The sequence below is a fragment of the Magnolia sinica genome, chromosome 13, assembly GCF_029962835.1.
Source record: "Magnolia sinica isolate HGM2019 chromosome 13, MsV1, whole genome shotgun sequence".
NCBI classification, from domain to species: Eukaryota; Viridiplantae; Streptophyta; class Magnoliopsida; order Magnoliales; family Magnoliaceae; genus Magnolia; species Magnolia sinica.
In genome coordinates, this window is record NC_080585.1 from 65,178,247 (window position 1) to 65,322,425 (window position 144,179).

Consider the following 144,179-nt stretch of genomic DNA (forward strand, 5'->3'; position numbering starts at 1 on the left):
GATCTTTGAAGTTCATGCAGCTTGAGATCTCAACACATGATGAAGCTTGTACTTGAGATCTTTTTGAAGCTTGAATTTGTAGTACATGAGTTGTACTTCACCTTGAGTCTTGAGTATGAACAGTTGACTTGACTTTCAATGTATTGACCTTTGAAGCTTAAAGTAGTGAACAATGTACTTGATCTTGCATTTCTTGAAGTAGATCTTTGTTCTTGACTTAAAGCATTGTCCTTGTACATGTGATGCATTATCTTTAACATATATATCAATGTGCTACACAAGACAAATTGAGGTTTTGGCACTACAAAATTTGACAATCAAAGGAGCAAGAAACCATAGCACTAACAATCTCCCCCTTTGTCAAATTTGTAATAAAACTCACTCTATTAAAAATAAGAGAAACATTACATGCTCAATAAAGAATCATACACCATATATACACAAGAAAGTATAATGCACCAGTTACAATAGCCAAAACGCACTATCATGAAACACCTTTTTACTTACTCCCCCTGAGTAGCACACACAAGAAAAAATGCTACTACCCACAATCCATATCCATATCTAGCAATCATAACAAAATATTCTCCCCCTTTTTGTCATAAAAGGAAGCAAGTAAGATATGGAAGAGGAATAAGGGAGCACACTAAGCAAGATATGAAAGATATAAGCAACTAAAGTTCATATATCATTAACCAGCATAAACCAAATTCAATCAAAGTCAGTCTCACAAACTGAAAGAAAGCAAAGTATCAAAAAAGTTATTACAGACCATAAGTAAAAAATAAAAATAAATTAATCAGATCCAGGAAAGGGAGCTGGAATAGATGGATCAATTTGGTGTAAACCCTTGTTAAGGCACCTCATATATTTGCACATATAAGCAAATTGAGAATCTTGGGTTACACAAATCTGAACCACCTATTCCTTAAGAGAATGTAACCTCTCATCAAAACCAGAAGGCTGATAGTCAGGATCAGCCTCAAAATCTGATTCAATCTCATTAAAGATATCGTCCATGTTTATATCATCTGAAGGTAAATCGCAACCTTCTTCTTCATTCACTGCTTCAGCTCCACCACCACCCACATCGACTTGACCTAGAGCCAACCTCAATTTCATTTTGTTTATATTTGAGTTGTTGAAAATAAGGTGATGAATAAGAGCCTCTCCAATAGGCATAGCTACTAACATATGAGTAGCCAACACAGTCATAAGATATGCAAACGGAATATCGATGTGACCAAGATGGAGATGGAATTGAATGATGGAATGACAGATTAAAGAAGGAAGACAAACATTTATACTAGAGATGATATAATGTAAAATCTGAACTATAAAAGAAGTTAGTTCGATTTTGTTACAAGAACGCGGATACAAATTTGAAATAAATATTTGATGCAAAATCCCGTATCTGGGTAACAAGTACTTTAAAGCAAGCGCATTCCCATTTTGACTCCATTGCGCATCCATATTGCATAATGCTCTAGTAAGCATGCATTTTTCTGATTCAGATGGTTTCTCAACTAGAGTGTCAATAGGAATACCTTCATCATTAACAGGTATGTCTATTAGCCCAAAAATTAGATGACGGTCAACTTGAAATGGGCCTTCTCTAGTTGCAATTGAAAAAGTTAAATTCTCAGTTGAAAACTTAAAAATGCAAGTAAACATAGCCTGCGCAATAGACCGGTATGTCGGCCCACCCCAATGTAGAATGTTAGCAAATCTTACAGCTTGGAAAAGAGGAAGGAGACCAAAGGGAGCAATGTGTTCAAGATCAATAGGTCGTTCAACAATAACATTGCACAATCACAAATCCCGCACATAGGAGGGATCATCTTCGGGTGACCGAAGGTGGCGCCTTGTTATATTTGAAGAAAGAGATGAGGAAGGACCACGATTGTTTTTCTTTTTGCCTCTAACATCCATTTGCAACTTGGAATAAGAGATTGCAAAAGATGAAGAATGGGTTTTCTCAAAATCAGATTTTGGAGAAGAAAACCCCAAAAACTTCAAGAAAACTTGAAATAAATCACTCGAAGTACGAAATGAAGTGATTAGAGTTTGAATCTACAAGAAAAACTGAAATAATACACTAACCTTGAGGAATCAAAAAGTTGGGTATGATTGGTCGAGCTACGGCCCATTAGAGAAGAAAGAGCAAATGAGGAAGAAATGGTTTTTCTCTAAATTAAAAGAACCAGCGCGCCGGTCGTGGGACGTCCTCGACCGGTCATGCTACGACTAGTCGAGTACGTCCTCGACTGGTCGTGCACAGCTAAAAACATGCAATTTTCATATAATTTTGAAATTTGAAATTATAATATAACAAATATATAAACTATAATACAGAAATGCATAAATAATCAATTTAAATTGCACGTACCAAGATCAAATTTCAATTTATTAAACCTACTTTTGTCAAGTGATTTAGTGAAAATATTAGTAAGTTGAGTCTCGGTCGGAATGTATTCCAATGAAATTGTCTTTTCTTCCATTAATTCATGAATGTAGTGATATTTAATGTCAATGTGCTTAGTTCGTTAATGCTGGATTGAGTTTTTAGATATATTTATTGCACTAGAATTATCACAATATAAAACCATTGAATCCTGTGCAATTCCGTAATCGCTTAACATTCTATTCATCCATACAAGCTAAGTACATGCATTTCCAGCTGCGATGTATTCAGCCTCAACAGTTGAAAGCAATATGGAATTTTATTTCTTACTCTGCCAAGAAACTAAACAGTTCCCAACATAGAAACAACCACCACTGGTTGATTTTCTATCATCAATGTTACTAACCCAATCAGCATCAATGAAACTAGCTAATTGAACATTAGTATCATGTGGATACCAAAGACCCAGATTAGCAGAACTTGCGACATACCACATAATATGCTTAACAACAGTTAAATGTGACTCTTTAGGGTCAAATTGATATTTAGTGCAAATCCCTATGCTAAATGCAATATCAGGTCTACCTGCAGTTAAATAAAGTAAACTGTTAATCATACTACGATATAGTTTAAGATCCACACTCTTACCTGTAGAGTCCTTTGAGAGTCTTAATGTTGTACTCATAGGAGTATCAAAGTTTTTCCCATTCTCAAATCCGAACTTTTTAACTAAGTTCAGAGCATATTTGGTTTGAGAAATAAAGATACCATCAGGTTGTTGTTTAACTTGCCTAAGAAATAATTCAATTCCCCAACCATGCTCATTTTGAATTTAGATTTCATAAGATCTGTAAACTCAACAGTCATGTTAGTACAGGTAGATCCATAAATAATATTATCAACATAGATTTGCACTAATAAGATATGATCGTTATGTTTCTTAACAAACAGAGTCTTATTAACACTTACTATTAGAAAATTATGACTTAGTAGAAATTTAGTCAATTTTTCGTACAATGCCCTATGAGCTTGTTTCAAACCGTAGAGAGCCTTTTTTAAGTGATAGACATGATTAGCATTCTTAGGGTCTTCAAAACCCATTGGTTGTTCAACATATACTTCTTCATGTAAATCGCCATTCAAGAAGGCACTCTTTACATCCATTTGATAAATTTTGAACTTTCTAAAACAAGCAATGATATAAACAGTCTGATTGATTCAAGACGAGCTATTGGGGCAAAGGTTTCATCATAATCAGTGCCCAATTTGAGTGTACCCTTGTACAACTAGTCTATCCTTGTTTTGAATTATATTACCAAGCTCATCAGACTTATTTTTTAAAATCCACTTAGTTCCAATAATATGTTTATCTTTAAGTCTAGGAACTAGGTACCATACATTATTTTTAACAAATTAATAAAGCTCTTCTTACATCGCAACAATCTAGTTTTCGTCAGTAAGAGCTTCTTTTACGTTAGCTGGTTCTATCTGAGATGTAAAGCACACGTAATTACATATATCTTCTAGTTGTCTACAAGTGCGCACACCAGTGAGAGGGTTTCCAAGAATCTGAGTGGTTGGATGATCTTTAACAATCCTCGGTTTAGGGTTATTTTGACTTGATGAAGTTTCTGGTTTGTAAATTAGAAGAACTTCATCGTTATCTAAACTTGAAGTAGGTGTATTGAAGTGATCGTCAATGACCACATTAATAGACTCTTGAATCACACCGGTCCTCTTATTCAGTATTCAATACGCTCGACTGTTCAAAGCATATCCTAAAAAGATCCCTTCATCACTTTTGGTGTCAAACTTACCCAGATTTTCACAGTCATGTAAAATATAGCACTTGCTGCCAAAAACTTGAAAGTATTTAACAGTAGGCTTCTTATCAAACCATACTTCATAAGCAGTTTTATTATTTAACTTACTTGTATAAACCTGGTTGATTATATAATAGGCAGTATTTACAGCTTCGGCCCAAAGATTTTTAGGAAGCTTCATACTATTTAACATTACATTTGCCATTTCTTGAAGCACTCTATTTTTTCTTTCAACAATTTCATTTTGTTGTGGTGTTTTGGGTGCAGAGAATTCATGTGATATTCCTTGATCACTACAGAATTTCTCAAAACTGCTATTCTCAAATTCTGATCCATGATCACTACGGATCTTACAGACTTGAGAACCTTTTTCTTTTTGGATCCATTTGAGAACTCTTTTTACTTCATCAAGGGTTTCTGATTTATCCCTTAAGAAGGCTACCCAAGTGAATCTGGTAAAATCATCCACGATTACCAGTATGTATTTTTTGCCACCTCGACTCTCCATCCTGGTTGGTCCTATAAGATCCATGTGGAGAAGTTCGAGTAGTGTGGATGTGGCATTGGAGTCCACTTTTTTGTGAGAGCTCCTAGTTTGACTACTAATCTGACATTCACCACATATTTTGTCTACTTTCTGTAATTCAGGTAGACCTCTTATCAGTTCTCTTTTGCTCAATTTATACAAATTGCGGTAGTGTACATGTCCAAGGTGTTTATGTCATAACTTTGACTCATCGGTATGGACCATGTAACATGATAGATTAGACGAGCTTGACTCACTTATAATATAGCAGTTTTGAGAAGTTGTACGACCAGTTAATATGACTGAACCATCTTTATTTTAAAATTTCACACCCTAGGTTAGAAAATTTTATGCTATGATTTTTATCGCATATTTGAGAAATGCTTAACAAGTTGTGTTTTAACCCTTCAACGTATAAAACATTCTTAAATAAAGGGAGGTTAGAAAGTTGAACCCTACCTTGGCCAATAATCCTGCAGTTGCTATCATCACCAAATGTGACTGATCCATCAATCATGTCTTTAAGAGTGGTGAACAGGCCTTTGTCACCAGTCATGTGTCTGGAGCATCCACTGTTTAGGTACCACTTTGAATGGCTTGAAGCTTTGAAAGCCGTGTGAGCAACCAAACAAGTAACTTTAATAGCCTATTTCATAACTATTTTGGGTTTAAGAATATAGTTGGTCTTCTTATGATTGTAGTTGTTATAAGAATGACCTACTGAGTTAGTTTTTAAGAGCTCCTTAAGTAAATCAACAATTTTCTCAGCTAACGGATTTCAGTTCTGATTTTTATAGTTGATATGGTTGCTTTTAGGTTTTGAGAATTGAAAATTTTTAGCATTTTTAGAATAATTTTGATTTGTACTTTTCCCTTTTGAGTTTGAAGACTCTCCTTTCACAAACTTAAGAGGAGTATTCTTATGTTTAGGAGGAGTACTTTTGTTGTAGCCCAAACCAGATCGGTCGCCACATTTTCTTGATCCAAACAAAAGCTTTTCTAACTTAGGATCACCTCGGGCATACCTCCAAGTGTCTTTTAAAATCAAAAGTGAAGAGACTTTAAGTTTTAGTTTTCCATTTTCAGATTTAAGATTTTCAATAAGGGAGGTTTTGAAATCTAAATCGCATTTACTCTTTTCAAAACAATTTAAAATGTGGGATTTTTCTAAAACAAGAGTATCAAAATGTTCTTTAAGTTTTGAAAACTTTTCTTTCTGAAGCTTTAGTTTCACCGCAATCTTACAACTTTCCTTGTATAAGGCATTGTAAGCATCTTGAAGATCTTCTTCATTTTCATGATCACTATTCAGATTTTCTTCACTAGTTGAATCATCATGATTTGAAAAAGTGAACTTGGCTAGAGTCATAAGGGCTTTGACATCATTGCCCGACTCGGTTTCAGAATCTTCTGATTCATAAGAGGCTTCAGAGTCAGAGGATTCATCCCAAGTAGCCAACATACCCTTCTTTTTAGGTTTATCCTTTCTAGAACACTTGTTTGTTAAATGCCCATATTCTTGGCAGTTGTAACATTGGCTATCTTTTAATGATTTCAAAGTTTTAGATTTAGATCTTTTCTTATCATTAGATTTTTGAAAATCAACCCTCTTTTTACTTTTGAAAATTTTGTAAAACTTTTTAACTAAAAGGGTCATATCATCTTCAAAATTTTCTAAATTAAAATTTTCTTGAGAAATACATTTAGAAGATTTAAGGGTAATAGATTTACCTTTAGGAGCTTTAAAAGTTAACTTATAGGTTTGTAAAGACCCAACCAATTCTTCTACCCTCATATTGTCCGTATCACGAAGTTCCTGGATCGCAGTTACCTTATAATTGAACCGTTCAGGAAGTGAGCGTAGTATCTTTGCACAGACTTTACTTTCTAAGATTTTATCACCAAGACCCCACATAGAGTTCACAATGTCATTTAATCTCATATAGAAGTCCATGAACATTTCATTTTCTTCCATATGTATTTCCTCAAATTTGGTTGTGAGGATTTGAACTTTAGATTTCTTGATAATTGTTGTTCCCTCGTGTCATTTCTAAAATATCCTAAGCTTTCTTTACAGTATCACAAGATATAATTCTTTTGAATTCATCCGGTGATAGTGCGCAAGTGATTACATTTAGTGCTTTTGTATTGGCACTACTCTCACCTTTCTAAAGTGTGGTCTAAGTAAAATAAGGGGTGACTTTCATTGATTTGGAACCATCGATACCCGTTACTTCAGTGGTAGGAGGGGTCCATTCATTCACTGTAGCTTGCCACACGCTCTCATCCATGGATTTTAAGAAAATCCTTATTCTGGCTTTCCAATAGGCATAATTGGTGCCATCAAATGGTGGAAGCCTAGTGATTGAAAGGCTATCAAAATTTGACATCTTATAAATAGCTCAGAACGATTAGCTCAAGAAATAAATCCAAATAGAATAATTAAAAAAACGAGCTATTAGGATCTGATACCATTTGAAAAGGCCGAACTATATGTCCTGAAGGGGGGGTCAATAGGACTATGCCAAATTAAAATGATAACAGCGGAATTTAAAAAATTAAAGCAAAGATAACACTATAAACAATCCACAATACGGAAATGAAAAGCAACCTCAAAATTCTAGTATTGAGAGGTTGATACAAATGTTGTTCTAAGGACAACCTTACACCATAAAAATCAAGGGTTTATGGCAAGACAACCTTACAAGAACGATTTGTGTATCAAAAACTCAAACTAAAGAAGAATAAAAAGGAACTAGCAAGAAAGGAAATTTAAGCTATTACAACATTCCCCACAATGCTAAAATATAAAGATTACAACATCCATATCCATAAATACATCCCACAATCTTGAATGATAAAAGATATAAAAAATAAATCACACATTCACAAAATACAAAGAATTATAGTGGTTTACCTGTGTGTACACCAACTGCTAAACAACAGCCACACAACTACTCCACTCCTAATATCCTCACACAATGGATATCAATGTTCACTATGAAAATAGGTTTTTCTAGGTTCACCTAAAACCCTCACAATTATGTCTTTTAAGTGGGCTTATACAATTCAAAAACCCCACACTCTGAGTTTTCTGGCTCTCCTCAGATAATCAAAAGAATGAGATTTTTCTAGCTCAATCTCAAAAGAAACTAAAAACAGAAGATTTACACAAATGTAAAATACCTAGATTTCTCCTTTTGTTGCAGCCCGGAAGAACCAAATCGGAGTAGAAGTTCGAATATAGAAGTTCAATGTCCACACTCACTTTGAAATGGTTCTAAGTTCTAATTGATTTTAAATTAAATCAAGTTGGGCTAGCTCTTATTTAATTTTGATTCCAAGAAGTGGGAATTCTTCAATCCCTCTTTCAAATCAGATTTGGAATGCAAAATACAAAATCAAATATAAAAAGCTAATAAAAGAGAATATTAAATATGCACAAAATAGCTTTAAAAGATTACAAACTTATCTCTCAGAGTGATGTCTTGATTATACTTGAATTGTATATCAAACTCTAAAATTCGTCATCTATTTATAAGCGCAGAAGGCACACCTTCGACTTGTCCTGTAGACACTACGACTGGTCATAGGACCAACGAATTTTTGAAATTTTGAGCGCGATCGGATAAAACTGTTCCACGACTGGTCATAGGCACTTCACGAGCGGTCGGGAGGCCTCCATCACGGGTCATGACCGGCCCACAACTGGTCGTGAGAAGCCAAGAATAGTTACTGGAGTTTGAGTCGTAGCTGCAGGAGTGGTCGTGAACGAGTCGAGCACTGTTCACACGACCGGTCGAGCAGTCTCCAATACTGGTCGTGGCTTAACCAAAAAATTCTAAAATTTTCAACAACTTATGACTGGTCGTGGAATTTCTTAGACTAGTCGAGCCAGTGCTAGGACTATTCGAACAAAGTCCAGAACTAATTATATAACAAATCAAACACTTATAAATGATTCAATTTGAATTATGTGTTTAAAATGACCTACCCTAAGGTCAATCTAAGGTCTTTCATACCTTAACCATGACATATGAACATTGAACCTTCTTTTCTTCAGATAATAGATGATCTTTGAAGTTTATATAGCTTGAGATCTCGACACATGATGAAGCTTGTACTTGAGATCTTTTTTAAGCTTGAATTTGTAGTACATGAGTTGTACTTCACCTTGAGTCTTAAGTATGAACAGTTTACATGACTTTCAATGTATTGACCTTTGAAGCTTAAAGTAGTGAATAATGTACTTAATCTTGCATTTCTTGAAGTAGATCTTTGTTCTTGACTTAAAGCATTGTCCTTGTACGTGTGATGCATTGTCTTAAACATATATATCAATGTGTTGTACAAGAAACAGAATGAGGTTTTGGCACTATAAAATTTGACAATCAAAGGAGCAAGAAACCATAGCACTAACAGTTGAGGAGTCTATAGCTGTCAGTATCGACCAGTTGCCGGTCGTCTTTGATTTCCCCGACATGTTCTAGGAGATTCCGGGGTTGTCGTCGGGCCGGCATGTGGAGTTTCAGATTAATCTTTTGCCCGGTACCACGCCTATCTTGAAGGCCCCATATCATATGGCACCAATGGAGTTACGGAAGCTTCATCAGCAGTTTGACGAGTTGGGGGAGTTAGGCTTTATTTGTCTTAGTAATTCAGAGTGGGGAGCCCCAGTATTATTTGTGAAGAAAAAGGATGGCTTATTAAGGCTCTACGTGGATTACCGCGAGCTCAACTGGGTCACGATTAAGAACAAATACCTACTCCCAAGGATCAATAATTTATTTGACCAACTGAAGGGTGCACAGTTCTTTTCACAGATTGACCCGCAGTCTGGCTATCATCAGATTCGGGTCCGAGAGGAGGACATTCTGAAGACAGCCTTCTGGACACGCTATGATCATTTTGAGTTTTAGGGCATGTCCTTCGGACTAACCAATGCGCCTGTCATCTTTATGCAGTTGATGAACGAGGTCTTCCGTCCTTACCTCGATTAGTTTGTTGTAGTCTTCATCGACGACATTCTGATCTATTCGAGGACCCGTGAGGACCACAAGCAGCATTTGCAGATTATGTTGGAGACCCTCCGTCCCCACCAGCTCTATATGAAGCTGGAGAAGTGCAAGTTCTGGTAGGAGGAGATGAAGTTCCTTGATCACGTGGTGACGAGGGAGGGTGTTGTTGTGGATCCCTCGAAAATTGGTGCAGTACGTCAGTGGGGCAAGCCCACGAACGCGTTCGAGATCCATATTTTCTTGCTCTGGCAGGATATTATCGGCAATTCATCGAGGGATTCTCCAGCATTGCAGTACTGTTAACCAAGTTGACTCGGAAGGGCATCAAGTTTGTGTGGAGTGACGCTTGTGAGCAGGCATTTATGGAGCTGAAGGACTGCCTCACGTCCACTCCTGTCCTCACTCTTCCCTCTGGGAGTGATAGATTTATTGTTTTTACCGATGCCTCTAGAGTTAACTTGGGTGTTGTCCTGATGTGGCATGGGAAACAAGTAGCTTATGCGTCTCGCTAGCTCCAGGTTCATGATCTGAACTACCCCACGTATGATCTGAAGTTGGCAGCAGTTGTCTTCACACTGAAGGTGTAGAGGCATTATCTTTATAGGGTGAGGTTTGACCTTTTTCTGACCACAAGAGCTTGAAATATCTATTCTCGCAGTCGAAGTTGAATATGAGACAGAGGCACTAGATGGAGCTCATGAAGGACTATGATTTTGATCTTCTATTTCACCTGAGTAAGCTAAATGTGGTGGCAGATGCACTCAGCCGTCAGCCACGGATTTTTATGGCAAGATGATAGTCCAAGGGTAGAAGATGCTCGATGATGTTGCAGAGTGCGACTTTGAGTTTGGTCTACATTCTTCTATTGTTCAGCTATCAAGCTTGTCGATTCAACCCTCTCTTATCGCAAGGGTGATCGAGGTTCAGTAGACAGATGAGTCGTTACAGGGTTACCAAGCAAAGGCTGCATCCGTGGAGTAGTCCAATTGGAAGATTGGTTCTGATGGTGGACTTCGTTTCAGAGGTTGATTGTGTATTCTGGACGTGCAAGAGTTGCGTAGAGATCTGATGACCGAGGCACACCGACCATGACTTATTATCCACCCGGGCTCCACGAAGATGTAACGCGACATGAGGAGGCAGTATTTTTAGTCGAGGATGAAGCACCAGATTGCTGGCTTTGTGCCCGAGTGTGACATGTGCCAGCATGTCAAGTCCGATCACAAGAGAACCCCTAGTCCCTTGCAGCTATTGAGCTTTCCGTTGTGGAAGTAGGAGTACGTGTCGACTGATTTCATCATGGGCTTGCCGAGGACTCAGCGCGGTCATGACGACATTTGGGTTGTCGTCAATCGTCTGAAGAAGTCGACGCATTTCATTCTTATTCGTGCATCTTGACCTTTGGATCGGCTTGCGAGGATATTCATTGAGAAGATAGTAAGACTGCACAGCGTTCCGGTTTCGATCATTTCAAACCGAGACCTTAGGTTTATGTCTCAGTTTTGGAGGAGCTTTCAGCAGGCAATGGGGTCTATTTTGCAGCTCGGTACCGCATATCATCCACAGACCGATGGGCAGACCGAGAGGGTCAACCAGATTCTTGAGGATATGCTCAGAGCTTGTGTGATCGACTTCGCGGGTAGCTAGGATGAGCATTTGCGCCTAGCCGAGTTCGCATACAATAATAGTTATCAGGCGACCATTGGCATGACTCCTTTTAAGGCACTATATGGCAAACCGTGTAAATCTCCTAGTTGTTAGACTGAGGTTGAAGGGTGGTGTCTCTAGGTCACGAGCTTATGCAGCATATGTCGAATGTCATCGACATTATCAGGCAGCAGATGCACACAGCTCAGAGCCAGCAGAAGAGTTTTACAAACTGTCGAAGTCGTCCCTTGGAGTTTGTAGTTAGGGACAGGGTATATCTCAAGGTCTCGCCCATAAAGGACGTGGTTCGATTTGGAGCAAAGGGCAAGCTTGCCCCGAGATTCATTAGACCTTTCGAGATCACCGAACACGTAGGCGCCGTAACCTATAGGCTTTCCGTGGCTTTTGAGTTGTCTAGTATCTACAATATTTTTCACGTCTCAATGTTACGAAAGTGTGGATCAGACATCATTCCTGTTATTAACTGGCAGCCTCTTGAGGTCCGCAAGGATGCTTTTTATATTGAGCAGCCGATTCCATCCTTGATCGGAAGGAGCAGGTCCTCCGGACCAAGGTCATTCCTTTGGTGAAGGTTCAGTAGGGTCACCATTCTGAGGTAGAGGCATCTTGAGAGCACGAGGCTGAGATTTAGGAGCGTTATCCCCATCTGTTTATTGAGTGATTGTTTGTATTGATTGATTGTATATCATGTATTGCCTTGTCATGTATTGATTGATATATATTTGTCTTCCTTCCCTTGTTTTATCCTGGTTATGGTAAATTTCGAGGATAAAATTTTTTGTTATGAGGGGAGAGCTGTGAGGCTTGCATCTAGTATCCATTCTATTCTGATAGGTCCCGCGGTCCTCCTGGTCGAATTCCAGTGACCTGCGACCTGTAGATTGTATTTGCGATTATCCCTGAGTTCCGTCCTGCAAACCCGATCTAATTTAACCTGAAACTTACGCCATTACAATCGCATCGTCGCCACGGTTCCAACGTCGCGTCTCGTGCGGCAATTCGATGGGTAGATCAAAAGATGTACCCGTTATATTATTTGAGCCCTTGATTTGATGTGGGACCCACTTTAGGGAATGTGCACATTTCCCTAGGTAGCAAGGCCCACCCTAGGAGTCATCATTTCCTAAGTGCCTAACCTAACCTATTACCTAGCTTATACCTTCACCCTACATTGCTAGCTATTATGAGTTTTCTCTAACCTAGGCAATCATGAGCCTCATTCTCTAGAAAACCATCATGCCTTACTCTAACCAAGGCCTCCTTTCTCTAGAAAATTCAGCTTTTCATGCTACATCTCCCCATTCCCTAGTAAATCTCATCATTCCTCCCTTACATCTCTCTTTCCCTCCTCTTTCTCCCTCATTTTCTCCATCTTCTCTCCCTTGGAAGAGACCCAACGTCTAACCTTTCTCCTCCATTTCTAGCTACATTTCATCCTAATCTCTCATCATCTAGCCCTTGGAACATCATCTCACCTATACATCTTCATCCCTTGGTACCTAAGGAGCTTGGTGTTGAAGTTTGGTGGAGATCCATTAGGTGGGTGAGCATCTAGGATAGGTTTCATTGTTTTTCCTTTATAAATCTTTCTTTTGCTTCATGTGGAGAGTGTAGGACCCATCAATCAATGGTGGAGGTCCTACATAACTCCTTGGGTGTGGCCATTGGCCCACCATTTGCATGCACGATGTCTTGATGGGGCCATCCTCCATGGACCCCATCTTGATGATTCTTCTCTTTGATCTATAGTCTTTAGGTCATCTAGACCCTAGATCCTTGGTGGGGATGGCATCTCCACCTTAGATGTTGATTTGTAGGGCCCATGCATGCATGGGACCCTTGTTCATCTTGCATGTACATGTTGATTCCTTGATTATGGAGGGCTCATAGTGGCGGAGCCCTCCCTATGGCCGGATTGTGTCCTTTCTCTGTCTTTTCTTCCCTTTCTCTGATGTGGATCTGATGTATGTGTGGCCCACCTGATGTGCCATGTTACCAGACCTCCAAGTTGTTGGGACATTCAGGCCCAAGTTGCTGGACGTCCAGGCCCAACCTTGTTGCCCTATTTTGTTGGCATGATTTGGACGGCCTTTGGGCCTAATTTTATGGCTTATCTTGGAAGGGGCTTGGGTTTGAGAGTTGTGTGACCCATCTAGGTGGACCCTACCTTAAGGAATTTGTGATTTATTCCCCTATTATTCATCTCTTGGGCTGGTCTGGACATCAACATGTTGCTGTCTAAATTGCTGGAATTTTTATGTTGCTGAAATGTTTGCAATGCAAGCCCTGTTTATGGATCTTTTCTCCCTGATTTCTTGGACATTTCTTTGAGGTGTGGACCCCACCTTGATGTATGTTAAATCCCACCTCATCTGGCCCTTGATTGGAGTCCATGGGATAGGCCCAAGAGGGCTGGATGGTCGAAGTTTCTGGATTGTCCAGCAGGCCCATATATTATGGAAATCATAAATTTCTACAGGTACCTTGGGGATGATGGGCCACTTTTGTGGACCCCATTTGATGTTCCTTTATAAAATCATGTATTCCACCCTTTTTCCCCTTGATTAGAAGGCCTGGGCCCACCCCATTGGGTGTCCAAGTTAGGGACAGCCATAGTTTCTGCAGCAGAATTTTTAATTCAACCTTGCTATCCATTTTTGTTAACTGATAAAACATGTATTAATGGATCCCTAACTTACCCTTCTTGTGGCCCACCTTGCTGGGACCCACTTCATGTGCATATGGGCCATCCAGACCACCCCATTTGGGGGTTATCATTGCTGGGCTAGCAGCCCTGCTGGACATTCCAGCTGGGTTGACATCCAGCAGGGGCTGGGCGTCCCCAGCTTTTAGGCCCACCATGATGATGTGCTTCATCCTGCAGTCCTTCCATCTCAGTGTGGCCCACTTAGACATGGCCCACCCCTAGTGGGACGTCCCTAGTGGGGCCCACCTTGAGCACTCTTTAGAGGCCAGCCGTCTAGGCTCATGGGACAGCCCTAGTGATTTTGGGTGTTGCTGGACTTTTGTCCAGTAGCAGGCCCACCTTGTATTTTCTATGGTATCTACACATTCCATCTGGTGGGACCCACTTTCACATGTATGGGCCACCTTGAGAATTCTATTTTACTTAGATTTATAATTTACTAGACTCCAGCAGGCCCAAGAAGCTGGGTGGGCTAAATGTCCAGTAATGCCTTAGAAAATTCTACTTGTAATTGGGTATTTTGAAGTTAGGTGGCCCATCAGATGGAAGGTGCTTTTCATGCCCACCTTGTTCATGATTTCCTCATATTATTAGAATCCTTGTATGCCTTGTAAGGCCCACCTTTGGTTGATTATTGAGGACCAAATAGTTCAGATTTTTGGGATGTCCAAATAGGCCTAGATGGGCTAGATGCCCAACCTTGAGCCTAGATTGATGTATGGGCTGCCCACTTTGTATAATGGACCCTATGGGCTGGCTGTAAGCCTGATTTGAAGTGTAAGAATGGATCTTTGTTGCCCATATATATATTATCCAGTTTTTGGGCTAATTTGTAAGGCCATGTTGATGAATATTGGATTGACCATTGGCTATGTACTTTGGGCATATGGGCTGCCCATTAGGCCCATCATAATGCATGGATTCAGTGGCCATTGAGACTTGGGCCATGGTTGCCCCATTAGCCTATGTTGATGTATGCCTTGGGCCATGGTTGCCCCATTGGCCTATATGGATGTATGTAGGCTTTGGGCCATTCCTTGAGGCCCATCATGAGATATATAATGACATGTATTGCTGCCCATTTAGTTTTCATAGTTGTATCCGGGCCTTAAGCCTTGTTTTCTAGTTTCTTTATTGGGCCGCCTTATAGGGGACAATGGTGGTTAAATGTCCACATTGCGTACCCATATAGGCCCCTTTGTTAGGCTCATTCTCATCTATTACACCCCATTGTGTTGTTTACCTAGTCCTAGTGGGCTAACCCAAATAGTTGGGCCCCTACTAGTGGTTGTGCATTTACCTTGACTTGTAGAATAGTCTAAGTACCTAGACCCAACCTTACTTAGAGGAGAGCACATCATCACCGCATGTCATTCGTGGTTCATCTTCATGATTCATTCCCATGTGCATCATATGTATGCTTGGATTGAGGAGTGATTGATCATGATATATGCCATTGGGCAGACTGTTTTATGCCATTGGGCGGACTGTTTTATGGGACTCCTAGAGTGGTGGAGTTTCCACACATGAGTGCTGGATGCATAGGACTGATGCATGGTTGATTGGTATGATTCATGCATCTAATATTTGCATGGCACAGATATTATACGCCCTAGCGACATCAGGGTCGTAGCCTCCATAGTCACATCGTGGGTGGCCAAATTTGGACACCGCAAATGTTGGTTCTAACACCATGGGCACGTAGGATGTCCTTGGGTGAAAATTTCAGAACCTTTTTGGTACCAGAAAATGCTTCAATGTCTAGACCGAGTGGAAATATGAGTGCCAGTGTCAATACCATGAGGCCGTGTCTCCCACTATGTTGTGGTCAGTTGGAAGGGGGTGTGGCCTTACCCGCCTGAGTGAGGGTGCTGTAAGCTAGGCTGAGTTTAACCAGCTCACAAATAGGTCCGCTATCGATGTGTCGGGTAGATTGGCTGACTACTGGACAGGCGAGTAGTGAGGTCTCTTATACTCGCTGGGCTGCGTGACTAGGGAGAGCGGCAGTTTGTGTGGAGTGTATTTGACCCTGATGATTTTCTAGAGAAGAACTGTATTGATATGTGGATTGGATATGAGCACTAGCATGAATGCATTGCACCTTGCATATGGCATTTAGCTATGTAGGCCTGTCATCGCATTGCCTTGGCATGGTGGTTAGTACTCATGGGTTGTATTGCATAGCCTTGTGTTGGCTGATGGCATTTCATGCCCTATATTGTATAGCCTTGGTATGGCCGATGGTTTTCATGGTCTTGCCAGCATATTCTGCATACTCTGATATTGCATACTTGGCACATATCCTGCATACACTTACACCACCCTCTAAGCTTTTTATAAGCTTATGTACGATTGATATATGCAGGTGACGCTAAGCTGTAGCAGTGCAGGAGCAGGAGCGTGCAGTAGAGGGTTCTTTTAGAGTTCTGATTATTAGCCATTGTTTCTTTCTTATACGCATTATATTGTAAAAGTTTTTATTTTTTAGTGAATTTTGTAATGATGTTCCTGTGATTATTATTGGTGGGTTATGATCTTGGGTATACTGATTATAAAGCAGACTTATGCATAGAAATCCTCCTTGTAGGATCCAAAGATCGAAACCTGGTATATGGGTGTCAGGAGCCGAGAATGGGGCACCACGGAGGCTGTCGGTGTCGGATTCGGCGATCGAAAATTTTGTGAGTCCGGTTTCCGAATTTGGGGCGTGACACCTTAGCTCCGACAAGCTTCCACATGTAATCGTGATATCCCATTCTACACAATTTCAAGGTGTATATTTTATCAAGCCCATTCATCATCATCATCATCATTATATATATATATATATATATATATATATAGCCTGATGATACAAAACTTGAGCCGTCCACATATCATGAACTAGAAGGTTCTAGGAGTGCATTGTTGCCGTTTGTGTGGCTCATATGACTTCCATTAACAGGCTGATCTTTTGGCAAACGTGAGATGATTCTCACCTGATGAACGTAGCGGATGTTAGTCAATTAAAATTTAAGAAACTCAAAACTCAACTGAGATGGATCGTCCTCCATTTTCGATTCTCTTCCTCTGGTGGCGGGTAGTGGCCCCCTTGCTCGATGACTCTCAACCTTTACTTCTGATATATGGTGGAGAGAATTTACTTTATTGCCTTTAGCACTTGATTGGCAGTCTTAACTGAGAGCGAGATCTCGGATTTTCCTTCACCGTTTTTAGGGTTGGCCATATTGTCTTTCCCCAAAATGCACACACTCTGTTTGGGGTTGGAGATATCCTACACGCCTTCCGGCCATGGAGGCCTATTATTAGTAAGGTTGCTAGTCAGGCTCTTGTGTGCCAGCTCAATTGGAGGATGTTGGCTCAGATAGTGATGACTTGAGCGCTTCTTCAACTGCCTCCATAGAGTCTAAGGCGATTCCCGAAACGAGCCTGTATATTTATCTTGACCTTCTGGTATCAACGTATGGTCATCTACTATCTGAGGTGTCACACTTGACTTTACTTTGCAAGAGTTAACTAAGACCAGATAGGCATCTTTTAGGAGCAGCTTTCAAGAGGTGGGCCTGGCATGGCCAAACTCCCATAACTGCGGGAGGAGAGGGAGCGCCTTAGTAAGAAGGTAGATGAGCAAGAGTGGAGGAAAGTTAGAGGACCTAACATGCATGAAGGTTTTATTATTTTGTTATATTTAAACCATCTACCTATTTCCCAAGGTTTTATATTTTTAACATTCTATTTCTAAAATTTATGGCTTTTATGAAGTGAAAGAAATTTTGTGTAAATTATGGATTGCTTCTCAGGGCATGTTTGTTTGCATGTGGATTTTGGACTTCTAATGCCTATAAGTGCCGGAATTAGAGACTTGACTCAGCCATTTTCAATTCTTGGTTTTCGAGTCCATCACTGGGGCTTCAATCCCTACGAGTGGTACATATTGGAAATCTGCCCTTACGCTTAGTAGAGTTTAAAAGAGACCCTGAATGTGGTAGCCGCCTTTGTGCATTGCTGGTATTATTCGCCTGGATTTATGTTTCATGGCTTTTTAATCTCTCTCTCTCTCTCTCTCTCTCTCTCTCTCTCTCTCTCTCTCATCTTTGACCATTTCTATCCTAAATGCCCTTTAAAATTTTCGCTATGTCCAGTTTGCTCGTCATTTTTTCTCATGGCATTCTTTCGAGTTTTCATTGTATTCTAAGTACTTGATCTTGTTTGGCCCTAGCAGCTATGTCTTTTTACCCTAAATTCCTTTCGAATTTTCATTAGGCCGATGCATATACTAGTTGTTTTTACTTGAAATACCCCTTCGGATTTGCACTTTACCCACTCTACTTATGCATACTTTTGTTTTTCTTTGATTTTTACGTAAAGAGACGATGGGAGATGAGGTTCCTTCATTTCCTAGCCGAAAAGGTGGCAACTTTTCCACCTCTGTCCCAGTCATGACCACAAAACATCTTAAGCAGGAACTCAGGCATCTTGAGGAAGGAGTTGGTGTTTTTTAAAATTATTGGAAATGTGCTTCTAGGTTTGATTGTTTAGATTTTTCACGCCCTTTTCCTTCACATGAGCTATTTTTCTTCTTCTTCTTCTTTTTTACCTCCTTTTTCTCTACTAGTCATGGCTTCATGGTCATACCCACTGACGTTGCCAAGTTGGCCTATCTATGATAGACTTTCTTATGATTGACGTTGATGGGTTCATTTGATTGACATTGATGGGCTTTTCGCCCCTCATATTGGTGAGACAGATGGCGCCTCTTGGAAGCACTTCTTGGACAACAGGTGGGCTATCCCATTTGAGTGAATTGCCATTAAGAACCAGCAAGTGCATTGGTAAAATGTGTCTCTTGCCATGAAGCCCCTTCTCCAGACCCAGCCCAATCAATTCTTTTCTAATAACATTGTGACTCAATGTCTGCATGTGTTTCTCATCTACCAGATGCAACTAATTGTATCAAGCTTTGCTATCACTTGCCTTCTTCAACTTCACTCTCCATCAATATTCACAATGATGGAATTTCAACTTTGACCAGTAGGACCACTTCCATTCAGTATGTTAACTAAAAAAGTGTGACATCATTCGTGGCCCGTACGGCTGTCTGTCCGACAGGCATAAAGGACATGAAAACATTTTTTACTAGTCACAGCAAGTCTTTACCATCTTCTCGTGTATGCAGATGAGCATCTTCTTTGCAGCCTCAATTCCACCATTTATTTGTGGGTGGTAGGGGCTGGACTTGTGCCTGTGGATCGTGAACTACTCGAGGAAATCATTTACCTTCTGATTTACAAAGGGAGTCATGCTGTCTATGATAATGGTGATAATGGCATGTAGAACTCTGTAACGATTGATGATGTTGTTCTTTATTAAATTCACCACAAAAAATGCTATAATGGTAGTGTAAGACAATAACTCCAACCACTTCGTGAGTAGTTGACTACCACAAATATTTATTCATGATCATTGGATGCCTTTTGATTTACTTTCTCAGTGATGTCGATAACCTACATAGAGAAAGGTTAAGGCATTGTTAGGTTGTAGAGTTCAAAAGCAAGTGCATATGTTCGCTTTGCAAGCTTCTGATATTTAAAGCACTTCCTAATATGCTAGTGTTTGATACAAAATGTATATTTAAAGCACTTCCTAATATGCTAGTGTTTGATACAAAATGTATTGAAATCACTGGAGGTTAGAGAGAATATTTTGATGTTTTCATTAGCCGTTAGACATCTCGATTGGCATCATAGGTTTAACCATGCGGTGGCAACAGGTAGCCGATTAGCCAGCCCGGAATTTATTGTCCTCTGATTACCGCAAAAAATCACTGCATCCATTGGAGAGCTTTGGACTATTTATGGACTTCTGTGAATGCCTACATACCGTGCACCCAGAGAAAGTCATGCGAGTGATTGTCTTTAATGTTTGGGAGCAGTGACATTCTGGTTGTGGTCTGGCATAGCCCCCTCGTTTAGTTTTCTACCAGTCTAAAGTGCGACCTATGACACGGACAGTTTAATTCAAGCTAAATGTAAAGCATATCTACAACTTGCCAGGCGCATGCCAATGATCTGATGATCTGATGTCCAAAATAGTTATAAATTCAATACACAGTCCTAGCACTCTGTACATGTGGTACAAACATACGAGATCCAAACTGTTCCTTTTAAGGCCGTGCCATTGCCGTGGATGGCGCATAACCCAATACTCATGACGGCATGGTAGGTAACTGAGTGGATGACTTTTGAGAGACTCCAATCAGGAAGTAAAATCCAACCAACAGTCAGCAACTAACATGCAAAAGAATCTTGAACAGTCGGTGGCTAGGATCATCTTAATATAGCATGATTTCTGGTGTGTGGCCCATGACCGAAAAGAAGAACATTCCAGATCTCATACCTGTGTGCCGGTTTTACCAATACTGCTTGATAACCAGCTTTAGATACTCTTGAGCATCGCTTCCTTCCACAGAAAAGGGCAAATGTCCCTACTAGAATTACTCAAAACCCATTATTCATATACCCTTTTAACAGATACAAAACCATATCTTCAATGGTTTCCCAACAACAAAGGAATTAATCTTATATCAAGAATGAATTAAAGAAGCCTAACAAACCATCCTTTTCTTTCTTTCGGCCTAATAAGAACAGCACGGATTTAAATTGCTTGAAGCAAAACTGCCAATGAAAACAAATGCATTTCTTTCAACTCACAGAATTCTAGCTTTATAAAGTCACTCAGATCCTGAGGAATCAGACCGCAAACATTTGTAGACACGGCCCATCTGCGCGTTTTACTTTTGAACGATTCGGGATGGTTCTATCTGCCGATTTTCTTTGGTACCTGTGATTTGATAAGAGTTGAGTAGGTTTCATGCATGAAGATCTTTGTCTGCAGCCCAACCTGGGGCTTTCGGGACAATTACTCCATCAGCAACAACAGCGGCTCCATTTTCAACCATCAGTAGAGGATCGGCTTCAGCTTCCTTTCAAGTTTAAAAAATTAAAAAACAGACTCAGCATAGATGAGTGCAGCATGAAATGTTTTTTTTTTTCCTTTTGAAAGGCAACTAGATGTTACTAAAGAAAAGGGGCTAAAAGGTTCAACGACAGCCAAAAAAGGATGATGAGAAATCATCCAACAAAAAGGGCAGCACCAGGCCCCCAGGATGAGGCCAAAGAAACCCTATTACAATTGTGAAAAACTTTAAAAATCAGAATGCAAGCAATAACCCAATTTCAGGCTCTATTGAAGACCTCCTGCCAAGATCCGGAAAAATTGTGGGGAATAGTACTGTTCTGCACTTTCAAATTTGCCCAGCAGACAAACCCTTCAGAGAATTCTCCTTTTATCTTGTGCAGCAGGAAATTTTGTCATGAATGAAAGGAAATTAAAGTATGATGGTGTACATGCAAGACACCAGGTTTTAATTATTGGTATTGTGAGGCATATAGGCTGGGCCCAAAAACGATATGACACGAGGCATATCAAACACAACCACTATTTTTTTTTTCGCCAAAATTTCAAAAAATTATCGAAAAAATAGGAAAAAAAAAAAGGTAAAACACCATAATCTATCCTTCTTCTTTTTTTTTTTTTTTCCCTATCTATTCATACATGTATTTAATCAGGTATCGGACTATCCTTTGATAATAATGTTGTCCATCAGCATGACCTACTAAAAGTCAACCAATTAGGCCTTAATCAAACACAAATCAAGCATGATTTGGTGGACTATGTGATGCGAACACCAGGCCATTCAAAGTATATCAACGCAAGAGGCGTGTGTTACCTGTATCAATGTGGTTAGATGACGGGCACAGGTCGGGTCTCTAGAGGTTGAAGACCTTACACATGTGTTCGTGACATATGTAAGTTGCTTGAAAGAGACATTTGGACCGTTGGATCGCGAGGATGGTGTGATCGGACCGTTAGATCTCTAGTAAGGGTATTTTAGTCATTTCATGTGATTACGAATTTATAAGGGTGTTTTACCTTTAAACCTAAAACATGCTATGTTATGTTTATGAAAAGGAAAAAAAAAAAGTTTTTACTTATAACGATTTCGTCTTCAACTTCCAATAATTGGAAGAGGGCGTGAAGCCTAGGGAAGTGATTTCCTATCCTCTACTTCTGTCTCCTTTATTTTCTCAAGGTACTGCTTTCTTTAAACCTATTTTCTTCCTTTTCTCCTAAAATCTTTAGATCTAGAGGCCGATCTTGTTTCTTTTTTATTTAAATCATTAGATCTTGGAAGGTTTTCATTCACACATTTATATATTTTGAACTTCTTCAAATCCCATTACCCAAAGCCTTTAGATTCGAAGAACCGTCAATTTTTTCTGAATTTTCCAGATTTCCCAATCCAAAAAATTCCTATTTTCTGGATTAAAAAATCCACTCGGATCATTAGACGGACCTATTGCAAGACGAAAGTCCTATCTTTCACTGGATCCGACTAAATTCAGATTTTAAAGTTCAATACTACGTGTTTGTGATGGATGGCCATAATCATTATTGCATTCACCTTATTTCCTTCTTGTGTTTATGATGTATAAGGTTGATTTTTTTAATTTATTGTTAAAGATTGCATAAATCAGCCCCTTTCAAATACCACATTCATTTAAGGTTGGATTATGCCGTCCTACATCAATTTTTGGTATCAGAGACTAGGATCTTGCGTTGGGTCGTCTTAAGTAGAGTTATCAAGAGTCTAGATTTTTATTTTTATTTTTCTAGGATTTCATGCATAGCATACGGAGTCTAGATCTAAAAATTTCAGATTTGCATCATACTAAAAGTCTAGATCTGAAAATTTCCACATTTGCATCATTCTAAAGGTTAAGATCGTCAGTGTCCATAGTCTTGTGTCAAAACAATCTCCTAGAGTCGTGTTTTAGGAAACCTACGTTGAGTCTTATTGTGTATGCCCACTCGGACTGGTAGAGGGTTTGGTCTACACCTTATTTTAAACATAGAACAGTTGACTGAGATGATGAACACGATCAACTAACGTTTGGCCGTCATTGAGGCATAATCTAGGAACACGAATACTCATATGGATCAGAGAAAAGCATCCCTAAGAGAAATCTCCAACATTGAAGGGGATGAACAGTCTCAAGTAGGGGGAGTAGTTGAGGAACAGATAGGAAATTGTGGTACAGTCGTGGAGCAAGTGGTCGAGGGGTAGGCCGTGGAATGGCGTGAAATCCGCAACCCGCAGTCAAATATCAAGACCGTTATGATGTCGATGAGAGGATCTTAAGGAGCGTTAAAGTAGATGCTCCCAGTTTCGATGGGCGACTTGACCCAAAAGCATTCCTTGATTGGTTAGCGGACATGGACCATTATTTTGAATGGTATGAGATGTCTGAGAACCGACAAGTGTGGTTTGCAAAGATGATACTTGTGGGTCAAGCTAAATTGTTTTGGACAAATACGGAGTGTAGGATCGAGAGATCAGGAGGTGTCCCGGTCGCGCATTGGGTAGAGATAGAGTTATTAAAGGAAAAATATCTCCCTCTCTCTTACCGTCAAAAGCTCTTAAATCAATGGCAAGCATTACGCCAAGGATTTATGTCGGTTGCAAATTACATTGCAAAATTTGAGGAGTACATAATGTGGTGTGATATTCAGGAGGATCCCTTAGTGACGTTGGCGCGTTTCAAGTTGGGTCTTCGCATGGATCTGCAGTGTGAGCTTATGACCCATGTAATGGGTGACTTGGATCAAGCTTACCAAGTTGTACAGGAGTTAAGAGAATTACCTAAAGTCTCTTGTCACAAGACGCTTTGAGTCCCGAGACTCTAATGTTAGATCTGGTTTTCAAGCAACCAAACCTAACGTTGAAAGTCAGCCTAGGGCGCAGGCTAGTGCACCGCTTAAGCCTAAGGATGATAAGGGCAAAGGCGTTCTTGGTGCCAATCCTGGTAGTGGTAGTCACTTGAGATGCTATGAGTGCGGAGGTACAGGTCATTTTGCATACCAGTGCACGGCAAAGACTCGCAGAAAAGCCTTAGTCATAGACAAGTCAAATTAAAATGCGGATGATGTGGGTGATTATGAAGTTGAGGAATATCACCTAGAGATAGGTGCCAGTGATTATGAAGAAGTACCAGCGGTTGCACCACTAGCCGTAGTTAGATGTGCTTTAATGCAGGTCAAGGAGAGTGATGATTGGCGTAGAAGCACAATTTTCTACACGTTTATCAAGAGCGGTGACAAAAATCGCAAAGTCATCGTACATAGTGACAGTTGCACCAACGTGGTCTCAGCTAGCACAGTCACTCGTTTGGGTTTGAAGCCCATCCCACACCCTCAACCCTAGAAGGTTTCTTGAGTTGACACGTTTTCTATGCCTATGTCCCAACAGTGCTTAGTCCCCATCCAAATCGGTTCATATAAAGACATGTTGTGGTGTGATGTTTTACCTATGGATGTAGGTCACATCATTCTAGGGAGGCCGTGGTTATACGATAAAGATGTCACGATTTTTGGTCACTTGAATGTGTGTACATTCACGCATGAGGGCAAGAAAATTAAGATTAATCTGTTGCCACCCAAGAGCTACACGGACAAGGCTAGGGATGTGAAAACAAGTGAGTTAAGGAAGAGAGGAAATCTATTCCGAAGTCTCTACATATCATAAATGCAAAAGAGTTTGAGAAAGAGACTGAGGATGATACGACGGTGCACGCCCTAATGGCTAGGGAAGTTACACCCAGGGTTCATGTAGAGTTACCCCCTAAGGTGACTCCAGTTCTAGAGGAGTACAATGATGTATTCCCTAAGGATTTACAGGATGAGCTTCCACCTATACAGGACATCCAACATGCCATTGATCTCATCCCGGGGTCTAGTTTACCCAACCTTCCTCATTACAGGATGAACCTTGCAGGACATGCAGAGTTGCATAGACAGGTAAATAAGCTCTTGCAAAAGGGTTTCATCCATGAGAGCATGAGTCCGTGTACCGTATCAACGCTATTAACGCCTAAGAAAGATGGTACGTGGCGGATGTGTGTGGACGGTAGGGTCATTAATAAGATCACGATCAAGTATCAGTTTCCGATACCGAGGCTTGATTATATGTTAGACATGATGGCCATGTCCACCATTTTTTTCCAAGATAGACCTCAAGAGCGGGTATCACCAGATATGCATACGCTCAAGAGATGAGTGGCAGGCCTTCAAGACGAAGGATGGATTGTACGAGTGGTTGGTCATGCCCTTTGGCTTGACTAATACACTCAAGTACTTTTATGCGTGTGATGACCCAGGTTTTGAGACCCTTCATGGGGAAGTTCTTAGTGGTTTATTTTGATGACATACTCATATATAGTACCACTAAAGAGTTACATCTCGACCACTTGAGGCAGGTCTGTAGTGTCCTTAAGGCGAAGAGGTTATGTGCGAACCTTAAGAAATGTTTGTTTTTGTCTGATAGGGTTGTTTTCTAAGGGTTCATAATGTCGTCTATAGGGATGCGAACAGATCCAGAAAAAGTCAAGGCCATAGTTGACTAACCTGAACCGTGGAACATACATGATGTGAGAAACCTTGATGGCTTAGCCACATTTTATCGTCAGTTCATTTGAAGATTTATCACTATTATGGCTCCCATTACTAATTGCATTAAAAATGGGGAGTTCATATGGTCTAAGGTCGCAACTAAGGCATACAAAGATATTAAGGGAAAGATGATAGAGGCTCCCATCATGCGTCTTCTAGATTTTTCTCAAGTCTTTGAAGTAGCGTGTGATGCTTCAGGTGTAGGTATAGGAGGAGTATTAAGACAAGAGGGTCATCCAGTTGCCTATTTCAGTGAGAAACTGAATGAGGCAAAACAAAAGTATTCCACCTATGACATAATTTTATGTGGTAGTGCAGTCACTACGTCATTGGCGTCATTATCTTTTACCGTAAGAATTTGTCTTGTTTTCTAATCACGAAGCTTTGAAGTATTTGAATTCCCAAAAGAAGCTTAACCTAAGGCATCCCAAGTGGGTAGCATTTCTTCAGGCAAATCATTTATCCTGAAACATAAAGCCGGGATCGAGAACAAACCAACCAATGCCCTTAGGAGGAGAGTGACATTGCTCAACTCCTTGAGTGTAGAAGTTGTCGGGTTTGAGCAATTGAAAGATGAGTATCCCATATGTCTAGATTTTGGGAGAACATATGTATCACTCTTAAGTGACCAGCATAGTTCGGGTGAGTTCATGCTCAAAGATTGTTCCTTTTCAAAGGAGACTGACTTTGTATTCCCTGCACTTCCCTCCAGGATTTCCTTGTTTAGGAGCTTCATGCTAGAGGTATAACTGGCCATTTTGGTCTAGATAAGACTATCGCCCTAGTGGAGGATTGATTTTATTGGCCAAGTCTCAAGCGAGACGTAGCCAAAATTTTAGGGCAATGTTAAACATGTCAACTGGCAAAACAAAAGAGGCAGAACACTGGATTGTATATACCATTGCCAATGCCACATGCACCGTAGCAAGACATCAGTATGGATTTCGTGCTTGGGCTTCCCAAGACAATTAAAAGCACGATTTCATTTTTGTGATCGTGGACCGTTTTCCAAAAATGGCCCACTTTCTCCCTTGTTCAAAAACCTCAAATGCGTCCAACATAGCCAAGATTTTCTTTAATGGGGTGGTTCGATTACATGGTTTACCTAAGACCATAGTGTCTGACAGGGATGTCCAGTTTACTAGCAATTTTTGGAAGACATTATGGAACATAATGGGTACGAGACTCCAGTTCTCGTCTGCCTACCATCCTCAAACTGATGGCCAAATTGAGGTCGTGAATCAAAGTCTCGAAAATCTACTACGATGTTTGGTGGGTGAACACATAAAAAACTTGGGACTTAGTCCTGTCAGTCACCGAGTTTGCATATAACGGTTCAGTTAATAGGTCTACAGGTATGAGTCTATTCAAGATTGTTAGTAGTTACAAACCTAGACTACCCATAGATTTGTTACCTATGTCAATCACCTGGAGGCCCTCAGAGTCAACCGATGCATTCTCCCATCACATTTATGAGTTGCATGCAGAGATTAGGAGGCAGATAAATGCTAATAATGAACAATACAAAATTTCAGCCGACTTACATCGTAGAATTCAAGAATTTAATGATGGTGATTATGTAATGGTTAGGATAAGGCCATAACGGTTCCCACAAGGTACCGTTAAGGAGTTACAAGCATGCAGTGCTGGACCATGTAAGATTCTGAAAAAGATTGGGTCCAATGCGTATGTGATAGTTCTTCCACCTCGCATGGCGATTAGTTCAACATTTAAGGTGGAGGATCTAATGCCTTGTTTAAGCCATCCCATAGACCCTAACTTTATTCCAAACCATTGGCCAATTTCTGATTTTTCTTCCCAACCTATGCCTACTATACCTGAGAAAAGAGAAGAAATTAAAGGAATTGTGGATGAGCAAATTGTTTCCACCTAAGACGATGGATTTCAGAGGTACTTGGTGAAGTGGAAGAACAAACCATCATCCGACTGTACATGGTTGACGGAAGTGGAGTTGCAGAGGCTAGATCCAGATTTGTTAGAAACGCAAAAGAGTTTTATCTCGCCGGAGTCGAGCTCTTTTTAGCCGAGGGGAGTTGATGCGGACGACAGGCTATTCAAAGTATATCAACGCAGGAGGCGTGCGTTACCCTTGTCAATGTAGTTAGATGACGGGTACGAGTCGGGTCTCTAAATGCTGAAGACCTTACACATGTGTTCGTGATATGTATAAATTACTTGAAGGAGACATTTGGACCATTGGATCACGAGGATGGTGTGATCGGACCGTGCCTACCTTCATTGCGGCACCTTCACGGCGTTACCATCGAGGCCCATCGGCATCTTGGATTTGAATTTAGTTTATGAACATTTGATTTATTCGAGTTTTGAGATAGTGTGTACACAATTTTTGTGTGAATTTCTTTTTTTTAAAAAAAAAAAAAAATTTTAAAAAACTTTTTTTTAGTAAAGGTATTTTGATCATTTCATGTAATTATGAATTTATAAGGGTGTTTTACCCTAAACCTAAAGCATGCTATGTTATATTTATGAAAAGAAATAGAACTTTTGCTTCTAACGATTTCGTCTTCAACTTCCAGCGGTTGGAAGAGGGCGTCAGGCCCAGGGAAGTGATTTCTCATCATCTACTTCTCTCTCCTTCTTTCTTTTCTGAAGGTACTATTTTCTTTAAACCTATTTTCTTCCTTTTCTCCTAAAATCTTTAGATCTAGAAGCCAATCCTGTTTCTTTTTTTATTTAAATCAATAGATCTTGAAAGATTTCCATCCCCACATTTACATGTTTTGACCTTCTTCGAATCTCATACCCAAAGCCTTAGATTTGAAGAATCGTCAATTTTTTCCGAATTTTCCAGATTTCCCCATCCAAAAAATTCTTATTTTTTGGATTAGAAAATCCACTTGGATCGTTAGACGGACCTATTGCAAGACGAAAGTCCTATCTTTCGCCGGATCTAACTAAATTCAGATTTTAAAGTTCAATACTACGTGTTTGTGATGGATGGACATGATCATTGCTACATTCACCTTATTTCCTTCTTGAGTGTATGATGTATAAGGTTAATTGTATATATATTTGTTATTAAAGATTGCATAAATCTACCTTTTCAAATACCACATTTATTTAAGGATGGATTAGGCCGTCCTACATCACTATGCCCCATTTCATTGAAATACAACAAAAAAGATGATGAGAACATAAGAAAAGTGATGGTTTAACCATTTTCCCCGATTTTCCCAAAGTGGTCCCTTCTGCTTTGGTTCTTTGAATCCACTCAAATCATGTGCTTTTAATTCTCAAAATTGACCTTTGATCTATGCTAAAATAAATTTCTAAGCCTCCCCTAGGATTAAAATGAGAAAGGTGAAAACAATAAGAGGAAAAAAAAAAAATGAAACAGAAAAAGAAAAGAGGGCCTTTATTATTGTATCAGCCCATGTCAGACCGTATCAGTCAATATGGCGCCCTCTTTTCCAATCAGCTGATTCACCATGTAACAGTGAGGACAGAAGGTCAATACAGCCGTATCGTAACCATTTTCTAAAACGCTGTTTACAAACTGAAAATATTAGTGCATTATGAAATGGGGAATAGGATCTGCCCACAACATACCAGTTTCATCATCTGGTGCAATTTACTGAAATTGGACGCCACATTTTAACGCTCTCTTGTCAATGTTTCTTTCGACTTCACACTTAAGGGACTGTTTCGAAACAAGAAGAGTGGGACTAGAACAAACTTTTTCCAATTTAAGAACTTAATAACCCTTTTTGAAGACTTAATTGGAAGCAGAAAAGTTCTTCACCTACGTAATTAGGTCCTGAAAAGGCACTATTCCGGTCAAAATTATACCAAAAACAATTAAGAGTTTCCCAGGTAATAATACCAAAAGCAGAACAGTTCTTCACCGCCATCCATCAACCACTCCACCCAACATTGTGGGTCATCAACTCATTGGCGATCATGATCATCGATGACAACGATGGTGGCAACAATGATGTAATGATAAGGACAATGGAAATGATGATGAAGACAATGACAATGATGATAGCGACCATGGAGATGACAGTGCAGGACTAGGATGATGAAAATGATGGAAGTGACGACGGCAGCAATAATTTTGACAATGACAATGATGACAAACGTGCGGATTTCCCAGGTAATAAATCAGGTCATTGTCTTTTGGCAAGACCCCTACAAGACACGAAAGAAGAAAAGATACATTACATGAGGAAAAAGGGAAAAACCCTTTCAGGCCAAACAAAGGAACAAATATGAAAAAAGCAGCACAAAAAGGAAAAAGGAAAAAACCAAGAGCTACAAACACCTCCCCAAAGCCGAAGGAAACCCCAGACAGATTAGCACCAGTGTTCGAAATATCGGTATCGCACTATGTATTGCACCATTGGGATACAGATACGTATCGGTTATCGCACGGGATATATCGTTTGTATCACGTAATTTATCGCACTTTTTGAGAAACATGGGGAAACATTGGGAAAATGGTTGAATTTTTCAAGGAAACTTCATGGATTGTTAAAAAGGACCTTAATGCATTCAACCATTTAAACATCACTGTCTACCCAGGGAGGTTTTAACTGTAGGAATTTCCCTACCCACCTTTTCCTTTAGTGTGGCCCACTCAAGTCTTGGAACCTGCTCACTTTTGGTCCCCAGTACTAAAATGAGCTCACAAAACGGATGGACGGGATAGATTTCTAACAAACATTATGGTGGCCCCACCTAGGTTTCCAGCACAGGAACTTCCTGCCAAAGGCTTTCGCAGGAAATCCACAGGCCTTTAGCAGGAAATCCGCAAAAGTGGATTGGCTGGTGTACCACACACCCTAGTGTGTTGACGTTAACAAGTTTTGTGGGTCCCTCATGAGGTATGTTTTATATCCAAACCACCCATCAATTTTGTGAGCTAGTCTTAATGCTTGAGACAAAAAAATAAGGCAGATCCAATTATCAACTGGACCACACTGCAAAACGTAGTGGAGGATTGAACGTCTACCATTGAAACCATTTTGGAGTCACAAAATTTTTGGATCAATATGATATTTGTTTTCTCCCTTCATCCAAGTATGTGTGACCATATGAACAGATTGGATGGAAAATAAATGTTATGGTGGGCCCTACAAACATTTTAATGGTGAGAATCATTATCCCTACGGCTATTTGTGGTGTGGTCCACTTGAGCTTTTGATATGACTTTTTTTTGGGTTAATGATCTAAAATGATCTCGCCAAATAGATGAACGGGGTGGATATAATAAATACATCATTGTGCGGCCCGTGTGACTTTGATCTCCTTTCAACCATTCGTACAACTAGGAGAGTTAGCGCTCGTCTTTGCACCACACAACCTATGTGGTACAACAGCCAATCCTGTGACAGGATATGTGGGGTCCACCTTGCCGTATATATTTTATCCAGATCGTCCATTTATTTTTTCATATAATTTAAGAATATTATTCCAAAAATTAAGCAGATCCAAATCTTGGGTGGACCGCACCAGAAAAACTAAGCAGATCCATGTCATTTAATGGTAAGTGTTCATTAATCACTGTTTAATGTGGTGTGGTCAACCTGATATTTGAATGTGTTTGATTTTTGTGATAACATCATAAAATGGGCTATAAAAACGAATGGATGGATTGGATCTAGAACATATCATCAACGTGGCCCCTACAATAAGCGTAACACCCACTAAGTTGTTACTCACGTAGCACCAATCCACGAGAGTTAGGGGTGGATTTAACAGTGCATTTTATTTTGTGTACTTAGTAAACACCGTGGGGTCCACCGTGATTTATATATTTTATCCACTCCTTCCGTCCATTTTAAAAGATAATTTTAGGGCTTGAACCCAAAATTGAAGCGTATCTAAAGCTTAAATGGACCGCACCACTGGCAACAATCTGAATTGAACATATACCATTGAACCTGAGGGCCACGGAAGTTTTGGATCAAGCTTATATTTATGTTTTCCCTTCATCCTTGTTTTCTGTGATCTTATGAACAGGTTGGATGACAGATAAACATCACTGTAGGGCCTGACAAGGTTTCAACGGTTGAAATCATTATTCCCACTGTTTCATATGGTATGGTCCACTTGAGCTTTGGATATGCTTCAATCTTGGGATCAACCCCTTAAATGAGCTGTAAAAATAGTTGGACGGCATGGATAAACCACATACATTCACGGTGGGCCCACAGAGTTTTATCGGTACGATAAAGCGTACAAGTAATTCAGTACGCAATCGGATTTCTAAAGGATTCCAAGCTGCATTTCGAAAGAGGGAAGAGGGTTCCGGAGCTTCTGGAACCCTAAAAATCTCAAATCTTCCCGATCTCTAGCAGAAATCTCGGTTGGAGGAATCCCTTCGCCGAAATCTCCGTTGCAATGCATCTCCATTGGATCCAAAGAAAAAAGAAAGAGGGAAATCGAAACCCACCAAATTCGACCTCCAATCACGGCACATCCAGTTTTTCCTCCCTTTATTTCTTTAAATTCTTTTTATTTTTTATTTTTTGGTAATTACAATATCAATGATATTCACGATATCGATGATAATGGGGGCGATTTCCTACGATATATCGCGAGATGCAATCATTTTTTTTTTACTTTTTCTTGAACTTCTGAGTGGTTTTGTGCGGGTTTCGTGTCGCTGGGCAGCGATAACGATAATATCAGCTGATATATCGGCCGATAGTATCGATATTGCGAACACTAATTAGCACCTAGGGTAGCACCAGTCTGGGTAGCAAGCAATAAAGTGAACTTCTACCACCACAAAACACCAATAACTACTAACACCTCCCCAAGGCCACGTGAAACACCAGACAGATTAACACCTAAGGGAGCACAAAACTGCCTAGCATGCGATAGAGGGAACTTCTACCACCACGAGACACCAAGAGCTACCAACACCTCCTTAAGGCCGAGAGAACCAACCGACATATTAACACCTAGGGGAGCACCAAACTGAGTAGCAAGATATCAAGCGAACTTCTACTGCCACAAAACACCAAGAGCAACCAGCACCTCCCCAAGGCCGAGTGAAACACTAGAAAGCTTAACACACAGGGGAGCACCAACTCTGTAACGAGCAATAAAGCAAACTTCTACCAACACAAGACACCAAGAGAAACCATACGCCTCCCCAAGGCCGAGTGAAACAACAGACGGATTAACACCCAAGGGGAGCACACAACTGGGTAGCAAGCAATAGAGCGAACTTCTACCATCACAAGACACCCTACCAACACCTCCCCAAAGCCAAGTGAAACACCAGACAGATAAGTGCCTAGGGAAGCAACAAACTGAGTAGAAAGCAAAAGAGCGAACTTGTACCACCACAAGCCACCCTACACCTGGCTGAAGAAAAGTAACAAGGCCCACTCAAGGGCTATCATTTATCTGAATATTCCCGTTTCTGAGAGCCAATCATTGATTTTCACCTGTAATTTGTGGCAAGCTTTATTTATTTATTTATTTTATTTGTGGCAAGATTATTTCACTTGAATGTCATGCAAAATATCTCTTAAGATGACCTGCTTACAAGTTTCTTTTTCTATTAAAAATTCGACTATTCCTCTCCCTCCAGGGATGACAACCAAGGGCAGAAATAGCAAGCTTGAAACCTTTTATTGTATTGGCCCTCATGTTTCAAATTATAAAAATGCAACTCATGACCTCAGCCTATCTTGCTAGCTTATCTCATGTTTATACTTTCTAGATATAAAACTAACAGGAAAACACCCATCACAAGAACTGTTAAATAAGTGCCATATTTGAGACAAAAACGGGAGCAGGTTGTACCTGGGACAATGGCACAGATGCTTCACTAGCCTTTTGCTGGTTCTCAAGAGAGCAGATGTATGAATAAAGGATCATTCCAACTAAGGCAACAAGGATGCCGAAAATGTTTCGCCAGCTAAATGGATCGTGAAGTAAAACATATCCAAAAGCCAAAACCAGGCATGTTTTCAGATGCCCCAGGACTTGATAGGTGACAGGTGATGTCTTTCCAATTACAAGAAATGTACTGAAGTTGACAGAAACAGAGATCAAGCAAGAGAGCACAATGAAAACCTGCAATAAAAATAATATGGCTATGAGAAATTTCAAACAAAGAACTTGAGGGAAGATAAATAACAATAGAACATTCTTTCAATACTTACCAGCACTAGAGGTGTATATTTGAAAGCAAAAACATTTTGATTTGTCAAAAGCCCATCAAGAAAAGGACCGGTGATGAACAGGGTTAATGCTTGATAGGGGCAGGATTGATACAAGAGTTGGGTTGAAGAGACCTTAAACCTTTTCTGGATAGTGTTCGTCATCTGAAAGCTGATTAAGGTCTTAACAAGGCAAATATTAGAATCTCAAAGCCTTTCAAATGCTACATAAAAGTTCGAAAATGATGTTCATACCTGAATTTGCATCCAGCATAATCTAGCTGCATATATATCTGTATGTGCATACATACATACATGTATATACATGCGTATGTAAACAAACACACACACACACACACACACACACACACACACACACACACACACACACACACACACACGTGTATCTGTTTCATGCACACCTCAACATATATGCCTGTCTGTGTGTGTGTCTGCTTCATGCTCACCTCAACATATATGCCTGGCTATGTGTGTGTCTGTTTCATGCGCACCTCAACATATATGTCTGTGTGCATGTGCAGGTGTGTGTGTCCATACATATATATGTACATTGAAAGATACATACACACATATATATAGGGGTGCACTTACATGGCATTGGTACCTAGGGTTGTCAATGGGCCAGGCCTGGTGTAGGTCTTGGCCCGCATTTTGAACTGTTTCAAAATTCTGATTTTCATGGGGGGCTCTTACCTTGCCCATAGAATGCTAACCACTTAAAGATCTACTACTCCTGAGGACTCAAGAAGTCCTCTGACCAGGAGCGCGTCGACTGACCGACCTACTCGACAAGGGTGACCTCCCTTTCTAAAAGGGAAAAAGGTACTCGCAATTCCACCACCGTGCTTTCTACTGTTCGACAATTTTTACAATAAAAGAACTTTCCCAGGCCAGGGGAAGAGAACTTCTTTCAAAATTTTGACTATACGAGCTGGAAAATTGACTACGAGGACTTCCCTTAGTATAAGGGAAAAAAATCCTCTATCATGAATTCTACTATGGAAGAGCTTCCCTATATCGGGAAGAAAATCTCTTTTTACAATTCGAGTTACACGAACTACTGAGGACTTCCCTTAATGCAAGGGAAAAACAGTCCTCACCAATCATCCAACCCTTAAAGAAGAGGTCGGACCACTAATTGGTAACGCCACTCGGATCACATGAACTACAATGAGGATCTCTTAGTGCAAGGGAAAATAATCCTCCTAAGTAAACTGCTCGGCCGCTCATGAATGGGTCATTGCAACCAGTGTTCGAATTATCTCCGATATTATCGAAATATCTCTGATATTATCTTTATCTCCAGCTCAGCGATACTGATAACACTAGTAGTATTAGAAATTTCAGGTATTAGCAATGTATCGCTAAGTATCACCAAAGTATCAATATCACTAATATAATCACCAATATTTTCAACTATGCAAATTCCAGGTGTCGCTTGTATTGCAAATGCATTAATATTGCTAATGTATCGCCAATATTTGCGACTATTTAAATTCTAGGTAATGCTTGTATCATAAGTGTATCGACGATATTTCAATAATATCGCCAACGTATTGATATCATCGAAATTTTATTTATTAGAAAAAAATTATTTTAATTTTTTATTTCATGGGCACATGGTTGTATGTAGTATTCAATTTGTTATTGATAATATCTCAATATTATCGATATCGCAATATGCGCGATATTGAGACCACAATCTTTCGTTTTCTTTTCAATTGTTGATGATTACTTGGTGAAATATCATGTGTCGTTGATATTTTGCAATATCGATGGATGTTTGGATGGAAGGTTAGATGGTTAAATAGGCCGAATGGGATGGTTGGACTGATTTCTTACACCAACACATACCTTTAAGGCCCCATTAAATGGAAACTTGTTATGTATGCATTCTTTTTGCATTTTTTTTTTTCTAAATATACAAATATGTACATTTTAACATCTCTTGAAGTTTCGCTGAAAATTTCACCGTTTTTCTCGTGTTTTCCCGCATTTCCGGTTATCAGCGATATTATCGGCGATATCGATATTGTTTTTGTATCCCTGGCCAGCAAAACTTGTATCGATACCGATACTTTGAACACTGATTGCACCTAACCCATCTGTTCGACGAAAGTAGAATTCCGCTAATAAAAGGAAGAGCTCAAGAGCTCACCCTAACGCTCCTACTCGGCTAAAATGTCTGACCTCACCAAAACCAACTTACTTCCTAAGCCCGCTGCGCGAGCTCGAAAGTAGGGGGGCTTACTGTCATGGGTAAAAATGGACTGTCTAAAGAGAAGAGGTCAGCTCAGACATCTCTGCGGGATACGAGGTCGGCCAGTGCCGGTCATGACCAATAAACTCCTCAATGGCCAAGGAAGAGAGGTCGATCACCTACTACATATGAAGGCAAATCGGTAAGTCGGCCATCTACCCAATGATAAGGAGAGGCTCGAAGCTCATCCAAGTATCCAGGTTGGCTAAGACTACCTCGGACTCTTGAGGCAAGTTGGCAGGTCAGTCAAGACTACCTCGGACTCTTGAGGAAGGTCGGCAGGTCGGCCATCTACTGACCTGCCATCTACCCAACGATAAGGGGAGGCTCGAAACTCATCCGAGTATCCAGGTCGGCCAAGACCACCTCAGACTCTTGGGGCAGATTGGCAGGTCAGCCATCTACCCAACGATAAGGGGAGGCTCGAAGCTCATCAGAGTATACAGGTTGGCCAAGACCACATCGGACTCTTGAGCTCGACCCCCCACAACATATGTCATCTGAATTCTACAAAGAAAAGGAGCTCGACCTCACCGCCTAAACACGAAGTATAAAGGCAGGTTGGCAGGTCGGCAATCTACACGACACTGAGAGAAGGGTTAGGGCTCGCCAGAGAATCCAGGTCAGGTCGGTAGACTACCCCCAGGTCAGGTCGGCATACTACCCCCAGGTCAAGTTGGCATACTACCCCGATGTTAGGTCGGCCAAGACCACCTTAGCCTCCTACTGCACATCTCTGCTGATTCCAAATAATCAGATCTTATCTAAGAAAGATCCACCCGAGATCTTCTCCAAAGATCTCGAAAGATATCCACAATATGCTCGTGATCCCGAGATCTTCGCCAAAGATCTCAAGAGATTCCCCCACATGTTCGGGATCCGAATCCCTCTATAGTACGTCCCTACTAAATAGAGAGATCTCCTCTACTCCACCTCTCCTCAACTATAAATAGGAGCATCTCTAATAGTAAAAGGTACGCAGAATCTCTCACCCAAAATCCCTTGATACTCCTAGACCTAGATTCATAGCCTGACTTTGTCTTCTTCCTGTGCAGGTTCTCGAAGGTCTAAAAAGGGCGGACCAGAGTTTTGCATCAACAATGTGGATTTGACACACACATTAGATGGGCCCGCGATAGCCTGGCACCATGTGACCATTTTCCCACACGCGCAAGGGTATAAACATGGACAAAAACATATATGCATGTGCGTACACAAACATATATGCATGTGTGTGAGAAAAACATTCACATGGTATCGGTTTCACTATAACTTGTAGTGGTATGGGCAATTGTGGGGCCTAAGTTACATGTGCATTAGAGTCATCCCATCCATTGCGGTTGCCCTTTGATATTAGGCCATAGGGCCAAAAGTTAGCTCGATTGGAAACTTAGTCTGTACCATAGGGGATAGCTAGGAGGGGATGCCCAAACAATAAAACCTTCCAAACTACTTGTGTGCCCACTAAGGCTGCAAATTGAGTTTGGATCCTTAGCTTGACTGACCTCGGGGTTGTCAAGGTCCTCAAGTTGGGTTAGGGTTGAAACATGCCAACCCAATTTGAATTCAGGCTGTGCTTGAGTTGAACAAATTTGAGTTGTTAGGTTGGGTTGGGAATAATCACATGTATTTGGGTTGGGTTGGGTCAAGTATAGAGTACACGGGTTGGGCTTGGTTTACCCTCGACCTAACCTAATCTGCCAGATTTGCACCCCTAGGGCCAACCTTATTGTGTATATGCAATCCAATGCATTCATCAACACGACCAGGATGGAGGGACGCACCAAGCATAAAACCATTTCAAACATAGTTGGGCCACACCATGTGAATTTAGAGGTTTTAGATATGATATTACATTGTTCACTACAGTGCCACCCATATATGGGAAATGTCTATAATTGATTGTGTGTGGGCAGCACCGTGAAGCATGTGAGCCATCCAAACTGTCCATTAGAGGCCCCCATACAAAATGGGGTGCCCCAATAGTTTGCCAAATTCAAGACTAGGTGGATCACCCCCCCTGGATTTTTTTAAAAAACCTCCTGTGGTCGCCCACCGAAGTCTTGAATCCAACTGTTTTTGGGGGTATCCCATTTTCCAGGGGTTTACCTCTGATGGATGGTTTGGATGGCTAATACACTTCACGGTGGGGCCCACACACAGCTGATTGCGTGTGAACATTTTCCTAGGTGCATACATACACATGTACCCAAGGTGTTCCGTAACGGTAACGGTGGCCATAACGGCCACCACTGTTACCTTTACAATATAGGGCATAACGGCTATTACGGCCGTTATGATCTCTCTTTTTTATTTTTTTTCCATTTATTTAAAAAACCCACGAAAAACCTGTATCTGCCCCGTAATGTTGATTAAAAAGTATGAAAAACCTATATATGTCCCGTAATAGACCATTACGAGGCTATTATGGCTTTTATAGGGGATGTAATGTGCCGTTAACAGCAATTACGGGTCATTTTTTTTCCATAACAGCTGTTACGGCCCTTACAACCCCGAAACGGATAACGGTTGCCACCGTTACCTTTACGTAACGGCCTTTACGACACACCATGCATGTACCTATATACATGTGTGCGTATGTACCCCCCCCCCCCCCTATATAGTGTAATGAGTCCCACTTACCATTTGTAACGGTGGTTGCATGACCCTTCTTTGAATACTATGCCTACGACTCATCGTATTTTTGGATCACAGCACCTGCATGGTGGGGCCCACCAGATAAAAGATAGGATCTTGCACATACTGCCAGATTAGAACGTGTGGAGGGTAGGAATTAACATCCTACCATTGCAAGTGGTATTCACATCTCACATGTGAAAATTCAACCTTAGTCCAAGCAAATCCAACCTAACAAGTGGAATACAAGAATCCTAACAAAATTCATATCACTAAAAGAGGATACAATCTGAGCAATACAAGTGGTAACAACTGCCAGCAGAGATAAAACAGAACCCAGGACATTGAGCTGCAGATCTGTCACTGTTGCAATGCCAACGCCTAGAAGAAGGATGGTAAGTGACAACTGGATATTCCTACTGCAAATAGGAAATGCAAACTATCAGCCCAACATCATCACAACCAAAAAAAAAAAATCCCAGAATATCATATAAATTATTAGTCAAGAATTAAAGATTTACAAAGTTCAAGGGTAGAAATATCAAACCAAAAGATGAACACAGATTGTAAAGATTTACGTTGTTGAAGGATTGGAATGGGCATGCATGATACAAGATTACTATTATAGCCAAAAATGTGGCTGTTTTCAATTCAAATTCAACAATAGCAGTTCAAAGATGCATCAGAAGCACATTAAGAAAACAGGATGCGGTGGAAATCATGCCAAAGGTGAAAGTAATAAAATTCTGATTGTACATACAAGATTTATCAATCCAAAATTATTCCAGAACTCCAAAATAATTTGCAGAAATAATTGATTATATAAGGACTTAAACAGTTGTAGGGTGTCAAACCACTAAAGAAGAATAGAACTAAGGCATCATATCACTAGCTTCAAAAGCATCGCACCCACTAAAGAGTTTTCAATGATCAAATAGCCATGTCTCAAACGTGGGTATGTCCTTGTGTATATGGGCTTTGCACACACCACTTATCTATCTTAAACACCAATTGTTGCTTGCTAAGCAAATTTAATGAAAAAAAAAAAAACCAAGTACTTGTAGAAATGGAAAATTGTGCTCCACCCTTGCATATGTATGGATAAAAACAGTGCACATTTGAACAGTGTATGCATGAACAACGCACACATGTAAACAGTACATGTGTGGCCAATGCTCGCATGGGGTCCACAATCTGACAAGACCACCTGTGAGGCGACTGGTCTAATCAGCAAACCATTTGTAGGGCTCAACAGTCTGATCAGACCTTGAATCAAACCCATCAAATAGATTTTGGGGCCTAATACTTGATGCAAGCCACGGTCCACTTGATGCAGGACAATTAACCACTTGCTCTAAAAGCTCGAACTGTTAGAGTATGGCGAATTAATCCCTTTATCTCATAGCTCAGGCCCCACATCTCATGGGTTAAGACCTCGGCCGAACCCCCCTCGTGGGCCCCAAATCACATGGGCCGCCCAATCCGAGTGTGTCCCCGCATCCCACAGGCTACCCCACTCGAGCCCGGTATGAAATGCACATTAATCACCCCCGGTGAGGAGTCTCGAACATGAGACCTCCCCCGTGGGCTCCAAATCACATGGGTCACCCACCCCGAGTGTGTTCCCGCATCCCACGAGCTACCCCACTCGAGCCCGATGTGAAAATGCCCCTGCATTACCACCTAGGCTCACGACCCACCGCATGGCCCAACATGTGCTGATTTTGGACTTTATTTATAGATTTGGGGCCTAAATATCAAGATTTGCAATTTACTATTTGTGGAAAATATGGAGACTGATTTAAAGATGTGATTGAAGATACGGGGAGATAAAATTGAAGATATAAGGACTAATTTGAAGATTTAAAAGATTATTTCCTAAATTTTCTTTTACTATTATTAGGCTTTCACCATTTTAGGTGGATTAGATTGATTTGAAATCAATCTCTTAATTAGGGAGATTCTCATTGAAGATTCATTTAGGGTCTATAAAGGGCAGGTAGGGCCCACCAATCTGATCAATGCACCATTTTTGGGCCCCACCAGTCTGATAAGACCTTGAATCAAACCTATCAAATTGATTTTGGTGCTTGATTATATTGAAAGCCCACAACCCACCTAGGCTCACGATCCACTGCAGCGCCAAACATGTGCTGATCTTAAACTATTTATTTATATTTTTTGGCTTAAATATCAAAACTTGCAATTTACTGATTGTGGAAAATGTAGGGGTCAATAGTTCAAAAAAGAAAAAAGAAAGAAAGAAAATATGGGGGCTAATTTAAAGATGTGATTGAAAATATAGGGACTAATTTGAAGATTGGGAGGATTATTTCCTATATTTGCTTTTACTATTATTAGGCATTAACCATCTTAGGTAGATCACATTGATTTAAATCAATCTCTTAGTTGGGGAGATTCTCATTGAAGATTCATTTAGGGCGTATAAGGAGGGAGGGTAGGCATTCCATATTTCTAAATGTGAGTTTTCTCGAGTATTGTAAGAAGTTTGATATCGATAAAGTTATTTCTCCCACTCCTCAAATATTCTTGTGAGTGTACTCATGTCCATTTCTCTGCAATTCAAGTGTTAAGATCTCATTGATTTGATAATCAGGTTGCACCATTTTGATATCAGAGCAAGTAATCGTTGGGAAATTGCGGACTCTACATCATCTCCTAATAGCTTAGAAGGGAGTGACATAAGAAGAGTTTGTGCAATTAATCAAATTGATCCACACACTCACGGAGTGGGTTGATCATCTCATGCATGCGGTGGGCAATCTCACTAATCAAGTGGGGGAGCTTCAGCGTGGAGGGAATTCAAAGAATGAAGTTAGAGCACGTGGACACGTCGGGGAGATTCCCACCAAGGTCCTAACCAACAGTGGGCAGCCCCTGCTTATGAAGACACCAATGATTGAATCATTCAATTGTAGAAACGTGATAAAGAACTCGGAATTAATGTAGAAATTCCATAAACGAAAAAGAGATCCACTAAATCCAAGGAAAAGTTGTTGTCTGAAGTGAATGATACAATGTTGGACCTACACTCGAATTCACCAATAGATCAATTAATGGATCAACTGATAATGGCAGTCACATTAATAGACATGCATATAGGTCGCAACACTCAAACTGAAGCACCTTTGTAAAAATGGTTGTAGTACAAAAAATGGGACATGTTTCAGGATTCACAAAAAACTTTAAAGTTACAACAAACAAGTTGGCGCCCACAAAGTGCAAGCGAAAGAGACATCATCTACAGTGGACTCCAACAAAGTTTATGGCAAGCCAACGCTTGGGGTTGCACCATGAGCTTCCACCAAAGAAGAGGATTCGTCGTAGAGGTAGTACAAGTCCAAAGGTTAAAACCGGTATCCAACTCGATGATGGGTTCTTTCAAAGCTAGGGAGAATTGATGTAGGCCCATGAACTACCGTAGGGCCCAACATGTGATTTTGGACTATTTATTTATAGATTTGGAACCTAAATATTAAGATTTGCAATTTACTATTTGTGAAAATATGGGGGTTGATTTAAAGATGTGATTGAGGAATTGGGGAGATGGAATTGAAGGTATTAGGGCTAATTTGAAGATGTGATTAAAAATTTGGATGATTATTACCTCTATTTACTTTTAATATTATTAGGCTTTTACAATCTTTAGGTAGATTAGATTGATTTGAAATCAATCTCTTAGTTGGCGGGATTCTCATTAAAGATTCATTTAAGATCTATACATAGGAGGGATTGTAGGAGGTAGGCATTCCAAATTTTCTAGTGTGAGTTTTCTTTAGTATCACAAAAAGAAATTTGATATCAATAAAGTTATTTCTCCCTCTCTACTCAAATATTCTTGAGGGTGTACTCTTGTCCCCTTCTTTGCAATTCGAGTGTCAAGATCTCATTTACTCAATAACCACTTTGCACAAATTATCAACCTTATAGGTTGTGGGGCCCAGTGTTGGCCTTGTCAATGTATTAGGTGGTGGGGCCTTGTCTTGCATCAGAGAGGAATTGTACGGTCTTAATGCATTTGGATCTGAACTATGTCCTGATTTGCGAGTCCGTAACCCATAGTTTGGTGATCCAAATTGTTGATCTAATGGCCCCCACCATGGATGGGGAGGCCCCAAAAAGTATCCAATATTGGAAGATCCTAACTACAAATCAATGGCCTGTAATATACTTTTTTGTAGGGAAACATAATTGTTGATGCTCAAATCTAGTCAATCCTGCCTCGCCTCTGATGTAGAGTGGGTCGCAAACACTTTCATGTCCAAGATGGACCAGTGAAGGCCCGATCGGAGGCAGAAGTCATCAAGACCGTCAGAACCTTAAAACAGGCATATCTCACAAACCTGAGTTACTGGACGTACCATATATCATTTTGGGGTAGGACAAGCTACTTTAGCCAACCAACCCCGCTATGTCGGGTTGCCCACACCGAATTTGTGAGATTCTATCATATCGATGGTCGAATTCCATGTTTAATTACGTTTTTACTATAAATAGCAAGTTTTAGTTTGATTATAACTCCTCCATTGGGCTTTAGGAGTTACGCCCAACATGAAAAGTGTTTAGAAAAATTAGGAGAATAATGTGGTTAAGCAACACATGACACTTACTATAAATAGAAAATTTATTATTTATAGTAAGTTCCAATTTTTAGGGAGTTTTAGTTATAGTTTAATTCCTAAACTTATTCCAAGTCTTGGTATTCCTATTTAAAGGGTTATAGACTCATTTTTTTCATCTATCCATCAATCAACAAGTTTCTTTCATATATTTTAAAATTATTTCTATTTCTTTTCCTCGTGGATTCGAGAAGTCTTTGTGAGGAGTCCAAAGAAGCTCCGTGGATTCGAAGTAGTTATCCTTGAGGAAGACGGTGATCGACCTCATCATGTTAAATATATGAAAGAAACTTGTTGATCGATTGATAGATGAAATAAATGAGTCTACAACCCTTTAAATAGGGATACCAAGACTTGGAATAAGTTTCGGAATTAAACTATAACTAAAACTCCCTAAAAATCGTAACTTACTATAAATAATAAATTTTCTACTTATAGTAAGTGTCCTATGTGGCATAACCACGTTATTCTCCTAATTTTTCTACACACTTTTCATGTTAGGCGCAACTCCTAAAGCCCAACAGAGGAAGAGTTATAATCAAACTAAAACTTACTATTTATAGTAAAAACGAAATTAAACATGGAATTCAACCGTCGATATGATGGAATCTCACAAATTCGGTGTGGGCAACCCGGCATAGCGGGGTTGGTTGGCTAAAGTAGCTCGTCCTACCCCAAAATCATATATGGTATATCCAGTAACTCATTCTGGTTTGCGAGTTATGCCTGTTTTAAGGTTTTGACGGTCTTGACGACTTCCGCCTCCGATCCGGCCTTCTCTGGTCCATCTTGGACATGAAAGTGTTCATGACCCGCTCTACATCAGTCCCCTCCACTTCAAAAGAACTCGTCATCGAGTTTTCGTGCTGCTTCGGTTCTTGATACTCGGTTTGGTGCGCCATAACGATACTCGAATCAAAAGTTACAGTCAATTTACGGTCCACCTTTTGGCCCAACCATGCTAGGAATGTATCTGTGACACGTTCTACATTAACCTCCTGTGAGCCGCTAAGTACTTGCAATTTAATGAAGAACAGGAGAAGACACTAGGGGCGCCAGTTAAGGCCCTGGACCCTTCAATGCCTAAGTGTATGGACTCACAGTAGGTGTAGTAGAATTAAAGGGGAGAACCTTCTTCCCTTTGATTGAGGGAGGTTTCTCATAGTTGAGCACGAGTATCTTCTACCGTGACAATCAACTGAGCACGGTCATTTCAAATGTCAGAGTTCCTCATGAGTAGTAGATCTTTAGATGTTCGGCATTCCATAGGTGAGGTAAGAGCTTACCCTCCATGTCTTCTAGTCAATACGTCCCTCGTAATGCATCCATGTCTTCTAGTCGATACATCCCTCGTAACGCATCCATGTCTTCTAGTTGATACGTCCCTCAGTACCTAAGGTCGAGGTTGGGGTTGGCCGATGGGCCTTTTTACCTAGCTTGGTCGACTAGTTCAGCTTTGTCATTAGGTTTCCTTGCTTGGCCTAGCTTCCCCAAGTACCTGCTCCAGCTTGCTGTTCAAGGGAGTGTACCGATGGAAGCGACTTTCAGGACGTCGGTTGGTACGCTGACTTCGGTTTTGGTCGTCCTCTTTCTTTTGGCGTCAATGGCTGAGGGCTCCCCTTCTTCCTTTCGCTTCCTATCCTTAGCCTAGTTGTTTCCTCCTTGAGTAGCTCTTCATGAATTGAAGAGTTCATCGGTGTTGGAATATTTTTTAGCTCAGTTAAGTAGGTAGGCAAGGGTAGTCGAGGGGTTCTTACCAATAGAGAAGAGGAACTTTCCTTGTTTAAGGCCGGTTACTATGGCGGCCAGAGCTATCTAGTCAGAGTAATCATCGACCTAGACAGCCTCAGCATTGAAACGGATGATGTAGTCTCTTAGTAGCTCGTCCTCCCTCTAAGTGAGAGTAAAGAGGTGGGTTGATGGTTTTCTCCTGTCTTTCCCACCGATGAACCGAGTGATGAAAGCGTTGCTAAGTTGAGTGAATGAATTGATGGATTTCGACTTCAGGTGTCTATACCATTTCCGCGCAGCTCCCGACAAAGTCAGGGAGAATGCTCGGCACATCATTGAGCTCGAAGCCCCGTGAAGCTCCATCCAGGCTCTGAAATACTCCAGATGCTCGACTGGGTCTCCGGATCCAGAGTAAGGGGTAATCTGGGGCATCCGAAACCTCAACGGGAGTTGAAACTTCATGATGTCGTCAGTAAATGGGGGCTCGACTTCCTCTAGCAGTGCATCAATGGAGGCAGGGGCCTTCGCTCGGTATGCCTGCTGGATGTCTTCGAGTTGGTCTCGAATCTCCCTCAGCTCTGCTTCCCATGGGACTTCGCTTTCTGTTGTGGCCTCGGGACCCTTTCCGTGTCTCCTCTTCTTCAAGGTGTGGCGCAAATCGGACTCGGCAAGTTCAGTTGCTTCCACGGTTTGCGCGGGGATGCACTAGCTTCGTGTCGATCGATCCTTCACCACATACGGGTCGCGAGGCGGTTGTAGAGGTCGAGACTGGGCAGAAGTCAAGCTGCTCCCGGTGTTGGTCGGGGAGGGAGTGTTATTGTTCTAATATGCACATGATTCGATCGACATTTCCGGCCAGGGCCTTCACTTGGTTTTCTAGAGAGACAAGACGCCTTCCTCAATTCCGGGACCTTTACACAACCACCGGTGAAGGAAGGTCAGGTTGAAGATCTGACTGCGGCATTTGGGAGGTCTTGGGCTGGTCTTCTAGTACAGGTATTGGCTCAGTAATGGCAACCAAAGCCTTTTTCTTTCCTTTAGCCATCACTGAGTAGATGAAAGGCTGATGATTCTCTTGATGTAGAGAACTTTTATAGTGACTTTGCTGTTGTTCCCACAGACGGCGCCAAACTGTTGATGTTCAAATTTGGTCGATCCTACCTCACCTCCTACGAGCCGCTGAGTACCTGCAATTTAATGGAGAACAAGAGAAGACAATGGGGGCGTCGGTTAAGGCCAGTGACTCTCCGATGCCTATAGGAAAGAAAAAAGTTGTACCCTTTACCCATGGCAAGGGGTGTATTTATAGGCTTTCCAGGCAGTTTGCGTATCTGAGTTGATTTGTTGGATATGCTGAAGGGACCCGTATGGGAGTCGGACTCTAATTTCAAGAATATATCTGAATTTACCTCGATTGGCGTGATTTTCAGCTATAACCTCGTCGGATTAATCCTATCTTTATATGTTGCAAGATTCTTCCTGGATATTTCTATTCCGAGGTCGAGATTGGTACCCGAGTCAAGGTCGGTACATAAGATCGAGGTCGGTACCTGATGTCAGGTCGGGGACCAAAGTGACAACTGAGGCCGAGGTAGGAAGTAGCCAACACCAAAGGTCGGGGTGATTTTCGGACCTCAAGCAATATAAAGTCACCAAGTCTCGCTGCTCAGCTCATCTATCTCATACATTTGTTTAGATCCATTTTACCCATAACAATAATCATTGCCTGACCTACAAAAATGTACTTTTAAAATTCAGCATGAGTCCAGAAAATGTTAAAGGTTGGATGGTTCTAACCTTCTGATCTGGAAGATTTTGGGCCATCCCTGCCTATGGCAGGAGCCACAAGATCCATCATATCAACTATTTAGATCACCAAACCATGGGTAACCTCTTGTACAGACTGGGTGCATCAGATTACTATCCATGTCCTCTTGCATCAGGACCCAATTATTACTCTTTCAAGAATCCTGCCATTGAGCAGATCTAAATTGTTTTATCAATAGGCAATATTTTACAAGCTATAAAAATTGCCACTCAGACAGTCTATATTGAAAACGAAGTGCCACATCCAGAAATAAAAATCGAGTTCTGACTAGTTGATTCCAATGACCGATGTTGCCCAAAAACCAGCACTGAGTTTCTGAACACCAGGAAAATATGGATGGTAAGAAATTAGGTAAGAAAATATGTTTGAGAAAAGATGGATACTATGTAACTTGGACAAACAATTAAACCAGTTTTTTACACGAATGGAGGGTTTTAGAGGCTGGCTTTTAGAAGGCATGTCAATGGCATGTCAGTACAAATATATAAAATAATAATGTTACTATATTATAGTATATTGTTGTTTGTTTATATGTAAAAGTTCATAAAATAAAAATAAAAATTATAAATAAATAAAAAAAAAAAACCTTGAAAGTAAGCTATTTATACATGAAAATGTCTCCCAAAGGAAAAAAAAAATGAAGAAAAGATAATAGCAGTGAAAAACAACAGGAAAAAAAAAAAAAACCACCTAGGATTTTGCATGAGCCATATTTATGAGTGACAAACATGTGGATACAAACACGAGTTGAAATTGCATGATTTCAAAAAAGTGGCATGCCATTGCTAGTTGTTAGTTGTTACATATGCAAGATCTAAAGAGAAGTTAAGGGATTATTTGATGTTGAGATGAGACTTCTACAGCAATGTCATTTGATGCTAACTCTATCATGTTGCAATTGCACTAGATGGCCTGCTGCCTGAGGAAAGGAAGCAGATGGATATCAGGTGGGCATACGGGAGCCAAACTTCAAGCTGGCATCACAGCTAATGGAGGGATTGGTAAAGACAGCCCTAATTATTTGGGACAAGAATATGATGATGATGATGATCCTCTTGGTCAATTGATGGAGGATTTTATCGAAAGAAGGATGAAGATACGAAGAAGATCAAGGAAAACCAAGGGATGGACCTTCAAAAACAGATTCATCAAGCTTCAAGAAATTTAAATTTCTTTCCATGAAGCATATTTCATAATCGAGCCCCTAGAATCTTTAAGTCCATTTTTCAGCAGAATCATTTTAATAATATGGCAGTTCGAACCTGTGGCTTGACAATTTGAGTACACTACAATGTAAAATTCAAAATAAGCACTTGATAGATCACATTCAACACTCACGTAGACAGCCCACAGTCCCCACCAAATCATGCTTGTCCAGATCATCTAATTGAGTTGAGTTAAACAAGGTGGGAGGCCCAGAAAAGCATGAAAACCCACTAAAGAAAAACCCGAGACAACCAATCCCAAGTTGTTTTTAGCCTCGGATCAGTGATTACCACCATTTGATCCTTCACAGACCGGAAAATTTTACTACTCACCTTGTGAAGGGTATGTTTTTGGGTATTTGCTAATTACATGCAGCCCGTTGCACATAGTAACTTCCAATTTGGCATGTAGAACACACAAGTAAAACGTAGGTGCTACAATTGGGAAGCACAATCTAAAGAAAATAACTACTTTGATTAAACTAAACCAAAATCAAGGAAATCAGGAGAAATCAAATGTGGGAGAACTGTCCCAGTCAATGTCAGTAACAATGCCACTGACTAGGGTCCCCTTCAAATTGAAACAATATTGAAGGTACTGCCTACTGAAACTAGAACAGTGTCGAATCATTGAGACTAACAAGATGAATAGAAAGATAAACGAATCTAAGAAAATTAAGGCTAAGTAAATATGTCGAAGGGAGGAAGTTGATCAAATATTCATTGAAGGGATTGATTTCCATCTCATTGGATACCTGCTTTGGCTCCCTTGATCATCTCTATGTGAAGATAATGATTCACAGAAAGATCCAGAATCATCTGCAAAGTTGATGGCAGTCCCAGGACACATGTAAAACAAGCACAAATAGAAATTTCTAGAAAGTCCACATGACGCATCACTTAAGAGATAGGTCGGTGTCCTTATACTGATGCCGCCATTCAATTAGTCCAAATTGACATCATTGCCACTGATGACAACCTTCTATAAACCCCAACAGCAGAAATGGAAAAGGATTTCCTTCCTTCCCTCCTACATTTCAATGATTTGAGGATTCCAAGTGGGTTTTCTATTACATTTTGGTTTCACCTTATCCAAACAGGCTGTAAAAGAACTCAGGTTTCTGAGTTGCAGAAATTTAATATCCATCCTTAGAAACCTGAAAATTTAAAACCACAGAAATTCAGTGTTTGCAATCACGGTAGCTCTATTTTTTCAGGGTTTGCACCCTTTTGAGCCCCCAATCATTTTCCTAACTCAATAGTCTAGTTCCTTGTAAACCTATCAAGAAGTGTCCCTATATTCCAAAAGCTTCAAATGTTCTAAAAAAAAATCACCAAAAACCCAAACCCAAGTCTATAAATAGACCCCTTCTCCTAGAGGGGTCTTTTTGGGTTTTACAACCATGCCATAATCACCCTATGTGTGATGCTGGGCATTCATTAGATACAATGTATTCTTACATTTTGCTAGAAAGGCATTATTTCAAGGATCTTTCACAACTGAAGACCCAGTGAATTTCAGCATCATCAATTATTCTTGGATGGCCAACCACATACAGGTTGGCGCGAGTGTTTAATTGCCGGGGTATCACAACAATTAAACCTAAGAAATCTCCAAACATACAAACAAAAAGGAAAATGAAAATCAATGTCTCTGACAGCAAATGTCATTCACCAAGAGAATGGTTTATTTGTATTGTAGATCTACACATAAATGATGGGGCAAAGTTCATCAACACAGCGCCTCAAACAAATCAACGTCAGTATTGCTTTGATTTGAAAGTGTCACAAGTGACCCACCTGAATTTTTTCCTGAAGAAAAGGGTCTCTAGAAGAACAGTACAAGGAATTATTGCCAACTTTGTCATCTGCAGAGGAAAAGAGAGCATAAGGTAACTGTATTCCTCTCCAAAACAAGGAGGAAAACTCAAACATCAGAGCTAGAGAATAGATTAAACTTGAAAGGATAATCTTAAAGGATAAATAAAGGGTTCAAGGCAAAATTACATAAGGGATGCTCTCTGTAATAATACACAAGATGCCAAAGAAAATTTTTGACAGTTACAGCCCACAGAAGCAGTGACGTAACTGTTCATAAAGAGAAGTGTGATGGCTTGATTCTGATTCTTCCTAGCACCCACATGCACCAACATGGGCAAGATCCAAGCCATTCGTCAGGTTGGCCCAATGGATATTCAGTTTTGCGCAACACTAAGGCAGTTTTCACCATTGGACAGGCCGCGTGCAAATGAGAAGCAAACAGTTCTAAAAATTCAGCATGAAGCCTGGCTGATGAATGGACTGGACTGGACTGGACTGATTTCCAGGACAAGGCACATATATTGTGGAGCCCACCTGATGAACGCCCCTAGATCTTGCAAGCTGCTGCATCATTGGTACATGTGATGAGATTAGATCCGAAATCCTACTGTGAGTAGGTGTAGCCAATGTATTCAAAATCATTATCGTATCGCAAATCGTAATAGAGGTTGAATCGTATCGTAAATCATAAGATTTTTTATGATCTTCTTAAAAATATGAAAAATATAAATAAATCAGAAAAAAAAAAAAAAAAAAACTCAGCAATCATCCTTTTGCCATCAATATGCACCAAGTAATACCATGTCATGATAGTGTTAACGGATTCTTATCTTTAAATATTTCAAGAAATTTTCCTTAAAAACATACAAGGATCCTTTAATAATTTATGTTCTCGGTAACTTTCTTGAATGTAGAATCACGTTAAAAAAGCAGCATTTGTGATGCGGACATCACACCACCACTCCGTACATATTAGAGACGTGGGGTTGACAGGCTACATCAGCAATTTCACTTTGGCTAGGCGACCAATGGTGATCACCAATGGTCATCGGCGAGCATCAGAAAAGCATAGCTGGCATGGATCATATTTGGAGATCATCTCATCATTGATCATGGTCTATGTTATGGAAAAATCTGAGCCGAGCCCAATAAAGGCCGACTTGGAGGAATCATGTGCAGAGCCTCGGTGCAATAGCGATGCCTCCGAGCCAACCATACTTCCGAACTACGATTCCAAAACTAGGGTTATAGAAGAGAGGCAAACTGGGCCACACCAACGTCGGGAACTTTCATCCGAAGAACTACGGCCCTGGATCGGACGTCTGGAGCTCTCATCCAAAGAACTACGGCCTTGGATCGGATGACTAGAACTCTCATCCGAAGAACTACAACCCTGGATCGAGCCCCCGAGTTTGGACCTCGACCATGGGCATGGAAGGTTATGGACAAGGCTCAATCCTGGTGAAGATATGGAGTCGGAGGCCGAGTACTCAGCACCGGCATATGATCTCCGAGGCCCGAACAAGGGTAACTTCCTCGTAGGCATCGAAGGGATGTGCTCGGAGGGCCACGGGTGTGGTCGGCTCGGATGCATACGTGGCCGAAGATCATGCCTAAGGATCAGTCCCAATGAGGTGTGTTGGAGAGTTCTCCGGTGCATGATCTAAGGATAACGGCCGATATCTGCGCACATATAACGCCCACATGATGGAAGAGATCGTGCCGAGATTAACGGCCACAACTCCTTCGATCCACGGGTATAAATAGGAGAGGAGTCCATTGCAACAGGTACGCAACATTTGGCACTCTAAACCCCTAGCTACACTACTTAGACCCGGATTCCTAGCCTGACTTAGGCATCGGAGGGTCCCCTGCTCATAGCCGGGGTCTCTTTTGTCCTTCTCTTGTGCAGGTTTACAGGGCTCGGAGCTAGCCATTAGGGCTCGGAGCTAACCATCGGGGTACGATTGGAGTTGCCATATTTTTACATCAACATTTTGGCGCCGTTTGTGGGAAGTTGTAACAAAAAGACTTGATAGCTCTACGAAAAGATGGTCAGAGGTAAGAAGAAAGCACTCCTAGTGGCAACTACGGAACCCAAGCCGAACGGGCAACCACACTCATCCTCGTTACTACATGTGAGTTGGCTCCAACAGGGGCATCCCAAAGGTCCCGGAGCCGAGGAGGCAAATATAGGGCGATGCAGAATCCGATTCAGGTACTGATGGAGGAAATCAACCCGATGAAGCAACAACAGGGGCAGCAGCCACCTCCCCATTGGGAACAGGTCATCCCAACAGCATCAGATGAGCCAACGCATGTGGGATCGCGAGCTGGAGCATCCCAGAACCTGTCCGCTAGAGCTCCTAATCCCGCACGGAATGCAACGACTTGGGTCCCGACCTACGTATCAGTCAGCTCGGCGTTAGCTTCGACTGACCTTCGCCATGAGCTGGAGAGAAGGAGAAGGGGTAGAACGCCCGAGGTTGAGGCTCCTCGAGAGACTGTTGCCGAGAACCGGGATCCATGGGAAGCCCAGCTTGAGGAACTCCAGAATCAAATTAAGACTCTGCAACGGAATCAACAGACCTCCGTTCCGACCGCGGTAGAAGCAATGATGGAAGAAACTGAACCTCCGTTCACTGTTGACATTATGACCGAGACGATGCCTCCGAAGTTCAGGATGCCCCCTATCATTCAGTACTCGGGGTCCGAGGACCCAATAGAACACGTAGAGTCTTACCGCTCATGGATGCAGATTCAATTGGCATCGAAGGCGATGATGTGGAGAGCCTTCTCAATAACTCTCACTAGGGCCGGCCGGAATTGGTACCAACAACTGAAGCCTAGATCGATCAGTACCTTCGCCGAGCTCAACAGATCGTTTCTGCCACAATTCATTGTCAGAAAGAAGAGTCGGAAGCCGTCAACCCACTTGCTTACCCTTAAGCAAAAGAGTGGAGAGTCGTTGAAAGACTAAATCTCTCGCTACAACGAGGAGGCACTGCAAGTGGATAACTACTCCGACAAGATGGCGCTGTCTACAATGATCAGCGGACTCAAGGAAGGAAGATTCCTCTTCTCGATAGGGAAAAACCCGCCAAGCACTCTTGGCAAACTGATCAATCGCGCCCAAAAATATACAAATGCTGAAGAGTTCTTCAGCTCACACAAGAGCAATCAGACTTTAGAACCCTCGTCCAGAGAGAAGAGGCGAAAGGATGAAGCACCACAACAACCTAGCAAAAGGAGATCGGACGACAGTACCTCTTGAGACCGAAGGCCGAGCAAGAGGCCCGAGAGCAAGTTCAGCTCATACACTCCTCTTAACATGTCTCCAAAACAAATCTTGTTGGATATCCGAGACCGAAGGCTACTGCATTGGCCGAGTTGCATGAAGACGGATGCCGGCCAACGTGATAAAGGCAAGTATTGGCGCTTCCATCGTGATCATGGGCATAACACCAATGATTGCGTCGACCTAAAGGAAGAGATTAAGACCCTCATTCACAAGGGTCACTTACGTCAATATCTAAAGGAAGAAAAATCAGCTCAGAAAGATGAGCAGCCAAGCAGGGCTGCAAAGGAGGCTACGGAGATCCAGACAATCTATGACGGTCCGTCTGAAGGTGGAGACTCAAATCGTGCTCACAAAGCCTATTCACGGAGCTCCAATCCAGAGCATTACGTCTACTCGGCCGACAGGCCAAGGAAAGAACTCCGAGTAAGTCCATGCAGCCTCACATTTATAGAGGACGATGCGCGAGGAATTCAGCATCCCCATGACGATGCCTTGGTGATCGCGATGACAATAGCCAACCACAAGGTCTATTGCATTCTGGTTGACACCGTGAGCTCTGCTAACATACTCTACTCGGAGGCATTCGACAAGATGGGGATAGACAGATCACGCCTCTGACCTGTGAAGACGCCGCTACACGGGTTCGCGGGTGATAAGGTGATCTCCGAGGGCGCGATTTCCCTCCCGATCACAGCAGGGGAAGGGCAAAACCAAGTGACCCTGCTAGTAGACTTCTTGGTGCTGAATGTGTCATCAGCCCACAATGCCATCATTGGACGGCCATCCCTTAACGCCATGAGGGCGGTCGTGTCCACATATCATTTGATGAAGTTTCCTGCCGATGGAGTCGGATATGTCCGAGAAGACCAGAGAGAAGCTTGCAGGTGCTATTCGGTAGCGGTCAGAAAGGGTTCGGCAAAGCAAGCCCTCACAATAGATGTACTCGACCCCCGAGAAGACACTTCTGCCGAGGGCCCCCCAACTGAGGATCTCGTGACAGTTCCGCTCGATGATTCCAACCCGAGTAGAACAGTGCAACTCGGATCTACGTTGAATGCCAAGCAACGAAACCAGATGCTGACTTTTCTGCGACAGCACAAAGACGTCTTCGCATGGTCCCACCAGGACATGCCGGGTATCTCCCCAGAGGTCATGGTCCGCAAGCTGAACGTGAACCTAGAGCACAAGCCAGTAAAGCAAAAAAGGAGGGCTTTTGAGCCCGAAAGATACGCAGCAATAGCCGACAAGGTTTCTAAGCTCCTCGGCGCTGGTTTCATTGAAGAGGTCCATTGCCCAAATTGGATCGCAAATGTGGTCCTTGTGAAGAAAGCAAACAGGAAATGGCGGGTTTGCGTGGACTACTCGGATCTGAATAAAGCATGCCCCAAGGACAGCTTCCCCCTGCCTAGAATCGACCAGCTAGTCGACATCACGGCCAGGCATGAGCTTCTCACTTTTATGGATGCATATTCTGCTTACAACCAAATAGCAATGTATCCTCCGGACAGATAGAAGACGAACTTTGTCGCCGACAAGGGGCTCTATTACTACCGAGTTATGCTTTTCGGTCTGAAGAATGCAGGGGCAACATATCAGAGGTTGGTCAACGAGATGTTCGCACGCTAGATTAGACGAGCCATGGAGGTCTACATCGACGACATGCTTGTGAAAAGCGTCAAGGCGTCCGATCACATCGCAAACCTCCGAGAGACCTTCTCGGTCCTCCGAGAATATCGCATGAGGCTGAACCCAGCTAAGTGTGTATTTGGTGTAGGATCAAGCAAATTTCTTGGATTCCAGGTCAGTCAGAGGGGTATAGAAGCAAACCCTAATAAAATTAAGGCTGTGCTCGACATGAGCTCGCCTCGGACGATGAAGGAGATCCAGTGCCTCACTGGAAGAGTCGCGGCACTCAGCCGGTTCATATCCAGAGCTACAAATAAGTATTTCCCCTTCTTTAAGGGGTTGAATGGCCATAAGAAGGCAGAGTGGACCTTGAACTGCGAATAGGCCTTTCAGCAGTTGAAACAATATCTAGGGTCGCCACCGTTGTTGTCCAAGCCCAAAAAAGGCGAGCCCTTATTTCTCTACTTGGCGATTTCAGCTTCAGCTGTCAGCTCGGCCCTCATCCGAGAAGTTGAGGGCAAACAACGCCCGGTTTACTACACCAGCAAGGCTATGGTTCCAACCGAGACCAGATATCCAAGCATGGAGAAGCTGGCCTTAAGTCTAGTCGTCTCTGCTCGGAGGTTGCGCCCATACTTCCAGGCACAGTCCATCATCGTCCTCACAGATTCACCCCTCCAATAGGTGCTCCAGAAGCCGAAGGTGTCCGGACGACCGACCAAGTGGGCGGTGGAACTCAGAGAATTCGATATTCAATATCGACCAAGGACCGTGATCAAAGGCCAAGCTGTGGCCGACTTCATAGCAGAGTTCACTGCTCCGAGTTATGAGATCGGAGACACCAGCCCAGAGGCATCAACAAGTTTGGAAGCAGCCTCTGTCATTCCCCCTTACTTTCCTCTCCCCAAGAGCATCGGAGAAGAAGCGGAAGATGATAGAAGGACCCTGTTCATGGACGGGTCATCTAATTCCAAACGAGGAGCAGGGATCGTCCTGGTCGCGCCCGACGCAACCACCATTCAGTATGCGATCAGGCTCGGTTTCAAACCATCTAACAATGAAGCAGAGTATGAAGCCCTATTAGCTGGACTCAGACTAGCTGCTAGTCTGGGAGTCCAGCTCCTTGATGTGCGCTGTGACACAAAGCTTGTTGTGAACCAGGTATAAGCCGAGTACGAGGCCAAAGAAGCAAGGATGATAGCTTACTTGGCCGAAGTTCGCAAGTTATCCAAGAAATTCAGGGATTGTGTCATCAGCCAAATACCAAGGGCTGAGAACTCTTAGGCCGACGCCCTCACAAAGCTTGCCTCGGCAACCGAAGGGAAGATCCCAAGGATCGTTCCAATAGAATTCCTTGATAATCCAAGCATCGACCGAGCCGAGCAAGAAATGATCAACCCCGCGCAGACAACCACGAGTTGGATGGATCCAATCATCAAGTACCTCACCACAGGTGAGGTCCCTCAGGAGGGGACGGAGGCTCGGCGTCTGAAGATCAGAGCAGCACAATACATGCTCCTGGATGGCACACTTTACAAGAAAGGGTACTCCCAACCCTACCTCTGATGTCTTCGACCGGACGAAGCGGAGTACGTAATAGGAGAAATCCATGAAGGAATCTACGGAAATCACTCTGGGGGTCGTGCTTTGGCTCAGAAAGTACTTCGCCAGGGATATTTCTGGCCGATGATCTGAGAGGACTCCAAAAACTTTGTTCAGAGGTGTGACAAATGCCAAAGGTTCGCTATCGTCCCGAGGCAGCTCGTGGAAGAACTGACCCCCATAAGCGGGCCCTGGCCATTCGCCCAGTGGGAGATTGATATTATAGGGCCTCTGCCACGCAGGAAGGGACAGACTAAATTTGCAATTGTGGCTGTGGACTACTTCACCAAATGGGCCGAGGTCGAGCCCATGGCGAAGATTACCAAGTAGAAGGTGACAGACTTCATATGGAAGAACATCATATGTCGGTTCGGAATCCCGCGCACTATCATATCCGATAATGGGAAGCAATTCGACAACGATAGGTTCAAAGGCATTTGTCGGGGGCTCGGCATCGTCAATGCATACTCGTCACCCGCAGTCCAACGAACAAGTCGAGGCAATAAATAAAGTTATCAAGCATCATCTCAAGATAAAGCTGGAAAAAGCCAAGGGCAACTAGGCCGACGAGCTTCCGTTCGTCCTCTAGGCCTACAGGACCACAGCTCAATCTTCCATGGGAGAAACCCCCTTCTCCCTGTCCTATGGCTCAGAGGCAGTTGTCCCGGTCGAGATTGGGCTCCCCACTGCATGAGTGAGGAACTATCAGGAAGAGCATAATGCCAAGCATATCGTAACAAACCTGGATATACTTGAAGAAGCGCGAGACGTCGCCAAACTCCGAGTTGCAGCTCGACATCAGCAAGTTGCCCATTTGTACAATTCCAGAGTCCGAACGAGGCGGTTTCGACGAGGAGATCTGATCCTTCGCCACGTCTTTCAGAACACTGCAGAGCCCGGGGTAGGGTCCTTAGGTCCAAACTGGGAGGGGCCCTACCGGATAGCCGGCTCGGCCAAGCCAGGATCATACCGCTTAGAAGATTTGGAGGGACGTCTGTTGCCTCATTCCTGGAATGCCGAGCATTTAAAGATCTACTACCCCTGAAGGGGAAAGACATGTATGGGTCAGATCTACTTACCGTTTCAGCTCTTAATAAAAGATTGTCTATTTTCTACTTTAGATTGTCTACTGAATAATCGCCTCGCCATCCAAGTACACTATGAAGGGTCATTTCTCACGTGCAGAAATGAAGTCCTTCGATGAGCTGACCCCTTGAAGAAGAGGTCAGCTCATCATTCGACAAACCGACAAGTTCAACAAAGGCAATCCACCATAAACATTCAACAAAAATCATCACTCAAAGATCAAAAAATAAAAATTATCAAAGTATCCATCGTCTCGACATTAATACATACATATATATATATATATATATATATATATATATATATCATTCCCTCTGAGAAGAGGGGCCAGCTGCTGAGCTGGGGAGTTGAGCGTTGGGGGCTTCCTCGGCAGTAACTGGGGCTTCTTCGGCTTCAGCGTTGGGGGCCCCCTCAACTGTAGCTGGGGCTTCTTTAGCTTCCTCGGCAGGAGCTTCCTCAACGTTATTTGTGGCCAGGGGGTTGAGATTGATGTTGGGATAGAGACCCCGAACATCGACAAGGCAGGCGTTGTAGGTAGTGTTGTAGGTGTAACAATATAGCCTATCTAACTCCTCGAATCTCTCCGATGATGCCTTGAACTCTTCAACCGCTGCAGCAGCTTGCAATGCAGACGAGGCTTCAAGTTCAGCCTGCTGCTTTGCCAGCTCTTCGGCAGCCTCGCGCCTTGCACCCTCAACCTCAGCTGAGAGGCGTGCATTGTCAGCCTCCATGCGCCCGACAAGAGCCTCCAAGCGCTCAGTGACGGCCTTCATGCGCGTCAGCTCAGACTTAGCAGCATCCAAGCGGACTTGAAGCTCGTTGACCTCGCCCTGGAGCATTAGCTCCCTTGACCGATCCTCCCCTATGAGGCCTTTCAGCTTCTCCTGCTCGCTAGCCGAGGCCTTCAAAAGCTCTTCGAGCTCAGCCTTATCCGCCTCGAGCCGAACCATCTCCCTCAGCCTGTCTCGGACCGTTATAAACATCGGCAATGCCTGGAATAGTGAAGAGTTAGAAACTACAAATAACAATTAAAATCAGCATATCCACTTCGGAAACTTACCGTATAGCAAACCGAGGCGTAGTTGTTCACAAATGAATCGTAGGCGCGGGAGAGGGTGTTGGCAATGGACGTCTCGGTTGCACATTTAGCCGCCCACTCATTCAGCAGCGACATGTGATAACCAAAGTGTCCCGTATCGGTATCGGTTGGCGTAACGGTGCCCTCAGAAACCGATACGGATACGAGGGCGTAACGGCTCGTAATGGCGCAAAATTTTTTTTTTTGCCAAAAAAATATGAAAAATATGGATTAAATCCGGAATATTCTAAGCATTCCAAATATGCATTCATTTATAAATTGGAACATGTTTATGGTGGTGTAACGGTCCACTCTTTGGTGAGAAGTTGTATCGGACTGTCTGATTAATTTTTGAACCAGGTAACCTGAATTTGACTACAAAATTCATATATTTAATTTTCTAAATATCTAATTTATATACTTAACAACTTGATATCATTTCTCCCAATAGTTCTTTAAAAAAACGAAATTAAATTCAGGTAGATGGCGTTGCCAATTTGGGGCTGACTTGGAAGACCAATCTATGCTCCAAATCAGCCTCAAATTCATGCAATTTATTGTTGTTATCCTACTTATGAATTGGTGGACATTTATTGGATAGTGAATCATGAAAAAAATCAAAAGGCCTAATTTTAAAAAATAAATGTCCACAAATTAACAATTAAAACTATTCAAACAATTTGATTTTGGCATTGTGAGTTAGCAATTGCAGTCCATAATTTAATTGCTAAATTTTAAGTTAATATATGTCTCGTGTACAATTTTTTAAGGCCCGAATTAGGCGGGACTCGGATTGTGAAGTGTAGCACACGTGTCAAAGTTTTTTAGGCCCCACTCGTGATGAATGTGTTATATCCACACCATCCATCAATTTTGCCAAATAATTTTAGGGCATGAGCCCAAAAATGAGGCACATCCAAAGCTCAGGTGGACTGCACCATAAGAAACAATAATAATTAAATGTTCACCATTAAAATTTTATTGGGGGCTACAAAAGTTTTAGATCAAGCTGACATGTGTGTTTTCCCTTCATCCACGTCAATGTGACCCAATTAATAGGTTAGATTGAAAATAAACATTACAGTGGACCTTAAGAAATTTTTAATGGTGAGCATTCTATAACCACTGTTTCCTATGGTGTGGTCCACCTGAGATTTGGATATTACTATTTTTTTGGATCCTGACCTAAAATGACGTGGCAAAATGGATGGACGACATGGATAAAATATATACATCATGGTGGGGCCCACTCGGGTCTGATCAGATTGGATGGAAAATAAACGTTACAGTGGGCCGCTGCTATTTTTGGTGTGGTCCAGATAATCTTTGGATATAATTCAATTTTTTGGTAGTGCTCTAAAATGATATCTGAAAATAGATGAACTGTGTAGATATAATAAATACATCATTGTGGAGCCCAAGTAACTTTGATCTCCTTCGAACCGTTCGTACAACTCGAAGCTCGAGGAGTGTCAGCGCTCGTCTTAAGAGCCACTCTCTCTTACACGTGTTAAATATGTGAAAGAAGAGGCTATAAAAGGGAGGTAAGAGAGATAGGAAAGAAAATGTGAAGTGAGGGTGGAGTGTGCTGTGACGTGAGAAGAGTGAGGAGAGAGAGAGAGAGAGAGAGAGAGAGAGAGAGAGAGAGAGAGAGAGAAGAAGAAGAAGACCAAGAAGAAGGCCAAGGCCGCAGCCGCAGCCGCAGCTGCCCGAGAAGAAGAAGAAAAGGAAAAAGAAGAAGAAGAAGAAGAAGAAAGAGAAGAAGAAGAGGAAAAGAAAGGAAAAAGGTAAAAAAAAAAAAAATTAAGGCCCGTAACAGCCGTTACGGGTCCGTAACGGCCGTTATGGCCCATAACGGCCCCGTAACGGCCGTTACAGTCACAGAATTCTGTAACGGCCGTTTCGACCCCGTATCGCATAACAGTGTCAATCGTTACCGTTACGTATCGGCCGATACGGCCGTATCGTAACAGATACGGGACACCTTGGTGATAACCAGGCAGGAATGCCTTTGAAGGAGTCGGATCAGCTGCTCTCCCCACGCCACTAGCTGCGGAGGCCTGAGGCTCAGTATTAGGCGCTGCAGCGTTCCCGACTAGGACATCTATCCTGCCGGCCAAGAAATTAACTTCAACAGGAGTAAGGCTGATGTTAACATACACAGGTTCGCCGGAAGCTTCCCTATCCTGGGAGAGTACTGCGTCGGCCATCTCTTCGACTACCTCCTTTTCGATCCCAGGCGGATGAGACGGAACAGCCGTTTGAGCCTCGGGGGCTAGGGTCGGAGTTATCGCGGGCTCGGCCGCAACCAAGACAGTCTCCGCGGCGGGAGTCTTCCTCTTTTCGTGGTAATTTTCACCCTCGGCTCGGCGGCCATAATCAAGCTCATAGGAGGTCGCACCACGGTCGGCCTTTTCTCTTTGAGCCAGATGCCTCGGCCATTCCTATCGAAGAAGAGGTCGGCTCAGACACAACTATCAAGAGAAATCATTGAGCGAAGAGTCGTGATGCTTACCTAGAGCGATGGGATGAGATTTGAATTTGCAAAACCTGAACAACAAGAGGCTATCCGGACCGATGATGTCATGGCAGATGCATTGATCCCCTCTGAGCACCCGAACCCTAGCAATCTGAGCTCAGAAGAAGGGAACAAGATCAGGAAACCCTTTCGGGAAGACTGCAAGCAGAAAACAGGTCAGAATACAATGGACGAGTCAGGAGATGAATTACAACACAAAACAAAAGGGACAACCTGGATTGGAGAATTTTGTGGGAACTCGGACCCGCAGGCTACCAAGTTCGGTAGTAGGCGCCTCCCACTCCCCCGAGGCCCAAAACCACTTACCTTTCCAATCTTTGTTGGAGGTTGGGAGTCGGGATATCAGACCCGAGGTACACTGGGGCCTGGCTGAGAAATAGTACCAGGACGGCTCGGACTTATCGTGTTTTGCCTGGTACATATACAAGAACTCGTCCGTCGACAAGTGTTGGTTCTTTAGCAAGTGTCAAAGAATGAAGAGACCAAAATCCACCAGACGTTTGGAGCCAACTAACCCGGAGCCAGCTTCAAACGTGCGGTCACCAAGCGCACAAAAGGATGGATGGGAAATTGAAGCCCGCACTGAAGAGCGCAAACGAAAACTGCAATGTCCCCGTCGGCAGAAGCACCTAGATGATCAAGAGGAGGAGCTTAGATATGCACCGAGTCGAGAATTTGGTAGTCGGCAAGGAGTTGAGCCATTTGCGACTCGATCAGCACCGACACTCCAGGAACTATTGCTTCATATCTGCCCCCCGAAGGCCCAGCCTTAGCCCGTCCCGCCGGATCCCAAGGTGCCTTTTTCGATCCCGTGCCTCCGTTCTTGGCCCTCAGGCCTGCGGTCTTTTTAACCGGAGGATAAAGTAGCACTGCCTCCAAAGGACCTTCAGAGTCTGCATGTTCCGAGTTTGTGGTCTCTGGCTCGAAATCTTCATTCATTCCTCGACCCTCTTGGACTTAGTCCAAGTTGTTCGACATAGTGTTTCAAGAAAAAAGAGAGCGAAATGGAAAGGAGTTCAAGAAGGAGAACTCACAAAGAAAGGCCTTCCAGGAAGCTTCTCGTTGCACAAGCTCTCAAAGAAAATGGAGCGTAGAGGAATGCAAGTGAAGAGGCGGGAGACTTCAAATGAGGTCTAGGAGAGGTTTATATAGCCGCTGCCCATCAAACGCAATCATGACAGACAGCTGTCTCTGAAGCTGAGGCGGCTCGGCCACGAACCTAGCCGAACACGTGGAAGCATGTAATTCGCCCAGGCCGACTTTCTCCAAGCCAAAGGCCGCCGGTACTGAACAGCATTTATTGCATAGGCGGCCTCTCGTCTCTCAATGGACACGTGGCAACATCCTATTCACCACGCCAATTCGAATCCTTAACCGTCACCACACGTCCGCCATCCAGTGGCAAGAGCTCGAAAGGCTGCAACCACCGTACCGCATATGGATCTCGAGGCATAATCATCACGACGATTCGATTCGACTTCGCCGACCCATCATTAAGAGTAATGCGACGTCTCATTTTCCCAGGCATTTACTCTCTGAGTTCGAGCTCGGACCCAAAGAGTAGGGGGCTTCAGTTATGGGAAAATCTAAGCCGAGGCCAATAAAGGCTGACTTGGAGGAATCATGCGCAGAGCCTCAGTGCAATAGCGATGCCTCCGAACCAACCATACTTCCGAACTACGATTCCAAAACTAGGGTTATAGAAGAGGGGCAAACTAGACCACACCAACGTCAGGAACTCATCCGAAGAACTACGGCCCTGGATCAGACGTCGGGAGCTCTCATCCGAAGAACTAAGACCCTGGTTCGGACGTCTAGAGCTCTCATCCGAAGAACTACGGCCTTGAATCGGACGACTGGAACTCTCATCGAAGAACTAAGGCCCTAGATCGGGCCCCCGAGTCTGGACCTCGACCATGGTCATGGAATGTTATGGACAAGGCTCGATCCTGGTGAAGATATGGAGTCGGAGGTCGAGTACTCAGTACTAGCATATGATATCCAAGGCCCGAACAAGGGTAACTTCCTCATAAGCATCGGGGGGATGTGCTCGGAGGGCCACGGGTGTGGTCGGCTCGAATGCATACGTGGCCGAAGATCACGCCTAGGGATCAGTCCCAATGAGGCATGCTGGAGAGTTCTTCGATGCATGATCTAAGGATAACGGCCGATATCTGCACACGCATAACGCTCGCATGATGGAAGAGATCGAGCCGAGATTAACGGCCACGACTCCTTCGATCCACAGGTATAAATAGGAGAGGAGCCCATTGCAACAAGTACGCAACATTTGGCACTCTAAACCCCTAGCTACACTACTTAGACCCGGATTCCTAGCCTGACTTAGGCATCGGAGGGTCCCCTGCTCATAGCCAAGGTCTCCTTTGTCCTTCTCTTATGCAGGGTTACAGGGCTCGGAGCTAGCCATTAGGGCTCGGAGCTAACCATCGGGGTACGGTTGGAGTTGCCATATTTTTGCATCAACAGTCTACATGATTGTCCATCCATTGGATCGTCTTGTGTCCCATCATGGGGCCATCTGATGTTTGGATTATGTTGGACCCTTTTATCAGTTCTTTTATGTTACTTGATGATTTGGACATTTTAGTTTGTGATTGGACAATAGACATTTATTTACTACATAAGATATTTTTAGGAGGGTAGATTAGACTTTTTATCTTTTAGGACATAATGGGTATTTTTCTTTTGTTACTAAAGGAGTAAAATTGTCATTTTAACAAATTTTTGCTATAAAATAAAGCAAGAGGGATAGGGACGTCCAACCCTATTGTGAATTTGGAGAAAATTCTAAGGAGGCCTTGTGAAAGTTCTTTTCTTCTTCCTTCATCATTGTGAAGGCTAGATCTTTGGATAGAAGCCTTGATAGTGTGAAGCCACTCTATCCTTCATCCCTAAGATCATTCATTTTCCACTTCACGCTTGATAGATCGTAGGTGGTAGATCCATTTGAATCTTCAAATCCAGAGGTAAGATTTTATCTTTCATTGTTCTCACGTGGATCTTATTTTACTTTATCCTAAGGGCCACGTCAACCATCTTCCATTATTATCAGACCCAACTCATGCGTAGATCTCCAACTTTCACCTAATGAACCCGGATTATTCCTATGCTAGTTGGAAGATCTTTATCTTCCTTGGGCCCTATTTTCCGAGTGTTTTGTTTGGTCAAAGGGCTGATGACTGTGATTTGGCCTCGAATCATACCCATCATCTCTTGGGCTTCACGTTGTTTGCATGTGCATCACACTTTAGCTTGGTGATTTTTATATATTCCTTTGATTTTAAATTAAATCTCAGTCACATAGCTGGATTTGCATCATTCTACATCAATTTGGTTCTGTAGATCACCAAAAAAGATATTTTGATTTCTAACCATTATCACACAATACATACAAGTCAACACGATCATAACCATCCATAACAACATTCCAAATAAGTCATACATCAATTTGGTGTTTCGACAAGTTAAGAAGTGAGAAATCATAAAAGAAAAGCTCAATGATTTAACGTTGAAAAGAATATATATCATTCAATCTCTTATAAAGAACAAAATAAAATAGTTAATCTTTTCTAAATGATTCCTTTCTTTTTTCTTAAAGATTTTTTTCTAGATGATTCTTAAAGCCCTCACCAATTTAAAAACATAAAACAAGAATCAAGTGAAGCTTAAAATAGAAGAGAAGAAGTATATAATTTGAATCGTAAATCATAGGATTCAAATTATAAAATCGTAGGATTCATATAAAAAGGGATTCAAAGGTGTGATTCAAATCGTTTTGCTTAAGATTCGACTCAAATAATAAATTGTAGGATTTTGACAACACTGGGACTGGGCGTAGCAGGTTCTTTCAACAATAGTAGTCCACAGAAATAAATGAAATCTCATCATTAATGACAAATAGTCAAGAGTTCAGAAACAATAAAACCAACTTAGAACATTAATAGTTTGTTACAGTCAAAATCCAAAGGTAGAATCTCTAGGAAACAAAAACTCCTACATCCTTTGACACTGTTGTTCAATTCATATATCCTATTTCAGGACAAGAGTACTCTTTCTTTATGCACATAATTCTACTGCAAGCAGTAACATCGAATTCCTGTGAAGCATACAACCATCTTGTAACACTTCAGATGCATGTTACTTCAAAACAGAATCATCAAGAAAGATGACAAGCAGTTTGAGAATGATTCCACTGGAGGATGCAACAGGATGCATAAACAAATTAATCAAGAGACAACATAGTAAGTTCGACGTTACAAAAGGTTCAGAGAATAAATATTTATATATGAACCCTGACAACATCCAAATCTATAGTTGATTACAAGAACACTTAAACTAAACCTAGGATAAGGGAAAGAAAGCGTACCTGATAGAAACCAACAGAGTTGAAACCCAAACTAAGATTTAGAAGTCCAATAGAGATCCCATTAAGGATGCCAAAGCCCATTACAGCTCTTGGATCAAAAGGCTTGTGTTCGAATAGTTTCATCCATAATGCCACATGCAGAGAACAGAAAGTAACCAGAAGATGCCAGCTTGTCAAAGTCGTGGCTGCAAAGCAAGCCAAAGACGGGATGTAAGGCCATCAACATCATAGAATAGCTCAAAAAGCAAAAGTTAATAATATCATGAGGTTCCACATAAATGTGCAACAAAAACTTGCAAATTCAAAGACAATCCAAGAAGTGGGTACATGAATATTAGTTACACAAAAACCCTTTCTTCTTTCTTTCTTGCAAATTCAAAGACAAACATGAATATTAGTTTTTTTATAAAAAAAAAAACCTTTTATTTATTTATTTATTGTGAACACTAACACTAACAATTTCATTGCAAAAGGATAAAACAGACAAAAAGTACAACACTAACCAGAACCTAACAAGACATTAAGTTCAGAGTGGTAACTTTGATTGAAAAAGATCCCCAATCCCTAATTAGAAGTTGTTCCAGAAACAATGTTTACTTCATTTCCCCACAACTCCCAAAGACCTGCCAGTGAAGCCATCCTCCAACATCATTTGCCTTTTTTACCGATACCACGAGCACATGATTTCATAGAGCCAGGGCTCACCCAATTCACCCCAAGACTGCCTAAAAAAACTATCCCACACCCTCTTTGCATAAGGACAATGAATGAATAGATGGTCAACCCTCGCCTCATTATGCAAACAAAGGGAACACATATTAACAATGGTCACCTTTCTTCCGTAAGTTGTCGATGGTGAGCAGCTTATTCCACCCAACCAACCAAGGGACGACCTTAGTAGGAGCCCCACAATGCCAACAAAATGAAGTGTGCGCAATATCTATGTTTGAAGAATACCCCTCAAGCATATTACAAAAGGATAGAATTGAGAAAATTCCAATTCGGTCAAATGAGCCTAGTCATTGAATCCTTCGCCGATAAAGAAGGGCTAATCCCCAAAAGGCTATTAGGAAAGAAGACCCTCTTCCTCCTCCCACAAATCCCTTCAACAAAGCAGAATTCACACCACCCCAGTCCCCAAAGACAAGCAACATAGATCCACTGTAATTTCTCCATGCACAGCAATACTTGCTAATCATGGGAAGTCTTCTTTTAGACTTCCATTCCACCCATACATCCTTCTAAAATCTAATCCCGCTTCCATCACCAAGAGCAAAACCAACAGCTTCTTTGAATTGCCCTCTGATATTCGCTATATCTTTCCATAACCCTGTTGCTTTCAACAAAGACGAATCCTTGGTCCACCATCACATCTTATTTGCTCCATAGTTCTTGACAATAACTCCCTTCCAAAGGCTACCCTCCTCCGATCCAAACCTCCACAACTACGTGGCAATTAGCACTTCACTCATGACAACAAATTTTTTTATGCCCACTCCTCCTTCCATGAGAGGTTTGCAAACATACTCCCATCGCATCAAATGGAACTTATTCTTCTCCTCTGCACCTTGTCATAAGAAATCCCTCAAGTGATCCAATCTCTTCAAGATTGATTTGAGACATTTGAACAAAGTAGATTGGTAAGTTAGTTAGAGCTGCTTTAATGAGGGTCAATCTTTCCCCCAGTGATAAGCGGTGACGCTTTCATGATAGCAACTGCCTCTCTACTTTCTCAACCACCTTGTCCCAAAGGTGCTAAGCAGGCTTTTTAATACATAATGGCCAACCCATATAAGTTGAAGGGAAATATCCCTCCTTACACTCGAAAAGAAGATAACCATTAAATTTCATTAGAAAAGAGAAGAAAAACACAAAAAGAGGAGAGACCACACTTCCCAAAGCTACACTCAAAAGCCCATTATCTCATTTTTTTCATCTTGTGGATAAGCGCACACGAGGAGGCTCCCTCACCCTCACCCACTACCCAGTGTCCTTGCTTTTATGTGTGGGTGTATATGATAAATGGCAAGTGAAATAGAATGCTCAACTTAAAGTCACAACTAGGCGTTAATCTCGAAATCTATGGTTAGTTAGACACCTATAGAATCACAATGTATCGAGGAATCAGACCTCGGTGACGGAGAAGGGGTTAGGCACCAAACCCCTTCTCCACCTGCACTCACATGTGGTCTTTACTTGTGGGATTTTTTATTTTTATTTTTATTTTTTTTGGGGGGGGGGGGTTTAAAGATTCTATGTGTCTTATTGCCCAACCGGTTGCGGACAAAGTCCGAAGCTAAATAGGAACTAATGCTCAACTTTGATCACAACCTAGGAGACCGTGATGGCTCAACTTCGGTGATGATCGAGGAGATGATAATTACCGAAAAGGGAAAAAAACACTAATGAAGCTCAACTAGGGCCATGATCGTGGAGACGGTTTGCCCATATCAACAACAACCAAGGAAACGATGATTCAAAGAAAAGGCACTAAATCACCCCCTAGATTTATGATATATCAAGGATATGAGGACTCGGCAAGACACAAAGCATATGGCTAAGGACGTCTATAAGTAGGGGGGTGTATGAGAAGGAATTGTAATATGTTAACAAGCAAAGTAAATGAATGATATGAGAGCCACTCATGCACCTGAGAGATTTAAGAGGAGAAACAAGACTGACACTCCTTAGAGAAGATGATCGTAAATCTCAAAACTCAACCCTACTCCTGATGAACGTAAATCTCTCTCTCTCTCTCTCTCTCTCTCTCTCTCTCTCTCTCTCTCTCTCTCTCTCTCTCTCAATGAATAAGGCTTTTGGTAGAGACTAAGCTTTCCTCCTTTGTAGAGAAAATGTGTATTGTTAAAATGAGAGGGTGTGAAGGTATTTATACATGAACTCGTGGCATTTTTTTGCACATAATGGAAAGTAAAAGGGAAAAAACACCATATGGCAAGAATTGATTGGTTGTTGAACACGTGGCACTCATGGACTGGCTAAAGGGGTGGTAAATCTTGTAATTTTGCTACGAATCAGGGGCAAATAGATCTCTCAAAAAGAAATCGGGGGAAAATAGTAATCTGGGCACCTAGTGGAAATTGAATTTCCGTTGGTGCTCAGAGTGCCCGAATCTCGATGCACTTTAACCTACAGATCTGTGAACAACATTCCAGAAGATTGGTTGACCTTTGCCAGGGTAGCAAAAATTGGATTGGTGCCACCTAACTACTCTCACATCTACACATGCCACTAGCTCTATTGCAGTCCTGGGTGCCTCATGGCAGTTTCTGGTTGGTCAAAATGTGCCAGTGGATTTTGGATTTCTGCTAGCAGGCAGTGGTCATTTTGGCCAATTTTTACTGTTTGGATGGTCCTGAAGAAGCATTGGGCCAATTTGGGTTGGGTCATGGGGTTGTTTAATGGACATTTTTGGGTAAACGAATGCCTAAGAGGGTTTTCTGGTTGCTAGTGTCCAAAGGTATGTGATCAGGTTGCCTTCGGTTTATGGTTCAGTTCCACGTGCTTAGTCATCAGGGTGGGGTGTCTACACTTCCCCATCAGTTCTTCAAGCAAGAAGTGAATAACCCAAGGAACAGGATAATGTTAATCTTATATATTTTTCCAAGCCATTCCCCTCCCTACCAGTTCTTGTAAGTTCAGGCCAACCAGATCTAGTAAAAAATCATAGTATCCTTGCCTCCAAATTTTGTTCAATGGGAATTGATTCAAATGCATTTCTTCTTAGAATTTTACAGACTAAAGATACAATTTCTGGTGAAGAATTACAGATTTTCAAATGCAGATTTTCCAAACATTTTTCAGAGGCTATGCATATCAGTTCTAGTGAAAATTACAACTTTGTCAAATTGAAAGTCATTGAAACACAATTTTCCCAAGCATTTTAGGGACTCAAGATATCGACAAAAGAAAAATAAACAGACAAATAAAAGTATCAGAGAAGAAAATCAGGCTGAAGTATCTCGTGCTGATATCTAAAAATATCTTGGAGTAATAATGCAAGGAAGTCTAAAAGAAACTGCCGAAATATGAAGCATGTGAGGAACTCATAGCTTGCAGACCTGTGATTGGGTACAAGTCAACAAGATGACGATTGAGCCAATTTAGGATCAAGTCAGTTAAAATCAGTGTTTTAAATAGTGGTAGCGTGATGCGTAGCGCTCAGCCCTCTATAGCGCGTAGCGTAAATACGTAGCGTGTAGCATAAGCTACACGATACTTCTATTTTTAAATTTAAAAATAGGACAAATATAATAAATAGTGAAAAAAAAAAAAGGGAAAAAATATAAAAATGCCTAAAAGATGATTCGTTTTATTAATTATAAGCATGTTAAAAAAAGTTATTAGTTATCATTTATCGAAAGCCAATCCACATATATAAGCCAAATCAAATAATTATCACATCAACAACTTTCTAAGAAAACCACTTTAATTAATAATGTTTAATTGAAACCACAAGTCACAATTATGAAAAGAAATAAAAATCCCATAGGTTAAAAGTATCAAGTACAATACAAGTGTCACATTCCTCAACATTAGAAACAAAGAAAACGCGAAAAAATAATAAAAAACTAAAATAGTAAAAAAGTACATTGTAGCTTACGCTACGGACGCTACGCGCTACGTAGCTGTAGCGTACGCTACGACCCCTGTAGCGTGCGCTACAGGGGATTTACGCTATTTGGGACACTACGTAGCACTACGGCCACGCTACGCTATGTAGCGTACGCTACGGGCGCTATTTGAAACACTGGTTAAAATAAGTTAAATACCTGTAAAGTAGAAAAACTTAAAAACCATAAAAGGGTAATTAAAAGCTTAAATTTGGTGCGTAACATTATCTTGAGAAACTTAAGGTGTAACCTCAACAAAAGAGGCCTGATGACTAACGATTCAGCATTTATCCAGTGATAGTACTTGAAAAATAACTAATGTGCCAATCAAACTTCTACTCAATTGAATGAGGAGCAAATTTAAAGAAAACATGAGAACTAGGAAAAAGCTCATATAAAGAAAGTGAAAATTTTAAACAAAAAAGAACAGCAAATAAGAGAGTGAAATTTAAAGAAAAAAAAAAAAAAAAGAACAGCAAATAAGAGAATCAAGTATAAAGAGAAGAAAAGAAGAAATACAAGTAAGGGAGAAAAGAAAACAACAATACCAATACAACTACAAGTAAAGATCCTAGAGTATGTCAACACTAACATAGGTTACAATAGTGTCAAGCAAAAAGGGATCCATCGTGATGTATGCATCATGCATGGCATCACTCTAACAATCACTTGCACCATCCCATGTTTGGCTTGGAGCCAAAAAATCCAGGCAATCTATAACTTAGGTGGGCTATGCCAAAGGGACCAATTGTGATCGGAACATGTACCATTAAAACTTCCAAACTGTTTGCAGGACCCATCGTAGTGTATATGCCATCCAACCCATTCTTCAAAAGCACCAGACCAGGATGAAGGGGCACCCCAAAAATGAGGTCATTCCAAAATTTGTTGGGCCACATCACGTGATTTAGAAGTTTTAGTGATGACTAATGAGTTTACACTGTTCCCTTTGGTGTGGCCCACCGTAATTGATGCAAGATGATCGAAAGAAATTAAGAAGAGAAGAACGGATTTTTGCAACACCACACCACACAATTCAAAGGGATTTATTTTGTACAATTTTCTCCCTCTGCAAGAGAATGTTTTCCCCCTAAATTCACTAATTTTTTATTCTAATCTTTCTTGCCATATGGAGGCACGTGCATGCGTACACACACACACACACACACACACACACACACACACACACACACACACACAGAGAGGCACATGCATAAAGAGATATATGTATGCATTCAGGTATATACTCAATTGTTCTAAATTATGAAAAGAACCAAAAATATTGCATATATATAGACCTAAATCTTTACCTTTTCACTCGTCGTTAAATATTTCTTATCTTATTACAATCTCCAAAAATATTAATATACCTTACTAAAGATCCCGTAAGATATTAATATATCCTATTAAAGATTTTCTAAAACACAAATCTCTCAAAATAGAAAACCACTCTATGACTTAATATCCCTTTAAACAATTCCCTTCAAAATCTTTACTAAATAAAGACCTCAAAGAATCAAGCGAAACCCACAGAGGACACTCATCTATAAGCATACCTCAACATGTGGGGTCCATTGGACGGGAAGTGCCCACATCTTCATCGTATGCTTCTTGCGGTCCTTCATACTTACAGTAATTCCCCACCAGTTGGAAGGAACCTGTGCTCTAGTTGATAGGCGGTAGCAATCCTTAGGAATGATCTACCTTTATAATATGTATTTCATGTTGGTAATAGTGGATGGTGAAGCCCACATGATGGGGACATCAGAGGACCTACTTGAGTGTACCAGGAGATGACTAGCCACATCAGCGCAGCTTTCTTTGTGGATGGGAGACGAGTTCCAGATGGGGCCTGCCGGGCCATTTTGAAGACCCCACATGCATTGGACGTGTATCAAGAAGACCCCACTTTGGGATGATGCATGTGGGCTGCTTAGGAGACCATTTTAATCATAAGATTTCTATTTCGTAACGATCCGACCGTTGGATCTTATCGATCAAGCCATCGGGCGACTAGATCTTCCTGATCTGTACCCCTTGGGCTATGATCTTGCTTTCTTTATGTTTTTTGTTATTTTTAGGATTTATTTGATGGTTGGAATTGATAATAAATATTTTAGTTTTCTTACTTTGGATGATGAGCCACTTCACTTAAGTGGCATAGTTATAATAATGCCAAATTTTTAATTATAAAACCACGGGAGGAGTGGAGTTCCAACTCTAGTGGTGTTATTGAGAAGAAAGAAAAAAGAGGGAAGCTCTTGTGTGAAGGAATTTTCCTCATTGTGTTTTGGGGTTTGTGAGAAACCCTCCCAAGGTACATCCTTCATCTTCCTCTTCTTCGAAAGGTATTCTTCTTCTTACATCCTTCCTCTATCTTCTTCGAAAAGTATTCTTCTTCTTCTCTTGTCTTCCTCTATTCCTTTCCATTACAACCTTCTAAACCTTAGATCCTTTGAATCCCTAAAAACCTCGTTCCTAAATTTCCATCCATGAATCCAAAACCCTAATCAAAATCTGAATTTTTTGTTTTTATTTTTGAAAACTTTCCCCCAAACCATAATTTTGCTTACATCATTATCTATCCACGTAGTTGTTGCACTACCAGCACTAGATTGGAAGTCCCTACTTCCAAGTGGGCCACTCTTGAACTATTTTATATTTTCATGCACCGCAAATGTGAAAACTTAGGATCTTCATGTTATTAATCTGAATTTCTAAATTTATTATGAGGATATGCTTGATTTTACATGTTAATTGCTGAAATTAATGTGTAATTGATCTCCCATCTTGCATCCTAGGATAGTTTCCATCATCCTGCATCACCACATGTTGGATCAATATCACTTGTTGGATGGCATTCCACCTCTTCTTTCGTCTTTGTGCTCTCCACATTCTAAGCGTTAGCTCCCATTTCTTTCGTCTTTGTACTTTCCACATTCCAGGTGTCGGCTCCCATTTCTACATCAAAAGATTTATGAGTCTATCCACTCATCGTTGACATTGTGTTCCCAAATGAATGTTGGACTCCAATTTATGCACTATGATTGTCGTTGGGATATGTCCATCTCCACTTTGACATGTACAGGAGAATGCGCCAATTCAACCTTTGAGTTGCCCATCTCTTCTACCAACCTATCCATCGATTTATTGCATTTTGAACTAATGCATCTGCTGATTCATTAATAGCTTCATCTATCAACCCACCGAGAAGCTCTTCACATGTCATCCGTCAAATCTTCAAACACTTCCTCTAATGAAACTCGGATTATTTATTCATTGACACTATCATATTCTCTGTAAAACTCAAGCATCTCATCTCAAGTTTTATATCATAAGTGCATTCATGATCCTCCAATATTCTTCTCTTCCACGAAGAGGATGAATGAACAGAACACTGTCGAAACCATTAACGTCCAGTTTCAAGTCACCTTATCGCTCATGAGGAGACCCCTTTGATGTTGTGTTGACATTGTCAAATTATCCAGTTGACTCAAAATCTTATAGAGCATTCCCTCCATACAATCATAACCTTTCATTATTTTCTCCATGACATTCCTTTCAATGCTCGCCATTGATCTCATACAAGCCTACAGATGAACTTACTCTTATACCAATTTAATGCAAGATGGTGAAAAGAAAATAAGAAGAGCATAATGGATTTTGCACACACCATGCCACACAATTCAAAGGGATTGATTTTATAGGGTTCTCTCCCTCTACAAGAGAATGCTTTTCCCCTAAATTCACCGCCCTTAGTTTAATTCTAGTCTTCCTTAACATTAAGAAAAAAAAAAAACTACAAATGCGTGTGTATGTATGCGCGCGTGTGAGTATGTGTGCACGCGCGTGTGTGTGTGTGTAAACTCAATAATTCTAAACTAAGAAATGAACAAGAAATATCATGTATATATGGACCTAAATCTCTCCCTTCCTTTTATTAACTTATGCTAATATATTTCTTATCTTATTAAGATCTCCCAAGATATTAATATACCTTATTAAAGATCCCCCGAGATTTAACGTATTATATCAAAGATCATCTAAGACACAAGTTTGTTTTTAAAAAATAAAACTTCTAAGACACAAGTCTCTCAAAATAGAAAAACACTATGACTTCATATCTCTTTAAAAGATTCCTTTAAAATTTTACTAAATAAAGACCGCAAAGAATCAAGCTAGACCCACACAAAGGACATCCATCTCATAAAAATCTCTGACCGTAACTCAACATGTGAGGCCCATTGGATAGGCCGTAAGACTTGCAAATTGGGATTTCAGGGCCATAGATCTTAATATCAGTATTGTATCGGCTAACACAGCCATATCATATCCGTATCGGTACAAGACGATAACCGATACGGGGCTGTATCTGCCATATACGAAAAAATTGATACGTATCGGCCGATACGGGGCCGATATGTTCATAACTACTAAATTTTGAAAAAAAAAAATCAAATTTTCACTCATGTCTCTTCTTTTCTTTCATTTAAACCATGAAGGAAGCTTAAAAACTCATCTTAGGCTAGATCTAGACCTATTTTGGGATCAAAACAAATGATTTGAATGGGATTTAACAAATCGAAGTGAAGTGGACCATTATGGGAAAAATCATAAAGAAGGGTAAACCTTCACTTTCTTTTTTATATTTTTATCTTCTTTTTGTTGTATTTCAATGTAATGAGCCCTAATTCACCAAATCATGCTTGATTTGTGTTCAATTAGGGCCCATCTAGTTGACCTTCAACAAGACAAACCAACAAACAACATTCTCATTAAAGAATGGTCTAACACACCATCATGCATGTCCAAAATCCAAAAAAAAAAAAAAAAAAAAAAAAACCAAGAAGAAGAAGAAATATTCTTGAATGTCTTATTATTCTCTTTCTCTAGATATTTTCCTTAATTCTTTAGCTTAAAATTTTTTTAACCAATACAGGTCAATATGGTACGATATGGACCGATATTGATACGCGAAGCCCGTATCGTATCATTTTTTGGCAAAGCCAATACGCCCCTCGATATCGATATTCAAAACCATTTTGGGGCCCACATCTTCATCATTCAGGCTTGCATTACAAGTTTTGGATCGGCTTGATTTGGGTATGTGGGGTGAATATGAAGCGCACATGATGGACAAAGGGGCCCACACATCTCAACACTATGGTATCCCTCCAACTATATTAAAGAAGAAGGAAAATCGATGTGCAATAAAAAATATATATAAATAAATAAATAAATAAATAGATAAACCATAGATTCCAACCTCCAATATTAAATTTACACCACCTCTCTCTGATTTACAATATTTACCAAAAGAGTGGGACAGTGAGACAAGGAGAGCGTTTAGTTTCTAATTATTATGCAAAGATGAGTGGTTTATGGTAAGAATTATTTTTCCTAGATGATCTCTAATTTGCTTACACCACTGATGCAGAGGCATATAAATGAAATATTGAGGAAAAAAAAAAAAAGGATATTCGAGTTGTTGGCGGGCCTTAGTCCTAATTTTGAACCTATGCGGACTCAGATTTTTGGTTCACCTACTCTACCTTCCTTAAATAGAGTTTATGTTTTGCTCTTATGTATTTTAGAACAATAAATAAATAAATAAAAGAAATTGGTTGAGTCATATTACTCGGGATACCCACGAGCCGCATTATCCCAAAGACAAACAAATCTTACATGAGCCCTTCACACAGGCAAGTCACATGCAAGATTTGGCTTGGTAAGGTAAGGAGTCAAAGTTGATTTGGGTAAGTCACCAAGTCGAGTCCACAAGTCTGTTAGTCATGAGAGAGGACAACTTTTGAAGAATTTAAACACTTCCTTTGTTGCTTTGGTTCCCAAAAAGAATGGGGCTGAGAATCTTATGGACTTTAGGCCTATCAGCTTAATTTGGGAGCCTCGCAAAATTCTGTCTATAGGCAACGAGATTGTGAAAGTATTGGGATTGTGAGTTCCAACTCTCTGGGTGCTTTTAATTGCTCATCAATGCATCAACTCAAGGCATGAGAAGGGATATGGCTGCTATGGATTAGGCATGCACTTACCTGGATTGGAACATTCTGAATTAGATGTTAAGAAGAATGGGGTTTTAGGTGAGATGGAGAAGTAGAATGCAGGAGTGCTTCAGGTCAGCATGCTTCTCATGACTCACCTAACGGATTCTTCAAAAGTTCCAAGGGAAGGAAGGTGATCCATTGACCCCATTCCTATTTGAAGCGGTGGTAAAAGCTCTCAGCAGAATGATGTAAGAAGCTAGAGAAGAAGGCACAATAAGCAGGTTCAAGGCACAATCTAAGGATGATCGTGCATTGTTGGAAGCAGCCTCTCAAGTCGAAAAAATCACTATCCTTAAAGAGTAAGCTTTTGGCGTAAGAATAGGCATTGGCATTATTGCTAGACTTATGTTTTTAGTTGCAAAGCAGAAAACTCCCATCCACATATTAAGGTATTCCTCAATGTTTTGGGATATTGGCAAAGCTTATCTAGGACAGGCTGGTAAAGAAAACAGAGAGGAAACTGTTGGAAGAGTAGACATGTCTAATTTGGCGGCAAGATCACATTGATTAACTCGACCATGTCAAACATGCCAGTTTACCATGTCCCTATGTCAATCTCCATCTAGTGTCATCAACAGGTTGGAAAATATCCAAAGGGATTTCCTTTGAAGGGGAACGGGTAAAAAAAAAAGTTCCACCTTTTGGAATAAAGCAAGGCATCCAAGCCAATAAACAGAGGTGGAACAAGAATTAAATCAGTAAAGAACATGAACCTTGCTCTTTTGGGAAATGTATGTGGAGGTTCGTTGTGGTAGATAATAGCCTGGTTATCTAGAATACATATGGTGCAAATATTGGTTGTTAGTATACTACAGCATCGTTCCAATATGCAACCTCGAGCATGTAGAGATTGATTCTAGGTTGTAAATAAATTCACAAAAGGTGATCATTTTTAATGTTAGGAACAGTTCTCAAATCCAGTTATAGGAGGATATATGGTGTGGTGATCCCCACAAGATCCTTCTCTAATTAGTTGTTGCTCCTGCTTTGAAAAGCACTTCATGCACACATTCCCACTCCCGCTTCCTAGACATTTATACTTTATAAAATTTTGAAATAGATGCTTCCATGTACCCACACCCGAATCTATTGCTGCTAGCATCATGCCTACTGCAACTATATGATTATCACCCCTACATTGTATCTATGGTTGGCCTAGGTAACATTAGAAAGAGAGATGCCCATATCCTAGTGATGTAGGCCCATGACCCGCCAAATGGCCCAATATGTAGTGATTTTGGACTATTTCTTTTAAAATTTGGAGCCTAAATATCAAGATTTGCAATTGGTTGGGCTGATTTAAAGATGTGATTGAAGATATAGGGACTAATTTGAAGATGTTATTGAAGATTTTGGAGGATTATTTCCTAGATTTTCTTTTATTATTACTAGGATTTTACCATCTTAGACAGATTAGATTTATTTGAAATCAATCTCTTAGTTGAGGGGAAATGGGGGGCAGTGTAGGAGGTAGGCATTCCAAATATTCTAAGTGAGTCTTCTTAAGTAATGTAAGAAGAAGTTTGATATCAATAAAGTTATTTCCCTTTTTCCACTCAAATATTCTAGTGGGTGTACTCGTCCATTTATTTGCGATCTGGGTATCGAGATCTCATTGGCTCAATGACCGGGTTGCACCACCTATGCTTCTCCATTATGGGGAATCAAGTTGTATGGTGACCTCCTTTGACATGTTTTGCCGTCTCGATTTGTTAGTGTTGGAAGGTAGCTATTGAAGAGAGGATGATTGGGTATAGAAATGAGAAGTATCTCAAGAAAATCATTTTATTTGTCTATACTTAATCTTCTTCATAAGGAAAGAGGGTGCCAGCCAAGGTACCCCAAAACAGTTATGTGACGGCTAACGGTAACAATGGTGACCGCTATGTGTATAGGGTCAAAACAGCCATCATAGAATAATTGACCCGTAACGGCCCTGTAAGGGCCCAATAGACAGCACTAATGGCCTGTTACAAGGATGAAATCGGCTTTATAAAATAATAAAAGATAAAAAAATAAAAAATAAAAAACCGTTTTGGCCATTCCGACCCATATCATAATGATAATGGTGGTTGCCATTACAGCCACCATTACGGTTTACCTTCTAAATGAAAACATATGTTCTTTTTGGGTTTGCCAAGGCTTATCACTCATAGATGGCTTGTGGGAAAGAATATTGTGCTAACCACATTGATCATTTGAGCAATAAGCAAATGATCATCCCTAATGTGCACATTCTTTATCTCCTGTATGCAAAATATGGAGATCACTTATTCTTGCATTGTTAGGGATTCATGTTGAAAGCAATGGCAAAAGTTTCGCACCAGCCGCTAACTGGATGCAACCCTCCATTATCAATGAGAGCACAAAACTCCCACATGCGTAACCATCTAAGTTTCACGCTGGCTACCAACCATGCTTTATGGGACAAAATGTTGAGCAGTTTATGGAACAACATGCTCATAGGATGAGTGTAGCAAACATGAGGATGTTGAGATGGATGAGTGACAAGACGAGGAGGGGTATAATTAGAAATGAATGCACTCAAGGAAACTTATGAGTAGCACCAATAGGTGATAAGATGAAAGAAAAGTATAATTAGATGGTTTGGACACATGCAACGGAGACCAAGAATTGTGTCACTTAGGAGTGAGTTGGAGCAAGTTGAAGGCTCTAAAAGGGCACGAGGAAGGCCCAAACGAATGTGAGTGGAGATATTAAGAAAATACTTAGGTCAATCTAAATGAAGTTTTGGCCCTCAATAGAGTGGAATGGCAAAACAAGATTCATGTGCCAACTCCAATTAGTTGGGAATAGACTTAGACAATGATGATAAACTTATCCTTGCATTGTGAAGTCACTAGGGCTGTGTGGTTGAGATTCTTCAATCAATTCAAAATTTGTTGCATAATGCCCATTGTTCAAATTATCTCTGATATTATCGAAATATCTCCAATAGTATCTCTATCTCTAGCTCAACGATACCGATTACATTGGTAGCGATACCGATAACACTGGTAGTATTAGAAATTCTAGGTATCGGTGATGTATCGCCAATGTATCGATATGGCCAACATTTTCGACTATGTAAATTTCAAGTGTCGCTTGTATTGCCAATGTATCGATATCGCCAATGCATAGCTAATATTTTCGACTAGGTAAATTCCAGGTGTTGCTTGTATCACTAGTGTATCAACAATATTTCGATATTATCGCTAAAAATCTATTTATTAAAAAAATCATTTTAAATTTTTATGAGCGCGTGGTTGCATGTAGTCTTCAATTTGTTGATGATAGTATTGATAATATCGCGATATTATCAATATCGCAACATGGGCAATATTAAGACCACAATATTTTGTTTTCTTTCTACTTGTCGACGATTTCTTGGTGAAATAGCGTGTGTTGTCGATATTTTGAAATATCGATGAATGTTTGGATGGAAGATTGGATGGCTAGATGGACAGATGGGATGGATGAGATTGTTGGACTGATTTCTTATAACAATGCATGCTTTTAGGCCCCATTAAATAGAAACTTATTATGCATTCATTCTTTTTGTAATTTTTTAATTCCTAAATATGCAAATATGTGTATTTTAACATCTCTTGGAGTTTCATTAAAAAATTCTACCATTTTCCCACGTTTTCCTAATGTTTCTCCATTTTCGATTATTGATGATATTATGGGCGATATCGATATTGTTTCCGTATCCCCGGCCAGCGAAACTTGTAGCAATACCGATACTTTGAACACTGATAATGCCTCAATCGATTGGGTCATTCTTCATAACATGCCATGAGTGATGTGGATGGTCAAAACAGAAGATTATGTGGACTATCTCTCCTCGCAGGTATACGGTGAATTTGGGGTGAGCACAACAATAAACCTTCCCGGAATCTTTCATGTGGGCCCTAAGATGTCTTCATAAGGGCTAGATTGAATGTGGTTGTCTAGGCCATGTCTTTACAGTCCTCCTTAAATTATCCTTCCAACAGTTTTAATGTCTCTTGGAGTTTTGTTTGTATTGAAGCAATGGCCTCTCATCATCTCTCTCGTTTTAAAGTCTTTGGCTTTGCCTTTCTTAATGAACTCTCACTCTGACGCAGGACAGCCCTAATTATGATGCATGCTCATGGACATAATTAAACAGCGGAAATAAAAGGAATAAATGATCTAAAATTCTAACAGTAATCATCATAACTGAGAAAATCATAAAGGAAACATGCAATGGAGCGGGCCATCACTACAACCATGGATTATGGAATTCAATTACTACTTAGGTTGGATCCGGCGAGGGATGAGACCTCCCGATCTTGCATGGTCACACCCAATCGATCAATGAAGATCACTAGTCCGAAGAACCAAAAAGTTTCTCGGATTAGGGATTTGAGAATTTGGAGGTTTAGGGTTTAGATCGGTTCTCAAGATTTTGATCGAAGAAGTATTAGCCAAAACTGGAAAATAGAAGGAAGAAAATTATTACCTTGAAGAAGTTGGAGGGGCACAAGAAGAAATTAGAAGAAGAAGATCAAGGGAAGAGAAGAAACACCATTAGAGAGATACCTTTGGAAACCCCCATCTCTCGTGGATACTATCTCATCATCCAAGATTTCCTCAATTGCTTCTTCATGGGTAATGGGTGGAGGAGGGGGTGGAAGGGGTTGGGTAGCAAACTCAGAAAAAGGCCATGAAAGGGACAATGTATCAACAATAGGAGTATGGGCACAGACTAGATCTTCCACATTAAAAGTTGGATTAATGCTCATTTCAGGTGGAAGGTCAACCCGATAGGCGTTGGACCCAACCTTTTGTAATATCTTGAATGGTCCAGCACTATGCGCTTGTAATTTCTTTGCAGATCCTTAAGAGAATCGCTCTGGCCTTATTCGCACCATTACAATCTCCTTCTTGAAATTCTTGCACTTTACGATGAGAATCAACTGAAACTTTATAATCATCATTGCTTTTATTTAACCGCTGTCTAATATGTGTATGCAAATCATGAATATGGCGTGCGAATGCATCGGCTGACTCAGAAGACCTTTGGGTAACAGACATAGGTAAGAGATCTATGGGCATTCTAGGTTTATAACCACTTACAATTTCAAAAGGACTCAACCCTGTAGATCTATTAACTGACCCATTATAAGCAAGTTCAGCAGTTGGTAAAATTAGGTCCCAAGTCTTAACATGTTCACCCACTAGACAACGTACCCACTAGACAACGTAGAAGATTTCCAAGGCTACGGTTTACCACTTCAGTTTGACCATCTGTTTGTGGGTGGTAAGCAGTAGAAAATTGCAAACGAGTTCCCATAATGTGCCACAGTGTCTTCCAAAAATAGCTAGTAAATCGAACATCACGATCAGACACTATGGTTTTAGGTAACCCATGGAGACGCACCACATCATCAAAAAAGAGACAAGCAACATGAGACGCATCTGAAGTCTTCGAACATGGGAGGAAATGCGTCATTTTAGAAAAACGGTCTACAACGACAAAAACGGAATCGTGCTTTTTTATAGTCTTGGGAAGCCCGAGCACGAAGTCCATACTAATGTCCTGCCACGGAGCATGTGGCACTGGCAATGGTGTGTACAGCCCGGTATTTTGCTTTCTTTGCTTTGCTAGCTGACATGTTCGACACTGCCCTAAAACTTTGGCTACGTCTCGCTTGAGGCTTGGCCAATAGAAACGATCTTCCACGAGGGCAATGGTCTTATCACGACCAAAATGGCCAGCTATCCCTCCTGAATGAAGCTCCCAGATGAGGAATTCACGAAGGGATATACGGGGAATACAAAGTCTGTCTCCCTTGAAAAGAAAGCCATCTTTAAGAACATATTCACCCATAATATGCTGGTCACTAGAGAGTGACACGTAAGTACCCCCAAAATCAGGACATATGGGGTATTCATCTTTCAGTTACTCAAATCTGACTACCTCTACACTCAAGGAGTTGAGCAACGCCACTCTCCTACTAAGGGCATCCGCTGGTTTGTTTTCAACCCCGGCCTTGTGTTTCAAAACAAACGAATATTCCTGAAGAAACGCTACGCACTTAGCATGCCTTGGGTTGAGTTTCTTCTGAGAATGCAAATATCTCAAAGCCTCATGGTCAGAAAACAAAACAAATTCTTGCGGTAGGAGGTAGTGTCGCCAATGTCTCAGGGATTGCACTACCGTATAAAATTCTTTCTCGTAAGTGGAGTATTTTTGTTTTGCCTCATTCAGTTTCTCACTGAAATAAGCCACTGGGTGTCCTTCTTGACTCAACACTCCACCTATACCGACACCAGACGCATCGCACGATACTACAAAAACTTTAGAAAAGTCAGGTAGACGCATGACAGGATCTTCCACCATCTTGCCCTTAATTTCTTTAAAAGCCTTGATGGCGGCTTTAGACCACACGAACTCTCCCTTTTTCATGCACTCGGTAATGGGAGCCATGATCGTGCTAAAACCCCTACTGAACCGACGATAAAAAGTTGCTAAGCCGTGAAAACTTCGCACCTCATGAATGTTCCTTGGTTCTGGCCACTCAACTATGGCCCTGACTTTTTCAGGGTCTGCGCGCATCCCTTCAGATGACACTATAAATCCTAAGAACATAACTTGGCTAGACATGAATGCACATTTCTTAATATTAGCGTACAACTTTTCCTTCCTAAGGACACTACAGACCTTCTTTAAATGTTCAAGGTGTGATTCCTTAGTGGTACTATAAATAAGAATATCGTCAAAGTACACCACTAGGAATTTTTCCATGAACGGCCTCAAAGCTTGTGTCATCACCCGCATGAAAGTACTGGGTGCGTTAGTCAAGCCGAAGGGCATGACCAACCACTCATACAACTCATCTTTCGTCTTAAACGCCGTCTTCCACTCATCTCCTAGGCGTATACGGATTTGGTGATATCCACTCTTGAGGTCTATCTTAGAGAATATAGTGGACCTAGCCAACATGTCAAGCATATCATCAAGTGTAGGTATGGGGAACCTATACTTGACAGTAATTTTGTTTATGGCACGGCTGTCCACACACATGCGCGACGTGCCGTCTTTCTTTGGCGTCAACAATGCAGGCACAGCACACGGGCTCATACTCTCTTGGATGAAACCCTTTTGCAGAAGCTCATCAACTTGCTTCTTCAACTCTGCATGCGCTGCAGGGTTCATCCTGTAGTGAGGAAGGTTCGGTAGAGTAGACCCTGGGACAAGATCAATGGCATGCTGTATGTCCCTCATAGGTGGCAACTCATTCGATAAGTCTTCAGAAAATACACCACCGTATTCCTTCAGGACCGAGGTCACCTCACAGGGCAACTCTGATGAAACCTTAGGTGTAATTTCTCTAGCCACAAGGGCATACACTATAGAATCCTCCTTAGCCTCTTTTTCAAACTCTCTTGCGCTGATTATATGTAAAGACTTAGGTTTGGATTTTCCCATTTCTCTAGGCTCACTTGCCTTCTCATCCTTCTTCCCTAGTGTATTCTCAGGTGGCATGGGATTAAGTTTGATCTTTTTACCATTATACATAAAAGTACACGCATTCGAACGGCCAAAGATCGTGACATCATTATCGAATAGCCACGGTCTACCTAGGATAACATGTCCCATATCCATAGGTAAAACATCACACCGCAGGGACTCTTTGTATGACCCAAACTCGATGGGGACTAGACATTGCTGGGTGATAGGTAGGGATGTCTTGTCAACCCAAGAAACTTTATACGGGTCTGGATGAGGTGTGGATTTCAGTTTTAAGCGATCTAAGGTGCTAGTGGAAATCACATTCTGACAACTTCCACTGTCCACTATCACCTTACAATTCTTTTCACCACACTTGGCAATAGTGTAGAAGCTAGTGCTTCAACGCCAGTCAGCACTACTTCTAGACTGAACTAACACACGCCTGACTACTGCAAGCGTTGCTTCTCCATCCACTTCTTCTTCATCAGTAAGTCCTCCTTCAGGGTGATACTCTTCAACTTCATAATCACCCTGGTCATCTCCACCCTCGTGGGACTCGCCTATAACTAAGGCTCTCCCACGGCTCTTCGTAGGACACTGATTAGACATGTGGCCAAGGTTGCCACACTCATAGCACCTCACTTGGCTCATGTTACTAGGACCGGCACCAAGAACCCCTTTGCCCTTGTCCTCCCTAGGCCTAGGCGGAATGGTCGCCTGTGCCCTAGGTTGACTACCAATATTAGGTCTAGTTCCTTGGGAACTAGATCTAGCACTGGAGTCTCGGGACTCAAAACGACGAACGACAGGAGCCTTCAGATATTGCTCTAACTCCTGCACGACTTGATATGCTTCATCTAAGTCCGTTAAGGGCCGAGTAATAAACTCGAGCTGAAGATCCGCACAAAGGCCCGTCTTAAAACGCGAGAGCGTTACTAGAGGGTCTTCTCGGATATCACATCGCATCACATACTCTTCAAATTTAGCGATGTAGTCAGCGGCAGGCATTGACCCTTGGCGTAAGGATTGCCATTGGTCAAGGAGCTTCTGACGGTATGAGAGAGGAAGGTACTTCTCCTTCAACTTCTCTTTCATCTCATACCAATGTGTGATAGGGGCTCTACCAACTCTCTCTATCCTACGCTCGATGTTGGTCCAGAAGAGCTTGGCTTGACCCACAAGCTTCATCTTAGCAAACCGCATTTGACGGTTTTCTGACATGCCATACCACTCAAAGTAGTGGTCCATGTCAGCAACCCAGTCAAGGAATGCCTTGGGATCCAAGCGCCCATCAAAACTCGGGGCCTCAACTCTCACACTCTTCATCGCATGCTCATCTAGATCATAGCAGTCTTAATGACCACATGTGGCTCGTGCCTCTCGCACCACACCACGACCGTTACCACGATCTCTATCCTCACTACCACCACGTGTGGCAGCGTGTTCTTCAATGATTCATTCCACTTGGGAGTGCGCATCTTCCCCTACAGCGGAGTTTTCCTTTTGGGACGCCTCTAGTTGCTCCACCTTAGTCATGGTAGTGGTAATTTGGTTCTCAAGGCGGGCAAACTCACGCCTTTGACCCGCTTCTAGGGCGGTTATCTTTTGTATCAATTGAGCAAGTTGCTCAGATAACTGCTCGTTATTCATGGTAGGTTGAAGTCCGAAACCTCTACCTCTTCTCGTGGGCATACAATGAAGACTTGAACCAAACTCTACCTAACTAGACTACTAGGTGTAATGACTTTCAAGATGAATACGATGAATGCAAAACTACTATGAACTGACACAATTAAGTTAAAACAGGAAACAACTCAAATCTGGAAATTTTCCAGATTAGGAACTTTCTAAAATTGAAAAGTTTCTAAAATTGAAAACTTTCTAAACCTAGAACTTTCCTAAGTTAAACCTAAAAATCAAAACCCTAATTTGATAACTCGATCTAAACAAAAACCATGCAAGCCTAGGCTTTGATACCAAATTTGACGCAGGACAGCCCTAATTATGATGCATGCTCATGGACATAATTAAACAGCGGAAATAAAAGGAATAAATGATCTAAAATTCTAACAGTAATCATCATAACTGAGAAAATCATAAAGGAAACATGCAATGGAGCGAGCCATCACTACAACCATGGATTATGGAATTCAATTACTACTTAGGTTGGATCCGGCGAGGGATGAGACCTCCCGATCTTGCATGGTCACACCAAATCGATCAATGAAGATCACTAGTCCGAAGAACCAAAAAGTTTCTCGGATTAGGGATTTGAGAATTTGGAGGTTTAGGGTTTAGATCAGTTCTCAAGATTTTGATCGAAGAAGGATTAGCCAAAACTGGAAAATAGAAGGAAGAAAATTATTACCTTGAAGAAGTTGGAGGGGCACAAGAAGAAATTAGAAGAAGAAGATCAAGGGAAGAGAAGAAGCACCATTAGAGAGAAGAGAGGAATGAGGCAACCAAAGGGTTTGCTTTTCATTAATCAATAGTTGAAATTCGAGTTTAGGGCTTTAGCCCACTTAAATAAGCAAATAAAGACATAAAATTACTAAAATACCCCTAGAATAAGCAAATAAAGACATAAAATTACTAAAAGACCCCTAACTAAGTCAAAAACGCGCAAATAACATAAGTACGGGAAAGTTTGGGCGCTCGGTCTTCTTTCTCCAATCTTCCTTCACATGTGTCTTCCCTGAGTGGGGTCTTCTATATGTCCAATCATATGTGAAAGGTCTTCAGTTCCTCAATAGTCGCCTATCCATAAGGACGGCACTTGTGGTTGGCGCTTTCTTCGTTGGTACACCTTGAATGCGCTTGTGTCCACATCACACTCTCTAAGTTATCTTTCAGAAAAACAAAATTATAATAATAATAATTGTTCTCTCTTTTCTTTTCTTATCTCTTTTCATTTATGAAATGTTTAGTATTATTTTTGCTTGGGAGTGATTCTCTTACACTTGACAAGTGATTTCTCGATTGTTTGACTCTAAAGCTCAATCAGTTGGTGCATGCAAAGTATGAACTATAGAATCTGTGATTTTTCCATTAATTAGCTCTTTAAGCTGTTGGATAATTTATATGTTCTTAAGGAGTCATTGTGGTCTCATCATCGCCACTATCATGATCCTTATCATCATCAGTAGACTATCCAAACTAACATCCAACTATGTGGGTTTTAAGATCATGCGCTAAGCAACTGATCATGGGAGGGCTAGCATGGCATTAAAAAACAATAATGGCCGTTAAGTAATGGTAATGGTGGGAGCCTTTATGCAATACAGGGTTGTAATGCCCGTTCTTAAAAAAATGGCCCATAACAGCCACAACAGGCCAATACGGATCTGTAATGAGCTGGTATGGGCACGCAATAGTCCAATACATGAGCCAATACATTTTCTTCCTTAAAATAAAATAAAATAACAAACAAACGAAAAAATGTTGAGGGCCCTGCCATTATGGCCCATAAAGCAACAGCCATAAGGCTAGCCATATGGGGGTTAGGCATCGGAAATATCATGGAAAGAAATAGGTCCCTTTTAGGCAAATGGTGGCGAGGATTTGGGGAAGAGCCAATGGCAATGTGGAAAAAAGTTATTAAAAGCAAACGTGACTCAAGAGTGTGGTTCCCAGGCATGAGGAATAGAGCAAATAGGTCAACGATTTGGAAAGAAATCAGTAAGTTGGGCCACCAAGAAAGGAATGACACAATGGATACAGCTGGAAAAATAAGGACAGAGCTGATAAATGGCACTCGTTTACAGAGCTGATAAATGGTACTCGTTTCTTGGTTCATAAGGGAAACAGTCCATTTCCATTTCAGGCTAGAGCTTGGATAGATGATACCTCCTTGACATACTTGTATCCACGTTTATTTCCCTCACTGTGAATAAAGGGAAAAGATTAGTGACTGCTATGAGATTGTAGGAAGCATAGTGGTGTGGAATATTTGACGGTGGAGAAATCTACACAGCGAGGAATCAGCTACATTGGAGGACCTCCTTAGGAGACTGGCATCTATTCAGATTGATCGCTCTTCTAAGGATATGAAGATATGGAAATGGGTTCCGGATGGGGAGTTTTCGGTGAAATTGATGTTTTTTCTATTTTGGTTGATAGGGTAAATGGACCTCTGCAGCACCCCCAAGATTCAAAGAGTTTGTTTGGATCACAGTGGCCAATGACAGTTCATAACCTCGAGACATGAAAGTTCATGCTTCTGAATAAATGCGTGATGTATGAGGTGGAAGAGGAAACTAGCAACCACCTCTTTATTCATTTCAGTGTAACTAAGGATATTTGTGCATTCTTCTTGGTAAAATTTGGGACCTTTTGGGGTTTCAATGCATCCATTGGTGCAGTGATGACAGATTGGTTTGATGGGCCATTTTAAATATAGCAGTGGCTCTCTATGGCTTCTTGTACATTTTGAGGTTTTATGGGGGATATGGAAGGAAAGGAATGGCAGAATTCTTTGCTACAAAGTGTTACCCAGCAGATCTTTAACTCTTTCAGATTTCAGTTGGCTGACTCTCCGAAGTTTTTTTGGGGATCGAAATGGGATTTTGGCAAACTTAGTTAGAAAGGGTTATGGCTTTGTGGCGGAAGGAGTACTTGTATTTTTATTTTCTTTTTTCTTTTTTTGGTTTTTTTGGCTTTAGGGGAGATGACAAGAAGGTCAGCTCCTGCTTTGGTTGGGTCATTCTCTTTTTTTAAATGCTAGGTAATATAGCGGAGATTATAGCAAATGACAGCAAACATCAACTATCATATCCTAGAAGAACCAACAGAAGACAAGAATAACTGCCCCTTGAATGAGGAGGAGATGTTACATACAGATGCATTTGGATGCAAATTGAACTGAATTGCACAAATTCAGTCCAATAAGGAGGAGAAGACCGAATCCTAACATTCTCAGAATGAGGAGGTGGCCATTAAAAAGCTGCAGTGATGTTCCTCTGAATTCCAACTTGAGTGCATGTAATTGCAATCTGGAGCCAAATCTGAAATCTCTCAATGCAAATACTAGGAAAGTAATTACAATTTAGCCATTTCCACTTTATTGAACTAAATTACCACGATTCAATTCAATACTGCAACCAAAGTCAGTCCAAGATGGCAGTCACTCCCACTCCACATTCAAGAGGCAAAAAAAAAAAAAAATCCAAATTCCATGCAATTAAATCATATATGCTGCTGTGTTTGGATGCACAAGCGAATTGAATTGTGAAAGCAAGTGACAAAAATCAATGATGTTTCCCAGTATTCATAATGTAGAAATAGCCCCAAAATTGCAATTTAGTTCCTTTCAACTCCAACTTGAAAGAAATATAATTGCAATTTAGAGCCCACACCCTGGATGCAAAATGTTAAATAAGGACATTACAATTTCAGTCACTTCCACTTCATTAGCTGAAAATATTGAAATTCAATTCAATTCAATAATCCATCCAAACGCAACCATAGTTACCACAAAATATCTAACACAAAAATATCGTGAGAAATATCTAATAGCGGTGACCGGGGCTTAATTCAGCAAGGGATCTATAATCTGCACCATACAATAAGGAATGGACGTCAGGGATGGTCCGAAGGCTCACCGAAAGTGAACCCGAGGGAGCTGATGAGGGCCTTGTTGCAGATCACGATGGAGACGGAGGAGACGACCGAAAGAGATAGCGCTCCGACAGTTCCCAGCTGACACCGCTCGTTCTCGCTCATCTTCTTCTTCTGTTTCTCCTACTTCCTTCTTGATCTTATCTAATAAACCCTCTGCGATCTGGATCTGCCGCTCTCTCTACTCATCAGTTCGAGGAATAAAAGAGAAAAAGGAAACCGGAAATTGGGAGTCGGGATTCGGGACGGGAAATTCGCATGTTTACGATATATCCGTGAAAATATTGCGAGATCGGGAGAGAAATTCCACAGAGAGCGAGAGAGAGCTCAGTGTTGGGGCGCCATTGAGAGAATTTTGAGAATTTTCAGATTTTTTTTTTCTGTTTTTATTTTCTTTTCTTCATAGAGAGAGAGAGAGAGAGAGAGAGCGCGCATTCCTGTACGTCACCCGCTGTCATCAGTGCGTAAGACGCCCGTGTATGTGGGCCCGCGACATTTTATATGTAAAATACACTCCCTTTATCAGGTTATAACCTCTATTTCAGGTCCTACAATCGATAATCAGCTAGATCCAAAAATCAGAGGGCTCCCACCAACCGGAACAATGGAAATGGGATCTCAACCAGAGGTTTGTGTGAGGGACACCATGGGAGATATCTTCCATCGGACCCATTAATCAGGTGTAACTCACCAGAACTAAGAGAAGTTAAAAAAAATAATAATAATAATAAATAAATAAATCCGGATAAAAAACTCAAAACGGATCACAGTGTGAACTTAGGATTTTTAAGAGTGATTTTATATTGCTACCATTAATGTGGCCTATTTGATATTTTAATCAGAATCGTCTATTTTACTATATGCGTGAAACCAGTGTTGCATATGATTTCCGACCCTCTTGTTTGCAACTTCCCCCTCATTTTCTGCCCGCTAGTGTGGTGATTTTAGAGAAGAACCCTGAAACTCTCGGAAGTGTGTGATGATGATACTAGGCACCTTGATATTGTTGGGATTTGTACAGTAGAATCACACAAAGATGGATCTAAGTTAGCAATCCAAGAGCATCAAGCAAACATAAGAGAACACAAAGATTTAACGTGGAAAACACCTTTGGAAAAAAAAAACCACTACACAAAGAGACAGATCTTCACTATGAAAGTAGAAATTACAAAGAGAAAAGACTTACCCGATTCAAACAAGCTTAAATCTCACCCTTGCTACACCCTTTGCAAAGCCCAGAACTCTTTTAGAAAGTCTTAGAATCCCATAAAATAATACCTCTCAATTCCGTTTACACTCATATATATACATTTAGGAAGAATCTCAAACAAAATCGGAAAGAATCATAAACGAAATCGGAAACAAAATTCCTCACTTTCGCAGTTGCGCGAAAAATCTGGGCAGAATCTGATTAGATTTAAGACATCAAATACAACATTCTCCACCATGTCTTCAATCTTCAAACGTGTAGCCCTTGTCCTCTTCTCTTATCTCTGCCTCACATCATAGCTTCATTAATGCTTCCCGTGCACACTCGGTCTTCTTTTTACGACATTGCCAAGCCCAGAGAAGTTGCACAGAACTTGAACTTCTCTATAGGAATAACCTTGATGGGCATGTCTGCTGGATTCACGCAAATGTGAATCTTCTCCAAAGTTACGTCTCCTTCCTCAAACACCTGTCGGATAAAATGGTGACGAACATCAATGTGTTTAGTACGAGAATGATAAACAGAATTTTTAGCAAAATTGATAGCGCTCTCGCTATCACAATTAACCAGCACGGTCTCCTGCTGAAGTCTCAGCTGATTTATCATGCCTCTTAACCAAAAACCTTCCTTAAACGCTTCCGTCATTACCATATATTCTGCTTCGGTCATAGAAAGTATCACTATAGACTGAAGCTTCAACATCCAACTAATTGCTCCACCCGCTAGTATAAACGAGTATCTTGAAATTGACTTTCTAGAATCCACACTGCCTATATAGTCTAAATCCACATACCCTACTAACTTTGCCCCCGTCTTCTCAAAAGTTAAGATGTAGTTTTTCGTACTTCGAATGTATCGAAGTAGCCATTTCACTGCTTCCCAATGTTGTTTGTTGGAGTTTGATATGTATTTACTCACAACACTGACTGCCTGTGAAATATCTAGTCTCGTACAGACCATGACATACATTAAACTGCCAACCGCATTCGAATAAGGCACATGATACGTAACCTGTTTTTCCTCATTTGATTTAGGATAATATTCTGAGGAAAGCTTGAAGTGATTCACGTGGGGAATGCTCATTGGCTTTACTTGGTCCATCCAATACTTGATCAGCACCTTTTCAAGGTATTCTTCCTGTGATAACCAAAACATGCTTCTCTTCATGTCTCCATAAATATCTATGCCGAGAACCCTCTTTGCAGCCCCAGATCTTTCATCTCGAATATCCCTGATAACTGAGTCTTCAGTACATTGATTTCAGACATATCATGACTAGCGATCAACATATCATCAACATACAATACTAGAATGATGAATTTACCATCACTCAGTGTCTTGTAATAGACACAGTGATCGTATTCACTCCGAGTAAATTTCTGACTCAACATGAAAGAATCAAATTTCTTATACCACTGCCTAAGCGACTGTTTCAGGCTGTACAACGACCTCATTAACCTGCAAATATTTTTCTCTACCCCTTTAATTTTGTGGCCCTCTGGTTGCTTCATATAGATTTTCTCTTACAACTCCCCATGTAAGAAAAAGCTTGACATCCATCTGTTCTAGCTCGAGATCGTATTGGGCAACCAGCACCAATACAAATCTGATAGATACTTGCTTAACCATCGACGCGAATATCTCTGTGAAGTCGATTCCTTCTCTCTGAGCGTACCCCTTCGCTACCAATCTTGTTTTGTATCTATCCTGTTCTTTTTTAATAACCACTTGCATCCGATCGCTTTTCGGCCCACTGGAAGCTCCACCAGCTCCCATGTGTAATTTTTGTACAACGAGTCCATTTCATCATCCATAGCCACCTTTCACTTTTCTACATCAGGCCCATCAAGAGCCTCCTAAATAGTTGTTGGGTCTCCCTCATCTGCAATGAGGGCATATGCGATATTAGAGTCGTCCTTTTATCTTTGCGGTAACTTATGATCATGCAGTGAGTTCCTTCTCACAGGTGGCTACTCCACCTGCTCTTGTACTTCTGTCTGCACATCTTTCTCTGCCTGAGTATCATCTGTGTCAATCTGGATGTCTACGATCAACCTTTCTGATTCCTCTTGCTCCTCTTGATCATTCTTGTGGAATAGGGAGCCTTCATCAAATCTGACATCATGGCTAGTGATAAACTTGCGTGTGACTTTGTTGAATAATCTGTAACCTTTCACACCAATACCATAGACAACAAAAATATACTTTTTGACTCTATAGTCTAGCTTATCTCTCTCAAGTGATGGTACGTAAGAGTAAGCCTCACAACCAAATATGCGCAAATCTGAGTAGTCTACCTTATGACCACTCCATATTTCATTTAGGATTTTACATTCAATTGTCGTATAAGGAGATTGGTTTACCAAATAGCAAGTCATGTTAACTGCCCAATGCAGCATTACTTAACATGCATTAGGTCCTCTCCAAGAGAGTCTGATTCATTCGCTCAGCTACACTATTTTGTTCGGGCATGTGACGCACTATGTTGTGCCTAATGATCCCTTCATCCTTGCAATATTCATTAAACTCAGTGGAAGTGAATTCTCCACCATTGTTAGTCCTTAAAACTTTTATTTTTCGCCCGGACTGTTTTTTCACCATTGCCTTCCATTGTTTGAATATGGTGAAAACTTCGGATTTACGTTTCATAAAGTAAACCCAAACTTTCTTGGAGCAATCGTTAATGAATGAAACAAACCATGACGACCCCTCAATGGAAACCTCTGGCGATGACCCCCATACGTCAAAGTGTACATAGTCAAGCACTCCCTTACATACATGTTTTTCAGTTTTAAAAAATAATTATTTATCATATATACAATGTCCGCATATATCTAAATCAGAATTCTTAAAAGCTGGAATCGAACAACGATCAGATAGTACCTTAATGCCCCGCTCGCTCATGTGGCACAGACCAGCATGCCACATACGTACAGAAGTAGAATCTGCAACAACTGCTACTGCTCCACCTATTGAAGTGCTTCCAATCAACCTGTAAAGGTTTCCGTACATTTGTCCTCTCATAACCACGAGTGTCCATTTTAAAACTTTAAGGACACCATTAATACCAGTGAACTTGCACCTTATAGCCTTGAGTACACCGAGAGAAATCAGACTTTTCTTCATATCAGGAACGTGCTTGACATCAGTCAAGGTACACTTTATCCCATCAAATATCTTGATGCTCACAATACTAATAGCCATAACATTACAAGCATTATCATTGCCCATAAAAACGTGTCCACCATTGCATTCCTTGTAACTGGCGAACTAACTTCGATGAGGAGTCATGTGATATGATGCTCCCGTGTTAAGGATCCACTCATCTCTAAGATTGTCATGCAAGTGTCCGACCATAGACACAGACAGAACATCACCACCACTTGTCTCTTTATCAGATGTAACAACATTGGCCTCCTTAGAAGAAGCCTCTGAGTTTTCTTTCTTCGTTTTAGGATTGGTATAATCCTTTTTCATGTGTCTAGTCATCCCACAATTTCAGCACTTTTATTTTCCTTTGTCATTTCCCTTGGATTTGAATATAGGTCTTGAAGATCATGTACCTCGCTTAGTATTTCTTTCCCTCGTAAACAGTGCATCGAAAGATGTCCTTATGCCGCCGTTTAATTTTCTCATGGCCTTTCTTTGAAGGGTTGAGATAACGGTGTTAACACTTAGGGTTTTATTTGCGGTGCATATTGTGTCCTTGAATGACTTATACGATACTGAAAGAGAATTCAATAACATACATGTTTGTTTCTCACCTTTGATCACTTCCTCCATATCCAGCAGTTTGCAAACTAATTTGTTAAAGTTGCTGATGTGGGCCTTCAGATCGTTACATTCTGTCATCTTGAAGTTATACCACTGTAGCTTTAAGTGTAGGTGATTTTCAGAGGATTTTTTTACATAGATATGCTCTAACTTCGCTCATAAACTAGCAGCAGTTTTCTCCATCAAAACATTATAGAGAACCTCATCCGTGAGACATAAACGGATGGAGGCTAAAGCATTACTATCAAGAGTATCCCATTATTCATCTTTCATAGTCGATTTCCACTCCACAAGAGCCTTAGCTTCGCCTTGCTTGGTTAATAGACTAATCATCTTAATCTTCCATAACTCAAAATTATTTTTGCCTGAGTACTTCTCAATATCAAACTTGGCATTTCTCATTGATGTTAATCCTGCAGATTCAAATTTGTGCCCCAACGATAGCTCTGATACCACTTGTTGGGATTTGTGCTGCAGAATCACACAAAGATGGATCTAGGATAGCAATCCAAGAGCACCAAGCAAACACATGAGATCACAAAGATTTAATGTGGAAAACCCTTTCAGGAAAAAAACTATGATACAAAGTGACAGATCTTTACTATGAAAGTAGAAATTATAAAGAGAAAAGACTTACCCCATTCAAACAAGCTTGAATCTCACCCTTGCTGCACCCTTTGCAAACCATAGAACCATTTTTAAAAGCCTTAGAATCTCTTAGAATAATACCTCCTAATCCCATTTACACCCATATATATATAGTTGTAAGAAGATTCCCAAACAAAATCGGAAAGAATCATAAACAAAATCGGAAACAAATCTCGCACTTCGCAGTTGCGCGAAAAATTTATGTAGAATCTGATTAGATTTAAGACATCAAATATAACAGATATTGCCTGGGAAATGCACACGTTTCGTATTGCAATCAAATTAAACTGTCTAAATTGTGGTACCTATTATAGATGGATCATCAAACAGACACAAATCTTATATGATTATATATGACTATCAGTTTACCATTTCCACAGACCAGTTTTTGCGAGTTAGAGGCTAGGATTCTTCAACGAAACTCTTCTTCGGATGAAAGTGGGCTGCATGTTCTAACGGGTTTTATTTGAGTTTAGATGTGCCACATCAACAAGTTCCATGCGTATCAAGCTTCACACGTGGCGGGAGTACCATGTAACTAACCAATTCAGAACTCGGATTCGACGGTGACGTCGCCAGTACCCACCTCAGCATTGGAAAAGCTCTGTAAGCCCACCATGGTGCATGTGTTTTATCCATTCCGTCCATCCATTTTTCGGGCTCATATCAATGCATGAATTTTTATTTTTTTTAAAAAAAGGATTCAAATCTAGGTTGACCACTCTAAAGGAAACAATCGTGATTGAACATCATTAGAAATTTCTTAGCGCTCACTACTGAAATGTTTATTTGCCATCAAACCTCTTAATTAGGTCCAAAGATCTGGGTGAAGGAAAACACAAATATCAGCTTGATCCAAAACTTTTGTGGCCCTCAGGAAGTTTTTACCCATGGGTGTTCAATCACCATTGTTTCTTATGATGTGATCCACCAGAGGCTTGGATATACCTCATTTGAGGGACTTTGGCCCTACTCCGAGCCCGCAAAATGGATGAACGGAGTGGGTAAACACATACACTATAATGGCCCTACAGAGCTTTTCCACCACTGACCTGTACCATGTAGGGTATTGGTGGTGTCACTGTCGAATTGAGTTCTTACTGTGGTTGTTCCAAATTTGTCACATGGTAAGCGGGCTGCCAAAAATGAATTTGCAGCAAAATTCAAACAAAACAATTGCGACCACAAGCATCGAGATAGGCAAATACATAGTGTATATGACCAAGATCGAATGAGAATGATCACCTATTCAATCACTCGCTCAGTATGTAAATAGGACTAGGCGATATTCAGAAAGTAGGGTTCGTTTTCTGATGATGGGTTACACCTTTGCCTTCCGTACCAAATGACCTTTTTAATATAGATAAAAGATAAACAGGAAAAGAATTCTTACAGTCGATTGCAAAGAACAGCTACAAGCACCTTCCTAGATGAGGAACTGAATCTAACATACGAGCATAGACCCAAATTATAGCTAAGATTACCATCTACCTAGTTAATGTTATTGATTATGCTGTGGAATGTAAACAGCATGTGAAAAGTAAATGATTACACTAGGAAATGTAATTGATTTACGGAAATGGTAAAGTGATCACACTAAGGAATATAAAATGATGGATAATTAAAAGATATGTTTGGGTTTGATTGGGTTGATATGAGGTAAAATTTTCCTGCTGAATTCCTCTGCTATTTATAGCCTTACCCTGAATATCTAGATCATTCCCATGTTCTGATAGTTGCCATTATGGGTAAAAATGGACTGACCAATTAATTGGAATAAGATGGAAGCAACGCAAGGCCAATAACCCGAATGAGAGGTCATGAACGAGCTCAGCCTCAGATGCCGAGCACAACCCCCAAGACCAATCCGAGCATCAACCATGGGTGGTAAATTTGGTCATCTAGCTGACACCACACCGTCTCAACCAAAGGGCAACTACTAAAGTCAACCTCGAGAGATGACCACCAAGGGTCCAAACCTCAGGGCTCAAATCCGACCTCGGTCATCGAATTAATTATCAGCCTCGATCAGTAAGACCTCGGCCAACAACTTAGAGGTCGACCTTGGCTATCAACCTCGACATCTTTGGATACCGACACTAGGAGATATCCCTTCATATACGGAAATGATTACCTCCTCGAGATCTTCGTTGAAAAACTCACCAATATTAGCACGACGTATCCAGAAGAAGATCCCTTTTATGATACACATATGCTTAGTAAATGCATTGTCATATACATAAGAGGTACCAAAGGATTTATAAATAGGGACCATACATACGGAAACATGTATGCACTATTGACCTAATTCGACTAGACCCAGAGTGTGCTTATTTTAATTTAGGCATTGGAGGGTCCCCGGCTATAACCAGGACCCCCATTGTCACTTGGTTTTACAGGTACATGACGAGCTAGTAGGGATGACCAAATCTCAACATCAACAGTTTGACGTCGTCTGTGGGAATGAATAGTGAAGCCATTAAAAACCTCGTCTTTGCCTACCCTACGATGGCCAAAGGAAAGAAGAGGGCCTTGGCCGCTATCACCGTACCGATCCCCGTACCATAACCACAGCCTAAAAGTCTCCAGAATCTGCCTTTAGAGCATTATGCCGACACTTCTCTTACAATAGCAGCACAAAGGTCCCACAAGGGAGGTCCGCTCATCTCTTTAGAAAACCAGGTCGAAGCCCTAATGGGTTACGTCGAACGCATAATGCTAATCTTATAAAGACAATAGCCACACCCTGATCATGATGCTGAAGTAGATGCGTCGACCGAGCTGTCCCGACCTCCTCAGGTGCCCATGACTCTCATGCGATGAAGCAACGACTCGGGCAGCACATCCGACCTCCCGTGCATACCGCAGGAACCACTGTACTCGCATATTCTGACCTACACCACACCCTTGAGAAAAGGAGACGTGGGAAGGTCGTTAAGATCATCATAGAGAATGAGGTCCCATGGGAAGCTGAGCTCAGAGAAATCTGGGGACAGCTCCCCATCTAATCACCCCAATGCCCTTCTTAATGCCATCCTCTCTCTCTCTGTGTGTAAAATTCAAAACCAAATGATGTTTCTTCTTTTGAAGGGTATTTTATCGTACTCGAGCCTGAGGGTTTTTGCACTACATTCCGTGAGAAATTGAAGGTGCACTACATGTGTTTGAGAAAATGCCACAGAGGCTCGATCTTAGCTCGAACTCGGCTTAAACTAGCCTGAGTTGCTGACTGAACTGAGTCGAGCTGAGCCGAGCCGAGTTCAAGCAGAGGTCAGCTAGTGGTTGAACTGAGTTGAGCTGTGCCAAGCTCGACTTGGTTCGACTGTGTACACCTCTAAAAAGGATAAAAGGAAACCAATCACTCACCTCCTTACCATTACCCAAAAGGGAAGATGAGCTACTGAAAGATTACATTATCCGCTTCAACGAGGAGGCAATATAGATGGACGACTACTCTGGCCAGATAGCTCTGGCTACCATGATCTTTGGTCTGTTAGAAGGAAAATTCCTCTTTGCAATTGGCAAGAACCCCTCAACTTCCTTGGCTGATCTCCTTAACTGAGCCCAAAAGTATTCTAACACGGAAGATCTCTTTAGCTCGCGGAAAGCCACTTGGAGAACAAGTAGCAAGGTTAAGAATAAAAAGCGCAAGGAAGAAAGAGAGCCGCCCACTGTCAATAGCAAGAAGAGAAAGGATAATGACTCGAACAAAAGTTCGCATCCCAATTGATGACCTAAGAGTAGATTCTGCTCTTATACCCCACTGAACGTAACTCCCGAGCAAGTTCTTATGGAAATTCGTGACAAAAAGGTCCTGAAATAGCCAAGCAGGATGAAGGCCGATGCAGATAAGAGAGACAAGTGGAAGTACTGCCACTTCCACCGCTACCACGACCATACTACCATTGAATGTTTTGATTTTAAGGAAGAGATTGAGTCCCTCATTCAGGATGGGCACCTGAGGGAGTACGTCAGCAAGAGGAGGGATGAGCGACACGGTAAGCAGGACGAGCAACAAAGCGACAGACACAACAATGAAGCGACAGGAGAAATACACACTATATTTAGTCGACCCATACGAGGTGGGGACTTGAACAGAGCTCACTAGGCTCATGCCCGGAACATTAGTAGCAGTAGCATAGAGCATCACATACACCTCACAAGTAAAGCTACGAAGGAGCAGAAGTTAATTCCTTACAACTTGACCTTCACTAAGGAAGACGCTAAGGAATCCACCACCCACACGATGATGCTTTGGTGGTGACCATGACCGTAGCCAACCACAAAGTGCACTGCATTTTAGTGGACACTGGAAACTCGATTGACATCCTCTTCTTCCCCGCTTTTGATAAAATGGGAATTGGGAGGTCCAGACTGCGTTCTATCCGCACTCCCTTACTCGGGTTCGTAGGGGAGAAAATCAACTCCGAAGGAAGTATACTACTGCCCATAACTACAGGAGAGGGTCACAACCAGACCACCATGATGATCGACTTCCTCATGGTCAACTGCCCCTCCAAGTACAACATAATATTGGGATGACCACTGTTTACAACCCCAAGTGTAGGGTCGCGATGTAGTAATAACTCGGTGAGATCGAGGTCAAATCCACAGGGACTAAAGTTGTACGTATTCTAAAAATAATTAGAACTAGAACTAGAAGAAGATCTAAATTTAAATTTGAAATAATTGAGAGTAATTCTAAATGAAATTTCAATAATCAAAAGGGAACTAGAGCGCCAAGGATCAATTGTAGCCATTAGGATGCTAACTTACTTGATTCAAGAAGCACAATTGGAATTGGAGTCCTATCCTACCCAATTGGAAGATGAAGTAATAAAACCAAATTTGAACTTTTCATTGACCTAGTCACACATGAATGAGTATTATGATGATTGGAAGGGATTTCATCATCCTACCATGCCCAGGAGACAATGGTGAACAACAGGATTTACCAATCTCACAATCTCAAAATAGAAAAGAAAATATTCAAAATCATCGCAATATCTATTGTAATTTGAGTCACAATAAATCATAGAAAACTGAAAATATTCCTTAAATTCAAATTAGAAATCAATGAGGTTCTAGAAAAATAAGAATCAAAGCAAGAAAATCATCCTAACACGCTACAAGCTTTACCTCTTAGCCCTAGTTAAGAGGTTTAACCAACCATAGGCATGATTGAAACTAATTCTCCTAAAGAAAATATTAAAAATTAATAAGGAAAGAAGAAAAACTGTTGGGAGGCTGCTCCACCCTTTGGCTCTTGTAACGCTCTGAATTCGAGGGTCGAGCAAAGCTCTACTCCCGAGATCCAACACATCACTTATGCAACATGGATAATGATGTTCAGATTTCATCCATATTAATGAGTTAAACATGAGTGAGATTATACCAAAACAGTACATTATACTCCAAATACAATTAAACTAAGCAAGCGGAAGTCTAAAGCATATGTATTTAAATACGAAAGCGTTTCACGACCTCTGGAGTATGAGTATGTAATCGGGCTGAATATATACATGTGTCGTTTCAAAATATACAACATGCGGAAAGTAAATGTGTTCAACTAAGCCAAAAATCCCTGTAGTCCCTGTGTATCAATACGAGATTTACATAGACCTGCCCGAGAACTGAACATAGGAGAACTCTTCCTCCTCATCTATGAAGTCCAATTCCGCTGCATAGACTTCTCCATCACTTGCATCTAAACCAGCGTCTGGTTAGTATTTTAAAACACCGTCCCAGGGTGGGAGTGAGTGATCAACTCACTAGTACTATAAGACAAAGGTTAACATGTTATCAAGTCAATCAAGCAGTAATGATAAAGTAATATAACAATCACTTCCTAAGTGCTCTTGTTAATGCAGGAATGGAGTGCAAGTAATGATGTATGCCCTCACATAAAGCTCCCTCAAAAGTGACTCCGACATCCAATTTCGCATATGTCAACACTCCCTAAAGTGCACCTTCCTCACCAAAAGCACATCCTAGTTAATGTAATGCGATGCATGGCCGTGTTAGTCGAGTACTTAATTAAGCTTATTCATACACCAGGTTTGGGAAGTTAAGGTACCTCCCTTTATATCATTAACCCAAACCGAAGGATCCATCTAGGGTCGTTAATCCTAGTTAACTACATACAATAGGTAAGTTGTAGGGCATCACCCCTAATGAAAAGCAGTCGATAGGCAAGTTTAAATTTTATACTCGCGGTCACTACGGGGAGGCTCGTCACCTCAACATAGTCCGACAGCTCGAACATGATGTCCCATACCACCATGCCCGGCTCACGAGTCTAGGTTGCTCACTGTTCACTACGGGGAGGCTCATCACTCTAGCGTAGGCCAACAGCTCGACCACGGTGTCCCATACCACCATGCCCGGCTCATGAGTCTTAGTGGATCGTGGTACCATGGTTAAAATGGGCTTTTACATTGGTAAGTGGTACCTTAGATTCAAGCAGTAGTGTCCATACATGGTAAACACATAATAAGTCAATCGGTTTGTTTGGCAAGTTTGATTGGTACAAGCACACGTTGACTTGATCGACATAGAGTGCATAAGCACCATTTGTGGCATAACCACTATCGACAATCGTCGTGTAACTTGGATTCATCGAGTTACCTAGTGTGGGAAGACTAATTCGGCCACCCGAACAAGGACTGTAACCGATTGCCTGGACTACGTTATAGCCTCAATCTTACTCAGATACAATAGGTAGGAACATGTGATAATCATGTCAGCTTTGACGAACAATCTAAATAAATTCCTCATTTGAGCATTTCATCAAATACATTGAACATGTCACCAAACACTTGCATTTTATCCATAAATTGCTTAACGGCAAATATGATTATATGAAAGAAACTATACATATGATTAAGGTAATTGAGAATCCTATCTTAATACTTTTAATAAATACAAATCATCAACAATTTCTCATTCAGACAATTTATCAAACACTTAGACTACACTTCACCAAATACATAGACTAGGTTAGTTACAACATATATTTTAACAATTCCTTATACAGAGAGATCATCATGCATACGACAAGGATGAATCCTAGATCAGAAATCATGGCAAGCACAAATCATATTTACATGTTCATTTAAACATTTCAACAAATACATGAGATACATTTTTTTGTTCAACATAGTTCATATATGTATATTATATCAAAAGTGGCGTATCTAAGACAATATGGCAGCAATCAAGTTAAACATAAATCATTAGCTGACGTTGAAAGCATTGAAAACCATAACCTAAACATTTATAGCTCGCACATTTTGTCGGAATACTCAATTCGGACTCGGTTCGAATTCTACGTTCCCGAATACAAAACGTCGGGTACCTAAATGGTGAAATCGGTTAGCTAGGTTGATAAACAACCATTCTAGATCTCAACTACGATATTGGGGTTAGGATTTCTTACCCAAATTGTAGCCGAAACTGATCGTGTAGCGAAATGAGGAGGTGAATCAGTACGTGGAGTAGTGGGAGAGAATATCTGCTGCAATCTCCCAAGATTTCTCTTCTCTCTCTTAGGGTTTGGAGAAATTCGTATGAGAGAGGGGTGGGGTGGTATAAGGGTTATATATAGGCTCAGAAGTGATGTAAATGGCCCCAGGGCACAGGTATACTTAGGTTATATCTAAAGGGCAACTGTTTTTGACAAACAGGGCTCATAGGGAGGTCCAAAACTCACATACATCGTGGGGTAAGTTCTCCGACAATGGATCTATGCTAGGATGTGATTTCAACGCGATTGGACAAGCCGATCGACCATGGAGGACCTATGTCAGATCAACAGTTATACTTGCTCGATCGAGGCAACAAGTATACGGATATGTGCAGAGAAATTTCTTTTTCCCCTGGGTGAAGTTTGGGCAGAAACTGACGGTCCGAAATCCCCAATTTCGCGCATGAGCGAATGACCCAATTTACTTAAGTTTCAATACATTTTCTAAAGATATTTGCGTTTCTCACACACTTTACTCAGGGCTCAAGTTGTACGTTTCTGGACACTATTTGGGCTCGATTCCCGCGATGGTTGTCAAACCCAGTAGGACTGACATAACCCTATAGTTTCGCGGTCATCAAATTTTCGACGTGCAGTCTAGGTCCGATACAGAGTTTCAATGTACTCCCGAGAGCAACAGGCTCTTGGGATTTTTCTTATGTTTTTATGTGATGTTGAGTCAATTGTATTAATGGTTGTAGGTCTTCTCATTTGTGCAAATGGTGGCTAAAGCTAAATCCACCGCTTATTCAGTTTAGTACTCAACTAAATTCCGCCTTAATTACGACAGGATATGGTCCTAAGGCATTTTTGGCTGAGGTGGTACTCAGGTCTTTGTATTGATTTTTTTGAGACGTTACAACTCTGCTTCTAAAAATCTAATTCCTTCTTAGAACTCTTTAAAGAACCCATATTTATAGCCTTTGTCCAACTGTCTTTGAAAACCGCCTCAAATTTATGCACTCTGTGTAACGCCTTCGATGTCATCGAACGTTACTTGAATCCGGAAGTTGTGCCTTTTTGCATTGCATAACACCTTTTGCACTGCGTAACTCTTCATGTCATCGAACATACCTTCGATGTCATAAAAAAATCCTTCGTTGTCATTGAAGGTGTTCGATCGAATATGTTCAGAGTGTTCCAGCGAGTTGCTTCAGAAATCTGTAAAAATCTCGATGTCATCGAACTGCTTTTGATGTCATCGAGCAGGTCTTCGAGCAATCGAACAGGGCTTTGATGTCATTGAGAACTGCATCCAATTTGTCTAGCAACTAAACTTGATTTTCATGTAATTTTTCAATGTCATCGACTCGTGTTCGATGTCATCGAACACTGGCTTCGATGTCATTGATCGGTGGTCAATGACATAGACAGTGAAGTTCAGATTCTATGAATTTCTGCACTTTGCACTTTCAACTTCTTTCCTTTTTCACTTGGTTTCCTTGAATCTTGAGGTCTTAAAATCTTCAATCTTGGTCTCCTAAGATCCATCCCTTGCCTTGGTGATTCTTGAGCATCAAATCCTTGCTTTTAACATTCTTTTCAATCCAATCTCTTAAACTCACCCCGCAATACAAATATGTATAAAATATACCCATTAAGCATTATCATGTTCATAAAATTAAGATATAAACAGGGAAAAATATTGAATATTTGACACGCAACACACCCTCAACTAGCATTTTGCTAGTCCTGAGCAAAACATGCATGACGTAATCTTCAATTCTTAATGTTCAAACTTCTTTTAGAAAACAATCTTTTGTGTAAACAAGTATGAATAAGTAGAATCCAAAGAAGCAAGAGTGAAAATTTGAAAACCTAGAGCCAAATCACATGAGCAATCAATCAAATAGGTTCTTTATCAATCACTTAGGAGCACAAGTTCATATATCAAGTTTTTTCGATGTGCTAGTGAATTCCAACTTACTTTCCATAAAGGTACTATCATTTCATAATATTAGACATGCTCATCACCTCAAGATTAATTATATAATCAAGCGTTGATTTCGAACTTATACCATTTTTCTTCTTTTTCTAGTTTTTAATTTTATATCGATGATCACTTTTATTTATTCATTCTTTTCAGTACTTTCATCTTCATTCTTTTCAGAATTTTTATTCTTTTCATTCTTTTTTAGTCTTTTCATCATACATGACCTTTTTGTCGATCTCTCTATTTTTAATTGGTTCTTTTCATCTTTTTAAGGTAAATAAATTCACTAGACTTAATTCTCAATATCTATTAATGATTCATATATTAATAATCAGAAATTCTAGCACAATTCACAGAAAATAAATTGAATGTGTCTTGTGATTTTGATCAGCATGATTTTCAAACTTCCTCTTAGTTAATTGAATGAAAGAAGAAAAGTGATAGTCTACTCAGTTGCTCAAACTCTAACATTTCAAAATTCAATATCTATCTTACCATTATACTTAAGGCATTCTTAAGTACACAAACTATCGCTTTCCAAACAAAATTTTAATTTGAAAAATTGAAAATTTTCAAAATTTTTGCTCAAAGACTAAGAAAATACTGATTAGTTTACCTAATCCACACCCCCAACCTAAAATCTGCATTGTTCTCAATGTAAAAGATATAAGCATGTAATGCACATGAGACAACGAAAAGAAAGGAGAAGTAATGGAAAGGTAGTACCTGAAGAAGGAAAATTGAAGCTTTTCCAAAGTTCTTAATATGTAAATGGGTTAGCACGAAGACTAAACAAACTGAAAAACAAACTATCTTAATCCTAAATCCTATGAAAGCAATAAACCTAACTACACCATCAGACTAGGAGGTTAATCTTGATACACAGGATCAATCAGAGGTATGGACATATTCTCTGAATCAAACTTCTTAACAAATGGCTTTAGACGATGTCTATTCACTTTGAAAACATTGCCATTTGTCAGATTCTTTATCTCGACGGCCCCATGAGGATAGACATTAGTAACAATGAAAGGGCCTGTCCAACGAGATTGAAGTTTTCCTGAAAAAAGATGTAACAGAGAATTGTACAGAAGGACATTTTGACCGGTTATGAACGATTTTTAAAGGATGTTCCAGTCATGGAACACCTTCATCCTGTCCTTGTAGATTCTCGTGTTCTCATAAGCGTTGTTCCAGATTTCTCCGAGTTTATTTAATTAAAGTTTGTGCACCGAGCTAGCGTTGTCCAAGTTAAAATTCAGATTTTTGATAGCCTAGTAGGCTCTATGCTTCAACTCCACAGGCAAGTGGCAAGCTTTCCTATAGACGAGTCTAAAGGGAGACATTCCAATGGAGTCTTAAAGGTTGTATGGTAAGCCCATAAAGCATTAGTCAAGTGGATTGACCAATCCTTACAGTCAGGGTTAACCGTTTTTTTTTTCAGAATTTGTTTGATTTCCTTGTTGAAAATCTCATCTTGCCCACTTGTTTGCGGGTGGTATGGAGTGCTCACCTTATGAGAGATGTTACATTTCTTCATTAGGTTCTCGAATGGCCTATTGCAAAAGTGTAACCCTCCATCACTAATGATGGCTCGGGGTGTTCCAAACCGGGAAATGATGTTTTCTTTTAAGAATCGAATGACCATTTTATGATCATTGTTCCAGCTCGGGATCGCTTTGACCCATTTAGTGACATAGTCTACCGCTAATAGAATGTAATTGTTTCCAAAGGATTCGGGGAATAGCCCCATGAAATTAATGCCCCAATAATCGAATGCTTCAATGATAAGAACTGGGTTTATTGACATCCTATTTTGACGGGATAATCCTCCCAATTTCTGACAAGGCTTATATGCTTTGCAAAAATCATGATTATCTTTGAACCTAGTGAGCCAGTAAAAGCCACAGTGTAGAATTTTGGCTTTGGTCTTCTTCTTCTTTTTTTTTCCAGAAAAGTGGCTACCATAAGCTTGAGAGTGACAAAAGGAGAAAACAATCTGATGTTCATTGTCTGGCACACATCTCCTTAGAATTTGGTCTGGGCAATATTTAAACAGATAAGGATCATCCCAAAAAACTTACATACCTCGGCAAAGAATTTCTTTTTATCTTATGGCATCTAATATGTTGGTGTAAAACCTATGACAAGATAATTTGTAATATCAACAAACCAAAGTAATTGGGAGAGTTTAAACAATTGTTCGTCAGGGAACATGTCGTTTATCGGTGTTGGCTCAAGGGAATCGGGAAGATCAAACCTAGAGAGATGGTCAGCCACTACGTTCTCTACTTCCTTTTTGTCTTGTATTTCTATCTTGAACTCTTGGAGTAGAAGGATCCATCTTATTAAGTGGGGCTTAGCATTATTCTTAGAAAGAAGGTACTTGGGTGCCTCATGGTTAGTGTAAATGATGATCTTAGATTTGATCAAGTAGAACCTAAATTTGTCCAATGCGAACACTATGTCTAAGAGCTCCTTCTCCGTCGTAGAGTAGTTCACTAGGGCAAAATTTAGAGTTTTACTCGCATAGTGAATTACATAGGGCTTCTTCTCTTTTCTCTGGCCTAACACTGCCCCACTAGCATAGTCAGACACATCACACATAATCTCAAAAGGGTGCTCCAATCAGGTGGCTGCATGATAGGAGTGGTTGTCAACATAGCCTTGAGCTTACTAAAAGCTTCCTGGCATTACTCAGTCCACTCATATGGTATATCCTTTTGAAGGAGATTACATAAAGGACGAGAGAGATGACTAAAGTCCTTTATGAATCATCTATAAAATCTGGCATGTCCTAAGAAGGATTGCACGTCACGTATGTTCTTGGGTGGGGGTAGGTTAGAGATAAGGTCAAATTTAGCCTTGTCTACCTCTATTCTTTTGGACGAAATTATATGTCCAAGCACTATTCCCTTGGGAAACATGAAGTGACATTTCTCCTAATTTAGAACCAAATTCTTTTCTTCGCATCGCTTTAGTACATTTTAAAGATTTTTTAGATACTCGCTGAAGGATGGACCAAAGATAGAGAAGTCGTCCATGAAGACCTCTAAATATTACCCCACCATGTCAGAAAATATACTCAACATGCATCGCTGAAAAATGGCAGGGGCATTACACAGTCTGAATGACATCCTTTAGTAAGAAAATGTGCCAAAGGGACATGTGAATGTTATCTTTTCTTGATCTTTAAGGGCTATCTCAATTTGATTGTAGCCCGAATATTCATCAAGGAAGCAATATTAAGAGTGACTAGCTAGCCTTTCTAAAATGTGATCAATGAAGGGTAAAGGAAAGTGGTCCCTCCTTGTGACGGTATTCAATTTTCTGTAGTCAATGCACATTCTCGAACTAGTAGTGACTCTAATTGGCACAAGTTCATTGTCAGCATTGGCTACGATAGTGATTCTGCACTTCTTAGGAACCACTTGAGTTGGACTCACCCATTGACTGTTGGATATAAGATATATGATACCCACATCCAATAACTTAAGTACCTCAGCCTTAACCACTTTATTTATGTTTGGATTTAATCGATGTTATGGTTGCCGGGAGGTTTTCGCATTATCCTCAAGATAAATGCAGTGAGTACAAATTAAAGGATCAATTCCCTTGAGGTCCATAATTGACCATGTAAGGGTTCCTTTATGCTCAATGAGAGTGAAAATAAGCACACTCTCTTGTTCTTTCTCAAGGTGGGAAGAAATCACCATCGGGTATGTCTCATCTTGACCTAAATAGACATATTTAAGATCGCAGGGAAATGTTTTAGGTCAAGCTTTGGTGCTTTAAGGCTAAACGATAGAGACATTACATCGGTTTGGGGCAAGGTTTCAAATTTTGGCCTCCACCGGTTAACTTCAAGTACCAGCACAGAATCAAGCAAGGCATCCATCTCCTTAACCGTGTCATCATCTAAATTGGGGGAGTGGACCAAGCACGTCTTTAGAGGGTTAGAGAATAGAGTCATCATTGCTCTATCTTCCACGAAAGAATCTATCAAGTTAATGTCATGGATATCATCAACATCCTCTAACTGTTTGCTCATGTTGAAAAAGATATTGAGCTCCAATGTCATATTCTTGAAAGAAAAATTCATAACTCCATTCCTACAGTTGATGATGGCATTGGATGTAGCAAGGAATGGGAAACTAAGGATGACAGTTATCTGAGTGCTCATATCTGTAATGGGCTGAGTATCCAAGATGATAAAATCTATTGGATGTAGAATTTTTCAAACTAGACCAACACATTCTCAATCATCCCTCTCGGTACACAGACCGAATGATCAGCAAGTTATAATGTGGTCCGAGTGGGTTTTTATTCACTTAGACCCAATTGTTCGTATACCGAGAAAGGAATCAAATTAATGCTCTCTCCTAAGTCAAGAAGTGCATGCTCAATCTAGTGATTCCCGATTATACGGGTGATAATTGGGCTACTAGGATAAAAATATTTTTGTGGCATATCTTGCTTGAGGATGACACTCACCTTTTTTATCAGAAAAATTTTCTTTTAAATACTCTGCCGTCTCTTGGTTGTACATAAATCTTTTAGAAATTTTATGTAAGAGGGGATTTGTTTCACAGCGTCTAGCAGAGGTATGTTGACTTTCACTTGTTTTAGCACCTCTAGAATATCTTATGAGTTAGCTAGAGGTTTTGGTGTAATCAATAGCTGAGGGAATGATGCAATCAGATTACTCACTTTTCCCAGTTCTTCCTCATGTGGGGCATTGCTACGTCTATCGTTCTCAATTTCTTCCGGGTCCTTAGGCTTTTCAGCCATCACCGGAATGGTTTTGTTAATAATCTTCCCACTCCTAAGAGTGGTGATAGATTTAGCTTTCTCCATCTGATTTGAAGAGCTTGGGTCACTAATTTCACATTATGGTTTTGGATTAGGGAGGGATTAGGCTGGAAGCATCCCTTTCTCCCCACTCGCTAAGTGTGACTCAATCATTTGAATGGATGATGCAAACATTCCCATTATTGTTTTGAGATCCTAGAATGCTTATATCATATTCTAGTTGAATAGCTCTTAGTTTTGCATAAATTTTTGAACCATATCCTCTTGATGCCTCTTTTGATTTAAAAATTGAGTAAGGGACTCTTGTGGGTTAGCTGTTTGTCCATTCCTCCAACTGAAATTTGGATGGTTTCTCCAGCTGGAGTTGTATGTATTTGAGGTGGGTCCTCTGAAAGGTTTTTGGTAGTTGTTTACGACATTTGATTGCTTATTCAATATCTTTTGAAAGACAGGAATTGTTGGGCAGTTTTCAGTTGTATGTATGTTATAAGCACAAATACCACAAACAACTTCTACATCCTTTTCGGGTTCTATCTTCTTAAGTTCCATGACCTTGACTTTTCTTATGAGTTTGGCCACTCTTGCATTTATATCAGCTTCATCTTTTAAGACATAAATTTCCCCCATTTCCTTTGATTGAGTAGGCTTAGAAGTGGTGGTTCTTGAGGATGTATCCCATGATTGCGTGTTTTAAGCGAGTTTATCAAAATAATCCCACGCATCATCGGCTTCGTTGTTCATGAATTCCCCACTACACATCATCTCCACAAATTGGTGCGTGGATGAAGGCAATCCTTCATAGAAAAAGCTCGTTATCCACCATGTTTCGTAGCCATGTTGCGGACATGAATTATGAGATCCTTAAATCGCTTCTAATGTTGGAAAAAGGTCTTATCTTCTTTTTGCGCAAAATTCATGATTGCTTTCCTTAATGTATTCGTTTTATGATATGAGAAGAACTTTTTAAAGAACTCCCTTGTCATCTCAACTCATGTGCCAATGGATCATGGTCTTAAGAAATTTAACCATGACTTAGCCTTTTCTTTCAAAGAGAAAGAAAATAATTTTAGTCTTACTGTGTCCTCAGATACGTTTGGGAAGTGTAATGTAGATATTATCTCATTAAACTCTTTTATATGAAAGAATGGACTTTCAAATTCTAGTCCATGAAACTTATGAAGGAGTTGAATCACCCCTGATTTAACATCCACAGTTCCTGTATTCAATGAAAATATCATGTAGGAAGGTGTACTCACCCCCACCAGTTGTAAATAATCTCATACAGTACGAGGTGGGGATGCATGATGCACCTCATTCTCATCCTGGGCCTCCTCAACTAGGTGTTGAGGTTGATGTGCACCATAACTTCTACTGACTCAGAGGATCTTAAGTGGTGTCTAATGGATAGGCAACCCTTCAACTAATCCTCCTTCTCTCAAGAGACGGAGAGTGTTGTCACGAACCCGCTTAGGCATGGAACACTTACAGCCCTCGAATAACTTAAACAACTAAACCAAAAAAGAAAAATTAAAAGCTATAACAAAAGAAAACTAACAAGATAAGAGAGAGTTGTAGAGAGGTTACCTGATTAGAGTTGCTATGTTAAGATCATACAAAACAGAAAACAATGTTAGTTATTAAAAACAATTTCAGAAAAATCCTAACATAAAAGCATAGTAAAAAAAACCCTAATCCTAATCTAATTCTAATACCAATTAATCTCAGAAAAATGCAACCGTAGTCCCCGACAATGGCCCCAAAAACTTGTTCACAACCCCAAGTGTAGGGTTGCGATGTAATAATAACCTGATGAGACCGAGGTCGAATTCACAGGGACTAAACTTGTACGTATTTTGAAAATAATTAGAATTAGAAATAGAAGAGGATCTAAATCTAAATCTGGAATAATTGATTGTAATTCTAAATGAAATTTGAATAATCAAAAGGGAACTAGAGCACCAAGGATCCACTTGTAGCTATTAGGATGCTATCTCACTTGATTTAAGAAGCACAATTGGAATTGGAGTCCGATCCTATCCAATTGGAAGATGAAGCAATTAAACCAAATATGAACTTTTCATTGACTTATTCACACATGAAGGAATATTATGATGATTGGAAGAGATTTCATCATTCTACCATGCCCAAGAGATAATGGTGAACAACAGAATTTACCAATCTCACAATCTCAAAATAGAAAAGAAGATATTCAAAGTCATCACAACATCTATTGTAATTTGAGTCACAATAAATCATAAAAAACTAAAAATATTCCTTAAATTCAAACTAAAAATCAATGAGGTTCTAGAAAAATAAGAATCAAAATAATAAAATCATCCAAACACACTACAAGCTTCACCTCTTAGTCCTAGGTAAGAGGTTTAGCTAACCATAGGCATGATTGAAACTAAATCTCTTAAAGAAAATATTAAAAATAGATAAGGAAAAAAGAAAAACTCTTGGGAGGCTGCTCCACCCTTTGGCTCTACTTTTAAAAATCTAATTCCTACATAGAACTCCTCAAAGAACACATATTTATAGCCTTAGTCCGATTGTCTTTGAAAATCGCCCCAAATTTACGCACTCTGCGTAACGCCTTCAATGTCATCGAATAACCTTTGATGTCATTGAACGTAACTTGAATCCGAAAGTCGTACCTTTTCGCACTGCGTAACATCTTTTGCTCTGCGTAACTCTTCATGTCATCGAACATACCTTCGATATCATCGAAAACTCCTTTGATGTCATCGAAGGCATTCGATCAATTGAGAATGTGTCCAGAGTGTTTCACAGAGTTGCTTCAGAAATCCACAAAAATCTCGATGTCATCGAACTGCCTTCGATGTCATCAAGCAGGTCTTCGAGCAATCGAACAGGGCTTCGATGTCATCGAGAACTGCATCTAATTTGTCCAGCAACCAAACTTGATTTTCATGTAATTATTTGATGTCATGACTCGTGTTCGACATCGAACACTGGATTTGATGTCATCGACCGGTAGTCGATGACATAGACAGTGAAGTTCAGATTCTGTGAATTTTTGCACTTTGCACTTTCGGTTTCCTTCCTTCTCCACTTGGTTTCCTTGAATCTTGGAGACTTGAAATCTTCAATCTTGGTCTCCTAAGATCCATCCCTTACATTGGTGATTCTTGAGCATCAAATCCATTCTTTTAACATTCTTTTCAATCCAAGCTCTTAAACTCACCTCACAATACAAACATGTATAAAATATACCCATTAAGCATTATCATGTTCATAAAACCAAGATATAAATAGGGGAAAATATGCAATATTTGACACTCAACAACCACCCCTTAATCTCATGAAAGAAGCAGTATTTACCTACCACCTTGCGATGAAGTTCCTAACTGAGCATGGTGTTGTTCAGGTTAGAGGCGATGAACATGAAACTTGACAATGCTACTCAATGATGCTCAGGAAAAAAGCACATTGGCGGACAATGGCGATTACATCTCTCAACCCCCGAGAAGAATCAGTTGAAAGTGGGTCTCCTGTGGAGGACTTGGTGGCTATACCCCTCTGCGAGACCAACCTGACCCGCACAATTCAGGTTGGCTCGTTGCTAATCCTAGGTCAGCGAGAGGATATTGTTAGCCTATTGAAGCGACACGCCGACATCTTCGCATGGTCATACTAGGACATGCCTGACATCAGTCTAAAGATAATGGTCCATAGACTAAACATAGATCTTGACCATTGATCTGTGAGACAAAAATGACGAGCATTTGTGTAAGACCGGTATCCTAGCCCGTACCATTCTGTAGGTTTTTGTGATCCTCCCAGTCAAATTTCGGTGACCCGCGATCTGTTATCAGCATTGTGTATGATCCTGAGTCGTGTCCCATATATCAGAGTCGGCTCAACTCGAAACTTGTACCTTTGCGACCGCGTTGTCACCGCGGTTCCGATGTCGCGTCTCGCCCACCAATCCAATACCTGGGCCAGGAGATGTGGGCTCGCATTTAGTTTGAGAAAAAACGCCATGCAGTTGCAAAGCCCTAAAGAACATCACATCAATCTCATTAATCAAATTAATCAAGTACAAGCAATCCCAGCCATCTCTCTCTTACATAACCTTACCCAAAGTCAACTCTCTCTCTCTCTCTCCACCCATTAAGTACACCCATCCATCACTCACCATCTCTCTCTCCCATCACCTCTCTCTCCCATTTTCTCTCTCCATTTTCAAGCAAACACCATGAGAGGCCGTCTAAGCAAGAGAGCTTCAATGGGAGGAAGCTAGTGTGGCCCACCTTCCTACCTCCCATCTCCACCATCCAAAGTCCATCTCGACCGTTGAATCGCACCCCTAGGAGCTCTAGATCGCATTGGCAGAAGAAGGAAGAGAAGATCAAAGGTGGGTGATTTTTTTGGGATTTTGATGATTAGAGGGTCCACATATGGTGGGACCCATCTTGATATATGCATGTGTGTAATATTGAGAGGGGCCCATAGTGGCGGGGCCCCTCCCATAACCGCTCTCTCTCTCTCTCTTTCTTTCTCTCTCTCCTCTTTGTGATGTGTTGCGGCCCACCTGATCCAGCTGCCCGTGGGGCCCACCTTGCTAACTTCAGGCATACCTGGACGAGGATAAAGCACAAATTTCAGCTTACTCTAGGTTGGTGGGTCCCACACGTGTGGACCCACCTTCATGTTTAAATCTGGGCCGACCATTTGCTGGACGGCAAGCAACTTTGCTTGCTGCATTGGCGTCAGCAAGCTCTGCTAGCCTGGTTATGAAGTATATGTTATATCCTACTGTCTGACCAGCCAGCCATGAGGTATGTGATATATTCATACCACCCAACCATTGACAGAGGTGTGGGGCCCACCTTGATGTTTGTATTCTACACACCATCCATCCAATCAGTGAACCCTGTATGCGCCTTATCCACACCGTCCATTGACGGTGGGACCCACCTCTATGTATCCTGCATCCAGGCCACTCATCCAGGGCTTGGATACTATATGCTTTAAATAATAATTATAATAATAATAATAATATTATTATTATATTATATTATGTGGTGACCCCATGTGGGACCCACACGTGATGCATGTGGTGTCCGCACTGTCCAGTAAAGAACGGTGGGGCCCACCTGATGTATGTGTTTGATCTTGGCTGTCTAGTCATTTAAGGACGTGGACCCCACCCACCTTGATATAAGTATTCTATATCCACCGTCTGTCCATTTGCCCTAGGACGGTGGGACACCTCTCACTCTAACGCATGTGTTATATACACGCCGTTCATTTGCTAGATGTGTGGACCCCACACATGATGAATGGGTTGATCCCCACCATCCGTGCAGTGGACCCCATCATAATTTATGTATTTCATTCACACCGTCTAGTGGTCTGGATGGTGGAAACCCACCATGATTTATGTATTTTATTTAGTGATGTGTTTGTTATATCTACACTGTCTGTCCATTTTGCTGACGGTGGGGCTCACTTTAATGGTGTTTGTATCTGCACCGTCCATCTATAAGCGGCCCAGATCTAGCAGTTTTATGAGTCGCACCATAGCAGCAACAGCAAGCCTTGTCTATCTGTTCAATGGCAACAGGCCCACCCATGATGTATGTGTTGTTAACACCAGGCCCAACAGATTGGGGTGGGTGCTTGGGTTCGGCCCACCTCTCAAATGACCCACATGTAAGTGAGGCCCACCATGAAGCATGTTTCCCATCCATATAGCCCATGGGACAGCCCAGATTCCAAGCTTGCTAGACTGTCCAGTAGAGCTGGACGCTGGTGGGCAATCATCCAGTAAACGGCCCACCGTAGCGGAAGTGTGTGGGCTGCCCCATGAGGCCTACCATGATGTATGTGTTTGGCCATTTTTTTGGGCCATGGGCTGCCCCATGAGGCCCATGAGGTGCAGCCCACTGTGATGTATACGAGACCCATGGAAGTGGCCCATTGTTATGTATTTGATGCCCATTTGGAATGTGTAGGGCCCACCTATTGTGCATTTGAAGCCCATGGGTTATGGCCCATTATGATGTATTCGAAGCCTATGGACAAGGCCTGATGTAATGTATTTATGGCCCACATGATGGGGCCCACCTATTGCATATTTGAAACCTGAGGGTCGTGGCCCATTGTGATGTATTTTTGACCCAGATGGCAAGGCTTGATGCGATGCATGAGAGGCCCATGGTAGTGGCTCAATGTGATATATTCAAGGCCCATGTCATGCGGCCCATTGTGTTGTATATTAGGCCTATGATCGGCCTAATTTGATGTATATGAGGCCCATGGGTGAGGCCCGATGTGATGTATATGTGGCTCAAGAGTGAGGCCCAGGTGGCGAGGTTCGATGTGATGTGTAGAGACCCATGCGATGTAGCTCACTTGATGTGTATATAGCCCTTATGTGAGGCCACGAGCCACGAGCTCACTATACGTTTGGATCTATGTGGGCCACTCCTTGGGAGCAATGTTGGTTAAATGTCCACATTGATGGGCAATGATGGTTAAATGTCCACATTGTGACCTTTTCTTGGGCCCTTTGTTAGGCCGATTACCGATTTCGATTATCGAGGCCGATCATCGAGGCCGATTATATTGTCGAGGCCGATTATGATTATCGAGGCCGATTTCGATTGTTGAGGCCGATCATCGAGGCCGATTATGATTATTGAGGTCGATTTTGATTGTCGAGGCCGATACCGATTGTTGAGGCCAATCATCGAGGCTGATTTCGATTGTCAAGGCCGATTCCAATTTTAAGGCCAATTCTGATTATCGAGGCCGATTCTGATTGTCGAGGCCGATTCCGATCATCGAGGCCGATTCCGATCATCGAGGCCGATTGTAAGACCTGTATCCTAGTCCATACTATTCCGTCGACTCCCGCGATCATTCCCGTCGAATTTCGGCAACCTATGACCTATAATCGACGTTTGCACGTGATCCTAAGTCATATCATGTAGATTTGAGTCAGCTTAATCCGAGACCCGTACCATTGCGATCGCACCATCGCCGTGATTCCAACACCATGTTTCATCCGCCAATCCAAAGCTTAGATCATAAGATGTGGACCGTGCATTATAATGGTCGTGGACCACATATTGCGGGACCCACCTACTCCATGTGGCACCAATCCCTAGGAAATCATGAGAGTGATGACATCACCCTATCTATGGCCACCCTACCCTATCTATAGCCACCCTACCCTAGCTATAGCCACCCTACCTTAGGTATAGCCACCCTACCTACCCCTAGCCCTTCTTATAAGCACTTATGGCTAGCCACCCTACCCCCAGCCCTTCTTACAAGCATTTATTGCTAACCACCCATACCTCTCTTACAAGTAATCATAGCCTACCTAAGCTACTGTCTCTCTCTTTACAACTCTCTCTCTCTCTCTCTCATTTCTCCAAACCCACATTCCCAAGCAAGGAAAAATCCCACGTCCAAGCTCTTCCATGTGAGAAAAGAATGAGTTGTGTGGCCCAATTTCCTCTCCCAAAATCCTTCATCCTAGCCCTTTAACTCTTATCACCTTCCATCAAAGTGAGACACAAGGAGATCGGCTTTCCAACGGACTAAGAAGATCGAACGGTGGGTGCTTCTATAGGCTAGTTTCTATGTTTTTATGATGGGCCAAGTGAGGCCTACCGATCGATGGTATGGATCTCACTTTGGACCCTAAGATGTGGCTGATGGCCCACCTTGATTATCATGATCATTCCATGATGGGGCCATTCTCCATGGACCCCATCATGATGTTTACTTTCTAAGTTTGAAAGAAGTCATCCAGACCTTCCATTTTGGTGGAGAAGGAATCTCCACAGTTGATCTTTGATTTGATGGGTCCACGTGTTATGGGACCCACTTGATGTATGATTGAATGCAAGGGAGGGTTCATAGTGGCGCAGCCCTCCATCACACGTGTCCCTCTCTCTTTCTATCTCTCTTTTCCTCTCTTTTTCATATTTTTTTTATGTGTTATGATGTGGCTGTGTGGTCCACTTGGATGGACCCCACCATCAGGCATGTATTTTATCCAAGTCATCTATAGGTGGGGCCCACTTTATAAGTGTTGTGTCCACCCCATCCATCATTTGGCGGCTCACGTGGGCAACCCACTTGAAAAGCATAACCGTTCAGTGTCCCTGGATGCTGGACGTTGAATGGAAAAACACAAATATTAGCCTTAGCTCAAGGCTATTTGGGTGAGCCACTTGTATAGGCCCCACATGGATGTATGGATTCAATCCACGCCGTCCATCTTATTTAGCAACTCATTTTAAGCGTTGATCCGAAAAATGAAGCTGATCCAACTTTCTGGTGGGCTATACCTTAGCAAACAGTGATTTTCACCGTTTAAATTCACTTAAATTTTTCTACACGCCAAAACATGCCCAATATTGGGCTTGATGGATTTGTTATGGAATGTAGAAACCATTGGGCGAGGTGGATTCTTCTGATGCGGGCCCCATGCATGAAAAACCTCAGAAAAACCCAATTTTTCAAAAAATAAAAATAGGCAGCACCTGCTGCCGCTGACGTCAGCAGCAGGCGCTACTGCACTGTGGACAGATGGGCCAGGGACCACGGTCCCATATGTGGGCCCCACCATGATGTGTTTTGTATATCCACATCGTCCATTTTGTAGGCCCTTAGGGCAGTGGGCCGCCCTCCAAAAATCAGCCCCATCTAAAGTTCAGGTGGCCCACATCATAGGAAACATTGGGGTTGAACTGTCTGCCATTGAAACCCATTTTTGGGTTCACAGAAGTTTTAGATTAGTATGAAATTTGTTTTTTCTATTCAGCCAGGTCCATGCGACTTAATTAACGGATTGGATGGCATATAAACCTTATGGTGGGCCCCACGTGGACCCACAGTGAGGTATGAGTTTTATTCACACCGTCAGGCAGACGGTGGAACCCACTGTGATGTATGTGTTTTATTCCAACCGTCCACGGCATGGGACGGTGGAACCCACCATGATTTATGTGTTTTATCCACACCGTCCACACCTAGACGGTGGGACCCACCATGATGCTGCATCTAAACTGTCCAGCCACTTCGAAAGCTCATTTGATGACATGGGCTAAAGAATAAGTCAGATCTAAAGTTCAAGTGGACCCCACCATTTTAAGTAGTGGACAAAGACGTCCACCGTTCAAAATTTCTAAGGGCCATAGTAGTTCCCTATTGAGCTGGTATTTGTTCCCACTTCATCTATCACTATGTAATTTATGAACAGGTTAGATGAGAAACATATGTTATGGTGGAAATCATTATCACCACTCTTATTTGGTTGTGGCCCATTTGATGTACATGTGGGGCCCAAGTGGTGTGGCCCATCTGATATATATAAGGCCCATGTTATGAGGCCCATTCGATGTATTTGTGGCCCCTTATTGAGGCCCCACTTTGTTATATATGAGGCCCATGTTACGAGGCCCATTGTGATGTATTCAAAGGCCCGGAGGTTATGTCCTATTGCAATGTACATCAGGCCCATTGATATGGCCCACTTGATTTATAAAAGGCCCATATGATGCGGCCCATTTAATGTATCTAAGACCCATGGGTCGAGGCCCAACGGGATGTCTGTAGGGTCCATTGCAATGTGTGATGCCTCCATGGTTTGTGTAATGATGTTTTATGGGGGGCCATGCCTTGGGAGCAATGTTGGTTTGACGTCCACATTGTAAGAATAATGTTGGTTTAATGTCCGCATTATAAATCTCCCTAGGGCCCATTGATAGGCCCATACTTGTTGCGCGTAGGCCATCTAGGCCCATCTTCGTTGTGAGGATAGTTCATCACCTTATAACATGCTTAGTGTAACTCCATGCCCATACGCATCATATGAATGCTTGATATGAGTAGTGACTGATCATTGCATATGCCATTGGGCAGATCATTTATGAGACTCGTTGATAGGAGTTACTTACATGAGCGCGTGGTATGCGCAAGATTGTTACATGACTGGACAGTGTGCTTCATGCATCTTACATTTATATGTCTTGATCATTATACGCCCTAGCGACATCAGGGCCGTGGCTCCACAGGCACATTGTGGATGGCCGTATCGAATACCGAAAATACTTGGTTCTAGCACTGTAGGTACTTAGGATGTCCTTGAGTGAAAGTCCCAGAAACTTTTTGGTACCAGGAGTTGCTCCAATGTTTAGACCGAGTGGATACACGAGCGCCCGAGTGTCGAATACCAGTAGGCCGCGTCTCCCACTGTGTTGTGGTCCGTTGGAAGGGGGTGTGGCCTTATCCACCTAAGTGAGGGGGTTATAAGCTAGGGTGAGTTTGACTAGCTCGCAAATGAGTTCGCTATCGATGAGCTAGGTAGGTATTGGCAGACTACTGGTCAAGTAGATAGTGAGGTCTATTCCGCTCGCTGGACTGTGCAGCTAGGGAGGCGACAGTCAGTGTGGAGTGTACTAGATCCTAGTGATATCTCAGAGAGGAACTGTACTGATATGTGTACTTGATGAGTACTGACATGCTTGCTTTGTATCTTGTATATGACATTTGGCTACATAGGTCTCGCATCGCATGGCCTTGGTATAGCTGATAGTATTCATGCCTTGCATCACATAGCTTTGTTACAGTTGTTAGCATTCATGCACTTACCGCATATTTCCGCATTACTCAAATATTATACACTTGCCACTTGCCTTGTGCACACACTTACACCACCCTCTAAGCTTTTGTAAGCTTATGCACGACCGTTGCGTGCAGGTGTCGTTGGATCGCAGCAGCGCTGAGGCAGGAGCGCCTATCAGATCATTTTAATACTTTTTGATTACCTTGCATTTCCCTTTCCGCATTGTACTTAAAGTTTTTGATATAGTAGATATGTAGTGATGTTGTTTTGTGACTTGGTTATGCTTGTGGTTATGCTTCATTACAAAAAAAAATCATACTGAAAATACTTCTTGTAGGATCCCAGGATCGGAATCTGGCATGTGAGTGCTCGGATCTGAGAATGGGGCACTATGGAGATAGTTGGCACCGGATTCGGCGATCGGGAATATTGTGAGCTCGTTTTCCGAGTTTGGGGCGTGACACCGATCATCGAGGCCGATTCTGATTGTCAAGGCTGATTATGGTTATCGCGGCTGATTCTAATTGTCGAGGCCGATTCTGATTGTTGAGGGTGATCATCGAGGCTGATTTCGATTGTCGAGGCCGATTTCGATTGTTGAGGCTTATTCTGATTGTCGAGGTCGATTATCGAGGGTAATTTCGATTGTCGAGGATGAATGTGATGTATATGCGGCCCATATTTGAGGCCCATTGTGATTTGTATTCAGCTCGTGTTTAAGGCCCAATGTAACGTCTTGAAAAAATCAGTACAAAGACCCAAGTACCACCTCAGGCAGAAATCCTTAAAGACCGTATACTGTGAAAATTAGACAAAAATTAATTAATTACTAAACTAAACTAATTGGTGGATTATCTTAAACCACTATCTATATGAACTGCAAGACCCAAAAACATTAAAATCACTAACTCAACATTACTTAAAAAACCTAGGAGAAATCCCAAAACCCAGTTGCTCTTGGCAGCACATTGAAACTTCGTATTGGACCTAGACTGCGCGTCGAAAGTCCGATTACTATGAAACTATAAGGTTATGACCGCCTTTCTGGGCTTGACAACCATCGCTAGAATTGAGCCCAAATAGTATCCAGAAACGCACAACTTGAGCCTTGAGCGAAGTGTGTGAGAAACACGAATATCATTAGAAAATGAATCAGAACTTAAGGGAATTGGACCTTTCGCTTGCGAGCGAAATTGAAGACTTCAGACTGCCAGATTCTAACCCAACTACACCTATGGATCAGGGAAATTTTCCTGCTCTTATCAGTATACTTGTGGCCCTGATTGAGTAACGATGATCGTTGATCTGATACAGGTCCTTGATGGTCGATCAGTTTGTCAGATCGCACCATAAACATAGTCCTGACATAGATCCATTGTCAGGGAAATTGCTCCATGACTTAGGTCAGAAATGAACCTTCCTAAGGGCGCCATTTGTCAAAAACAGGCACCCTTGGGCTATAACCTAAGTATACCATGTCCCTGGGGCCATTGACATCACTTTTGGGCCTATTTAAAGACCTTAAACCACCCCTCTCTCATTCCATACGAATTTCTCTAACCCTAGGAGAGAGAGAAGAGAGAAAAGAGGAGAAAAGAGTGTGGAGAAGAGAGTGAGATAGGGAGATCATTGCTGGAATTCTTTCCAACGACTCCACGCCTCGATTTACCACCTCAGCTCGCTATATGTTTGTCTTCGACTTTGATTTGGGTAAGAAATGCTAACCCTAATATCATTTTAGGAATCCAAATAGAGGAATTGATGAAATAACTAACCTATTCTGATGTTTAGCTATCGTTGTTCTGTATACGGGAACGTAAGATTCGAACTGAGTCCGAAACAAGGAATCCAACGGAAGGTGCGGACTATAAACGTTTAGGTTATGGTTTTCAAGGCTTTCAATGTCAGCAATGATTAATGTCTGACTTGATTGCTGCCATATGATCTTAGTTATGATGTATTCGATAAACTCTACATATGTGTGAACTATGTGATTATATAATGCATTTCAGGTGTTTGTTGAAATGTTTGAATGAAAGTGAAATTATGATTTATGCTTGCCATGACTATTAATCTAGAATACATGTTTGTTGTATGTATGACAACTCCTTTATGAAAGGACCTGCCATAATATACTATAACTAATTTAGTTTATGTATATAGTATTATATAGTCCAAGTGTTTGATAAAATGTCTGAATGAGAAGTTGTTTGATAAATCGCTTCCAACAAGGGTGTTGAGATGGGATTCTCAACTACCTTATCCATATTTGTAGTTTCCTTCATATAATGTAAATTGCAGCTATGTGATTTATGGATGAAATGCATATGTATAATAACTTGTCCAATGTGTCTGATAAAATGCTCAAATGGGAATTATGCTTGAATTGTTCGTTAAATGTGTTATGATTAACATATGTGATTACCTCTTGCATTTGAATATGATTGGGACTACTACGCAATCCAGGCAATCGGTAACGGTTCCTGATTGAGTGGCCGAACTAGTTTCGCCACATTAGATACGTTCGATGAATCTGAGCCGTACAGTAATTATCAATAGTAGTTAGGCCATGCAGAGTGCTTACGTGCTCTATGTCGATCAATTTAACGTGCGTTTGTACCAATCGCACTTGTCAAATAACCCAATTGGTCTATTGTGTGTTTACCATGTATGGACGCTACTACTTGAATCTAAGGTACCACTTACCAATGAAAAACCCGTTTCAACTATGGTACTAAGATTCGTTAAGACTCATGAGCTAGGCATGGTGGTGTTGGGACACCGTGGTCGAGCTGTTGGCGTACGCTGGGGTGATGAGCCTTCCCTTAGTGACTAGTGAGCAACCCAAACTCGTGAGCCAAAATGGTGGTGTATGGGACACCGTATTCGAGCTGTCGGTCTACGTTCAGGTGACGAACCTCCCTTAGTGACCTCGAGTATTAATTAGGCCTACGCTGAGGTGATGAGCCTGCCCGTAGCGACCTCAAGTGTAATCTCTTGAACTTGCCTATCAACTGTTTTCATCAAGGGTGATGCCCTACAACTTGCCTATTGTATATGATTAACTAGGATTGATGACCTTAGATGGATCCTTGCTTGGGTAAATGATAAAAAGGGAGGTACCTTAGCTTCCCGAATCTGTTGTATGAATTAGCCTAATAATTACTTGGCTAACACGACCATGCACTGCATGTGCTTTGGCGAGGAAGCAAACTTTAAGGGAGTTTGCCATGCGCGATCGTTAGATGAAGTCGGTGAGGGAGTGCCAGTGAGGGCATGCATCATTAGAACATACCATCCCTGCATTAATAAGAGTACTTAGGATATGATTGTTGTACTGCTTTATCATTACTGCTTGACTGAATTGATAACATGTTAACCTTTGCCTTATAGTACCACTGAGTTGATCACTCACTCCCACTCTGGGACGGTGTTTTAAAACACCAACTAGACTCTGATTTAGATGCAGGTTACGATGAGGCTTTCACGACGGAGCCAGATTTCATTGACGAGGAGGAGTTCTCCTACGTGCAGCTCTCAAGCGGGTCTATGTAGACCTCGCGTTGCTTCGATGGGATTACAGGGATATTGGATTAGTTGAACATTTACATTTTGATACTTTGTGTATTTTGAAATAAAAATATGTATATATTCAGCTCGGCTATATGATCATACTCTGGAGGTTATGAAACTCGTACATATACTTAATATACCTATCTCAGTCTTCCACTTGCTTAATTACATTAACTCTGGAGTATGATATGCCGTTTTAGTGTAATCTCACTCATGTTTAATGCACTAATATGGACAACATTTAAACATCATTATCTATGTTGCATAAGTGATGCGTTGGAACTCGAGAGTTAGCTTTGCTCGATCCTCGATTTTTGGGACATTACAAGTTGGTATCAGAGCATGATTTAGATTAAACTAGACCTGAGTTATGGTAACACGATGCACTTTGACGCACTTTGACCTAGGTGGGGGTGAAAAATATAGAAATGAACGTAGGATTGTAAGTTTCACCGACGGGAGAGATTGACAGTCGAAATGTAACCCGTACGCGTTCAAGATCTTGTGAAATGATCTCGATTCCTTCTTAGGTCGTCAAACGATGGGTTTAAGCTATTACTCGGCAAATCTCAAATGTAGAACACGCCAAAAGGCGTGAATATGTGCGAAATGGACCGAAGAACGCATTTCACGGACATAGGGGCCCATATCATAAAATATGGTGGGACCTAGGGGGTCCCATACACCATTTCGGAGCCCCAGGAGTGGGAGGCCACTGCCCCTAGTCGGCGACACCGACCGCGGCGGCACCGCCCTGACAGCGGCGCGCCGCGCCCACCTCCAGTGGGCCACGGCGGGCCCGCTGATCCGGCAGCCCGCCGCCCTAACCTACATGTGTGAGGCCTTGCACTGGTGTGGGACCACCCTATTTGGGTCCCCTTTACCTCCCTTTGTCCATTCCACCCCCATTTCAAGCTTCCAAACCCTCCAAATTCACATTTCCTCTCTCAAATCTCCCTTCCATACACAAAGCTCCTTCTTCTACATTACACACCCATCCTCCACCATTTTCCTCAAAACCCTTTCTTACAACCCTCCATCTTCCCATTTCCTACCTATTTGAGCACAAAAGCTCTCTTTTGTGTCTCATAGCCCTCCAAATCCACAAACCCATCTCACCTTTTAAGCTTTTCCAACCCCATAGCTCTTTTTGAGCTAGTTGCTATTATTTTCTCCCTCTCCACACTCCTTTCCCTTATGGGAAAGAACAGGGCATCCGTGGATGAAGCCAGGCCTAGCCGCCTAACCTGTTCAAGGAAGAAGATGGGCGCCGAAGCAAACATGAGTGCCGAGGGAGAAAGAAGATCAAAACAGGATCTTGACCCGCGGATCCCTATCGAGAGATCACTACTGTCGCACGTCGAATTAGGTAGGTTTCGTAACCGAAGAGTTGTATTCGAGGCTCATGTGGATGAAAGGCTTTTTGGGTTGTACTTAGTGATGGACATGCTCTTGGAAAATGGGTGGGGTCCCATATTTAAGGGGAATACCCATGCGAGTGAAGGAGCAGTGCGTGCCTTCTATGCTCATATACGGGACCCACTACTGGAGCCGCTACAGTTTACTATCCTTTTAGGAAGAGAGCAAGCCATAGTCAATGTTGACATGATAGCTCGTATCATGGTTATGGAGCGTAGACTTGTACATGCTAGTGAGGAAAACCTTGCAAGTGAACGAGAAAGAAATTGCCACACCCATTTCCTCTGCGGCCAGCTTGAGCAGTGGAGACGAGGAAATAGCCTTACATTAACCAAATTGACAAACAATTTCTGCCTGCTCCACCACATATTCACATATAATGTATACCCTAGGTGGAGTAACCGCACGGAATGTACTCGGCTTATGGTGGATTTCTTATACAGAGCTGGTCAGGGAGACAGGTTATGTCTCCCTACATTCGTACTGTCTCAGATTGTGGGTACTGCACAATTTATAAGGGGAGATGCCTCACTTCCCTTCGGTCGACTTATTTGTAAAATTTCCTCCCACTTCAGTTTTAGACTCCATATGGATGACGTTGCCCCGATTCATATCATCAGTGATGTTACGCTCAACAATATAGGCATAGGCCCCAGACGGCGATAAGCAAGGCTTGATGAGTATGGGGATGAGATAGAGGAAGAGGAAGAAAGTAGTGAAGAAGAGGAGGAAGATGAAATAGAGGAAGGAAGTGAGAAGGAAGGAAGTGTGGGGGAAGGCAGTGATGAAGAGGGAAGTGATGAGGAAGAGAAGGAAGAGGAAGAAGAGGAGGCCCAAGATGCAGGTAGGGAGCTTCCTACTGCTACACATGACTACTGCCGTGATCGGGCTACCTTAGAAGCCTACATGGCTTAGATTGAAGAGAACCAGGCCACCCTAAGACAAGAGGTCAAGGAGAATCAGGCCTATATGAAACAGAAATAAAAGAGGATGTTTCGCACTCTGAAGACTCTCCTGTGCTGTATGCAGGACAAGGGTGCTCCTCCACCATCATCAGAGTTGGACGACTAGTCATATGTTGTAGTCATCTTTGAGTTTTTCTTATTTTTTATTTCCTTTTATAATAGCCTTGGTAGGCTTAGTTGGTTGTTGGTGTGTTTAGTGTTTAAAGCTTTTGTTAGATTAGCTCACATGCATCTTCTGTCATTATCCACGTAAGACTACATCTCAAGTATTGTGACAATTTTGGTTAAATGAAATGCATAAAGCTTCTTTTGATTTGGAATGTGTAGAATGCTTGGAAAATTGAGTGTTGTTATTCAAAATCTTACATATATTACACCCTATGTTGTATATAGGGAATGCCTTTGAAAACCACTCAGAATATGACATGTCTTGCACTTGGCGGATCAGTTGATGGGGCACCTACCCTAAATGATAACCAGACAGACCCCAGTTTGGGCCCAAAATTTTAGACTATGCCGGATTTTTAGCCGGCCATTGGCCCCACAAATGGGCCAACACCTTTTGCACCACCGGTTCCAGAACAGAACCATGCGTCTTCATCGACGCCACATGTATCACAGTCGACTCCTCCTGATAGGTTGGAACAGATGATATTTTTGATGTAGCAACAACAACAGTTTTTGGTCACTATTGTAGGGGCCATTGCTCAGAACGTGAATATGGTCCCGCCTGCACCACCTGTGTAGCCTGCTGGAAACATGAATACCAGCGGTCTATTTGAACGCTTCCAACTTTTCCAACCTCGCACCTTTAGAGGCACTTACAGGCCCGAGGAAGCTGAATACTGGCTAGATCGCATCTCTAAGATGCTGAAGCCGCTGCATTGTACCAAGGTAAAATAAGTTAAGTCGATCACTTATATATTCGAGAAGGAGGCTAGTCTCTGGTGGGACAGTGTCCTACGAACAGTTTTCACAGGGCACGTGTGGACATGGGATGCATTTAAAACCCACTTCCATGGGAAGTACTTCCCCCTCACTTACTGTAATGAAAAGGAGGGTGAGTTTCTCCACCTTCGACAGGGAGGAATGACCGTGTCAGAGTATGAAAACAGGGTTATGGAGATAGCTAGATACGCTCCTTTGATCCTAGCAGACGAGCCGATAAAGACGCGGCGATTTTCTGAGGGTCTGCGGCCGGATATCCGCACGAAGATGTGTTGCGCTAGCATTCCCAACTATGCTTAGCTAGTGAACATGTCCCTGTGAGCTGAGAAGGATGGAGACAGACTGTCTCGCACACATTTACCAATGGGCCCGAGGCCTCGACCCAATTTGTCGAATCAACCGTTCCTTGGCAAGAGACCGCATGTGGATTTGCCTCCTAGGCATATGGCTCCACTGACACAACCTAGGCGATCAAATATGTGGTGCACCTACTGTAAGAGGATGGGCCATTCAGATACATATTGTTTTACTAAGATGAGGGACAATGGTTTCACACCGCCTCAGAAGATCAGTTGTCAGCAACCACAAGCTATATCAACTCCACCTCTACGATCGGCACTGCCAGCACAGCCATTTTACCGACCACCTATACCTCGAAATATGCCACCTCAACGACTTATGACAGCGCAATCGAATCATCCTCAACAGGTATGTGTACATGTACTAGCAGTTGGTGCATCTGAGACGACAACTGCAGTGCCTTTAGCCTTTGAAGTCACTGCCCACATTCAAGGTACACCTTTATTTCTATTGGTGGACACCGGGTCCACCATCTTGATAGTATCATGCTCTACAGTTAGGCATTTGGGGTTGAACAGTACCCCTATGATTGGGGTGAGAGTCCTCACTGCAACGGGGACTTTCTCCGACACTACTAAGTTTTGTAAAGATTGTCCGATAAACTTAGGGAGCAGAACAGTGCGCATTGACCTGATTTTCACCCCGGCATGGATTGGCTCACTTAAATGACGGTAGAGATCAATTGCGATACCAGATTGGTGACAACATATGCACCTGAGGGCACGACATTTACTTTCCCAGTGCAGGTTAGTTGGCCTTGCCGTATAAGTTGTTACGCTTCCTTATTGGAGAATGTTGATGGTCCAACACTTGGAACACCCCTGTAGTCAGAGATTTCACAGACTTATTCAGGACAATACCTGGACTGCCTCCTCAACGTGAGATCGACTTTACTATCAACCTCATGCCTGGTGCGACACCCATTTCTCTACCGACGTATCGCATGCCTCTATGTGAAATGGAGGATTTAAGGAGACCAATCGATGATCTGTTAGATGCAAGTTTTATACGGCCTAGTGTATCCCCTTGGGGATCACCGGTATTGTTTGTAAAGAAGAAAGATGGGTAGCTACGATTGTGTATTGATTACCGCAGGTTGAACCAAGTGACAGTGACGAACAAGTATCCCTTGCCCAGGATAGATGATCTGTTTGACCAATTGAAAGGGGCACAGTATTTCTAAAAGATTGACTTACAGTCTGAATATCATCAGTTGCGCGTCAAGGATGAGGACGTGTAGAAAATAGCATTCAGGGCCAGTTTTGGGCACTATAAATTTCTCATGATGTTGTTCAGACTTACGAACGCACCGGCAGTGTTCATGGACCTCATGAACCGGGTGTTTCGACTGTATCTGTACCGATTCATCATCGTATTTATAGATGACATTTTGATATACTCTAAGAGCCGAAAGGATCACGAAGAGCACCTGCGAGTAGTCTTCGATACTCTTAGGAAGAATCAGTTATTTGCTCAATATCGAAAATGCGACTTCAGAAAGGAAGTAGTCAAGTTTCTGGGACATGTGGTGTCTAAGGAAGGCATTGCCATGGACCCTGCCAAGGTAGTCACGATTTAAGACTGGGAGCAGCCCGGTTCGATTACAGAAGTGAGGAGTTTCGTTGGACTTGCTGGCTACTATTGCCGCTTTATTAAAGACTTTTCCAAGATAGCCAGACCGTTATCGCAACTCACTCAAAAAGATCTTAAGTTCGCCTGGAACGAGAAAGCAGAAGAAGCCTTTCACGAATTAAAGGACAAGATGACATCCGCACCCGTGTTAGAATTGTTAGAGCAGGGGGTCAAGTACACAATCTACATCAATGCCTCTCGTGTTGGTTTGGGATGTGTTCTTATGCAGAAGGATAGAGTGATCGCCTATACCTCGCGACAGTTGAGGAAACATGAAGAAAACTACCCCACGTATGACCTGGAATTGATAGCTGTCATTTTTGCATTGAAGCTCTGGAGACATTACCTCTACGGAGAGGAGTCCAAGCTCTTTTATGACCACAAGAGCCTTAAGTACATCTTCACAAAGAGAGTCCTAAATATGAGGCAGCGGTGATGGATGGAAACCTTGAAAGACTTCAAGTTTGAGGTTTCCTACCATCTTGGTAAGGCTAACCTTGTGGCAGACGTGTTGAGCCGTAAGAAGATAATAGAATTTATAGCTCCACTGATGATAGAAGAATAGAACATGGTAGAGTTTGTGTGAGACTTCGAACAGAGGCTTACGGTAGAGGAGCCGTTCGTGAGCGTCACACACATCCATGTGCTGTTGGTTATTGATGACCGAATCATTGTGGCACAGAAAGAAGACGAACTGTTGGTGAAGATGAGAAGGCGAGTAAGTGACAGTGAAGACTCCGAATGGAGGGCTGGCTTAGATGGGAGTTTGAGATATCGCGACCGCCTATGCGTTTCAAATCTCCATGACTTGAGGAGAAAGGTTCTGGAAGCCGCACATAATTCAAGATTGGCAATGCATCCCGGTAGTATGAAGATGTATCGGGATTTGAAGCGTTTATACTGGTGGGACAACATGAAGGCCCAGATAGCAGATTTTGTATCCCGTTATATCACATGCCGACAGGTTAAGGCCGAGCATCGCTGACCTCCTGGTTTAATTTAGCCCATGCCCATAGCGGAATGGAAATGAGACTTCATATCTATGAATTTCATTTTCAGGTTACCGAAGACAAGGAAGGGACATGACTCCATTTAGGTGATTGTGGACCGATTAACGAAGTCGGCTCATTTTCTCCCGTTTAGAGTTTCAAACTCAATAGATGAATTAGCCAAGCTGCACATCAAAGAGATCGTACGTCTGCATGGAGCTCCTATGGAGATTGTGTCGGATCGAGACACGCGATTCACGTCTATTTTTTGGACTCGAATCTAGGAAGCAATGGGAGTGAAATTGAAGTTCAGTACCGCGTTCCACCCACAGACAGATGGGCAGACAAAACGGGTAAACCAGATATTAGAAGACATGTTGCGGGCATGTGTGCTTGATTTCAAGGACAGTTGGGATGACTGTCTTCCCTATGTAGAGTTCGCTTATAACAAAAGCTTCCAAGCGAGCATTGGCATGACTCCCTACGAAGCATTGTATGGGTGCCCATGTCGAGCACCACATTGTTGGGCAGAAGTTGGCGAGAAGAGCCTGATTGGCCTAGAGTTGGTTCATGTGACCTCAGAGAAGATTGATATTATTAGACGCCGACTATTTGCAGCACAGAGTAGACAGAAGAGTTACACCGATAGACGATGGTGGCAGTTGGAATTCGAGGTTGGGGACCATGTGTTTCTTAAGGTTTCCCTCATGAAGAGAGTCCTTTGATTTGGCAAGAAAGGGAAGCTTACGTTGAGGTTCATAGGCCCATTCCAGATTCTGGATTGAGTGGGTGTGGTAACATACCGTCTCGCCTTGCCCACACCACTCATCGGCGTGCACAACGTATTTCACGTATCGACATTGAAGAAATATGTTCTTCATCCGACTCACATTATTAAGTGGGAGTAGGTGTAGCTAAGTGAAGATGCTACATACATACTTCGACTAACACGTATCCCGGATAGGAAGGAATAGGTGCTGCGTAGTAAAGTTATCCCTCTTGTGAAAGTATTGTGGACTCACCACACTAAGGAAGAGGCTACTTGGGAAACAGAGGCCGAAGTCTGTAAGAACTACCCTCAGATCCTCGAGGAGTACGAAAAGGTACTAATTTTAAAGACGAAATTTTTCTTTAAGGGGGGTAGATTGTAACGTCTCGGAAAAATTCATATAAAGACCTAAGTACCACCTTCGACAGAAATCCTTAAAGACCGTATACTGTGGAAATTAGACAAAAATTATTTAAGTACTAAACTAAATTAATCGGTGGATTAGCTTGAACCACTATCTATACGAACTGCAAGACCTAAAATCATTAAAATCACTAACTCAACATTACTTAAAAACCTAGGAGAAATCTCAAAACCCAGTTACTCTTGGGAGCACATTGAAACTCCATATCGGACCTGGACCTCGCGTCGAAAGTCCGATTACCACAAAACTATAAGGTTATGACCGCCTTACTGGGCTTGACAACTCACAGGAATCGAGCCCAAATAGTATCCAGAAAAGCACAACTTGAGCCTTGAGCGAAGTGTGTGAGAAACGCGAATATCTTTAGAAAATGAACCAGAACTTAAGTGAATTGGACCGTTCGCTTGCGGGTGAAATTAAAGACTTTTGACCATCAGATTCTGACCTAACTACACCCATGGATCAGGAAAATTTCCCTTCTCTTATTGGTATACTTGTGGCCCTGATCGAGTAACGATGCCTGTTGATCTGATATAGGTCCTTCATAGCTGATCGGTTTGTTAAATCGCACCATAAACACAGTCCTGGCGTAGATCCATTATCAAGGAACTTGCTCCATGACTTAGGTGAGAAATAGACCTTCCTAAGGGCCCCATTTGTCAAAAACAGGCACCCTTTGGCTATAACCTAAGTATACCATGGCCCTGGGGCCATTGACATCACTTTTGGGCCTATTTAAAGACCTTAAACCACCCCTCTATCATTCCATGCGAATTTCTCTAACCCTAGGAGAGAGAAGAGAGAAAAGAGGAGAAAAGAGTGAGGAGAAGAGAGTGAGATAGGGAGATCGTTGTTAGGATTCTTTCCAATGACTCCACGCCTCGATTTACCACCCCACCTTGCTACACGTTCATCTTCGACTTTGATTTGGCTAAGAAATGCTAACCCTAATATCATTTTAGGAATCCAAATAGAGGAATCGATGAAATATCTAACCTATTTTGATGTTTAGGTATCGTTGTTCTATATACGGAAACGTAGGATTTGAGCTGAGTCCGAAACAAGAAATTCGACGGAAGGTGCGGACTATAAACGTTTAGGTTATGGTTTTCAAGGCTTTCAATGTTAGCAATAATTTATGTCTGACTTGATTTCTGCCATATAATCTTAGTTACGATGTATTCGATAAACTCTACATGTGTGTGAACTATGTGATTATATAATGCATTTCAGGTGTTTGTTGAAATGTTTGAATGAAAGTGAAATTATGATTTATGCTTGCCATGACTATTAATCTAGAACACATGTTTATTGTATGTATGACAACTCCTTTATGAAAGGACCTGCCATAATATATGCTATAACTAATTTAGTTTATGTATATAGTATTATGTAGTCTAAGTGTTTGATAAAATGTCTAAATGAGAAATTATTTGATAAATCGCTTCCAACAAGGGTGTTGAGATGGGATTCTCAACTACCTTATCCATATTTATAGTTTCCTTCATATAAAGTAAATTGCAGCTATGTGATTTATGGATGAAATGCATATGTATAATAACTTATCCAATGTGTTTGATAAAATGCTCTAATGGGAATTATGCTTGAATTGTTCATTAAATGCTATTATGATTAACATATGTGATTACCTCTTGCATTTGATTATGATAGGGACGACTACGTAGTCTAGGCAGTCGGTAACGATTCCCGATTGAGTGGCTGAACTAGTTTCACCACATTAGATACGTTCGATGAATCCGAGTCGTACGGTGATTTTCGACACTGGTTATGCCACGTGGAGTGCTTACGCGCACTATGTCAATCAATTCAATGTGCGCTCGTACCAATCGCACTTGTCAAATAACTTGATTGGCCTATTGTGTGTTTGCCATTTATGGATGCTACTGCTTGAATCTAAGGTACCACTTAACAATGAAAAACCCGTTTCAACCATGGTACTAAGATCCGCTAAGACTCATGAGCCGGGAATGGTGGTGTATGGGACACCGTGGTTGAGCTGTTGGCCTACGCTAGGGTGGCGAGCCTTCCCATAGTGACTAGTGAGCAACCCAAACTCGTGAACCAAATATGGTGGTGTATGGGACACCGTATTCGAGTTGTCGGCCTATGTTCAGGTGATGAGCCTCCAGTGGTGACCTCGGGTATAAATTTGGCCTACGCTGAGGTGACAAGTTCCTTGTAGCAACCTCGAGTGTAAACTCTTGAACTTGCCTATCCACTGTTTTCATAAGGGGTGATGCCCTACAACTTGCCTATCGTATGTGATTAATTAGGATTGACGGTCCTAGATGGATCCTTGCTTAGGTAAATGATAAAAAGGGAGGTACCTTAGCTTCCCAAATTTGCTGTATGAATAAGCCTAATAAATTACTTGGCTAACACGACCATACACCGCATTGCATGTGCTTTGGCGAGGAAGCGCACTTTTAGGGAGTTTGCCATGCGCGATCGTTAGATGAAGTCGCTGAGGGAGTGCAGGCAAGGGCATGCATCATTACAACATACCATCTCTACATTAATAAGAGTACTTAGGATATGATTGTTATACTGCTTTATCATTACTGCTTGACTGAATTGATAACATGTTAACCTTTGCTTTATAGTACCATTGAGTTGATCACTCACTCCCACTATGGGATGGTGTTTTAAACCACCAACTAGACTTTGATTTAGATGCAGGTTACGACGAGGCTTTCGCAATGGAGCCAAATTTCATTGACGAGGAGGAGTTCTCCTATGTGCAGCTCTCAGGCGGGTCTATGTAGACCTCGCGCTGCTTCGATGGCATTACAGGGATATTAGATTAGTTGAACATTAACATTTTGACATTTTGTGTATTTTGAAATAAAAATATGTATGTATTCAGCCCAGCTACATGATCATACTCTAGAGGTTATGAAACCCATACGTATACTTAATATACCTATCTCAGTCTTTTGCTTGCTTAATTACATTAACTCTAGAGTATGATATGTCGTTTTAGTGTAATCCCACTCATGTTTAATGCACCAATATGGACAACATTTAAACATCATTATCTATGTTGCATAAGTGATGCATTGGAACTTGGGAGTTGAGCTTTGCTCGACCCCCGATTTTTGGGGCGTTACACCCAATGTGATGCATATAAGGCCTATGTAATGAGACCCATTGTGGTGCATTTGAGGGCCAGGCGATGGAGCCCATTGTGATGTATATTAGACCCATGTGAGAGGCTCATCATGATGTGTATTAAACTTTTAAGTGAGGCCCATCGTGTTGTATATTAGGCCCTTGTGTGAGGCCATGGGCCCACTATATGTTAGGCTCTATGTGGGCCATTCATTAGGGGCAATGTTGGTTAAATGGCCACATTGTCAAGGCCGATTGTTAATACTTGTTATTGATACCGATTATAAGTATGTGATAGCATAGCATCATGATATATGCCTATACGCATCATCTGCATGTTTGTTATGAGATGTTATTGAACATTGCATATGCCATAGTGCAGGTGGTTTATGGGACTCCCTGATAGGTGGAGTTATCCCATATGAGCGCACGGTATGCATAGGATTGATGCATGATTGGACTGCATGACTCATGCATCTCGCATTGTGTGTTGTAATTATTGTACGCCCTAGTGACATCAGGGCCATAGTCTCCACAGGCATATCGTGGATGGCCAGATGAGACACTGGAAATGTTCGGTTTAGCATCGGGCCACCATAGATGGCCCTGAGTGAAAATCCCTAAACCCTCTTAGTACCAAAGGATGCCCCAACGTCGAGACCGAGTGGATATATATGAGGGCATGAGGGCCGTATACCAGTAAGCCGCGTCTCCCGTTGTGTCATGGTCGGTTGGGAGGGGGTGTGGCCTTACCCACCCGAGGGAGTAGGCACAGCTAGGCTGAGTCTGACCAGCTCATAAATGGGTTCGCTATTAACGCGTCGGGCCGGTATTGGTAGACGGATAGTGAGGTCTCTTCCACTTACCCAGTTGTGCGCTTGATGGGGCGATAAGCTGGTGTGGAGTGTACTAGACCTCGGTGATGATCCCAAAGATGTACAGTACTGATTTGTGGAGTAGGAGTTGCATACTCATTCATTTATTCATTCACTATCCACTTGGGCTGGTGGTGCATAACTTTTTGTTACGTGTACCTTCGCAATGGCCAGGATTTCTGTTGGGGCGCATGACTAACCTGAGATCAGGAGTTTACTACATTGAGTCTGACTATCTAAATTTAGGTATGAGATTGGTTTGGATAGAAGTCCCTTGTGGTAGACCCTATAGCTTGCGATACTATGTACTGTCATCACAGCTTCTCACTCCAGCTTGGGCATTTCATTCGCATCGCATTTGCATAGTCGATCTACATTGTTTCCTCATTATATGATATTTGGCTCATTATGATCTGCATTGCGTACTCTGATGTTATATGACTCATGGACTTGTCATTATTTCTGCTTACTCTGATATCGTATGATTCATGATCTTACCAGTATTTCTGATATTGTATGATTATGGCATTGTATTATATACTTGGCACTTACCTCGTACACACACTTTCATCACCTTCCAAGATTTCTATAAGCTTATGTATAATAGATGCATATAGGTGATGTTAGGTTGCAGCGGCGTTGAGCTTGGAGCGTGCGGTTGAGCTTCTGAAGTTTTCTTTGATATTTCTATATTGTATTTCCCTTTCTGCATTGTATTCAAATATTTATATTAGCGGATATGTGATGATGATGTTGCCTTTGTGATTTGGGTATACTTCTGGTTATGCTTCTTATGAGATAAATGTACACTCAAAAATCCTCATTGTAGGATCCCAGGATCGAAATCTGGCGTATGGATGTTGGAAGCCGAGAATGGGGTATTACGGAGGCTATCGGCACCAGATTTGGCGATCAAAAATTTTGTGAGCCCGGTTTCTGAGTTTGGGGTGTGAAAATTTGAACCAGAGTAGTATGCGATTATCGGTGAGGAGGTTAGTAAGCTTCTCAAGGCTAGGTTCATTGAAGAAATCTGCTATCCCAACTAGATATCGAATGTCATGTTGGTAAAAAAAATCAAACGAAAAATGACGAGTATGCGTCAACTACACGGACTTGAATAAAGTGTGTCCAAAAGATAGTTTCTCTCTCCCGAGGATCGATCAGCTGGTCAACTGCATAGTCAGACAAGAGCTCCTTAGTTTCATGGACACCTACTCAAGTTATAACCAAATCACCATGCATGCACACGATAAGCAGAAAATGACATTCGTCACTGATAAGGGGATCTACTACTATAAGGTCATGCCTTTCGAATTGAAAAACACCGAGGCAGCGTATCAACACCTTGCCAACAAGATGTTTGATAAGTAGATCGGGAGTTCTACATAAGTCTATGTCAATGACATGTTGGTCAAGATCACCAAAGAAATAAACCATGTGGCTGACCTCGAAGAAATGTTCGCTATCCTGAGGAAATACTAGATGAAGTTGAACCTGACCAAGTGTGCCTTCAGGGTAAGCTTGGGAAAGTTCATTGGCTTCTTGGTGAATCAAAGGGGAATTGAAGCAAATCTCGACAAGATCCAAGCACTGTTGAACATGAGCTCGCCCAAAACTACAGAAGAAATTCAATGCCTCAAAGACAGAATTGCGACCCTCAACATATTTGTCTCCAGAGCTATAGATAAGTGCCTACCATTCTTCTGACAACTGAAAGGCAAGACGAAGCCGACATGGGATGACGGCTATGCACATGCCTTTCAATAGCTCAAGTGGTACCTAGGGTCATCCCCTCTGCTATCCAAGCCAGAACATGGAGGGCCACTACTTCTCTACCTGGCTATCTCAGCCGTAGTGGTTAACTCAGCCTTAATATGAGAGGTCGAAGGTAAGCAACTTACTATGTATTATATCAACAAAGTATTAGTCCAAGCTAAGACCAGATATCCTGATATCAAGAAGCTCACGCTAGCCTTGATTGTGTCATTGCAACGTCTCTACTCCTACTTCTAGACCCACACCATCGTGGTCCCAACCAATCAGCCCCTCCGTCATGTGCTCTAAAAACTCGAGGTGTCAGGAAGACTGATGAATTGGGTGATTGAACTCGGTGAATTTGATATTGAATACCGACCCCAAACTGCTGTCAAGGGCTAAGCAATGCCAACTTCATTGCTGAGTTCACCAGAGCTGAGCCCCTAAAAGAAGCCAAAAATGCGTAAGAGATAAACCTGCAAGAATTAACCCTTCATGTTGATGGATTTTCCAATTCAAAGGGCAGTGGAGCAGGGATAATCATTGTGGCACCAGACCAGACGTGCACATAGTACGCCTTGAGATTTGGGTTCCTGACATCTAACAACAAGGCAGAATATGAGGCACTCCTCGCTGGGCTCACGCTGGCAAAAGCTATGGGACCCCGAGCCCTAAAGATATATAGCGATTCCCAACTCATGGTCAACCAAATCACTGATGAGTACCAGGCCAAGGGAGAGAAAATGATCGCTACCTCCAAAAGGAAAAAGAGCTTATCGGCAAGTTTTACAAGTGCGAAGTCACCTTGGTCCCTCGAGTAGAAAATTCTTAGCCAGATGCAATAGTGAAGCTGGCCGCAACGGCTAACGATAATATCGCCAAAACAGTCCCGATCGAGTTCTTACCCGAGACCAGCATTGGCTGACCTGAGCCAAAGGAAGCATTTTATGTCATCTCGACACCGAGCTAGATGGACCCAATCATAGGCTACCTCCAGAGGAACGAACTACCCGACAACAATCTCCAAGTAAGAAGATTTCAAAACTGGGCAGCTTGGTACACCATGATAGGGGATGTCCTATACAAGAGGGGATTTTCCCTATAATACATTAGGTGCCTCTGACCCGATGATGTTGAATATGTCCTAAGGAAAATCCATGAAGGTGTCTGTGGTAATCACTCGAGTGGAACAACACTAGCCTACAAAGTGATTCGATAGGGGTACTATTGGTCAACCATCCACGAGGATGCCAAACAATATGCAAGGAAATGCGATAAGTGCCAGTGGTTTGCCGCAATACCTCGACAGCCATCCAAGTAGTTGACCCGGATGATTGGCCCCTAGCCATTCGCCTAGTGGGGGGTTGACATCATAAGACCACTATCGATGGGCAGAGGCCAGACTAAGTTCGTTGTCGTAGCTGTTGAATACTTCACCAAGTGGGCTGAGGCCAAGCCACTAGCCAAAATCATCGAGTAGATGATCACTAACTACGTTTAAAAGAACATAAATTACAGATACAGCGTCCTGCACACATTCGTTACCAACAACAACAAACAATTCGACAATGTGGGCTTTCGAGGACTTTGCAAAAGACTTGGCATTCGAAGTGCCTTCTCATAGCCTCGACATACCCAAGCCAATGGATAGGTAGAGGCAGTTAACAAGATCATAAAAATTATCTCAAAACCAAGCTCGAGGAGTCCAAAGGAGTCTGGGCCAAGGAGCGACCACATTTCCTTTGGGTGTACCAGACAACTGCTCAAACTTCAACTAGGGAAACTCTATTCTCCCTAGCGTTTGGTGTAGAAGTCGTAATACCAGTTGAAGTAGGACTTTCGACCAGGTGCATTGAATTGTTCCATGAAAATCAAAATGCTGAGTAAATGGCCTTGAGTCTAGACCTCCTTGAGGAAGAAAGGGAACGAGCACAGTTGAAAATTGCCACCTATCAACAATGGGCCACCCAATACTATAACTCTAGGGTCAAGGTGTACAAATTTTGAGTAGGGGACTTAGTCATTTGAGAAACCTTCCAAAGCACGAAGGAGCTTGGCTCTGGAACATTGGGTCTGAGCTGGGAAGGACCCTACAAAGTAGTAGGCATGACATGACCAGGCACATATTGACTTGAGGACATGAATGGACAACCCTTGCCTCATCCATGGAACATCGAGCACCTGAAGATCTACTATTCCTAAAAATAAATCCAAAAGTTATATATATATGTTGACCATGTTAATCGACTCAATGAGTGATTGGTCAACTAAGAGTGACCTCCCACTTCAAAGGTAAAAAGGTGCTCGTGATACTACTACCGTAAGTGCTATAATGTATAAAGCACTTTTGTTTGTCAAATTTTGATGGGACAAAACAGCTTATGATGTGGTTCACACACTGTGATGGAAAGTTCACCTTTAAGTGAATCAAGATGAAAAGTTCACCTTCAAGAACAAACCATGAAGTTGGATAGTGCTAGAATAAGCACAAGTCATGAAGATGGATAGTTCAAGCTAAAGTGTATTCAAGTTCTGCTACATTTCTAGTAGAAGATCAAGCTCCATCTATGAGTGCACTTCAAGTAGAAGATCAACTAAGCACTATTGAAGATTCAAGTAGAAGATTTGAGCTCCACACTTCAATGTCCGGTTTTCTCAGGTATAATTAACCCTAGAAAGACCTTAGAGATAGGTGCTTTCAAATGATAAACTTATACGGGTTTTTATACTTTGGTTAGGCTTTAGTTCTACTAGTCTAAGCTGTGGATCGACCAGTCTAAAATTATCTTCGACCAGTCCAAGTTTTAAACTCAGAAAATGGATATTTCTGGTAGTTTTTCGACCAGTCGAGCAGACTGCTTAACCAGTCGAAGAGGCACCTTCGACCAGTCGAAGCCTGTGCTTAACCAGTTAAAGAGGGCCCTCAACTAGTTGAGCAGGGCCTTCGACCAGTCGAAAGTCTGTTTAATCCGATCGCGCCTAAAATTTGAAATTTGGTTAGATCTTAGACAAGTCGAAGGAGACCTTAGACGAGTCGAAGCAACAACATTTCATTCTATAAATAGAGGCTTTCTATCAATCCAAAATTATTGATCTAAGCTAAGAAAAGGCTTCATTTAGAAAGAGAGAAGTCCCCACTATCATCAAGATATTGCACGGTATTTTATATTTTGTTTATATAACTTTTTTTTTTAATTCCTTAATCTCTTTTCATGAATCATATGTTTTAAAGAGAGTAATCACTCTTGTTTTGAGATATAAGGGATTTGAATAAGTAGCCTGAGGTTTGAATTAATTTAAAATCAATCTAGAACCTCGAACCTTTGTTTGTATTACTAGATATTGAACATTCTACTTCAAGCGAAGCGGTTCTACTGGCTACATCAAGAAAGTCTTCAAAGAGAAGATAAGTATAATTCTATATTATTTTTTGGTTTCTTTAAGATATTCAGAAAATCTTTTGTATTGGTTTTGACTGAGATAGCCAGAAAATCTCAGCGTGGGGTTTTGTTTGTGATAGCCCTTCTAAAATCACAACTGTATAGGTTTTAAGGTGAACCTGTGAAAACCTTGTTTATTAGTGAATGCCAATACATGTGGGTTGTGATTATTGGGAGTAGAGTAGGTGTGGTTGTTTGAGAACAGTTGGTGTACACACTGAACCACTATAACTCCTAGTGTTTGTGGTGAATGATTTAAGTTTTGTATCTATGGTGAATGATTGTAATTTATTTAAGCATATGTCGTGAATGCTTGTAATAGATAGCTCTTTTGTCTCTTGCTTAGTTTTTGATCTTGATCCTTACAAACGTTCGTGAAATCAGGTTGTCGTACCTAAAACTTTATTTTTGGTGTAAGGTTGTCCTACGAACTAAGTTTGAATCAATTTCTCAATATTACTGCTATTGAGATCTGTGATTTATTTTGATTTATTTATTATTTCAGTACCTTAAAATTTTTATTTGGCATAGTCCTATTCACCCCCCCTTTAAGACTGTTAGCTCGCCTTTTTCAAGTGGTATCAGAGCTAAGTTGCTCATATTTTTGGATTAAATTTCTTGAGTTTAAAGATCTAAAGCTTTCATTATGTCAAATTTCGATAGTTGGTCTATTACTAGGCTACCACCTTTTGATGGCTCTAACTATGCGTATTGGAAAGCCAGAATGAGGATTTTCTTAAAATCCTTAGATGAAAGCGTGTGGCAAGCCACTGTAACTAAATAGAAACCACCCTTGTCTGAAGTTCTATGCAGTGATGGAACCAAGTCCATGAAAGAAGCTCCATTTTATTTATGGACTACACATCAGAAAAATGAAAGCAGTGCAAATTCCAAGGCCTTAAATGCCATTACTTGTGCTCTATCACCTGATGAATTCAAGAGAATCATTTCACGTGATACAGCTAAACAAGCCTAGGATATTCTTTGAATGACACATTAAGGAACTACTATAGTCAAGAATTTTAAAGTTCAAATCCTCTATACAAAATTTGAGAAAATTCATATAGAAGAAAATGAAACCTTCATGGACTTCTATACGAAATTAAATAATATAGTAAATTCCATGTGGGGTCTAGGAGATGGAATCCTAGAAAGCAAGGTCTGTGCTAAAATACTGCGGTCTCTCCCTTAGAGATTTAATTCCAAAGTAACTGTCATTCAAGAACTAAGAGGCATTGATTTAATGAAGGTTGATAAGTTAGTTGGTTCTCTCCAAACGTATGAGTTAAATTTTAAAGCTCCTAAAGGTAAGTCTATTGCTCTTAAATCATCCAAATCTATTTCAAAAGATAACAGTGTTAATTCTGATATTGAAGATACAGAGGATAATATGACTTTACTTGCTAAGAAATTTTACAGAATTTTCATAAATAAGAAAGATCTGATTTTCAAAAACCGTCTGATAAAAGAAAGGGAAAATCTAAAACCTGGAAATCTGTAAAAGACAGTCAATGTTTCAACTCCCATGAATACGGGCATTTGGCCAATAAATGTCCCAAAAGGGATAAATAAAAAAGAAAGGGCATGATAGCTACTTGAGATGAATCATCCGGCTCTGAAAGTTCTTTTGAGTCAGATGAATCAGAATAAGAAATTTCAAATGAAGTGAAAGCCCTGATGATTATAGCCAGAGTTACCTCGTCAGATAGCTGTAACTTATCTGATTATGATAATCTCAAGAGTGACCATGAAAATAAGAATGAAGATGATCTTCAAGACGCCTACAATGCCTTATATAGGAAAAGTTGTAAAATTACTATCAAACTAAAAATTCAAAAGGTAAAATATCTTAAACTAAAAGAAGAACTTGAAAACAATATTTTGAAAAAATCTCATCTTTCTGATTATTTTGAAAAAACAAAAGTTGATTTAAATTTCAAAACCTCAGAGTTAGAAAAACTCAGAATTGAGAATAAGAATCTAAAACTCAAAGTTTCTTCTCTTTTGAGTTCTAAGGATACTTGGAGATATGCCCATGGAGACCCTAAGCTGGAAAAACTATTAACCGCATCCAGAATATGTGGTGATAAATTGGGTCTAGGCGATATCAAAGATAGTTCACTGAAAAATAAAAATGCATCTCCTATATTTGTAAAAGGAGAATCCTTAAACTCAAAAGGTAAGAATTTAAGAAACTATAACCAAAATGATTTCAAAAATCCAAAATCTTTTCAAGCTTCTAAGATTAATTCTAATGGCATCAACTATAGAAATCAAAGATATAATCCTTTAGCTAAAAAAGTAGTGGACTTACTCAAAGAGCTTCTTAATTCTAACTCAAATGAAATCGGAGTTAACAGATAGAGAAATTTCAACTCTCATAAATAGAGAAAAACCAATGGAACTCCTAAACACGGAACCATAATGAAATGGGTTCCAAAAGTTACTTATCTTGTTGTCCACACTACCTTCAAAGCTTCTAGCCATTCAAAATGGTATCTGGACAATGGATGTTCAAGACATATGACATGTGACAAAGAGATATTCACCAACTTCAAAGAAATGAATGATGGGTCGAATACCTTTGGTGATGGAAGCAACTGCAGAATTATAGGCCAAGGTACTGTTCAACTCTCTAATCTTCCTCCTTTTAAAAATGTTTTATATGTTGAAGGACTTAAACACAATCTTTTAAGTGTATCTCAAATCTGCGATAACAAACACAGCGTAAAATTTACTAATCACGGATGCGAGATTACAAATGAGAAAGGTTGTGTGATATTAAATGGTCGTAGGACTTTTGAAAATTGCTATATTATCAATGAGTCATGCTCTTCTAATTTTTCATGTTACATGGTCCAAATAGACGAAACTGAACTATGATATAAATGTCTTGGACATGTTAACTATCGAAATCTTTATAGATTGAGCAAAATAGATCTTATTCGAGGTCTACCTAAATTAAAAAAGATTGAAAAGATATGTGGCGCATGCCAAATTGGCAAACAAACAAGGAGTAGGTACCAGAAAGTGAACTCCTTAGCCACAACTAAACCTCTTGAACTTCTCCATATGGATTTGGTTGGACTAACAAGAATAGAGAGTAAAGGTCGAAGAAGTACTTTTTAGTTATCATTGATGATTTTACCAGATTTACTTGGGTAAGTTTTATGAGAGAGAAATCAGAGACTCTAGATGAAGTTAAAAGAATATTGAAACGAATTCAAACTAAAAAAGAAGTAAATGTAATTAAGATCATAAGTGATTATGGTACTGAATTTGAAAATAGTAATTTTGAGAAATATTGTACAGATCATGGCATATCACATGAGTTCTTTACTCCTAAAACACCTCAACAGAATGGGGTTGTTGAAAGGAAGAATATAGTGCTACAAGAAATGACCAATGTTATGTTAAATAACATGAATTTACCAAAAAACTTGTGGGCTGAAGCTGTTAATACTGCATGTTACATAATAAATCGTGTCTATATTAAAAAATTAAAAGATAAAACTGCCTATGAGTTATGGTTCAATAAGAAACCAACTATCAAATACTTTCAAAATTTTCAAATAAGTGTTTTATATTACGTGACCGGTAAAATTTGGGGAAGTTTGAAGCTAAGAGTGACGAAGGAATATTCTTGAGTTATGCTCTGAATAGTCGAGCATATCGTGTTCTTAATAAAAGATCATGAGTGATCTAGGAATCTATTAATGTTGTAATTGACGATCACCTGATCACACCCACATCAAGTCTAGATGATGATGAAGTCAACTTTATTGAAAAACCCGACTCTTCATCTAATCTAGTTAATGCTGAACTAAGATTAGTTAAAGACTGTCCTACTGGTTTGATATTAGGTAATCCTCTTATGGGTGTACAAACAAGAAAGCGGTTAGAGAACATTTGTAACTATGTTTGCTTCACTTCTCAAATTGAACC

At 41.2% G+C, this 144,179-nt stretch overlaps 1 protein-coding gene across 1 annotated transcript; it reads right to left on the minus strand.

Annotated features, from left to right (window-relative positions):
* Positions 1 to 20,606: 20,606 nt before the first annotated feature.
* On the minus strand, positions 20,607 to 89,806 carry LOC131223821 (UDP-xylose transporter 3-like). The gene is made up of 7 exons (XM_058219330.1): positions 89,421 to 89,806; positions 65,642 to 65,826; positions 50,002 to 50,069; positions 39,084 to 39,216; positions 33,883 to 34,044; positions 33,521 to 33,793; positions 20,607 to 21,128 (listed from the first exon to the last, which is right to left on the minus strand). Exons 1-7 carry the CDS (start codon positions 89,539 to 89,541, stop codon positions 21,015 to 21,017), a joined length of 1,056 nt encoding a protein of 351 aa, XP_058075313.1. The 5' UTR covers positions 89,542 to 89,806; the 3' UTR covers positions 20,607 to 21,014.
* Between the last annotated feature and the right edge of the window lie 54,373 nt (positions 89,807 to 144,179).

Excerpts from the sequence above, each read along its gene's own strand:
- LOC131223821 (XM_058219330.1), bottom strand. The coding sequence starts at position 89,541 with ATGAGCGAGAACGAGCGGTGTCAGCTGGGAACTGTCGGAGCGCTATCT. Across the intron at positions 65,827-89,420 it reads CTCCCTCGGGTTCACTTTCG|CCACGACTTTGACAAGCTGG; the intron begins GTGAGCCTTCGG and ends CTTGCTTTGCAG. Across the intron at positions 34,045-39,083 it reads CCACTTGTATTGCTCAGATT|ATGACGAACACTATCCAGAA; the intron begins GTATCCTCTTTT and ends ATCAGCTTTCAG.